The sequence below is a fragment of the Monodelphis domestica genome, chromosome 3, assembly GCF_027887165.1.
Source record: "Monodelphis domestica isolate mMonDom1 chromosome 3, mMonDom1.pri, whole genome shotgun sequence".
Classification (NCBI taxonomy): domain Eukaryota; kingdom Metazoa; phylum Chordata; class Mammalia; order Didelphimorphia; family Didelphidae; genus Monodelphis; species Monodelphis domestica.
This window is the reverse complement of record NC_077229.1, coordinates 21,029,179-21,131,578: the sequence shown is the minus strand read 5'-3', so window position 1 is coordinate 21,131,578 and position 102,400 is coordinate 21,029,179. Positions and strand designations below refer to the sequence as shown.

Sequence of the window (102,400 nt, the reverse complement as noted above, 5' to 3'; positions counted from 1 at the left end):
AAACAAAAAGGAGAGTACCTGACAATTTATGAGGGTGACATCTCTAAACCCAAACCTATTATTCCTAACAAACTGTTAAGGATGGTACTTTTAACTCTCAATCATTTCTCCATCCCAGAAGGGCTGAATGCTACACCTATGCAGACGCATTTTGAGTGTCATGATACAATGGACACGGTGCAGCAGCCCTGGGTTTTTTGGAGATTGCCAGGAGACAAAGAGTACAGAGGTCCGAACAGGCTAATAACCATGGGTCGAGGCTATGCTTGTGTTTCCACAGATAATGGAGAGATCTGGACTCCCAGTAAGCACCTCAAACCGTGGAAGGGACCGCTTCCAGATGCAAGGGGAGCAGAGGAACAGGCTCACCAGTCTAGCACCGCACCGACTGCCCGAGACCAGGACGAGAAGCAGACGAGCATCGCTGCTGTCTCCAGTCAGCTACCTGATGGTCAAGCGCAGGGCACCGGGATCGAAGGCAACACTGGTGAATGCACGCACTCTGAACACTGACATTACATTTACTCTGATGACATTCACTCTTTTGACTTTGCTGAACATCTGTCATGCTGAAGTCTACTGGTCCATCGTGCCCAAACCTCCTATTTTGAGAATGTTAACTTGGAGGGACAAGCCCCCTCTGGTATATGTTAACAACACGGACTGGCTACCACACCCTATTCTAGCCAAACGTGTTCCTCTAGAGTCTGAAGGGGCTCTGTACAATTATTCAGGATCTACTGTGTATCCTCCATTTTGTATGTCTTTTAGAAATTCGTTTATTGGTAATTCTTTCTGTGTACCACGCAGACATCAAGCGTGGATTGTAAAAAATGCCACTGACAACAGTTATGTAGGGGTTGGCATGGGTGTGATAGGAATGGGAGATGAGTTAGCACGTAAGACGTTCCAACCTAAACACCCGGCTAACAAGTACCTATGTCCAAATCAGATAGGTACGGTACAAAAGGAGTTGCCATGGACAGATTGCTCTGTCCGAGTTCCCAGAAAGGTTAAGATGCCAGCAACCACAGACTTTAACGTTTACAATTGGGCACCCAGGTTACGCTGTGGTCGCTCTGAACAACTGACACGGTTAGACAAATACACTGACTATGAGAAATGGCACATGCCATGTCAGAATTTTCAGAAAATGGAGGACTTACTAGAAGTAGACATGGCTGGTTCTAGACTTGCTATTGAAGCAGGTCCTATACAGAACACACAGTGGAAGATAGTGGCTGCCACGCAGCCGATATACAAGTTTAAGGTCAAGGTGAAGAACTCAGGACTTGATCTTGAGTATGACAATCACATCAATGTCACTGCATGTGTTTTTGCTCCTTATGTAATGCTAGTAGGTAACAACCTTCGAATTTTTAAAAATGACCAAGGTCTATATGAGATCAACTGCACGAAATGTCGCCTACATCAATGCCTTAGTCCTAAAAACCAAGATTCACATGTTGCTATCATGTATCATCCACCTTTAATGTGGGTACCTGTCGACTTGACAGAGACGTGGGCATCTGCGCCTACTGTGCACATCATTCAAAAGGCATTTAACATGGTTATACATAGGTCCAAGAGAATGGTCTTGGAGATTATAGGAGCCGTAGTCTCAGTAATTGCCATGATCACATCACTAACCACGGCAACATTGGCATTAACTTCCTCTATCCAGAACCATGAGTTCATACAGGAAGTGGTGTCTAACTCTTCCAAATTATGGCACACTCAGCAGAGTATTGACTTAGCTTATAGAGATGAGCTGGACAGTTTAAAAGATGCTGTGTTTTGGTTAGGTAAAGAGGTTGAAGCTTTACACACAAGGATTACTTATCCCTGTCATTACAATCAAACGGGTTATTGTATTACTCCGTTGCCATATGATAATGTGTCATATGAATGGCAACTGGTCGTTCAGCACATCAAGGGTGCTTGGGGAAGTCATAACAGCACCTTGGACATTATTAAATTGCAACAGCAGATCAACAAATTAGACCAAATTGTATATGAGAATGAAGCTGCAAATATAGCTGCAAATTGGGAAGCAACTTTATCTTCCCTAGATCCCCAAAATTGGTTTGGTAGAGCTAACTTAACCAGCATTGGTACTATCATTTTATTCATATTATTGGCTATGGGTTTGATTATACTTTGCAGCAGAAGCTGTAAAAACAGAGCCTACATTCAAGGCATACTGCCAGAATTGGCACGGTCTTATCACACTAGGCAATTGGTGCCTGAAAATGTGGATTTGGACACAACCGTTTTATGAAAGACCAGAGTATCATGATATTTTACATTCCAATCTTTGCTATATACTGAGAAGATGAAGGCATGTTTGCTATGTCACATGTCTGTCCCTCCTGAATTGTTCAGAGAGGATGTTTTTTTTTTTTCTTTAAAGGGATCTCTCCCACCACACAATCAAAAAGAAAAGGGAGAGGAATCTTATACAGATCAGTATTTCTAAGAAATTTTACAGAGATCAGTATTTTGCTATAAGATCAGTATTTATATTTTAGAGGACACTTTTTAAAGTCACTTTTGATTGATCAACCTTGAATTTTTCTTTTACACTATTAAGGCCAGAACTTTGAGTATAAAGAAGGTACTGTTAATGCTCTGATCCAAATTATGAAGGTGCCAAGATTTCTAGAATTACAGTCACCTTACGGTCAGTAAACATGAGAACATGACAGAAATTGTTAATTTTCAGTTGACCGTTCTGGAGAGTGATGTCTGATTGCATGCAACGGGAATCATAATGAATCTTTCATTATGGACCAGACAGCCTAAGCCACGGTGATGCATTTTCCATGTGAAATGGATGCTTGAGGTTGGGGAATGCAGAGACATAGTGCACTGACGCCCTCAGTCACTGGATGTCCTGGCATCGTCCTACCAACCAGTTTCTTAGGTGGCAGGCATCTGGCAGTGAGAGCAAATAGATCCCAAAGATGCAGAATCAGTTCAAGAGAAGGAAAGCATTTATCCTTCGGGTCCAGAGGAGGTCAGTTTTGCTAATCATGATGAGATCTGACAGCTTCTCATGGTTCTGACTGGTGAAGAGTGACGTGGTTAACTGAAGCACCTATCTTGTCAGACAGAGAACTTCTACCTCATGAAACCAGGATCAGTGTTAGGGAAATTATTTTTCTTTTTGACATTTTTATATCTTATATCATTATTTTGTTAAGCACTTAGAAAGAAAGTTCACACTTGATTTTTATATTTGAGTTTTATAATCTGGTTTGATTTTCTCACTTTGAATTATTATGATTGTGCACCAGTGTGTTTATATTTAGCGTGTGTTGAGTTACATTTTGATATTACTCTATTCATTTGTGTGTCAAACAAAAAGGGGGAGATGTAGCAGTCCAGACCATAGGCATTATGGAGAGACAAGGAATGTGAGTGAGCACATAGCCATCCTGTGCATGGCAATAAATTTTATTGCCAGCGTGGCTGAAGTTTAGGCGCGAAACCTGGCTTTCCTTTGTCTCACTCTCCCGGGGATAATAACCCCACCTTCACCTTGTCATAAGTTGCATTATCCAATGGGAATACCCCAGGTAACTCATCCATATGTATTGAGGTATCATATAACTGTTCAATATGTATTGAGCTGTCAAGACTATAAATAAACGAGCCCCAGCAAGCTCCCCCCACTTGAAGAGCATTCCCAGCTTTGGCAAGGGGCATCTTCTCCCCTGCCTGTCTCTCTCTCTCTCTCTCTTCTCTATCTTTCTCACTAAGGCCTGGTCTTTAGGCCAGGCCTGCCTTACTTCCTCTCTTTCTCCTAATGCTACCTAGCATTATCTACCTCCTGTAGTTTCTGATCTCCTTTCCATCTGAGCTAGCTTTATCCTCTGACCAGTATGGTGTTAAATCGAGATCATTGGGTGGTTTTAGCCTGAATAGTCACACTCAGTGGTCGGAGCTTAGCTGTGGCTCATACAAATAATATTTGTCTACTGACTCGGTTATTCACATCTCTAAAGTCGGCTCGTTCACGCCCTTTGCGGGATCAATACTTCTACTCTATCTCTATCCTCTCTCTTTCACCCCTTGCAGCCTCTCGCAGGCCGGGAGGCTACACTATCACAGTTGATCAATCCACAATATTGCAGCTACTGTGTATAATGTTCTTCTGGTTCTGTTAATTTCACTCTGTATCAGTTCATGGAGGTCTTTCCAGTTCTTTCTAAAATCCTCCAGTTCATCATTCCTTATATCATAATAGTATTCCATCACTATCAAAAACCAGAATTTTTTCAGTCATTCCTCAAGTGAGGGACATCCCTTTAGTTTCTAATTCTTTGCCACCACAAAAAAAGCAGCTATAATATTTGCGTACCAAAAGGTCCTTTTCCAAGTTTTTACCTCTTTGGGATACAGACCAAGTAGTGATATTGCTGGATCAAAAGGTAGGGATTTTTTAAAGCCCTTTGGACATAATTCCAAATTGCCCTTCAGAATGTTTGGATCAATTCACAACTCCACCAGCAATGCATTAATGTCCCAATTTTGTCACATTCCCTCTAAATTTTTTATTTTCCTTTACTGTCATATTGGCCAATATTCTAGGTGTGAGGTAGTATTTCAGAGTTGTTTTAATTTGTAATTTTCTAATCAAGAGGGATTTAGAAAAAATTTTCCTATGATTATTGATAGCTTTGATTTTTTCATCTAAAAACTGCTTATTCATATCCGTTGACCATTTATCAATTGAGGAATAACTAGGATTCTTATCTTAGACTTAGTTCTTTATATATTTGAGAAATTAGACCTTCATCAGAGAAATTTGTTATACAAATTTTATCTCACTTTGTTGCTTCTCTTCTAATCTTGGTTACATTGGTTTTGTTTATACAAAAACTTTCAAGTTTAATAAAATCAAAATTATTCATTTTATATCTTGTAATGTTCTGTATCTCTTATTTGGTCATACATTCTTCCCTTCTCCATAGATCTGACACATAAACAATTCTATGTTCCCCTAATTTACTTATAATAACACTCTTTGTGTTTAAACCATATACCCATTTTGACTTTATTTTGGTATAGGGTGTGAGATATTGATTTAAGTCTAATTTTTGCCATACTGTTTTCCAATTTTCCCAGAAGTTTTTGTCAAATGTCAATTTCTTATCCCAAAGTTTGGGACCTTGGGGGCAGCTGGGTGTCTCAGTGGATTGAGAGCCAGGCCCAGAGATAGAAGGTCCTAGGTTCAAATATGGCCTTAGACACATCCTAGCTGTGTGACCCTGGGCAAGTCACTTAATCCCTATTGCCTAGCCCTTATCACTTTATTGCCTTAGAACCAATATCTAGTATTGATTCTAAGAAAGAAGGTAAGGGTTTAAAAAAAAGTTGGGATCTTCCCCCAAAGTAATTTTAAACAGGAGAGAAACACTAAGTGGCTAACCTGTCTTAAACATATCACATTCCCCAAAGACCAGCATGCCTTAAACATTTTGAATTCCTAATGTTTTATATATTTTTAAATAGTTACATAAATATGTCACTGACTTTTGATGTCTCATAAGGAAACTCAGTGCAACTCTTTGTTTACTGAGCAAAAGACTAGAGTGGCTTTATTATTTTTAAAATAACCACAACATAATTAATCATATTAATAACAAAACATTTTAATCTACTGTTTCAATGCTCTCCCAATCAAATTACCAAAAATTATCATCTGGAACTAGAAAAAAATAACAAAATTCATTTGCAAGAACAAAAGATCAAGATGAGTAAAAGAATTAATGAAAAAATGTAAAGGAAAAAAGTCTAGAAGTATCAGATTTTAATCTGTATTATAAAATAGTAATTATCAAAACAATCTGGTACGAGTGAAGAAATAGAAAGATGGATCAGTGGAATAAAACAGACATATAACAAACAGCAAAAGATTATAGTAATCTTATATTTGACAATAATATAAATCCAGGTTATTGGGATAAGAAATCACTCTTTGGTAAAAATTGTTGAAGCAACTGGAAAGTAGTTTGGCAGAAACTAGGTATAGACCAATATCTTACACCATTCACTAAGATAAGATAAAAATGGATACATGATCTATAGATAAAAGGAGATAGCATAAGCAAATTAAAAGAACTGGTAGCAATATATTACCTATCAGATTTATGTATAGGAGAGGAATTTATAAATTAACAAGAGCATCATGAGATGTAAAATGGGTGATTTTGAGTACATTAGATTTAGAAAGTTTTGTACGAATAAAACAAATGTTGCTAAGATTAGAAGGAAAAAAGAAAATTGTTGGGGGGAGATTTTCATAGAGTCTTTGGATAGAGGTTTCATGTCAAAAATATAGAGAGAACTTTCTCAAATTTGTGGGAATAAGAACTCCCTCCAATTGATAAATGGGGAAAAGATATGAATAATTTTTGAATGAAGAATTAGTGAAGTGCAAACCAAAACAATTCCGAGATATCATCTCATACTCATCAGATTGGCTAAAGTGACAAATTTTGGAGAGGAGGTAGAAAAGTGGGGACACCAATACACTGTTGGTGAAACTGTGAACCGATCCAACCATTTGGGAGAGCCATTTGGAATTGCTCCCAGAGAGCTATAAAACTATGTATATATCCTCAAACTCAGTGATTGCTGGGTCTGTTTCCCAAGGAGATCAAGAGAAAAGAAAAGGAACCTATATGTTCCCCAATATTTATAGCAGTTCTTTTTGTGGTGGCAAAGGAAACTGAGAGAATGACCTTCAACTGGGGAAGGGCTGAACAAGTTGCAGTACATGATTGTGATTGAATACTACTGCACCATAAGAAACAATGAGAAGATTAAATTTTTTTAACTTTGGAAAGAACTCCATGGGATGATGAAGTGAAATAAGTAGAAGCAAAGGAACATTGTACACAACGATAGATCTGATATTTGAAGAATAACTAGTAAATACTTACCTCCAGAGAATGAACTAAGAAGTGGAAACAAAAAAGATGTACAATATATATATATTGTTGACTGATGGCTTCTGTGTTAGGATTTTAATATTCAATTGAACTGGGTGGGCAGAGTTTTTACTGGAAGGGAAGGGATGCTGGAGGTGGTGGGGCCTCTTTTCGGGCAGCCTATGGAAATGGAGCTTTGCCCCATGCTCACTGCTTATATGGCTGTTTGCATTAGAAATGACCATAAATCAATGAGCAGGAATCTTGCAGCCCTTTCTCTGGCCACCATCATATCCTGTCAGCCTGGGCCTGGTGGGTTTCCCCTCACTAGAAGTCTCTGGGGGCTGGGGGAGGTTGGATCAGTGGTGCTGCAGAGAGGGGCTTTCCTTGTTTGGGGGTACGGGTTGGACCACAGCTAATGGCTTCTCAGATCCCTTCCCTTTGAGGAGGAAGCTGGGGGCACAGGGCATAGTAGGGCTTGGAGTCAAATTCCCATCCTACCCCAGGCACTGTGTGACCCTGAACTCAACTCCTTAACTCCTCTGTGCTTTGGCTTCCTCATCTGTAAACTGGGGACACTTCCAACACCCACTTCATAGGGCCTTACCTAACATACCTTACTGCTCTTAAAGGGCTACTATCTACCATCCTCTTCTTCATCCTGTGAGCTGGCCCAGGCTGGAGACCTGAGTTCGAATCCCAGCCCTGGCCAGGGTCCCTCTGCCCTCTCTGGACATGAAGGGTCCGATAGTTGCTGATTCCAGGAGAAAGCATCCATCTCTTCCCACTGTCCTTTTAGCCCTGTCCAATGGCAAGGCAGTATTCAGGCTGCTGAGACACAGCTGGGGTGGAGGAGGGACTTCAAAGGCTCATCTCTGGCCCCAGATTTTATAGAAAAGTCCAACAGAGGCTCCTGTGTTTGTGTGTCCATCTCTGGACTCGGCAGTGATTAAGTGGCTCTCTATCCACTGACAGACCATGGGACCAAAACCTCTCTTTCCCCACCATCCCTACCAAAACAGACAGCCCCTGTCCCAACACCTGCTACCCCAGCAATACCTGCCTGGAAGAACACCAAGACTTTGTTGTTCTGTTCCTCAGCCTATACTGCCTGAATGACTAAACATCATTCCTGGGAACCAGCTCCCCAACTCCCTCTCAGGACCATCCAAAGAACTTCATCCAGGAAGCTTACCTTGGCCAGGGGCAAACAAATGAGGCAACACAAATTACCTCATTCCTGACAACCCCCTAATTCCTCCTACCCTATAAGAGGTTAAACCTATCTCCACTGAGGTGGAGATTCAGCAGCCATCTTTACTAGTGCTGATCTCTCTCTCCTTTGCTGCTCCTCTCTTCCAGCCCCCTCCCCACAGAGGATTCCATAGCCATCTCCTGGTATCAGCGTTGTCCACCTTGATGCTCCTCTGGCACATACTCCCCCTCCCCTTCCTCCAATAAAGCTGTGCTATACCACCTTACTCAGGTCTTATTTGTCTCTTGTGTTGGACCCTCATCAGTAGGACTGACATCCACTATGTCACCTAGTTCTCCCAACACCTAGTGCCTTCTTACTTGAGATTCAGGCATTTGAGGCATTTCTTTCTCCTATCAAAAGTTTCTTTCACACATTCCAAGCCTTGTTTCTAAGAAAGGTGGCTAGAAATTAACTTTTAGAACAAACTCCCTGGGATAGTGAGCCCTAGGGGGTTAATGTGTGGTTCACAATTTAGTATATCACTTGAAGACTAGGCCTTCAGGCCTGTGTAGGCCTGAGAAGCAGCTTCAAATGCTACCTGACTTTTTGTAAAAAGCAATAACTTGGGTTTATTTATATTTAAAGTAAAGAGGAAGGAGGAAGACCAGGGGAAAGGTGTCCCTAAACTTTAAAATCTAGATTCTCCACCCAAATTCCCTCTACAGGCCCTCACAGAACCATCTTCATAGACCTTTTGGCTCCCCTATGTCTACATTTTCTCTCTATACCAAAACCCTTACTATCTAATCACAGCTAACTGGCTCTCATATTACTGATAGACAAGTTAAACAGTTTATCCAGATAAGATAGCTTGAACTTTGATAAGTTCACCCTTGTAGGCCAGAGACCGAAGACCAAGATGACTAGCCTGTTCTCAATGGCAGGTTTCACTGGGTCTTGGCAGCTCTCTTTCTCACACACAGTCAGGAATTCTCAGAGACACAGGAGCTTACAGGATCATAGAGAGATGGAAATTGGAGACAGGGATAGAAATGATCTCATGAATAGCTGGAACAAACAATGATATTAGAAAGTAAGTGTTATTATATTAGTTTAGAGATAAGAAGTAGAGAAGTTGGCTTGAAAAAGAATTGGAATTTCAAACAGAGCTAAGAGTGACAGTTTCAAGTCTAACAGTTTTTCTGTGATAGTTACTCGATCTGGGTGTGCTAATTGGTCTCTGGCAGTTGCCAGAGTCTTAGTCTCTCTCTCTCTCAGAGCTTGGAGGAGGAAACATCTTTGCCTCTCTCTCACTGTCTGAGGTAGAAGAAAAGGAGGAGAAGACCTGAAGGAGATCAGTGTTTTCCTTTCCCATTTTAGGAAACACTAGTGACTATCTATTGCTGTTTGTATAGATGTTTTTTAACTCTGAGAAGACCAAAGAAAGACCAGGTCTTTGGTTTGGACTCAGAGTCTGCTAAGAGTCCTAAGTTGGTTCTTGCTGAGGCTCAGCCAGCTAACCTTTGTTATTTTTATAACTTGGAGACAAAATTAATAATCATAAGGATAATAGTGTTAGTTTATTTAGAATATTGAAAATTTGGGTCAGATCAGGAAGGATCAGTATAGACTATGGAAACACATTATTTTTGCATATGCAATTGGTTTTCCTGATGCAATAATAAAACCTCACCATTTCCAGATCTTTCCTTGAGTGCAGGGCTTCCCACCTCCAAGTCTCTCTGTCCACTGATCTACTTACCTGTCCCCCTACATACTTTCCCATCCAACATGTCTGCCTCTTGAATTCAGTTCAGTGGATCATCTTCAATCTCATTTTCTGCAAGAGGCCTTTCCTGGCCTCCCAATAGCTGATGCCCAACTCTCTGAGGTTGCCTTCCCTCAACTCTCTCTAGAGAGGCAGTGTGGTGGAGTGGGTAGAGCTCTGAATAGGAAGATGGAGGTTTAAGTTCCATCTCTGACACAGACTGGCATTGTGGCCCTGGGCATAGCACTAACCCTCTTCGGGGTCTAGGCAACACTCAGAGATGACAAGTGGCAGAAAAGATTCTGATTGGCTTTGGTAGAAGGAATCTCCTCCCCTTGAAGTTCTTCCTAGAAAGGGGCCCACAGATCGGATCTCCCTCCCACTCTATCATGTATGACATGTAGCCTAGTACTTCCTGAGGGAAGGGGCCCTCTTTGCCCTTTGTTGTATCCCCAGGACTTAACATAAGCCTGGCTCACAGTAGGTGCTTAATCAATGCTTGCTGACTGACTTGTAATGATATGTTTTCAGAGAAAAGTATTGAAAATCAGCACTTTCAGCTGAATAGTCACATTGGTTGTTGTCTATGAGGCAAGCTAGACTAAAGCATGAGACTGAGTTAGAAGCCTTCAAGAAAACTATCATTTATTGGAGGTGCTTCTAGGCCTTCCCAGGCAAGAAGAGTCCTGTGCACAGAGCCAGTCACAGCAAATGTATCCTGTTTAAAATACTTGCTGATAAAATACATCCTTTTCCACTCAAAAAAGCTTGTAAAATGCATTTATGTATTCTCCTCGGGTCATGTTTTACTTAAAAATGCTGGACCGCTAGTTAGTGTAGACATGATCAGCTGAGGTGGTTATGGCTCCTCCATCTCCTTTCTCTAGAAAAACACAATATTCCAGTGTTCAAAAACAATAACAGTTAGTGGGGGAAATGAGCTGCTTCTAAAAGAAAAGCTCACCTCAGTGGGCCAAAACATCTGGATGAAATTTGAAAAAAACTTTATTGCCTACGGTTTTCACTCTCCAGCCCAGACTTTTAGTGTTTCATAGACATAGCATCAAAATTGCCAGTTGATGCTTCTGGAGAGTGCTGAGTTCACAACGCACTCTCTGAAGGGACTTATTTGGGGACACTTTGGGCTCAACGTACCATGAAGTTTGACCAATTTTGCTTTTAAATGAGGATGTGGTCTTAACAACTTGACTGGTCTTTCATTTATGGAACTTCTGGTATCAGAAGACTCTCTCCACGTTCCCTTGTTATCTCTTCAAGTTCAAAAGCTGAGAACTTTCCAAGAACACCAGGAACCTCTTCCTCCTGATGGGTTTACATTTTGGTTAGGATTTCGGCTATTGCCAATCAGAGTACCCAACTATCGGCCTCCGACAACTGCCTCAAAGGAAGGCTATACCCATTGCAGATATGAACCCCGTTCCCTGAAATAGCTTTCCCATCCTCCCCAACTTCCAAATTGTCTTTGTCTGGAAGGCACATTTAGCCTTTCACTGAATCCAAGAAGTGAGGGGACTTTTGTCTCATGTCAAGCCAAAACATTCCAAGAATATTCCACCACATTCCTTGGAGGGCCAAAGAACCATTGCCGTGCCCTTTGTCCAAAATGCATTTCCCTTGGAAGCTGCCTACTCGTGGGAGTCTGTGACAAAGAGAGCAGGCCCTCCCTTGGCCATCCCTTGGACCAGGTGGGTCTGAAGAGTTTTTTCAGACGTCTACAACGTCTCTACTGAGGCTCGAGCAGTAGGTGTTGGAGCACATTTCATAAAGTCTCTGATGACCTCATAAGCAGAGAGGAACCAGGCCTGTCATTTTGGGCAAAGCCTAAATATAAGCCTACTTTCTATTTATGTGGTGTCTTTTTTCCAAGGAACTCCAACCTCTTTACAGACATTATGTCATTAATCCTCAAAACATCCCTGTGAGGTACATGGCAAATATTATGATCCCCATGTTTTACGGTGGTGGAAACTTAGACAGAGAGAGTGAAGGGCTTGCTCACGATCACCCAGCAAGTCAGGGATGGACTCCCCTGATTCTCCATTGAACCAGCATACCAGCTCCTTCTGCAGAGGAGAGGAGCCAGACTTTCTGCAGCATATTAATTGCTTCTTGGGTGGGATCTGGGAGGATAAATTTCAGTTTGGACTGAAATGCCTCTTTTCAGCATCACTAGAATGTAAGCACCCGCATATTTGACGGCTTTTTTCCCCTTCCCAAATCTAAGGTAAACATTCTCAAACAAACGTTTCCCTCAACTGAGCATAATTGCCCTCCTGCCTACCAAAGGCACATCAGAAAGGGAGGCTGCAGTTTTGACGTGGAACAGAGAAAAGGTCCAATAGCAAGGCCGCCTCCCCCCTTTCACCAGCTTATTCTCTTAATCGGAGCATGAAAATAGCAGGAACACTGAAGAGAGTGTTTGGGGCCTAATGAACGTCCCTAGATTGGTTTTGTCTAATGGTAATAACGTCCCACTTCAGCGTTCAGCCATACGGATTCCTGCTTTGGTTGGTAGAGGACCGTCAGTGCAGTATGTGCTGTTGTAGCCCAGCTAGTATTGGCCACCCTCTTCCTTAAGGCTCCAGAAGGCAGCAGAGTCAGAGCCTGGACTCCAACTTCCCACCCCTGCGCGCCCATCCATAGACATCTCCTAGAAGGGAACCCCTCCAAGAACCCAGCTCAGGGGGCCGTGTTTATCGTCGGTCCTATTCTACAGTGAGGAGAGCCAAGTCTGGAGAGGGCGGGTGACACTTGGCCAACATCACATCGGCAGTCAGCAGATCCAATCTGGGTCCTTTGATTCGGAGGCCTGGTGATGTTTTTAAATGTATAAAAAAATTCAGAGGACTACAAAGGAAATTAATTCTATTGAAATGCAGTCATTAATATAATTTAAAACAAGTTCCTGGTCCTCAAATTAAGAACTCCTGTAAACAAAGACCCACCTTTAAAAATGGCATTTAATCAATTATATAAAGAAACAATTTTTGACAATTTTGTTTCCTGAGGTTTTAGCATCCAGAATTTTTCCCTTCTATCCTCCCACCCCCACCCCAAGATGAAATATTCTGATATCAGTTCTTTCACACAATGTATGTTATTGACACATGCTAGAAAAATCTCATGAAGGAGATAAAGTGGAAAATAACATACTTTGATCCTCAGACTCCAGCAGTTCCTTCTTTGGCACTAGATGCCACTTTCATCATGAGTCCCTTGTGGTTATCCAAGAAACTTCCTTTGCGGATCATCGTTGCAATGACTTTTCAACTTAAATCTCCTTCACGCACAAGTGTCTTTGTGCACACTCATATATCCATAGATGAAAATGCACAAAGATAATCGTCACTCTTGGTTACCGAGAGACTACTACTACTACTACTACTACTACTACTACTACTACTACTACTACTACTACTACTACTACTACCTTCACAGTTGATGATCACATATTTCTGTTACTGAATACTTTGTAATCCTGGTTCTGCTCACTTCACTTTGCATTAGTTCATAGAAATCTTTTCAGGTTCTCCTGATCTCAACTTTTTATCACTTCTTATGGCACAATAATGTTCCATTCCAACCATATGCCATGCCTTGTTTAGCCATTCCCTAGTTGATGGAAATCTCCTCACTTTCCATTTCCTTGCCATTACAAAAAGGTTGCTAAAAATATTTTGGTACAAGTGGGTCTTTCTTCTCATCTCTGATCTCCTTGGAATAGAGATCCAGTAGTGGTGTTGTCGGATCAAAGAGTATTCATAGTTTTGTCACCCTTTGAGTCTGGTACTATATTGCTTTCCAGGATGGTTGTACTAGTTTACAGCTCCACTTACAGGGTATTCGTTTCCCAATTTTCCCACATCCCCTCCAATATTTATCATTTTCCTTTAAAGCCATGTTAGGTATTTTTTTGTTTTGTTTTTAAACATTATTTTATTTGGTCATTTTCATACATTATTCATTGGAAACAAAGATCATTTTCTTTTCTTCCCTCCCCCTCTTCCCACCTCTCCCATAGCCGACATGTGATTTCACTGGGTATCACATGTGTTCTTGATTCGAACCCATTTCCATGTTGTTGGTGTCTGCATTAGAGTGTTCATTTAGAGTCTCTCCTCAGTCATATCCCCTCCACTCCTGTAGTCAAGCAGTTACTTTTCCTTGGTGTTTTTACTCCCACAGTTTATCCTCTGCTTGTGGAGAGTGTTTTTTAGATACCTGCAGATTGTTCAGGGACACTGCATTGACACCAATGGAGAAGTCCATTACCTTCGATTGTACCACAATGTATCAGTCTCTGTGTATAATGTTTTCCTGGTTCTGCTCCTTTCGCTCTGCATCACTTCCTGGAGGTTGTTCCAGTCTCTAGGGAATTCCTCCACTTTATTATTCCTTTGAGCACAATAGTATTCCATCACCAAAATATACCACAATTGGTTCAGCCATTCCCCAATTGAAGGGCATCCCCTCATTTTACAATTATTTGCCACCACAAAGAGCGCAGCAATGAATATTCTTGTACAAGTCTTTTCCCTTATTGTCTCTTTGGGGTACAAACCCAGCAGTGCTATGGCTGGATCAAAGGGCAGACAGTATTCTAGTGCCCTTTGGGCATAGTTCCAGATTGCCCTCCAGAATGGTTGGATCAATTCACAACTCCACCAACAATGAATTAGTGTCCTCACATTGCCACATCCCCTCCAGCATTCATTACTTTTCTTTTCTCTCATGTTGGCCAATCTGCTAGGTGTGAGGTGATACCTCAGAGTTGTTTTTATTTGCATCTCTCTGATTATAAGAGATTTAATACATTTTTTCATGTGCTTATTAATAATTTTGATTTCTTTAACTGAAAACTGCCTATTCATGTCCCTTACCCATTTATCAATTGGAGAATGGTTTGATCTTTTGTACAACTGGTTTAACTCTTTATAAATTTGAGTAATTAGACTTTTGTCAGAGGTTTTTGTTATGAAAATTGTTTCCCAATTTGTTATTTCTCTTCTAATTTTAGTTACATTGGTTTTGTTTGTACAGAAACTTTTTAATTTGATATAGTCAAAATAATTTATTTTACATTTTGTGACTCTTTCTATGTCTTGCTTGGTCCCTTCCCAAAGATCTGACATGTATACTATTCTGTGTTCACCTAATTTACTTATAGTTTCCTTCTTTATGTTCAGGTCATTCACCCATTCTGAGTTTATCTTGGTATAGGGTGTGAGGTGTTGATCCAAGTCAAATCTCTCCCACACTGTCTTCCAATTTTCCCAGCAGTTTTCATCAAATAGTGAAATAGCAAAAGGCTGTGGAGATTATAGAGCTTGCCTCAGACAATATCCTTGTTTCTTAACTCCATACACAGAGAACCTGCCCAGCTCACTCAGATTTCTGATTGAAAAGGGAAGGTAAAACCTCCACAGTGATGGCAAATTGTCCACAAGAGCAAACACCCTCAAAGAAAAACAATAAAAAGGTAGTGACCCTCGAAAAATTTTACAGAGGAAAAACTGAGTCTACAGAGGAAATACAGGAGGAAATTCAAACAAAGCCAAAACCTTACAAAAAATGGAAACTGTCCACAAATTCTGGAATAAGTTAAATCAGAATTTATCAAAAAGATGGAAGCCTTCTGGCAAGAGAAATGGGAAATGGTTCAAAGAGAAAAATTAAAAAAATATAGCATAAAATCAAATGGTTAAAGCAGAAACCCAGGCCTTAAGGACCAGAATTGAGCAGCTGAAAACCAATGATCTTGGAAAACAGCAAGGATTAATAAAGCAAAGTCAAAAGACTGACAAAATAGAAGAAAACATAAAATATCTCACTGACAAGGTGACAGATCAGAAAAACAGAGGAAGGAGAGACAATTTGAGAATCATTGGTCTACCTGAAAAGCCAGAAATAATCAGAAATCTTGACATCATACTACAAGAAATCATCCAAGAAAACTGCCTTGATGTTCTTGAACAAGGGGGCAAAATAGACATTGAAAGAGTTCATAGAACACTCTCCTCACTAAATCCCCAAAAGACAACTCCCAGGAATATAATTGTCAAATTCCAGAGCATTCAAACTAAGGAGAAAATTCTACAAGAAGCCAAAAAGAAACAATTCACATACCAAGGAACACCAATCAGGATCACACAAGACCTGGCAGCTTCCACACTAAAGGACACACACAAAACCTGGAACACGATATTCAGAAAGGCAAGAGAACTGGGTCTTCATCCAAGGATCACCTATCCATCAAAACTGATTATATACTTCCAGGGGAAAGTATGGGCATTCAACAAAACAGAAGATTTCCAAGTTTTTGTAAATAAAAGACCAGGACTAAGGGGAAAGTTTGATATCCAAACACAAAAATCAAGAGAAACATGAAAAGGTAAATAAGAAAGAGAGAGAAAAGGGGAAAAATTTTTTTTTACTCAAACTCTCTTCTTTAAGGGCTACAATTAGGCCAAATTACACACACACACACACACACACACACACACACACACACATATATATATATATATTAATACATGGGGAAATGTTATTTGTAACTCTCATAAATTGTATTCATTATTGTAGTAATTAGAAGAATCACTCACAGGGAGAGATTGGGGCATTAAGGGCTATAAGATGATCTGCAAAAAAAAAAAGAAAAAGAAAAAAAAGAAAAAGGGTGGGGGGCAATTGAAGATGGTACCAAGAGATACTTGAAGAAATAAAATCCATAAAATCAATAGAATAATCTTTTTCACACTATGAATCTTGAAATTTCTCAGACTTGTGAATGTTAAAAATTTCCACATTGCGGAATTCTCCATTGGAACAATTCCCTACTGGGAACATTCCCCATTTTGACAGTGAGAACTCTACTTGGATCAGCAATTGGAGGACCTCTGCTCCACCCATACTTGGGACTGCTTTGTGGGAGAGAACTCCTTGCTAAACAATGAAAATACTTTAACCCATACTTATAGTGAGGCAAAAAGTTCTTTAAGCCAAGCTTATTTTTAGAATTAATACAATGGGGTGCTAAGTACCTATTAAAGGTCAGGCAACTTGTAAACTTGCCAGGAGCAAAGAGGTGAAAACTTATTCAGAAGTTTTTTCTGATTCAAACTTACTAAAGGGATTAGTTGACCCAGCAGTGAATTCAGAATGGGTTGTCCTTTGGAAAACGTCTACTGTGATTGGTAGATGTAAGGACTTAGGGGAGGTGACATAGGAGAAAACCCCCTATATAAGAAAAAGCAGAATCTCTTGAAAGACAATCCTTTTGGAAGGATCTCTTATGAGAAATCCTTTTGGAGGAGGATCTCTTGAGAGAGGCTCTGGAGAAGGGAAGCTCTTGGAGGACAATCTCTAAGGAGGTCTTGCTGGAGCTCCTCGGAGGGGACTCTGTCCCTCTGGAGGCTCTTGAGAGAGGCCCTTTGAAACAGTCTCTGGCTGGAAGGCTCTTTGAGGAGGACTCTGGTTGGAACTCTCTCTGAGGAGACTCTGTCACTAGAATCCTTGCTTAGACAGACCTTGTGGTGAGTGATAAAAGACTGACTGGCTGATCTCTCTCTCTTAAGACTCAGGTCTAGGCCATGTTGGCTTAAGGCCCTTCATACTTATTCCTTTCTCTCTCTTCTTTAATTCCTCATTGTATTATGAATTAAATTCTCTATAAAACCCAGTTGACTTGGGTATATTCATAATTGGGAATATTTTCCTGGCGACCACCTTATATTTGATTTAAAACCAAGACACTGTAGTGAAACATATTTTCTGCAGTCACAACTTACTCACCCACTTTTATATCTATCACAATTTATATCTTCCACTATTTTAATAACTACAGTTTATGACCTCAACCATTTTAACCATTTTAATTATTACAACACAAAGATACACATGGGAAGGAGAGGGGGAAGAATACTCTTATAAGAAGGAGAGGAAGAGAGTACTAATAGGTAATACTCAAACCTCACTCACAGTGAAATCAACTCTCAGAGGGAAAAAGCATCTAGATCCATTGGGATCTTGAATTCTATCTTATCCTACAGGGTAAGGGAGAAGGGAAAACTAAGTGAGTAGGGGGGAAGGGAGTACAAAAAGGGAGGGAAGGAGAGGGGGAAGTAACTTAACAGACCCTAAAAAAAACAAGAAGGGAACAAAAAGGGAGGAACCAGAAAGGGAAGCATATCAAGGGAGAGGATTAGGGGGATTGGTTAAAAGTAAACCACTGGTTTAAAAGGATATAGCAAAAAAAAGAAAGGACAGAACTAGGAGAGGATATCAAAAATGCTAGGGAATTCACAAGTGACAATCATAACTTTGAACGTGAATGGGATGAATTCACCTATAAAACATAGACAAATAGGAGAGTGGATTAGAATCCAAAATCCTACCATATGTTTTCTACAAGAAACACACCTGAGGCAGGTAGATGCTCAAAAGGTCAGAATTAAAGGTTGGAGCAAGACCTATTGGGCCTCAACTGTTAGAAAGAAGGCAGGAGTTGCAATCATGATAACTGACAAAGCCAAAGTAAAAATAGACCTGATTAAAATGGATAAGGAAAGTAAATACATCCTGATAAAAGGGAGTATTGACAATGAGCAAATATCACTAATCAACATGTATGCACCAAATGGTATAGCACCCAAATTTCTAATGGAGAAACTAGTAGAATTGAAGGAGGAAATATGTAGTAAAACTATACTAGTGGGAGACCTGAACCTACCACTATCAAATTTAGACAAATCAAATAAAAAAATAAAGAAGAGAGGTAAAAGAGGTGAATGAAATCTTAGAAAAATTAGAGTTAATAGATACATGGAGAAAAATAAATACGGACAAAAAGGAATATGGACAAAAAGGAATATACCTACTTTTCAGCAGCACATGGCACATTCACAAAGATTTACCATATACTAGGCCATAAAAACATGGCATTGCAGAAAAACAGAAATAATAAATGCAACCTTTTCAGATCATAAGGCAATAAAAATAATGATCAGTAAGGGTACATGGAGAGCCAATTCAAAAATTAATTGAAAATTAAACAATATGATTCTCCAAAATCGGTTAGATAGAGAACAAATCATAGAAATAATTAATAATTTTATTGAAGAAAATGACAATGATGAGACATCCTTTCAAACCCTATGGGATGCAGCCAAAGCAGTACTCAGGGGAAAATTTATATCCCTGAGCTTTGCCTATGCTAGCACTGGCTTTGCAGACAGCCTACATTCTTATTGCTCATGGGTTGCTGGCTGGATCTTTGTGCAGTTCTTGGGTAGAAAAAGTCAATATAAATGTGTTTTGTGAGATCTAAAATGGTTGAGATCTTAAACTGTAGTGATTAAAATAGTGGAAGATATAAATTTTGATAGATATAAGAGAGGGTGAGTAAATTGGACTGCAGAAATATGTTTCACTACAGTGTCTTGGGTTTTAAAATAAAATATAAGGTGTTCGCCAGGGAAATATTCCCAATTATTCAAATACCCAAGTCAATTGGGTTTTATAGAGATTTTAATTAACAATACAATGAGTAATCAAAGAAAAGAGAGAGAGAGTAAGAAAGGAATAAGTATGAAGGGCCTCAAGCCAATATGGCCTAGACCTGAGTCTTAAAACAGAAATCAGTCACTTTTTTAACACTCACCACAAGGTCTGACTAAACAAGGATACTAGTGACACCAGGCCAGCATCCTTCCTCAAAGAGTCTTCCAACCAGAGATTGTTTCATTAATTTCATTAAGAAAAAACCTCTGAATAAGTTATCACCCTTTTAGTTTTAAGTAGTTTACAAGTTGCCCCACCTTTATAGGTACTTAGTATCCCTTTGTATCAATTCTAAAACAGTCATGACTCAAAGAACTTCCGGTCCCTTCCATAAGCATGGATCAAAGTACGTTCATTGTTTAGCAAGCCGTTTTCTGTCCTAAAGCAGTCTTAAGTAGGGTGGAGCAGGGACACTCCCATAGCTAGGAGCCCCCACACTCAAGTAGAGTTCTCACCATCTGCTAGGGAATTTTTTTTTTTTAAAAATATATTTTATTTGATCATTTCCAAGCATTATTCGTTAAAGACATAGATCATTTTCTTTTCCTCCCTCCCACCCCCCATAGCCGACGCGTAAGTCCACTGGGCATTAGATGTTTTCTTGATTTGAACCCATTGCTTTGTTGATAGTATTTGCATTAGAGTGTTCATTTAAAGTCTATCCTCTGTCATGTCCCCTCAACCTCTGTATTCAGGCAGTTGCTTTTTCTCGGTGTTTCCACTCCCATAGTTTATCCTTTGCTTATGAATGGTGTTTTTTTTCTCCTGGATCCCTGAAAGTTGTTCAGGGACATTACACCTCCCCTAATGGAGAAGTCCATTACGTTCGATTATACCACAGTGTATTAGTCTCTGTGTACAATGTTCTCCTGGTTCTGCTCCTCTCGCTCTGCATCACTTCCTGGAGGTTGTTCCAGTCTCCATGGAACTTCTCCACTTTATTATTCCTTTGAGCACAATAGTATTCCATCACCAACATATACCACAGTTTGTTCAGCCATTCCCCAATTGATGGGCATCCCCTCGTTTTCCAGTTTTGGGCCACCACAAAGAGCGCAGCTATGAATATTTTTGTACAAGTCTTTGTGTCCATTATCTCTTTGGGGTACAGACCCAGCAGTGCTATGGCTGGGTCAAAGGGTAGATATTCTTTTGTCGCCCTTTGGGCATAGTTCCAAATTGCCCTCCAGAATGGTTGGATCAGTTCACAACTCCACCAGCAATGAATTAATGTCCCTACTTTGCCACATCCCCTCCAGCATTCATTACTTTCCTTTGCTGTTATGTTAGCCAATCTGCTAGGTGTGAGGTGATACCTCAGAGTTGTTTTGATTTGCATCTCTCTGATTATAAGAGATGTAGAACACTTCTTCATGTGCTTGTTAATAGTTTTGATTTCTTTATCTGAGAACTGCCTATCCATTTCCCTTGCCCATTTATCAATTGGAGAATGGCTTGATTTTTTGTACAATTGATTTAGCTCATTATAAATATGAGTAATTAAACCTTTGTCAGAGGTTTCTATGAAGATTTTTTCCCAATTTGTTGTTTCCCTTCTGATTTTAGTTATATTGGTTTTGTTTGTACAAAAGCTTTTTAGTTTGATGTAGTCAAAATTATTTATTTTACATTTTGTGATTCTTTCTATATCTTGCTTGGTTTTAAAGCCTTTCCCCTCCCAAAGGTCTGACATGTATACTATTCTGTGTTTACCCAATTTACTTATGGTTTCCTTATGGTTTTACTTATGGATCCAATTTACTTATGGTTTCCTTAATTAATAGACATATGGAGAAAAATAAATAGGGATAAAAAGGAATACACCTTCTTCTCAGCACCACATGGCACATTCACAAAAATTGACCATACATTAGGTCACAGAAACATAGCACACAAATGCAAAAAAGCAGAAATAATGAATGCAGCCTTCTCAGATCACAAGGCAATAAAAATAATGATTAGTAATGGTACATGGAAAACCAAATCTAAAACCAATTGGAAATTAAACAATATGATACTCCAAAACCGTTTAGCTAAAGAAGAAATCATAGAAACAATTAATAATTTCATCAAGGAAAATGACAATGGCGAAACATCCTTTCAAACCTTTTGGGATGCAGCCAAAGCGGTAATCAGAGGCAAATTCATATCCCTGAAAGCTCATATTAACAAACAAGGGAGAGCAGAGATCAATCAATTGGAAATGCAATTGAAAAAACTCGAAAGCGATCAAATTAAAAACCCCCAGCAGAAAACCAAATTAGAAATCCTAAAAATTAAGGGAGAAATTAATAAAATCGAAAGTGATAGAACTATTGATTTAATAAATAAGACAAGAAGCTGGTACTTTGAAAAAACAAACAAAATAGACAAAGTACTGGTCAATCTAATTAAAAAAAGGAAGGAAGAAAAGCAAATTCACAGCATTAAAGATGAAAAGGGGGACAGCACCTCCAATGAGGAGGAAATTAAGGCAATCATTAGAAATTACTTTGCCCAATTATATGGCAATAAATACACCAATTTAGGAGAAATGGATGAATATATACAAAAATACAAACTGCCTAGACTAACAGAAGAGGAAATAGAATTCTTAAATAATCCCATATCAGAAATTGAAATCCATCAAGCCATCAAAGAACTTCCTAAGAAAAAATCCCCAGGGCCTGATGGATTCACCTGTGAATTCTATCAAACATTCAGAGAACAGTTAACCCCAATACTATACAAACTATTTGACATAATAAGCAAAGAGGGAGTTCTACCAAACTCCTTTTACGACACAAACATGGTACTGATTCCAAAACCAGGCAGGTCAAAAACAGAGAAAGAAAACTATAGACCAATCTCCCTAATGAATATAGATGCAAAAATTTTAAATAGGATACTAGCAAAAAGACTCCAGCAAGTGATCAGAAGGATCATTCACCATGATCAAGTAGGATTCATACCAGGGATGCAGGGCTGGTTCAACATTAGGAAAACCATCCACATAATTGACCACATCAATAAGCAAACTAGCAAGAACCACATGATTATCTCAATAGATGCAGAAAAAGCCTTTGATAAAATACAACACCCATTCCTATTAAAAACACTAGAAAGCATAGGAATAGAAGGGTCATTCCTAAAAATAATAAACAGTATATATCTAAAACCAACAGCTAATATCATCTGCAATGGGGATAAACTAGATGCATTCCCAATAAGATCAGGAGTGAAACAAGGATGCCCATTATCACCTCTACTATTTGACATTGTACTAGAAACACTAGCAGTAGCAATTAGAGAAGATAAAGAAATTGAAGGCATCAGAATAGGCAAGGAGGAGACCAAGTTATCACTCTTTGCGGATGACATGATGGTCTACTTAAAGAATCCTAGAGATTCAACCAAAAAGCTAATTGAAATAATCAACAACTTTAGCAAAGTTGCAGGATACAAAATAAACCCACATAAATCATCAGCTTTTCTATATATCTCCAACACAGCTCAGCAGCAAGAACTAGAAAGAGAAATCCCATTCAAAATCACCTTAGACAAAATAAAATACCTAGGAATCTATCTCCCAAGACAAACACAGGAACTATATGAACACAACTACAAAACACTCGCCACACAACTAAAACTAGACTTGAACAATTGGAAAAACATTAACTGCTCATGGATAGGACGAGCCAATATAATAAAAATGACCATCCTACCCAAACTTATTTATCTATTTAGTGCCATACCCATTGAACTACCAAAATACTTCTTCACTGATTTAGAAAAAACCATAACAAAGTTCATTTGGAAGAACAAAAGATCAAGGATATCCAGGGAATTTTTTTAAGTAGAAGATTCCCCAATGGGGGAAACCCCTAACATTCATAAGTCTGAGAAATTTTGAGGTTTACAATTTCTTGATTGTTATTCAATCTGGTAAGAATTCCAGACTTTTTATGAAGTAGGTGTTTGGGAGCTAATTAATATAACATCTTGTTGGGTATCTGGGCAGAAGTCTACTGAATTTGATAGTGTTAATCATCTCTTCTTGGAAACTCACTTTTCTGCCATTTCATGATTCTGCTCTTTTTATTCTGCTATCTGTCTGGCCTCTCTTCAGAGTAATTAGAGAGGTAGAAGAAAAAAGTATGTTTGCTGTCTTGGAAATCAAGGAAGAAGGAATTTCATGTAATAGTGATTTCTCTTTGAAGTCAAGAGGGAAGAAACTGATATTAGGAGAATAAGGATGATAAGCAGATTCATAAGGTATTAAGGCAGATGAGTAATGGCAAAGGAACACTGGACTTGGCAATTATTATAGAACAGAGGTGGCAAACATGTGACTCCTGAGTGCAGCCCAAATTAAATTGAAATGTAATTGAAAAATATTTAACAAATAAAAATATAATAAGAAATAAAAAAAAACAAATTAGGAAAGGCAGAGGGACATGCATATCAAAAAATTTGAAAGCAAACAAATCAAAATCCCCCAGAAGAAAACCAAATTAGGGATCCTAAAAATTAAGGGAGAAATTAATAAAATCGAAGTGATAGAACTATTGAACTAATAAATATGACTAGAAGCTGGTATTTTGAAAAAAACAAAATAGACAAAGTACTTGTCAATCTAATAAAAAAGGAAAGAAGAAAACCAAATTAATAGTATCATAGATGAAAAGGGAGACCTCCCCTCCAAAGAAGAGGAAATTAAGGCAATCATTAAAAACTATTTTGCCCAATTATATGGAAATAAATATGCCAATCTAGGCGATATGGATGAATATTTACAAAAATATAAATTGTCTAGATTAACAGAAGAAGAAATAGAATTCTTAAGTAATCCTATATCAGAAAAAGAAATTGAACAGGCCATCAAAGTACTCATTAAGAAAACATCCTCAGGGCCTGATGGATTCACAAGTGAATTCTATCAAACACTCAAAGAACAGTTAATCCCAATACTAAACAAACTATTTGACATATTAAGCAATGAGGGAATTCCACCAAATTCCTTTAATGACACAATATGGTACTGATTCCAAAGTCAGGCAGGTCAAAAATGGAGAAAGAAAATTACAGACCAATCTCCTTAATGAATATAGATGCAAAAATCTTAAATAGGATACTAGCAAAAAGACTCCAGCAAGTGATCAGGAGGGTTATTCACTACGATCCGGTGGGATTTATACCAGTTCAAGGACGGTTCAATATCAGGAAAACCATCCACATAATTGACCACATCAACAAGCAAACCAACAAAAATCACATGATTATTTCAATAGATGCAGAAAAACACTTTGATAAAATACAACACTCATTCCTATTAAAAACACTAGAAAGCATAGGAATAGAAGGGTCGTTCCTAAAAATAATAAACAGTATATATCTAAAACCATCAACTAATATCATCTGCAATGGGGATAAACTAAATGCATTCCCAATAAGATCAGGAGTGAAAAAAAGATGCCCATTATCACCTCTATTATTTAACATTGTCCTAGAAACACTAGGAGTAGCAATTAGAGAAGAAAAAGAAATTGAAGGTATTAAAATTGGCAATGAGGAGACGAACCTAACACTCTTTGCAGATGATATAATGGTCTACTTAAAGAATCCCAGAGAATCAACTAAAAAGCTAGTTGAAATAATCAACAACTTTAGCAAAGTTGAAGGATACAAAATAAACCCACATAAGTTATCAACAGTTCTATATATCTCCAACACATATCAGCAGCAGGAATTAGAAAGAGAAATTCCCTTCAAAATCACCTTAGACAATATAAAATACTTGGGAATCTATCTGCCAAGACAAACATAGAAACTATATGAACACAACTACAAAACACTTTCCACCCAACTAAAACTAGATCTGAGCAATTGGAAAAACATTAACTGCTCATGGATAGGATGAGCTAACATAATAAAAATTACTATCCTACCCAAACTTATCTATCTATTTAGTGCCATACCCATTGAACTTCCAAAAAACTTTTTTACTAAATTAGAAAAAAAAACATAACAAAGTTCATTTGGAAGAACAAAAGATCAAGGATATGCAGAGAAATAATGAAAAAAAATATAAAGGAAGGTGGCCTCGAAGTATCAGATCTCAAACCGTATTATAAAGCAGTGGTCATCAAAACAATATGGTGCTGGCTAAGTGACAGAAAGGAGGATCAGTGGAATACACTTGGAATAAGTGACCTCAGCAAGTCTATGATAAGCTCAAAGATCCCAGCTTTTGGGAGCAAAATCCACTATTTGATAAAAACTGCTGGAAAAATTGGAAGACAGTGTGGGAGAGATTAGGTTTGGATCAACACCTCACACCCTACACCAAGATAAACTCAGAATGGGTGAATGACTTGAACATAAAGAAAGAAACTATAAGTAAATTAGGTGAACACAGAATAGTATACATATCAGACCTTTGGGAAGGGAGAGGCTTTAAAACCAATCAAGACTTAGAAAGAGTCACAAAATGCAAAATAAATAATCTGGAATACATCAAATTAAAAAGTTTTTGTACAAGCAAAACCAATGTAACTAAAATCAGAAGGGAAGCAACAAATTGGGAAACAATCTTCATAACAAAAACCTCTGAGAAAGGTCTAATTACTCAAATTTACAAAGAACTAAATCAATTGTACAAAAAATCAAACCATTTTCCAATTGATAAATGGGCAAGGGACATGAACAGGCAGTTTTCAGCCAAAGAAATCAATACTATTAATTGCACATGAAAAGGTGCTCTAAATCTCTTATAATCAGAGAGATGAAAATCAAAACAACCCTGAGGTATCACCTCACACATAGCAGATTGGCTAACATGACAGCAAAGGAAAGTAATGAATGCTGGAGGGGGTGTGGCAAAGTTGGGACATTAATGCATTGCTGGTGGAGTTGTGAATTGATCCAACCATTCTGGAGGACAATTTGGAACTATGCCCAAAGGGCACTAAAAGACTCTCTGCCCTTTGACCCAGCCATAGCACTGCTGGGTTTGTACCCCAAAGAGACAATAAGGGAAAATACATGAACAAGAATATTCCTAGCTGTGCTGTTTGTGGTGGCCAAAAATTGGAAAATGAGGGGATGCCCTTCAATTGGGGAATGGCTGAACAAATTGTGGTATATGTTGGTGATGGAATACTATTGTGCTCAAAGGAATAATAATGTGGAGGGATTCCATGGGAACTGGAACAACTTCCAGGAAGTGGTGCAGAGTGAAAGGGGCAGAACCAGGAGAACAATGTACACAGAGACTGATACACTGTGGTAGAATTGAATGTAACGGATTTCTTCATTAGTGACAATGCAATGTCCCTGAACAACCCAGAGGGATCTATGAGAAAAACTACTATCCACAATCAGAGGAAAAACTCTTGGAGTAAAAACACCAAAGAAAAACAACTACTTAATGGCATAGGTTTAGGGGGATGTGATTGGGGATGTAGACTCTAAATTAACTTTCTAGTGCAAATACCAACAATATGGAAATGGTTTGTGAGCAAGGACACATGTAATACCCAGTGGAATTGCATGTGGGCTATAGGAGGGGTCTGGGGCGGGGAGGGAAGAATAGAAAATGATTTTTTGCAACCAAGGAATAATGTTTGGGGTTGACCAAATTAAAAGAAATCATATTAAAAAAGCTTAAAAAAAAAGAATTCCAAGCTCCCTCTTACATTCTACTTTCTGCATCCAGCACACTTCTGTATCCTCATCTCTGGCCCTTCACATTTTATGCAAAATCCTCCCTTTCACTGTTCATTGCTTTATGGACATTTCTAATGCAAACAGCCATATAAGTAGTGTGAATTTTAAAACTACTCCACCCTACTCAGACTGCACTTTAGAAGATTTGATTTAGCTATTTCCTGATTAGTAACAATGGAGATACTTGGTCTAACAGAATCAGGTCTCAGGAACTCTACATTGCTCCACCCTACTTAGTTTATTAAGGTCAGGAATGTCTGCACCTATACTCAAGAATTAAGTATCTAGGAGGATGGCCTTTAACAGACATGTGCAGAAACAGCTGACAGACCCCTGGGCTGTCCTAGGTCAAGCTAGGCTACCATTGGTGCATATAAGACCGTCTATATAGGTCATGTCACTTCCTCCCTTCACCCTCTTTCCCCGGAGAGGTGCCTCTGGCTGATCACTTCCTGTGAGCAGCCTGGGTGCCAGTTCGATCCTGGAACTCAGCCTGGAGGAGTTAATTCAGACAGCTTCCCTGAGACGGTCTCGTGGTGACTTGAGTAAGACTGACTTCCTTTTCCCTTGGGCTCAGGGAGGCCCCTTTGGCCAAGGCCTTTAACTCCTGCCGGGCTTAGCCTGAGCTGGAGTAGTTTAAATTAACTCTCCCCCCTCTCTTTTCCTTATTTCCTTCTCTATATTAATTAAAATTACCATAATTTCTAGCTGACTTGGGCATTTTATTATTTTGGGATTTTTCCTGGTGACCAATTAATTTAGAATTTAAGTCAGAACACTAAAATTACCTTTACAGTTTTTCTTGACCATGTTGGTTGTGGTGAAATACTCAAAATATTCTTAACTTTCCTAAACTTTTACTTTACTGTGACTATCCCTAAGTTCAGCTTTTAATAGCTTATTTTGTTCAGCTGTAGAGGACAAAATTTGGATTTTTTTCCCCTCTCTCCTTAAATTAGATAAAATATAGCTGTTTTTCTTTGAGGGATGACATATGCTACACTCTTGCTGCTGTAGTCTCAGAATTGGCCACGGAGTGGTCAGCTTCACTGCCCTCTAATATTAGCACTTAAGGGGCAGAACTCAGCTCTGAAACACTCCTGTATAATTGCCAAGGACAAAAAAGGCAACAATTTATAAGGATTCTAGATATGCTTTTGGCATCAGTCGAGATGATATGGCTCCAGAGAGGATTTTTTGCCTCAGCTGGAAAAGCTATAGCTAATGCAGAAATTTTTAATGAAATTCTTTCTGCTCTCTAGCTGCCTGAAGCCCTGGCTGTAGTTCATTGCTCTGCCCATACAGGTGGCTCTGACCCTGTCTCTAGGAGAAATGATCGAGCAGATACTGCTGCAAAGCTAGCAGCCATAGAAGGGCCTGAATTAATTTTAACATTAACAACCACTGATGACTTAAATTTATCACTTTCCTATAATGAAAAGAAAGTGGAAAAATGGAAACAAAAATTCAAAGCAAAACAGATCAATATGGGTGTCATCTGAAGGAAAACCCTTGCTCCCTAAAAGTTTCTATCACCAAATTTGCCAATCTATTCATAAAAATGGTCACTTTGGCACCCAGGGTATTGTGGACTCTGTTAAGAGAGTATGGATAGCTCCTGGTATAACTACTATAGCCTCTAATGTGTGTACAGCCTGCTCTACCTGCCAAGTATATAACCAACATGCCTTTTGTGGCAAAGCCTTTGGTGGGCATCCTCTGGCTTATACACCTTTTGAGCATCTACAGATAGATTTCATAACAATGCCAAAGGCTGCACATTATAAATTTTGTCTAGTCATAGTAGATCAACTGACCATATGGCCAGAAGCATTTCCAGTGACCCAAGCCAAAGCAGTTTTTATTGCTAAGGTGCTTTAAAAGAAATTATTCCTTGCTTTGGCCTGCCAGCACATATTGATTCTGATAGGGGGAGTCATTTTACTGATTCTGTCCTAAATCAGATATATTCTTGCTTGAGGAAAACTCCCAAATTCCATGTTCTATATCATCCCCAGAGCTCAGGCCAAGTTGAGAGAACAAATAAAGAACTTAAAACTATGATTGGCAAATTATGCACTGAGACATTTTAAATGGTCTGAAATTCTCCCTCTGGCCCTATTTTATCTTAGAAGCAGGCCTAAAGGAGACTTACACATCTCACCATTTGAGATGCTTTTTGGACTTCCACCTATACAGGCTAAACCTTTCTCTCCTGCATATACATCACTATTAGGGCGAGATACTACTATTGCTTCCTATATACAGGAATTACAACACAAACTGTGTGAACTCCATGAATCCAGAGCTGCAGTACAAGCTGGACAACTAGACTTTTCTCTTCATGACCTGAACCCAGGAGATAAGATATTAAGAATTTCCAACGTACTGGAGCAACTCAGACTTCCTGGGAAGGGCCATTCCAAATGTTGTTAACTACCCCAACATCTATAAAGATTGGAGAGAAGGACTCTTGGATTCATTGCTCACATGTGAAGAGAGCATCTTCTGTTGAGACTGATTGACTATATTCTATCACATGCATTGGAGATAATAATCCATTGACAAGTGGATATTGTTTTTTCAAGAACACATTGAATTCATGGTTTTTTCCTTTCCCCCTTATTTTTATTATTGCTTTTATTTTCTTTTGATTAGAATATTTGATTTTTTTCCTTTTTTCATTTCTTGTACTAAAGGTACATAAAATAATATTATTTTTCTGCAGTAATATAAGTTTAATATATATGCATATATATACTTGCTATAATATCAATGCATACCCCAAAACTTTAAACTATGGGAACCTGCCATTTATTGATAAAATGTTATGGGATTGTTATTAATGTTTGTGTCTGATTCCATAAAAAAAAAACGATAAAAACAAGGGGCACAGACTTAACCTCATTAGTGCCAAAAAGAGCACACAGAAAAAACTAGTGTGAGACTCGAGGTTGCGATGCTTGACATATGTTAAGTCATAGGACTTCCTTGTATCTACACACTTTGTGAAGTACTCAGACAAGTACCGAAGTTTGACTATCATCCTGGCTCCCTATATCCCTTAGAATGACAAAAATCAGAGCAGGGAATGATGCTTCCCTATCAAAATAGAATTCTAGTTCCTTTCCTTCTTAAAATATGGCAACTTCCTGTAGTCTTGGCTGCAAATGGATAAGCGAAATATTACTGCATTCTGTCCTACAGACTTATGGGATAGAAATTACTTTAAAATGGACCTGTACAAGGGCCTATTATGAATTTATTCTTGCTTACCCAGTATTTTATATACATAGATTTTTGGTATTTTTAGTCTGATTTTGAATTTTTTTTCTTTCTCCCCAAAGTTTAACTTTCTTCCATTTTTTTCTTTATATTTTTGTTTTTTTTCTCTTCTTTTGATAATTGACTCATACACCCCCCCCCCCACCAACTCAACATTGCATCCTGAGCTGAACTGGATGTTTTTTAACACCCACTTGGGGGGGTTGTATTTTAATAAAAATCCAAGATTCTGAATTTTTTTTTTGTTCAAGAAAGATATTCAAGGAAAGAAGCTTGCTAACTCCTAAATCCAGAGAATGAACTGTTGCAGAAAGATGCCAGAAAACCTACACTACATCAAGAAGATCAAGAATGAACTTTGGGTGTGGTTGATTGAACTGAAGTTTGATTGAACATTTATTGTAAATGTACACTTTTATGCCAAAGAGGACTGCCCCTAATTTGGCTTTTTGTCAATGCGCCTAGCAAAACTTTGGTTTTACTTTCTCTCTTTTCTATTCCTCCCTAACTATTGTAATTTCACAGCTGGTATGTTTACAAGACCCATTGAAGAGACCTTCCTTAGGCCTCGGGGGTGGGGGGTGTGTGAATTTTAAAACTATTCCACCCTACTCAGACTGCACTTTAGAAGATCTGACATAGCTATTTCCTGATTAGTAACAATGGAGATACTTGGTCTAACAGAATCAGATCTTGGAAATTCTACATTGCTCCACCCTACTTATTTTAACAAGATCAAGAATATCTGCACATATACTCAAGAATTAAGTGTCTAGGAGGATGGCCTTTAACAGACGTGTGCAGAAACAGCTGACAGACTCCTGGGCTGTCCTAGGTCAAGCTAGGCTACCATTGGTGCATATGAGACACAGGAAAATGACGTAAAACCATCTATATAGGGCATGTCAATTCCTCCCTTCACCCTCTTTCCCCGGAGAGGTATTTCTGGCTGATCACTTCCTGTGAGCAGCCTGGGTACCAGTTTGATCCTGGAACTCAGCCTGGAGGAGTTGACTCAGACAGCTTCCTTGAGATGGTCTTGTGGTGACTTGGGTAAGACTGACTTCCTTTTCCCTTGTCTCTCAAGGGAGGCCCCTTTGGCCAAGGCCTTTAACTCCTGCCTGGCTCAACTTGAACTGGAACAGTTTAAATTATCTCTTTCCTCTCCCTCTCTCTTCTCCTTAATTCCTTCTCTCTATATTAACTAAAATCACCATAATTTCCAGGTGACTTGGGTATTTTATTATATTGGGATTTTCCCTGGCAACCAAATTAATTTAGATTTTTTAAAGTCACAACCCTAAAAGTATCCTTTACAGTTGTGACCATGGGGCAAAGCTCCATTTCCATAGGCTGCCCAAAAAGAGGCCCAACCACCTCCAGCATCCCTTCCCTTCCTGTAAAATCTCTGCCCACCCATCTCAATTGGATAATAAAATGCTAAAACCTCCCTGGAGGTTATTGAAAAACAAACAAAACCAGCTCTCTGACTCAGGTCACAAATTGCTGCATTGTGTAAAATTTTAAATTAAATCTCAAAGAATGAAAATATTATATCTTAGGGAGGATTTATTGAATGATTATTATAAATCAGGAAATAAAGAGAATACAAAATAATACATGTCCATGGCTGGTTAGCCATTTTCAATATTCTCCACCCTACCACCATCACTGCTAATTGCTGCATCATGCCAAAGAGGGCGTGGGAGGAGGTATAGCCAGTTAAATACCAATCATGTGATCTCGCCTACACGGAGACGCAGGAGAGATTATAGGGAATTTTGGGAAATACTAAGGACTTCTGGGGAGTGAAGTCAAAGGTTCAAAATCTCCATTTATACAATTGTGACTCCTTATGAGGCATCAAAACTAAGGGACATTTTAAGAACTATTTACAGATCTTTTTCCTGAACATTAAGGGTTCAAGTCATCAAAGACATGCTGGTCCTTGGGGGCACGTGGCATGTTTCAGACAGGTTGAGCACCTTAATGTTCCCTCCTGTTAAACATTCTTTTTGGGGGCTCCACCATGCTTAGACTTCTGTTTGGGGGGAAGCCTAGGCACATTCCTTTCTTTTGAAAGTAGAGCTTCCCTCATATACCAGTTCTATGTCTCGGGAAACAGCATCGGCCTCATAGCAGCCAGCCTGTTGAGCAGTGTCCAAGGGGCAGAGGTCTTGTTCACACCATCTAGGAAAAAGCTTTATCAGTTCAGGGAGCCTCCTAGGACTGTAAAGGCTCTCAGTGTTCCTGACTCCTATTGCAAGTCCATTTCCCTCTGGCCCATGGGCCTTCCACACCAGCACCTCATCACTCCCAAAATAAATGGCATCCAAGAGAGTCCTTTCTATTAGAGGCTCCTTCCCATCACCCCAGGATTTACTCTGGGAAATTTCCAACTTGAGCTCCTGCCTCAGTTTCCCAAATGGAGTGAATAAATGCTCTGTGTGAGCATTCACGGTCACGTGTGTATTGGGGAGAGGTCAGCCCTTTCTTTAAAAGGACAGAGAAATGGCTTGTCTGACTGAATCTGGATGTGGCACTTCTGAGATGAGTTCCAGAGATGGGAGGAAGGAGTCTGGGAGGGGAATATGCTGACTGTTACATGAGAGGAAGGTGACCTGGCCAAGGAGATGAAGACCCTCTTTACCTCTGTGAAGCATAGATGTCAGAAGGAGAAGCCTCAGCCCAGGCTGCATGCTCTATCAAAAGGGCCCCTATGAGAGAGCAGGATGTAAGGGGGAGAGCCAAGGAAAGAGCTGCTGTGATAACAATGAAGTCCCCTTCCATCCCTTAGGCTTGTGGGGATTTAGAAGTCCTCTAGGCCCACCACCTTGTTTTACAGAGGAGGAAACAGGCTATCAAGGAAGGAGGGAACCCAGAGGTCACTTACTTTGTCCCTCTCATTTTATGTAGGAAGAAACGGGTTCAGTGAAGTTGTGACTTGGTCGGTGGTACTAGAGGGCTTCCCATCCCAAACCATTGTTCTTGCTGGGGTACCAGACTGTCTCTGCCTCATATCCTACCCTCCTGGCCTGAGATGAGGACATGGGGAGGAAAGGATGGAGCTACCTATGTAGATGCGAGCCAAGGTGTAGGCCAGGTCCCTGGCAGCCATTTCCATGGAAGTGCTGCCCTGCCCTAGGAGCTTCTTCAGCTGCAAGGCCAGCCTCCCAAGGGCCTCCTGCAGGCACTGGATGGAAGAAGCCAGCTCAGAGCAGTCTGAAGCCAAGGCCACCTTGTCCTGGGAGAGAGGAGGACAGAGAAGGACAGCAGAGCAAAGCTTTGTTAACTGGACTCAGGTAGAACTTGCCCTTGGTCTGCCTGCTTGTGGGGTGAGGCAGGAGGGCAAGACCTGCGGGGGGGGGCACAGGAGCATCTCTCCAGGATTGCCTTCTTCCCGTGAAGGAGAACTGCGGTCACCAGGGCTGGATGGCTTCTAAGTGGGGCCAACCCTGAGCCTGACACGATGCCAAGGCTTTTCATACATTCTCTTATTGAAGCTCCACAATAGCCATGTTATACCCATTTTCTGTGTGAAGATAATGAATGGAAGAAGGGAATGCCCATGAAGGGAAATGAACCCAAGAAATGGCAGAGCTGAGATCAAACTTGGGTCTCCTATTCCAGATCCAGGGTGGGCCCTCCCCCACCCTCCCCTTCCCTCCCCTCTCCTCCCCTCCCCTCCCAGCTCTGTAGATCTCAAATTCAAGGCCACACAATTCCTTTCTGAACATATCAGTGTGGTGGAAGCAGAGACATGCTGGTCTGAGGGGGAGCAGATTCCCTGTTGGGACAGCCTTTCCCCAGGGGCTCCTGGTCCCTCCACCTCTAGTGTCCAGTGAGACTGGAGGAGGGGCAGCAGGACCCTGTGCACCAGCTCCCATTAGCACCTCACCTGGACAGATGCTGAGAAGGCCTGCAGCACTTGGCCCTGACTCTTAGCCAGGACTTTTAGAGTGTCCAGGGCGAGGACATTGGTGGTGCCCTCCCAGATGGTCAGCACCTGCAGAGAGTGGAGAGCAACACTTCACTCCAGTGCTGGTGCCTGAAATAGGCCTTGTGGTAGGCCCTGTGGCTTCCTGTTGAGTTTTAGGACCTTCTCCTCCCCCCCCCCCCCATCCCTCAGGAGGAGGCCCCTTTGCTGCCTGTGGATTCAGAGTCCCAGTTCCTGGGGCTGCTAGTTCTGATGTCCCACTTCTGACTCTGAGTATAGCCTGAGGGCCCCGCAGGGGAATGTCCAGTAGTGATGCAACCTGGAGATTAGGAAGTCTGGGACACAGATGAGCCATTGGATGCAGGAACCCACCTGCTGGGGCCCTTGGAGGTTAGTGCCTGGCAGCCTTGTTCTTGTGCTCTTACCTGGCTGTCCCGAAGAAGAACCGGCAAGTTTGTGTCCTCCATGTAGCCCTGTCCACCAAAGCATTCCAGCCCCTCAGAGACAATGGCAACTGCCTGAGAAGAAAGGGTCTAGCTGGACAAAGGCCAGATTTCTCCATCCCACCCTGCTCTCTGGATACTTTTCTAGGAGTCAATGAGATGCTTCTGGGTGTATTTTTGTACCCAGAGTCATTGCTTGGATCACCCTTATCTCTGGGCAGGGGTTTAGTGAGGGAAGACACGGAGCCCAGAAATTTCTGGATTATCAGAGCTGGAAGGGACCTTAGAAGCCATCAATAAGTGATCCACAGGTCGTCAATCCCTTTCCTCCCAATAATACCGCGAGGTAGGTCACAGGATTCTGTATTAAGACCTAGAAGGAACTTTAGAGGGCACAGTCCAATTCCTCCTTTTTACAGTTGATGAAACAAGTCCAGAGAAGTGACTTGTCAAAGGTCACAAGGCTAGTAAAGTGTTTGATTTGAAATTTGAAATCAAAGTTAGTCTTTCTTGACTTGAGATCCAGCCCTTTCTCCTACACGACACTATTCTCATTTTATCAGTACAGGAGATTTAAGAATAATGACTTACTTAAGGTCACAGAGTCCTTAAAAGTCCCCTACTGAATTCCCTAGGCATACAGAGATCCAGAGAGAAGCAAGGTACCACAAGTAGAAGGCATCAGGGCCGGAATTTGAACCCAGGTCCTCTTATTTTCAATCAAATTCCCTTATGGAAGAAGAAGGCTCAGAATGGGAAGATGACTTAGCCAGGGCTATAAGTATGTTAGTAGTAACAGTGCACAGTATAAAGTCTAGGGCTTCTAGTTCCCAGTAACCCCTTTACTACCAAGGGGAGGGGGAGGGAGGGGAAAGAGCTCCCCTGTGGTGGATCCATCCTGAGATCCTCCATATCTTGAAAGTCCCCAACAGCCTGAAGAAGCCAGGTCTGGTGCTGGTGTTCATCCACCCTAGTCTCTGTTCACGATGGTCTTGGATAGGCATAAGTAACTGCCTAGAGCCAAAAGGAGGCTTCAGGCATCGGTCTAGATGGAGAGTCCAGGGGCTGGTGTTCTATTCCTCGTCCCCTGCATTGGGGCAACAACCACTTCATTAGTGTTTGCTCTGTGCCAGTCCCTGGGCTAAGTGCTGGAACACAGAGACCTGCAGGGACTCCTCCACTTTGGTCATGCACACAAGCTCCAGAAGAGGCACAGAAAGCATCTGCTCACAGTGAGAGTTAGGCCAGACAGCAAAGACTGTAGGGGCAGAGCTGGGATCCCCTCACAGGCCATCAGGGGTACAAAGGGCTCACGGGACAGAGGCAGCCTGCAGAGCTCAACAGCTGGGGTCTGAAGACACCATTTAGATGTGGGAGATCCCAGCTTAAGCTAAAGGGCAGCCTGGTAAGAATATGGCAAAAACAGAGGAATGACAAGATTTGTTACAGTGCATGTAGAATATGTATGTATTATAGGTTTATACACACACACGATGGGTACATGTGATATACATGCATGTATAAATACATACGTGTGCACACACATTCTTACATTATTGTTCATCATTGTAATTCATCCTTTGTTTTCAAAGAGATCTGATTGAGGCCTTGATTTACAAGTGAACTGAGTTTGAATGAGGCAGAGTTGCACAAAGTTCTCAGCCTCACTCTCTCTTCCAGAATCATTGAAGTCCAGTGGCAAGACAAAAGTTAGGATGACTGGCAATGGCCCAGGATGCAGTGGATGGCTTTGGTGCCTTCAGTGTCTGACCAAGCTCTAAGCATGCCACAGTGCTGCGTTAGCCACCTTTGTGGCCATTGGAGCCAATTGTTCTCATCTGCCCTTTCCACCAAGAGAAGTCTCACATGCTGGGGATAGACCCCCCACCCAAGTCACCCATGGGTTTGAGCCCATCAGTTACCCTCAACCTGGTTTAGCTCCCCCCCAACCAAAACGATTGTACCTAGATGTGGCCACTGCCCATGCTCCAGCTTCTTGGAGCCGCAAATGAGAGTTTGATGAAAGGTGAACCTCAAAGGTGGATGACTGAGGAGTGGATCAGTGGAATAGGTTAGGTACACAATACAGTAGTAGTCTCTCGGTAACCAAGGATGACATTTGTCTTTGTGCACTTTCATCTGTGATGTAGATGAGTGTGCACAAAGACCCTTGTGCGTGAAGATTTAAGTGGAAAAGCTGATGCACAGAGACAGTCCCACTCTCTCAGCGTTGGAAGCCTGGGTTCAGTGGCACGAAAAGTTGTTACATCTGGAGACTTCCTCAGCTGCATTGGATGGCCATGTTGTCTTTTGTGCTCCAATATGCCCCGAGCACTCCACAGTGCCTTGCTGCATTGCCATCTCAGCCATTGAACCTTCTTGTTGGTTTCTTCCGTCTGTTCGGCCAAAGCAGTCTTCACATGCTGGGTGAGCAAAGCCCTGGTTCACCAGGGGTCAACGACCCGATGGCTACCCTCACAAGGTTTAGCTGGCCTGTCGAAGCCATTGCCCGGGGTGTGGCCGCTGCCGCATGCTAGCAGCTACTGGGAGCCACAAGTGAGAGCTGGGTGTCAGGTGGGGGTCAGAGGCTGGAGAGCTGCCCTAAGAGGGCATGACAAGCCCTCCATACCAGAGATACTACCCCTCCCTGAACACCCCATACACCCCGGTACACAATATGCAATAGTAAATGACTACAGAAATTTAGAGTACAATAAGCCCAAGGATCCCAGCTTTTGGGACAAGAACTCTTACTATTTGACAAAAACTGCCAGGAAAAATGGAAAACAATAAGGAAGAAACTAGGTATAGACCAGTATATCACACCCTATACCAAGACAAGGTCAAAATGGGTATATGATTTAGACATAAGGGTGATACCATAAGTAAACTATGGGAACGTAAAATAGTTTGCCTGTCAGATCTGTGGAGAAGGGAAAAATTTATGACCAAACAAGAGATAGAGAACATTACAAGATGGAAAAAGAAAAATTTCAATTATATTAAATTTAAAAGGTTTTGTACCCCTAAAGAGATAATAGGAGAAAATATGTGTACAAAAATATTCATAGCCACATTCTTTGTACTGGCAAAAAACTGGAAAATGAGGGGGTGTCCATTGATTGAGGAATGGCTGAACAAATTGAGATATCTGATGGTGATGGAATATTATTGTGCTGAAAGGAATAATGACCTGGAAGGATTCCATGTGAACTGGAACGACCTCCAGGAATTGATGCAGAGTGAAAGGAGCAGGAGAACATTATATATATATATATATTATATATTATATACAGAGACAGATACACTGTGGCACAATCTTCTCTACTAGCAGCAATGCAAGGATCCAGGACAATTCTGAGGGACTTACAAGAAAGAACACTATCCACATCTATAGAAAGAACTGTGGGAGTAGAAACCCAGAAGAAAACATTCATTACATGGTTCAATAGGTATATGATTGGGGATGTTGACTTTAAATGATCACTCTATTGCCGATATTAATAATATGGAACTAGGTTTTGGACAATGATACATGTAAAACCCAGTGGAATTGATCATTGGCTCCAGGAGAGCGGAGGGAAAAAACATGAATCATGTAACTATGGAAAAAATATTCTAATTTAATTAAAAAAATAAATAATTTAAAAAATGTTTTGTACAAATAAAACCAATGTAACCAAGATGAGAAGGTAAGTAACAAACTTAGGTGGGGGTGGTTTATAGCAAATCCTCTGCTAAGGTCTCATTTCTCAAATATGTAGAAAACTAAGTCAAATTTATAACAACAGAAGCCATTCACTAATCAACAAATGGTCAAAGGATATGAAGAAGTCATTTTCAGATGAAGAAATGAAAGCTATCAATAATCATATGGAAAATGTTCTAAATCCCTTTTGATTAGAAAAATGCAAATTAAAACAACTCTCAAGTGCCACCTTATAGCTGTCAGATTGGCCAATATGATAGTAAACAAAAGTGAAAAATGTTGGTGAAGATGTGGTAAAATTGGGATACTAATGCATGGTGGAGTTGTGAACTGATCCACCATTCTGGAGGGCAATTTGGAACTATGTCCAAAGTTCTATAAAACCAGGGATAAGCAACACCACTACTAGGGTCTGTATTCCAAAGAGAAGGGGGGAAAATGCAACAGGACCTATATGTGCAAAATTTTTTTCTAGCAGTTTTTTTGTATGTGTGTGATGGGAAAGAATTAGAAATTGAGGGGGTTGTGAACCTTAAAAATTCTCAGACCCTACTTCAGAACACTTGGTTAAGACCATTCCCCACTTTAAACAATGAAGGGACTTAGTCAGGAATGTGAGAACTCTACTCCACCCATACTTAAGCATGCCTTAGGGGAAGATAAAGTTGTAAACTCCTTGCTGAACAATGAAAAATAATTAACCCATACTTATAGTAAGGCAAAAGCTCTTAAGCTGTGCCTATTTTTAGATCTAATACAAAAGGGTGCTAAGTACCTATAAAGGTCAGGCAACTTGTAAACTTGCAAGTGGCAAAGAGGTGAGAACTTACTCAAAAGTTTAGTCTACTCAGGTGTAAATTAAGAATGGTCTGTCCTTTGGAAAATATCTACTGTGATTGATAGATGTGAGAACTTAGGGGAGGTGACATAGGAGAAAATTCTCTTTAAAAGGAGATGAGAAGCTGAGAGCAAGGGACTCTCTCAGAGAACTCTCTGGAGATTGAGCTGGCCAAAGCTGAACTGGTGTCTCTCTGAACACTAGAGTCTTGCTAGGACAAATCTTGTGGTGAGTTGATAAAAGACTGACTGATCTCTCTCTTAAGGCTTAAGCCTTAAGGCTGGCCTAAGCTGGTCTAGTCCTTTTTCTACTATTCCCTCTTACTCTGTTTCTCTCCCTTTTCTTTAATTCTTTCATTTGTATTAATTAAAATCTCCATAAAAACCCAGCTGACTTGGGTATATTTCATATTTGGGAATTTTTCCCTGGCGATCATTTTATTTTTAATATAAAAAACATATATTTGCAGTCAAAGTTTAAGGCAACCACTCTTTTATCTGTCACAGTTTATGGCTCCAACTATTTTAATCATTACAGGGTGTCTATCAATTGTGTAAAAGCTGAGGAAGTTGTGGTACATGACTGATATAATACTATTGTGCTATAAGAAATGATGAGCAGGAAGGTTTCAGAAGAAACTTGGGAAGACTTGCATGAACTAATGCAAAGTGAAATGAGCAGAACCAGGAAAACATTGTACACATTAACAGCAATATTATATGATGTTCAACTGTGAATGACTTAGCTATTTTCAGTGTGGAAAGGAAAACTGAATCAAGCTTTTGCATTTCTGCCCACTGAGATGGAGCAGACAGCAGTTGGAGTGTGTTGGTGCGTGCCTGTAGGCCTAGCTACTTGGGAGGCTGAGGCTGGAGGATTGGAGTCCAGGAGTTCTGGGCTGCCGTGTGAGATGCTAATCAGGTGTCCCCACTAAGTTCAGCATCAGTATGGTGACCCCCTGGGAATGGGAGACCATCAGGTTGCCTAAGGAAGGGTGAACCAGCCCAGGTCAGAAACAGAGCAGGTCAAAAGATCAGAATGAAGGTACAATATTTGAAATACTAATACAATAATTGAAATACCAAGTTAATACTAGATATAATACTAGAAGGGCTTTGGGCTACACATTATACAGATATAGGGATTTTAAAGTCAGCAACACCAGTAAAAATAGAAGTTAAAGAAGGGACACCACCAAAGATACCACAATACAAATTAAGAAAAAAGCAATAGACGGAATCAACCCAATAATCCCGAGCCTGTTAGAACAGAAAATTCTAATCCCAACAATTTCAGAGTACACCACACCAATAATACCCATAAAGAAAGCAAAATGTGACTGAAGGAAAAATTCAATGGAGACTGGTCCAAGATTTAAGAGCAGTAAATAACTTTGTAAAAAAAGTCCCATGCAGTCATTCCAAGCCCACCTAAAATAATTTCAGAAATTTCAAGTAAATCTAGATATTATACTGGTCATTGATCTGTGTAGTGCTTATTTTAGCATTCCAATAGCAAAGGAAAGCCAAAAAGTCTTTGCTTTCACTTGGAATGGGACTCAGTTAACTTGGAAAAGATTGCCCATGGGTTTCTGCAATAGCCCAACAGCATTTTGCCAAATCCTGCAACAAGATTTAAAGACCATCCAATTCAAAGAAAGCAAAATCATGCACTATATGGATGACATTCTTCTTGCATCCCCATCTGCTAAAGTTTGTTACCAAGAAAGCAAAAAACTCCTCTTAGAACTATATAAGAAAGGCCACAAAGTTTCCAATCAAAATGACAATGGGTCATGCCTAAAGTTGAATACCTATGATCTATCTTGGAAAAGGGGATGAGAAAGATTTCCAAGGAAAGAGTAGAGGACATCCAAAAACTCAGTGTGCCAAAGACTAAGAAACAACTGAAAGCCTTTTTAGGAGTAACAGGTTTCTATAGACAATGGATCCCAGGCTATAGCCAAATAACAAAATGCCTGGACTTAACCAAAAACAGTCACAGAACCACTGAAACTGACAAAAGAGCATCTCCAAGCCTTAGGTATTCCAGACTATAACAAAGAATCCTATCTCTTTGTACATGAAGCAAGAGGCATAGATTCTGGAGTGTTAGTCCAAACTTTAGGACCCAATTTTAGTCCTGTGGCATATTACAGTATACAGCTGGACATAATTGAGAAAGGAACGATTCCCTGTTTGAGAGCAATCACAGCCACAGCAACCATGATTCAAAAGTCATCTGATTTGGTATTAAGATAAAAACTTATGTATACTCGTCACACCTACTAGAGTCCATATTGAAGAAATGTCATTTACAAGCTTGCACACAGCAAAGATTTTCTTAATATGAGATTGTGTTACTAAGCAACGAAAACATAACATTAAAATGTTGCCAACCACTGAATCTGGCCATCTTTATCCAGATCTTCCATTTTAAGGGCTTAGAGAACTGAGCCTGAGGTCTCTCAACGTTTAGGGTCCTCTGTCTAGGTGTGTCAGTCAGTTGAATAAGTGATAAGAGAAACTGTGTGCTCAATCCTGTGTTTAGACATCACACAGAGTTCTGCCATGCACAGGGTTTGCTTTTATTTTATAGGTTTAGTGAGTACATACTTTGCTGGCACACAATCATTTCTCAATATACTTGTTTCCACAGAACCTAACAACAGACGTGAAGCCCAAGGAGATAGTCAGCGAAACATTGTTGCTATAACAGAAATAGATGAATGACTTAGGGTGATCTGGAGGTTAGTTCCCCCTGACCTATGGGATGACCAGCTAGGAGAATCATTGTTGCTTTTGATCAGCTTTCACAATTAATCACAATTACTTGGGAAATGGGTAACAAAATATTTCATAGCTAGGTATGGGGTTAGAGGGTAACTTAAAGTAGACCAGAATTGGAATGTTCCTCAATTTTCAAGTTGCATTTTTCTTGTGTTTGATTCAAGCACCTGGCAAAGTTGACTGTCTATGGTAAACATAACAAACCAGTGAAGTGTGTCTGTAACTTGTGTTTTAGAGGAATGATTGATGTATTTGACATGCTTGGCCTGCAATGGGTGTGAGGCCTCTGAATATGCCTCTGCTAAGAGAAAGAAATGAGGGGGTAATGAGTAGTGATCTTTGGGTTTTAATTCTGCAAATATACTCTTTTTGGGGTCCTATTCTAAGGGGGTTAAAATGGGACATATATGTGTTAACCCTATAAGTATTTGCTCTCATATTATTACTCCTATATTGGGGAGAGAACAATAATCATAACAATTCCATTAGAAAGGGAAATTAGAGAAGTCATATAGAGGGGATTCTGTGGGTGCCTTATTTTCTGGGCACTGCTTTGCAGTCTCCACTTCCCCAGACTGCGACTCTGTCAGACAGCGGGGGTAAGATGGCTCCCCACAGAAGGGAAACTCATAAATAATTGCCAGGAAACAATATCATTCGTAGAGAAACCAAGAAATGATTTAAAAGACATCCCCCTGGAACATGCCAATATTGGAATGTATACAAATGGTTCAAGCATGATATTTAACGGCGAAAGGTACACCAGATCAGCAGTAGTAACACAAACAGAGAGATTATGGTATGCATCCTTACCAAAGCATGTGAGCATTCAAGAGGCAGAGCTCATTGCTTTATTAAAAACTTGTCACAGTGAGGATAACGCAGGATCTGGCTACATCCACACTGAAGGACTGAAAGCCATGGAATATGATATTCTGGAAAGCAAGGGAACTGGGTCTACAACCAAGAACCAACTACCCAGCAAAACAAGATTTTATTCTTGCAGGAGAAAGTATGGTCATTCAACAAAATAGAAGAATTCCAAGAATTTGTAAAGAAAAGACCAGACCTGAATGGAAAATTTGATGCCCAAGCAAAGAACTCAAGAGAATCATTAAAAGGTAATTAAAAAAGAGGGAAAAAAGAAAAAACCCACCTTTTTTAAAAGAGACTCAATAAGTTAAAATGATATGTATCCCTATAAGAAAAGAGGTCATTGGTAACTCTTAAAAATTGTTATTATCAACTGGGCAGATAGAATAATTATACTTAGAGGGAAAAGTGACAAACTGTATAGGATGAAATGATAAGACATAAATAGGTATATAGATATATGTATGCATAAATGCATATACATGTATATATATATATACACAACTAGAGCTAAAAAAGAGGTTAATACTAAAAGAAATGGAAAAGAAACAAAAGGGGGTAAATTTATATGTCACAAAGAAGCTCATGGCAGGAGGGGGGAGAAGAGCAATACACTGGAAGGGTAAAGAGGTTGGAGATAGGAAATACTTAACTCTTATGTTCATTGAAATTGACCCAAAGAGGGAAGAACAATCCAATCCATGGGGGCAGAGAATAGATTTGTGCCCTATAGGGGAGTAGAAGGGTAGCAAATGGACTGGTGGGAAGGGAAGCAGTACAAGGGAGGGTGGGGGTAGTTTTAGAAAGACTGCAAGGAAAATAAGGGGGGATAAGAATGGAGGGGGTAGAAAGGGAATTAAAATAAGGGTGGGAACTAGGGGGATTGATTAAAAACAAACACTGGTGTAGAGGGAAATAGTGAAAGAAGAAAAGGCAGGACCAGGAGTAGAAATCAAAATGTTGGGAAATACACAGCTAGTAATCATAACTCTGAATGTAAATGGAATGAACTCACCCATAAAATGCAAGTGAATAACAGAGTGGATTAGAATCCAAAATCCTACCATATGCTGTCTACAAGAAACACACATGAGGAAGGTAGATACGCATAGGGTGAAAGTAAGTGGATGGAGCCAAATCTACTGGGCATCAACTGATAAAAATAAGGCAGAAGTCGCAATCATGATATCTGACAAAGCCGAAGTAAAAATAAATCTAGGGAAGATAATTGCATCCTGATAAAAGGCAGTATAGACAATGAGGAAATATCAGTACTCAACATGTATGCACCAAATGGCATAGCATCCAAATTTCTAAAGGAGAAACTACTGGAGCTTAAGGATGAAATAGAAAGAAAAACTATACTAGTGGGAGACCTGAACCCTCCTCTATCTGAACTAGATACATCAAACCAAAAAATAAATAAGAAAGAGGTAAGAGAAATGAATGAAATCTTAGAAAAATTAGAGTTAGTAGATATGTGGAGAAAAATAAATAGGGACAAAAAGGAATACACCTTTTCAGCAGCACCTGGTACATTCACAAAAATTGACCATGTATTATGGCATAAAAACATTGCAAACATGCAAAAGAGCAGAAATAATAATGCAACCTTCTCAGATTACAATGCAATGAAAATAATTAATTAGTAAGGGTACATGGAGAGATAAATAAAAATTAATTGGAAATTAAACAATACGTTTCTCCAAAACCGGTTAGTTAAAGAACAAATCATAGAAACAATGAATAATTTCATTGAAGAAAATGACTATGATGAGAAATCCTTTCAAAACCTATGGGATGCAGCCAAAGCAGTAATCAGGGGGAAATTTATATCCTTGAGTTCATATATTAAGAAATTAGGGAGGGCAGAGGTCAATGAATTGGGCATGCAAATAAAAAAACTAGAAAGTGAACAAATTAAAAATCCTCAGATGAAGACTAAATTAGAGATCCTAAAAGTCAAAGGAGAAATTAATAAAATCTAATTAATAATCTCTGTAAATAAAGTATACACTGTAATTAGGTCAGTAACAGTGATACAGTCTGTAAATATGTAACATAGCATGTACATACACTGTACATAAGACTAGGTTATAGATTAGAATAAGGATGTAGAAAATATAATAAGTAGGGAATAGATTAGGAGTTAAATTTAGACATAGAATAGATAGTTATATTTAGGAATAGAAGTAAATTGCATTGACAGATAGTAAAGTTTTAATTGTTTATTTTAAAGCTGATGCTGAAATTGTGTTTAATACAAATATATATGGATTAAATAGTTTGCAAATAATTATAGATAGGTAAAGTAGGAAAACTATTAGTTTAACTTAGCAAGAGTAAGTAGTATTAGCATAAAGATTCACAGTTCTTTGTAATGTTCTGTTCAAAAAAAGTTATTGTACTGAATTTTATTGTAAAACCCCAAACTACCCTTATCCAAAACTTTCCTGCATAAAATTCCTTAGATTAGATAAAGTAAGCATAGAATAGAGATAGAGTAATTGAGGGAAGTTTATTATTTTGGGGGGAGTTGTTAGAAATTAGATTGTTAGCTTGGTAAGTATAATAGTGACCTTGGGAAGGTCACAACATAAAATGGGGATGATTGTGGAAAGGAAAACTGTGAATCAAGCTTTTGTATTTCTGCCCACTGAGATGGAGCAGACATCAGTTGGAATGTGACAGGAGGGGGAATGACAGTTAAAGTGGGAGAAGAGGATTGTGAGAGAAATTGCTAACTGAAGGCTTTTGCCCTCTGAACTCAGTCAAGTGTGGAGCAAAGACCTGGAGCTCTAGATCCCAGCCTGTGGAAAAGTCTTGCCTCCATTTCCCGTACCCAGAAGAAAAAGAAGTTTCCTGTATGTTTGAGAGCATCCTTTAGAGGAAGAACAAACAACAACAGCTGCTGAGAAGGGGCTGGTCCCTTAACTTCGGGGGGTCACCCAGAAGATCATTTTCATCCCTTGACCTTCCCAAGAAGGACCCTTGCCACTTGTTAAGGTAGGATAGAGACATTGGTTAGCTAAGAAGAAGATAGATAAGTTGAAGTAGAGCCATCTGGGCTCAGCTGAAGAAAAACTAGAAACCCAGTAGGGTCTCCTCTTCCCTTAAACCTATCCTCTTTCTTGATTTATTATAATGATTAAACTTCTCGAGAAATAGAAAATTGCAGTCAGATTCATATTGAAGGGAGAACAAAGAATGAGAGGCTGATGATTCAGCTAACCATTATCCTAGGCGAAACAACAAGAGCCAACAGTAACAGTATGCCAGACAAGGGGAACTCCTGGGGTTCAACTACTAGTCATACTGTGCTAAGTAATCTCCATTAGTCCTCAGAAGTTCTCTCAAGGACACTGGTCCTGTCATCATTAACCTAACCTTACCCAGGGGGTACCTCTCCTGTGGGATGAATGTGAGGGAATTTTAAAGACAGCCTCTCAGCCACAGAGGGTATTCCTCCACTTTACCTCTCCAGCCCTCCTGAGTCTCTGTCCTTTCATCTCCTCCATTCCCTGTTACCAATTCTTCCTTATCCCCAGGACCTACCTCTTCAATCCTCCCCAATCCCTTCATTATCAGGAATATAGTGATCTAAGGCAGTTCCAAAGGAGTCACAATGAAAAATGCCACCAGCCTCTAGAGAAAGAATTGATGGAATCAGAATGCAGATTGAAGCATGCTTTTTTAACTTTATTTTCTTGTTTCTTGTTTTGATTTTTGTCTGTGTTTTCTTTCAGAACCTGAATAATATGGAAATACGTTTTGCACAATGGCACATGTATGACCTTTGTCAAACTGTCTACCTTCTGAAGGAGGGGTGAGGGGAGGGAGGGAGGGAAGGAATTTGGAACTTTAAATTTTAAAAGATTATATTTAAATATATTTTACATATAATTGAAAAATAGAAAATATTTGAAAAATTAAAAAAGATGAGATTCACAATTGGAATATAGATCTACAAGGTTATGTCTTATTTAAGGGAAATTAGAGAAGCAAGTGTGAGGGTTTGGGGGAAGCTGAGCAGCATTGTATGCTCAAAAGAAGTACTTGGTGAGGAAACCTCAAGAGGGAAGAGTAAGATAGGGAGAACATTTGGCTATATGTCAACAAAGAGGGAAACGGGAGACAGATTATTTCAGAATACTTTACAGACCACCTAGACAGAAAGAGGAAATAGATGACTTTGGAAAACAGATCCCAAGCTTGGCCCAGATGTGGAATGGAGTATGAAAGGAGGGATTTAATAATCCAGGCATCTGGGGGCAGCTGGGTAGCTCAGTGAATTGAGAGCCAGGCCTAGAGATGGAAAGTCCTGGGTTCAAATTTGGCCTTAGACACTTCCCAGCTGTGTGACTCTGGGCAAGTCACTTAAATCCCATTGCCTAGTCCTTACCACTTTTCTGCCTTGGAACCAATACACAGTATTGATTCTAAGATGGAAGGTAGCAGTTTTAAAAAATAATAATCCAGGCATCTGTTGGAGCTCTCTCCAAAAAGCATAAAAATTAATATTTTTTTGGTTTACTTTAACAATAATTTTATTCTTCAAAAGGTGGGAGAAATTTATTTCACCAGCAAGGAAGGATGAGTTTTAGACCATATTTGGGAGATTGGGTTCAGTTCTCATGACCTATTTTATTTTAGTTTGTTATTTAAAAAAAATCTTAGTGTCTGTCTTAGAATCAATAAGTATCAGTTCCAAGGCAGAAGAGTGCTAAGAGCTAGACAATGGGCATTAAGTGACTTGCCAAACGTCACACAGCATGCACTTGTCTGAGGCCAGATTTGAACCCAAGTTTTCCTGTCTCCAGGCCTAGTTGCCTATCCACTGCCCCTCTTATGACCTATTTTAGGGAAGGACATTGATGAGCTACAGGCTGTCTAGGTGGCACACTGGGCCTGAAATCAAGAAGACTCAATTTTGTGAATTCAAATCTCACCTCAGGCACTTAGTAGCTGTGTGACTCTGGGAAAGTCACTAAACTCTGTTTGCCTCAGTTTCCTCTTCCATAAAATGAGCTGGAGAAGGAAATGGCAAATTGCTCCAGGATCTTTGCCAAGAAAATTTCAGTTGGGGCCATGAAGAGTCAGATGTGACTGAAACAACTGAACAACAAATCGAGCAGCTAGAAAGTAGCCAAAAGAGGCAATGAGGATGGGGAGGGGTCTCGAGTCCACGTCCAAGCCATATGGCTTTGGTTGAAGTTACATGGACTTGGAGAGAATTTGCTGGAGGGAAGGGATGGACAATGAGCTCTGTTCAACTGCTTCAAGGGTGTCATATGGACACTAGACTTGTTCTCTTGGGCCCTGTGGTGCCTTCTGAACCATCAGCTCCATCCTCCAGGACCAAGGAGATCCTGCCTCAGAGGTTCCTCCTTCTTTGGGGGGGTCCTCAGGAAAGGGGGTGTCTTCATTTGTCAGGGGACTGTTGATTGAGGGGATTGTTGGCTTGGTGCTGCTTGGACTGGGTGCTCTCTCAAACTGAGGTTCCCTGGGCAAGTCACCATCTTTTTGTATCTGCAAGTTTCTCTCATGGAACCTGCTGGCCTCATAAGGTTCTTTAAGAGCAAATAGGCACCCTTTAGCTGTGAGGCAGCTTGGTGGTGTAGTGGTTAGAGTGCTGGACCTGGAGTCAAAATTCTAGTTCAAATCAGACCTTGACACTTGCTCTGTAACCCTGGGCAAGTTGCTTGACCACGTTCTGAATCAGTTTCCTCAACTGTAAAATGGATTTAATAATAGCACCTACCTGGGGCAGCTAGACCACACAATGGATAGAGAAGCAGGCATGAAGATGGAAGGACCTGGGTTCAAATCTAGTGTCAGACACTTCTTAGTTATGTGACACTGGGTAAGTCCCTTAGCCCCAACTGCCTAGCCCTCACCACTCTTCTGCCTTAGAATGACACTTAATATTGGTTTGACAACAGAACGTAAGGGGGCTTAAAATAGCCCCTCTCTCCCAGGGTTGTTGTGAGGATCAAATGAGAACTTATTTATGAAGCATTTAGCACACTACCTGGCACACAGTAGATGCTTAATAAAGGCGTGTTCCTTTGGTATCTCCCCCCACTTTATATAGGGCTTTAGGGTTTATAAAACACATCCCCAGTTTGCAGATTAGGAGACTGAGGCTCAGTGACTTGGTCCATAGTCACATAGCTGTGTGGTAGAACCCAGCTCTTCCAGGGGCAAGGCTAATGCCCTCCATGTCCCATTACATCACTCTGCTTCTGGACTGAGATGACAGGGGAGGATCATGAAGAACTACAGAGATGAGCCCAGGCCCTCAGCGGCAGCCCCAGAACCTGTCTGTCTCACCTCCCCTGTCTCCAGGGTTCTCACCTGCTTTCCAGTGTAAAGCTTGGCCACAGACGCCAGCAGTCGGAGGAGGTGAGAGTCTTGTGTGGTTGCCATATTGGTCTCTTCCAGGCCAAGTAACCTGACCAGCTCCATAACCAAGAGGAACCCGCCTCGAACCTGCACCTGTCAAGCCAGGAAGAAGGAAGGACTAGTGAGCCAGGAAGGGCCTGGGCTGGGGCAAGTGATGGCTGTCTCTGGGCATGATCAACTTCAACCCCAAAAGGTCGGGGGTTGGGAGCGGGAGGATCAGCCATCAGCAAATGCTAATTTAAGGCTCATTCTCATCCTTCTTCTAGCCAGTTTGGCTCATCACCACCCTCTATCAGAGAAAATATCGAGCATCTCCTTTTAGCCCTAGAAGGGGCCTTATTGACACCCACTCTGACCCCATTTCCTCTTTTCAGAGCTGAAGAAACTGAGCTGGGAGAGACTGTGATTTTTCCCAGAATTCTATGGCTACTTAATAAGCAGAGCTGGGGTGACCACCCAGGATTCCTTTCTTGTAGGTCATCAAGATTGACACCCTATGGCTTGGATGGGCATGGGGAGAAGAGTATGAAGTATCTCCATCATTGCCTGTAGCCTCAGCTGGACCCCAGGCCCAGGTTCATCATCTCTTCCTCTTTGGGAATGGGGGTGTCCTCTCTGTAGGAGGGCTCCTGAATGGTGGCTGGGTAAAGAGTGATTGGGGGTTGGGAATTCCTGGAATTGGTCCTGGTCATCCTAGGCTGAAGCCAGAGACAAATGGGCTTGGGGCTCTCTCACCTCCATCCGGGCCAGTGTCTGGGTGTGCAACGGGTGGTCTTTGATGAACTTTCCAAACACAAACCTCTGGGTGGCATAGTCTCGAGCCATGAAAACTATCCTGGGTATGAAGATATTATCAGGTTCCTGTGTATCTCTTGTCATATCCTAACCCCAATGTTTCCCATCATCCACTCTGGTGCCAAGGAAAAATTAATGACACTCTTGGCTCAGCAGCCATAGATAATGCCATCTTACTATGGTCCAATCTGTTCCATCACAGAACTAGCTCCTGATGGTTGGTGAGAAAGTGTGTGAGGGTCTTCTTGAATGGGTCAGTTTTTCAAGATGGTTCAGACAGTAAAAGGGTGGATGAGGGCTGGAAGGTCTGAGGTCTGCTTTCTTATTTATGATTAGGCTTTGTGAGCCTCCATCCAATCAGGGAAAAGGACATAGAGGGGTCCCAAGGAGCTCTCCTCCTTTCTGGATACAAGGCTCCAGAAGGAAACCATATAGGCAATGTTACATAACAAAAAGAATGTTGCAGACTTCTACTTCTGGCAGCCAAGATGACAGTGTAAGGAATGTTCCAAGTTTTCCCAAACTCACCTCCACACAATCCCTCCCCCAGCCCCCAAATGCCTCAAAAATTTTTTTGGAGCAGCAGAACCAACAGAAAAAAGAGTGAAGTAGGATTTCAGGCAAAGAAAATAGGGACAGCAAACAGGACCCATCTTGCCCTGGTGCAAGTACAACTGTTGCTTACAACATCTGGGAGACTAGAAGCAGAGAAGCAGAATCCAGCTCAATCCAATGTGGTAGCTGGGGGGACTCCAAAATAGTCCTCTCCACCCCTGGGGTAGAACTGAGTTTCAACATATAGGCAAGGTCATGAAAAAAAGCTCTCCATTCCCCCCAACAATAAGCAAAAAGAAAAAGAAAGAAAGAAAAGAAACAAAGAAAAAGGCAGACTGGAGAAAACTATTTCAGCAACAGGGAAGACCAAAATGGAATCTCAGAAGAAAACAGCAATGCCAAAATGGAAATGTGTGAAATCTCAAATGCAAATGTAAAAGGATATCAAACCCAACACGAATTCCTGGAAGAGTTCTAAAAGAGGATCACAAAACAAATAGGAGAGATAGAAAAAAATTGGTTGAGAAAATGAAAGCTCTAAAAAGGAAAGTATAAAACCTCAAGCAAGAAAATGGCTCCCTAAAAATTAGAATTGGACAAATGGAAGCTAATGATGCTATGAGACAGCAGGAAACAATAAAACAAATTCAAAAGAATGAAAAAAAAAGAAAATCTGAAATATTTCATTAAAAAAAATAAACCAACATGAAAAATAGATCCAGGAGAGATCATAAGAATCATTGGACTGCCTGAAAATTATGATTAAAAAAGAAAAAAGAATTTAGACACAATATTGTAAGACATATAATATTCCACAAACCAAAGGATCTAGGACTACAAACAAGAATCATCTGCCCAGTAAAATTGAATTTAGTAGTCCAGGAAGAAACACCCAGGGACAAAAAGAACATTCTTTTTTTTCTTTTTCTTTTTTGAATTATTATTATTTTTTAATTTTTAAAAAATTTCCGTAGTTACATGATTCATGTCTTATCCCTCCCCTCATCTCTCTCCCCTCCTGGAGTTGACAATTAATGCCACTGAGATATATATGTGTGTGTGTGTGTGTGTGTGTGTGTGTGTGTGTGTGTGTGTGTAAACATAAACAATCAAACCCATTTCCTTATTATTCACTTTTGTAAAAGAGCAATCCTTTAAAACCAAAACCCCAGGTTACATACCCATATGAAAAGAAAATTCTGTCTTCAGATTTGACACTCAAAAGAAAAGAAAAAATCAAGGGACTCAATAGGGTTAAACTAGTCATATTCCTACATGGAAAAGTGTTTAACTAGGATACTTATGACACAAGAGGTACTTGAGATATTTAAGGTAATTAAGGGAAATAATGGGGTTAAACTGATTACATTACTACATAAGGTGATAACTGACATACTTAAGATATTTATGATACTTAAAAATACTTAGGATACTTAAGGTACTGAAAATACTTAGGAACTTTTTCACTATGAAGACAGTGAATAGGAATATACATATACAGAGAGCAGGAGTAAGTTGAATATAATAGGATGATATTGAAAAAAAACACAAAAATTCAGGGCATAAGAAACAGGAATAGACTGGGAAAACAGAAAAAAAAGAGAAAGTTAGAGGTAAGTTATCTCCCATGAAGAGATAAGTAAGAATCAAGACAGTAGAGGGGAAGATAGGGTTGGGTAGATGGTGGTGGCTGGTAATAGTTGAACCTTATTCTCATCAGACTTGGTGCAAAGTATGAATAGTATCCATACTCAGTTAGCTGTTGAAACCTATCTTACCCTATAGGGAAGTAAGAATGGGAGAGGTAATAAGAAAAGAGGGAGATAGACAAAAGAGAAGTTGAACTTGGGGAGGCAGTAGTAGAAACAAAAAACTTTGTGAACAAAGAAAAGCTGAAAGGAGAAGAAGGGAAGGGAAAAAGGGGGAAAATAATATGGAGAGAAACACAGTTATAATCATATTTTTGAACATGAATGGGATGAACTCACTCATAAAATGGAAGAGGATAGGAGAATGGATTATAAGCCTGAATTTCATAATATACTATCTACAAAAAACACATTTAAAACAGGGAGACACGTAGAGTAAAGGTAAAGGACTGGAGCAGAATCTATTATGGGACTTCCGGTTAAGATGGCGGCTTAGAGAAAGCTAAAGCTCAGATCTCCGGAAAACCCTTCCCGACCGATCTCAAACGATAAGCTCCTAAGGCGCCGAAATTCAAAACGATCAACAGCACAGACCCTGGGAACCCTCCTCCTGGACCTGGACCCGGTTCAAAAGGTACGGCTCCCCTCAAAAGCCAGAACCCGAGATCACTCGGACCTCAGGGGTAGGAGCGCAGAGTCCAAGGCTCCCAGAAGCCGCAGCCCGGCCGGGCTCAGAGAGCAGAACCCTCAGGGCCTTCTACCGGAGTCCCAGTGAAAGTTACTGCCTGGGGCTTCCGCTGCAGAGAGCTGGTCGAAACAACAGCAACCCTCAGGGCGGGCAAGACAGCCTCATGGGCTGGATCCTGCTATCCAAGTCTCAGTGAAAGTCCTTGCCCTCGGAGCTTGGGCTAGCTGCAGCCCATCCCCCCGCAGGCCGACGAAACAGCCTCACGGCCAGCGATTCTGAAGGCAACTTCCGGAAAGCGAGCCGGGGGAGAGTGTGGCCTTGTGGTCCGACCCTTCCATTCCAGTTCCAGTGAGGCATATTCAGTTTAACCCAGGGAAAGCTCATAGAACCATCTGCCCAGGACTAAAGCCTCTGAACACCAGACAGAGACAAGAAAAACTAATCCTCCACATTCAGAAATGGCAAACTCCACAGAACCACAGAAGCCCCAAAATACCAAGAAAAATAAGAAGAAAGGGGCGACTTTGGACACATTCTATGGAGCCAAAATACAAAATACAGAGCAGACAGAAGATAATATAAAAGAAAATGCTCCAAAACCTTCCAAAGGAAATGGAAACTCTCCACAAACCTATGAAGAATTTGAATCAGAAATGACCAAAAAGATGGAAGCCTTCTGGGAGGAAAAGTTGGAAATAATGCAAAAGAAATTCACGCATCTACAAAACCAGTTTGACCAAACTGTAAAAGAAAACCAGGCTTTAAAGGCCAGAATCAGGCAGCTGGAAGACAACGAACGTGTAAAAGAGCAAGAATCAATAAAGCAAAGCCAAAATACCAAGAAATTAGAAGAGAACATAAAATATCTCACCGACAAGGTGATAGATCTGGAAAATAGGGGGAGAAGGGATAATTTAAGAATAATTGGACTCCCAGAAAAGCCAGAAATAAACACCAAACTGGACATGGTGATACAAGATATAATCAAAGAAAATTGCCCAGAGATTCTAGAACAAGGGGGCAATACAGCCACTGACAGAGCTCACAGAACACCTTCTACACTAAACCCCCAAAAGACAACTCCCAGGAATGTAATTGCCAAATTCCAAAGCTATCAAACAAAAGAAAAAATCCTACAGGAAGCCAGAAAAAGACAATTTAGATATAAAGGAATGCCAATCAGGGTCACCCAAGACCTTGCAAGTTCTACTCTGAATGATCGTAAGGCATGGAACATGATCTTCAGAAAGGCAAGAGAGCTGGGTCTCCAACCAAGAATCAGCTACCCAGCAAAACTGACTATATACTTCCAAGGGAAAGTATGGGCATTCAACAAAATAGAAGACTTCCAACTTTTTGCAAAGAAAAGACCAGAGCTCTGTGGAAAGTTTGATACCGAAAATCAAAGAGCAAGGAATACCTGAAAAGGTAAATATTAAGGAAAGGGGAAAATGTTATCTTCTTCTTTTACTCAAACTCTCTTCTATAAGGACTACATTTATATCAACCTATGTATACTAACATGTGGGGAAAATGTAATGTATAAATAGGGGGTAAAGAAAGACCAAATAGAATAATCATTCTCACACAAAGATTCACATGGGAAGGGGAGGGGAAGAAAACTCCTATAAGAAGGAGAGGAAGAGAGGGGGGGGGGTTTACTTAAACCTCAATCTCAGGGAAATCAGCTCTGAGAGGGAAAAACATCCAGATCCATTGGGATCTTGAATTCTATCTTACCCAACAAGGGTAAGGAGAAGGGAAAACCAAGGGGGGGAGGGGGAGAGGGAGAACAAAAAGGGAGGGAAAGAGAGGGGGGAGGGGGAGGGAACAAAAAGGGAGGGACTAAAAAGGGAAACATCAAGGGAGGGGACAAGGGGGACTGTTTCAAAGTAAATCACTGGACTAAAAGGTAGAGCCGAAGAAGAAAAGGTTAGAATTAGGGAAGGCAATCAAAATGCCAGGGAGTCCACAAATGACAATCATAACTTTGAACGTGAATGGGATGAACTCACCCATAAAACGTAGACGAATAGCAGAATGGATTAGAATCCAAAACCCTACCATATGTTGTCTTCAAGAAACACACATGAGGCGGGTTGACACCCACAAGGTCAGAATTAAAGGATGGAGTAAGACCTTCTGGGCTTCAACTGATAGAAAGAAGGCAGGAGTGGTAATCATGATATCTGATAAAGCCAATGCAAAAATAGACCTGATGAAAAGGGATAGGGAAGGTAATTATATTTTGTTAAAAGGGACTATAGACAATGAGGAAATATCATTAATCAATATGTATGCACCAAATAATATAGCACCCAAATTTCTAATGGAGAAACTAGGAGAATTGAAGGAAGAAATAGACAATAAAACCATACTAGTGGGAGACTTAAACCAACCATTATCAAATTTAGATAAATCAAATCAAAAAATAAATAAGAAAGAGGTAAAAGAAGTGAATGAAATCTTAGAAAAATTAGAATTAATAGACATATGGAGAAAAATAAATAGGGATAAAAAGGAATACACCTTCTTCTCAGCACCACATGGCACATTCACAAAAATTGACCATACATTAGGTCACAGAAACATAGCACACAAATGCAGAAAAGCAGAAATAATGAATGCAGCCTTCTCAGATCACAAGGCAATAAAAATAATGATTAGTAATGGTACATGGAAAACCAAATCTAAAACCAATTGGAAATTAAACAATATGATACCCCAAAACCGTTTAGTTAAAGAAGAAATCATGGAAACAATTAATAATTTCATCGAGGAAAATGACAATGGCGAAACATCCTTTCAAACCTTTTGGGATGCAGCCAAAGCGGTAATCAGAGGTAAATTCATATCCCTGAATGCTTATATTAACAAACAAGGGAGAGCAGAGATCAATCAATTGGAAATGCAAATGAAAAAACTGGAAAGCGATCAAATTAATAACCCCCAGCAGAAAACCAAATTAGAAATCCTAAAAATTAAGGGAGAAATTAATAAAATCGAAAGTGATAGAACTATTGATTTAATAAATGAGACAAGAAGCTGGTACTTTGAAAAAACAAACAAAATAGACAAGGTACTGGTCAATCTAGTTAAAAAAAGGAAGGAAGAAAAGCAAATTCACAGCATTAAAGATGAAAAGGGGGACAGCACCTCCAATGAGGAGGAAATTAAGGCAATCATTAGAAATTACTTTGCGCAATTATATGGCAATAAATACACCAATTTAGGAGAAATGGATGAATATATACAAAAATACAAACTGCCTAGACTAACAGAAGAGGAAATAGAATTCCTAAATAATCCCATATCAGAAATTGAAATCCAACAAGCCATCAAAGAACTTCCTAAGAAAAAGTCCCCAGGGCCTGATGGATTCACCTGTGAATTCTATCAAACATTCAGAGAACAGTTAATCCCAATACTATACAAACTATTTGACATAATAAGCAAAGAGGGAGTTCTACCAAACTCCTTTTACGACACAAACATGGTACTGATTCCAAAACCAGGCAGGTCAAAAACAGAGAAAGAAAACTATAGGCCAATCTCCCTAATGAATATAGATGCAAAAATCTTAAATAGGATACTAGCAAAAAGACTCCAGCAAATGATCAGAAGGATCATTCACCATGATCAAGTAGGATTCATACCAGGGATGCAGGGCTGGTTCAACATTAGGAAAACCATCCACATAATTGACCACATCAACAAGCAAACTAGCAAGAACCACATGATTATCTCAATAGATGCAGAAAAAGCCTTTGATAAAATACAACACCCATTCCTATTAAAAACACTAGAAAGCATAGGAATAGAAGGGTCATTCCTAAAAATAATAAACAGTATATATCTAAAACCAACAGCTAATATCATCTGCAATGGGGATAAACTAGATGCATTCCCAATAAGATCAGGAGTGAAACAAGGATGCCCATTATCACCCCTACTATTTGACATTGTACTAGAAACACTAGCAGTAGCAATTAGAGAAGATAAAGAAATTGAAGGCATCAAAATAGGCAAGGAGGAGACCAAGTTATCACTCTTTGCGGATGACATGATGGTCTACTTAAAGAATCCTAGAGATTCAACCAAAAAGCTAATTGAAATAATCAACAACTTTAGCAAAGTTGCAGGATACAAAATAAACCCACATAAATCATCAGCTTTTCTATATATCTCCAACACAGCTCAGCAGCAAGAACTAGAAAGAGAAATCCCATTCAAAATCACCTTAGACAAAATAAAATACCTAGGAATCTATCTCCCAAGACAAACACAGGAACTATATGAACACAACTACAAAACACTCGCCACACAACTAAAACTAGACCTGAACAAATGGAAAAACATTAACTGCTCATGGATAGGACGAGCCAATATAATAAAAATGACCATCCTACCCAAACTTATTTATCTATTTAGTGCCATACCCATTGAACTACCAAAATACTTCTTCACTGATTTAGAAAAAACCATAACAAAGTTCATTTGGAAGAACAAAAGATCAAGGATATCCAGGGAAATAATGAAAAAAAACACATACGATGGGGGCCTTGCAGTCCCTGACCTAAAACTATATTACAAAGCAGCAGTCATCAAAACAATTTGGTACTGGCTAAGAAACAGAAAGGAAGATCAGTGGAATAGACTGGGGGAAAGCGACCTCAGCAAGACAGTACACGATAAACCCAAAGATCCCAGCTTTTGGGACAAAAATCCACTATTCGATAAAAACTGCTGGGAAAATTGGAAGACAGTGTGGGAGAGACTAGGAATAGATCAACACCTCACACCCTACACCAAGATAAATTCAAAATGGGTGAGTGACTTAAACATAAAGAAGGAAACCATAAGTAAATTGGGTAAACATAGAATAGTATACATGTCAGACCTTTGGGAGGGGAAAGGCTTTAAAACCAAGCAAGATATAGAAAGAATCACAAAATGTAAAATAAATAATTTTGACTACATCAAACTAAAAAGCTTTTGTACAAACAAAACCAATATAACTAAAATCAGAAGGGAAACAACAAATTGGGAAAAAATCTTCATAGAAACCTCTGACAAAGGTTTAATTACTCATATTTATAATGAGCTAAATCAATTGTACAAAAAATCAAGCCATTCTCCAATTGATAAATGGGCAAGGGACATGGATAGGCAGTTCTCAGATAAAGAAATCAAAACTATTAACAAGCACATGAAGAAGTGCTCTACATCTCTTATAATCAGAGAGATGCAAATCAAAACAACTCTGAGGTATCACCTCACACCTAGCAGATTGGCTAACATTACAGCAAAGGAAAGTAATGAATGCTGGAGGGGATGTGGCAAAGTAGGGACATTAATTCATTGCTGGTGGAGTTGTGAATTGATCCAACCATTCTGGAGGGCAATTTGGAACTATGCCCAAAGGGTGACAAAAGAATATCTACCCTTTGACCCAGCCATAGCACTGCTGGGTCTGTACCCCAAAGAGATAATGGACAAAAAGACTTGTACAAAAATATTCATAGCTGCGCTCTTTGTGGTGGCCCAAAACTGGAAAACGAGGGGATTCCCATCAATTGGGGAATGGCTGAACAAACTGTGGTATATGTTGGTGATGGAATACTATTGTGCTAAAAGGAATAATAAAGTGGAGAAGTTCCATGGAGACTGGAACAACCTCCAGGAAGTGATGCAGAGCGAGAGGAGCAGAACCAGGAGAACATTGTACACAGAGACTGATACATTGTGGTACGATCGAAGGTGATGGACTTCTCCATTAGTGGCGGTGTAATGTCCCTGAACAACTTGCAGGGATCCAGGAGAAAAAAACACCATTCATAAGCAAAGGATAAACTATGGGAGTGGAAACACCGAGGAAAAGCAACTGCCTGAATACAGAGGTTGAGGGGACATGACAGAGGACAGACTCTAAATGAACACTCTAGTGCAAATACTATCAACAAAGCAATGGGTTCAAATCAAGAAAACATCTAATGCTCAGTGGACTTACGCATCGGATATGGGGGATGGGGGGAGGAAAAGAAAATGATCTTTAACGAATAATGCTTGGAAATGATCAAATAAAATATATTAAAAAAAAAGAATCTATTATGATTCAGCTAAAGTTTAAAAAGCAGGAGTAGTGGAGGAAGATAAGTGGCTCAATGGATTGAGAGCCAGAATTGAAATGGGAGGTCCTGGGTTAATATCTGGTCTCAGACACTTCTTAGCCATGTGACACTGGGGACTAATAGTAGTGATTTAAGATGGAAGGTAAGAGTTTCTTAAAAAAAAAAACACAGGGGTAGCAATTATGATTTCAGATAAGTGTCAGGAAGGGTGCCAGAAAAGGGGTCAACTTATTAGAATCTTTACTAACTGGCAGCCTGAGTGGGAGTTGGAAAGTAGCCATTTTGTAAAATAGTAGCCCTCACTGGCCAAAAGTCTACAGAACACAAACTCACTCCAAAGGGGGTGGTGTTCTTAAAGGGGTAGATTTAAAGCCTTACTAGAAGCTTTTTTTTCTAACAAGTGGCAAAATGGATCTAAAGCTACTTGTAGTGATTGCATACCTGGTTATGCTGTCCCAAATGGCCAAATGGGGTTTTGGTTATATAACATAATTTACAATGCGCTTCCAAACTATCTATTGCCAATATTGAAATTATTGGACTACTGGGACTGTATTAAAGGGGAAGTGGGGCAATTGTGGTCATTCTTCCCTGTAGCTTATGGGACAGTCATCTCCCTGTGGCATCTTTTCACCTTCTTGAAAACCTTTCTACACAAGACCTTTGGCAAACACAGAACACAGATAAACAAAAGTTAGTACTGGCCTTACAGGAAATAGATAAACTGAAGGAAATGTATCAAGAATTAAAAGCAACCAAAACAGTTGCAAAGGACTCTGATCTAGAACAAATCAAGAACACACTATAGGCACAGACAAGCGAGACACAGGGGGTGCTGAGGGTTCAGAAAATATTTTACCCATCCAGGATCACACTATGCTACAGGAAGACTCAGGGATTTAAAAATCAATAAACTTTTCTCTGCTGCAGATTTGGAGGGATTAAAACACAGAATGCCCAAGTTCTATCTCAAGCTTTATAAATCAATAAAAGAGCTGAAAAAGGCAATTAGACTATATGATCCGAATTTTTCTGACATAGAACTTCTTCTGGGAGAACTTTTTACCCCAGAGGAGAAACAACAATTCATTAATAAGACCAGGGAAGATCCAAATTTGACAGACTGGCCATTGGAATATGCAGACCTGGAACTTTCTAACCCTCATAATTTGAGCTATTTAAGAAAAGCAAGGGAAGACCTCTTAGTGGGTATGAAAAGTTTCTCTGCACAGCCAATTTCTTGGGCCAAATTCAAAAGAATGTACCAAGAAATCACTGAACATCCTTCCCTATACCTAGATTGCCTTGTGGAAGCTGCTGAAACAATCTTGAGTTTCCCTGAACACAACGAACAGGTTATCCAACATGTCAGGATTCCTTAAGGGATGTACCCCTCCAATCAAACTTTATTTTAAGCACTTTTGTCCAAAATTTGAAACCATGAGCCTAGAGGATCTGCAAGAATCATCCATGTATCTTTTTTTATTCTAATTGGGAACAGCACTGTGAGAGAGATGAGCAAATAAAGGACCTGAAGCAACAATTAAAAGAGGCCAAAAAACACTATTAAACACAAAGAAATAGAGGAAGTAAAAAACCTGGCTACCCTCAAAACTTATAAACCACCTAGGGTACAATATCAGCAAGCCAGGCAATTCACCTCCAAATGGTACTCTGTTTGTGGAAAACTTGGGCACATTGTGAGATTTTGTAACTTGAAGGCTCAAATAGACCAGAAAAATATTTTTAAAAAATCTTATGGCAACAACAACAACAACAACAACACTAGAAACAATAGTGCAATCAATAATAACTCACAATATTGCAACAACACCTGTTCATTACACCAACAGGCACTGGATCTCAATACAATGCAGACCCTGATCCAGCAAGGGGCCAGACCTAAGTTTTCACAATTAGTCTCAGGGACTAGCAAGAATGTCACTTTATGAAGCCAGGAAAATGCATCAACATCAAAGGGAATAAAGAAAAGTTGCAGGGATAGTTATAGGACAAAGAAACCAAATGGACAATACTTAGTTACTGAAAATATATTTGAGAATAACATAGCACAGAGAAAAACTATAGAGCAAATTGCAGAAGAAGAGGAATTGCAAAGAGATGTAATAGAAATAAAGAACAGGATCTTTGGAACACAAGAAAAACAGAACGGGGTACAAGAAAGCAATAAAGATAGCATGAATTACATTATAACACACATGGAGAACTTACTGACATGCAAAGATAAATGTGTAGAAGTTACAAGTGAATACTTGCAGAAGTCCTCAATACAGAGTAAAGATTATCTAAAATAAGAACAAAGTAATAACAATAAAAGAAACAAAATTACCTAGGTGTTCCATAAACTTTAAAGTGCAGAGTGCAGAAGAAAACCATGATAACACAGAGAACTTAGTTAAAGATGGTTCAGTAAGGTGGTACAAGAAGCAATTTCTAGCATCCAAACATGTAGACCTCCAAAACAATTGATGCTAGGAAATGTTATTGCAAAGGGGAATTCAATTGACAAATGAAGAACGTCAAACCTCAACCTGCAGTCAAGGAATTCCATCCTAAGGCATCCATAGGGATACTAGCAAGCAACATCATTACACTACTAACATTAAAACCACAAAGCCAGGATTGTAACACTGCAATGCAACCTGGAATTGAAGTGATCCCTGAATGTTTAGAGCAGCATGACATAGGAAACCTTAAAAACCAACATAAAAAAGCAGGAGAACGGAATGAATGGGACTTTGGAAACACAGCCATAAACACACAAAACAGCTTCATGTTTATCCAAGAACCACAAATTCCTTTACACCTTGTAAATATGTCAGACTGGAATGGGATGCATAGTCTATCATGTATTCCCAACACACCTCACATTGAAGAGAATTCAGAGATGCAAGTTTCTCAAGAGAATACACTATCTATAGCTACATGTACATCATCAGCAAATACCCCTGCAACAATAACTGAACAAAGCATGCACAAAGAAGGAAAATCATTAACTGAACATGAACTGACATCAAGCATAGCAATAGGGACAGAGAATACTCTGCACAGTTAATAATCTCAAATGACACTCAATCAAACTGTGGCAATATGGAGATACTAAAGGAAAACAAGACATGTTCATGGCAACAACAAAGAGTATCTCAGAGAAAATCAGCAAATGCAACAGGAAACACACTTGCAAGCAGAAACCAAGGTTTCAGAACAAGGAGAGACCAATTTGGATATAGAATGGGACTTGGGGAAACTAAATATTCAAGCTCTGATGGCACCTGTGCTTCAAAGTAACAAAAGCCCAGTGCCATATGTATGGATTAAAGTGGCTGAACAACATTACAAAGCTTAATTGACACCAGTGCCACCCAGTCTGTCCTCAAGTCATTCCCAGAGGACAGCACTATAGTAGGGTCAGTCCAGATAAAAGGGGCAACAGGGAAAGGTCAAAGAGTCCCTAAATTTAAATCCAAAATAGTCAAACTGGGGACTTCCAGGTAAACATGGCAGAAGTCTAGACGCAGGACTCTTCCTCTCCTCAGCACCTATGGATATAGACTACCTCAAAAGACCAAACAACCCAAAATAATACAAATGAAGAGACTCTACAGTAGGGTGCAGCATTGAAGGTATGTGGGATTTGGGCATTTCCACACTATAAGGGGGTGAAAAAGCTCCCACCAAAATGCAAGCTTATCTACCCTCCCCCACCCCACCTAAGGAGCCAGAGTCAGAGCCAGCGAGCACCAGAATCAGTGAGTAAGTGAGGGTCACCTCTAGGTCCTTGGAATCTGACTAAGACCACCAAAGATCTACCTCTGAGAGAAGCTAGACCTGAAACCCCAGCAGGCTGAAGAGCACAGACCATGAGTGCTTGCCAGAAGATAGCATAAAGAAGGGCAGCAAACAGCAGAAGCTGCAGAGATTCGAGAGCTTGCCTCAGGCAAAAGCATTGCTCCTTAACTCCATACACAGAGAGCCTGCCCATCTCACTCAGATTTCTAACTAAAAAGGGAAGGAAAAACCTCCACAGTTATGGCAAATAATGCCCAGGAACAACAACCTCCCTCCACCAAGAAAAACAAGAAGAAGGGGTTGACCCTGGAAAATTTTTGTGGAGTAAAAACCTAGGCTACAGAGGAAATATAAGAGGAAATTCAAATAAATGCACCAAAATCTTCCAAAAAAAAAAGGAAATTGTCCACCAGCTCTTGAAGAATTTAAATTGGAGCTTATCAAAAAGATGGAAGCCTTCTGGCAAGAAAAGTGGGAAATAATTCAAAGAGAAAATAACAGTTTAAAGGACAAGAACTCCAAATTGGAGAAATAGCTGGAAGCCACAAAAAGCAGGATAGACCAAACTGACAAGGAAAACCAGTCTTTAAAATCCAGAATTAGGCAATTGGAAGACAACGATCTTGCAAAACTGTGAGAATTAATAAAGCAAGGTCAAAAGACTAACAAAATAGAAGAAAGCATAAAATATCTCACTGTGAAGATGACAGATCAGGAAAACAGATCAAGGAGAGACAATTTGAGAATCATTGGTCTACCTGAAAAGCCAGAAATAAACAGAAATCTTGACATCATACTACAAAATGGTCAAATTGGGACCTTTGACATTAGACCATACATTCCTATTGATGCCAAGTTGTCCCTTGAACCTGATTGGCTGAGATATTTTTGTGTAAAATAAGGGCAACCATACAGTGTGACCAGACAGGAAAGATTTACCTACATCTTCCCCAACAGTCTCTGAAACACTACCCATTGCTTTTCTTTGGGCAATTGGATAAAGAGCCAGATGACAAAGCCATATTTGAAATTCTAAAAGACATTCCAGAAGGGGTTTGGGCAAGACATTCCAATGATGTGGGAATCTTAAAATCAGCTACTCCTGTTAAGATTGAGGTCAAAGATGGTACTCCACCATGAATTCCTCAATCCAAATTAAGCAAGGAAGCCATGGAAGGAATAACCCCAATCATTGACAGCCTCCTGGAGAAGGGAATATTAACACCAATAATCTCTGAATATAACACCCCTATTATGCAAAAGCTAAATCCTCAAGGCAAAGCAACTTGGTGATTTGTGCAAGATATAAGGGCAGTAAATAATTTTGTAAAAAAGACCCACACAGTAACACCAAGTCCAAGTAGCATAATATCTGAAATACCAAGCAATGCAAAATGGTTCTCGGTCATCCATCTTTCAGATGCCTATTTTACCATCTCTGTCCACAAGGACAGCCAGAAAATATCCAGCTTCACCTGGCAAGGGAATCAGATCTCCTGGACATGTCTTGCACAGGGAGTTTTGGAATCGGCTTTGATCTTTTGCCAATTGCTAAAAAGAGATTTAGAAACTATCAAGTTCAAACACAGCAAACTAATCCACTATGTGGATGATATACTTCTTGCTTCTCCATCTGCAAAAGTCTGTCTCCAGGATTCAAAGGCTCTCCCAATTGACCTCTACAAAAGAGGGCATAAAGTGTCAAAAAGCAAACTACAGTGGGTAATTCCAAAGGTAGAATACCTGAGATTCATCTTGGAAAATAGTATAAGGAAAATTTCCAAGAAGAGAATAGCTGACATCCAAACTTTAGTGCACCAAAGTCAAAGAAACAGCTAAGAGCATTTATAGGTGTCACAGGTTTTTGTAGACAGTGGATTGCCAATTATAGTCAAATTTTAAAATGCCTTTCTGACTTGACCAGGAATGAAGTCTCATAACCCTTGAAACTCACCAAGGAACATCTCAATGCATTGTCACACCGAACACAGGCTATAATATCAGCTCCTGCCCTAGGAATCTCAGACTATAGCAAAGAATTCCATTTGTTTGTCCAAGAAGCTAAAGGGATAGCTTCAGGAGTTTTAGTGTAGACTCTAAGACAAAACTTGAGACCAATAGCTTACTACAGCTTACAGCTTGATATGGTGACTAGGGGCATGATCCATTGCCTCCAAGCTATAGCTTCTGTAGCCCTGATGGTGCAACAACCAAGTGACCTTGTGTTGGGATGCAAGCTGAATTTGTACTCAGCACACCAAATAGAGAGCGTACTGAAGAAGAATCTCCAAACTTTCACTTCAACTAGATTGGCTCAGTATGAGATTGTATTGCTCAGCAATGAGAATCTCATGTTGCTACTCAAGCTCTTGTTGCAAAATTCCATCTTTCCCCCTTGAGCCCTTACTTACACAAGGCAAAAGTAGAAGGAAGGAAATTATATCTAGGTAAAAGTTACCACAGACAATGAAATAATATCAATTTATTAAACCTATGTGTACCAAATGGCATAGCATCCAAATTCCCAAAGAAGAATATTAACCTCCCCCTCTCAGAATCAGACAAATCAAACCAAAAAATAAACAAACAAAAAAAGAAACTAAGGTGGTGAATAGAATTTTAGAAAAACTAGATTTGATGAGCCTCTAGAGAAAACTGAATGGGAATAGAAAGGAATATACCCTTTTCTTGGTAGTATAAGCACCTTCACAAAAAATTATCATATAGCAGAACATAAAGGCCTCATAATCAAATGCAGAAAAGCAGGAATGTTAAATGTATCACTTTCATGCCATAACACTATAAAAATTACATTCAACAAAGGGCTTCCGAAAAAATGAAAAATTAGTTGAAAACTAACCTTATACTAAAGAATAAATAGATCAAAGAACAATTCATTATCAATAAGGAGACAACATACTAAAGTTTTTAGGATACATCCAACTTAGGAGAAAATTGTATCTCTAAATAACTTACATCAGTAAAATGGAGAAAGAATAGATCAATAAATTGTACATAACAAAAAAAAACTAGAAAAAGAACAAATTTTAAATTCCCAATTAAACACCAAATTAGAAATCCTGAAAATCAAAGGAGAAATTAATAAAATTGAAAGAAACAAAACCATTGAACTAATAAATAAGTCAAAGAGATGGTTTTTATGAATAAACCAATAAAATATATAAAACTTGGTTAATTTGATTTTTTAAAAGAACACCAAATTACAAGTATCAGAAATGGAAAAAAAATTAATTTTGTAACCCATAAAGAGAAAATTAAAGCAATTACTAGGATATATTTTACCCAATTACATTCCAATAAATTGAAAACCTAAGTGGATGAATATTTAAAATATGTAAATTGCCCAGATAAATAGAAGAAAATATTGAATACTTGAACAACCCCATCTCAAAAAAAGAAATTGAATAGCCCATCAATGAATTCCCTAAAGAAAAATCCTGAGGGCTAGATGGATTGAGAAGTGAATTCTACCAAACATTTAAAGAACAATTAAATCCAATACTACACCATCTATTTAGGAAAATAGACAAAGAAGGAGCCCTACCAAATTTCTTTTATGACACAAATATGGTGCTGATACCTAACAGGAAGATCAAAAGCAGTGAAAGAAAACTATAGACCTATTTCCTGTATGAATACCAATGCAAAAAATTTTAAATAATATAGAGCAAGAAGATTATTTCAAGGATTATTCAGTATGACTAGGTGGGACCTATATATATATATAAGGAATGTAGAGCTGGTTTAATATTAGGGAAACTATCAGTATAATTGACCACATCAATAACAAAACCAACTAAATGTATATGATTATTTCAAAAGATGCAGAAAGGTTTTTGACACTTAGTCCTATTAAAAACATTAAAGAGCCTAGGAACAAATGGAGCTTTCCTTAAAATGATAAATAGTATTTATCTAAAATCATTAACAAGCATTATCTGTAATGGAGACAATATAGAAGCCTTCCCAGTAATACCAGTGGTGAAGTAAGGATTCCCATTATCACCACTATTATTCAATACTAGAAATGTTAGCTATAGCAATAAGAGAAGGAAAAAAATTAGGATATCAACGAAGAAACAAAATTATCACTTTTTCCAGATAATATGATGATATACTGAGAGAATCCAACTAAAAATTAGTTGAAATAACTAAAATAACTAACTTTTCCTTTAGGAAATTTGCAGGACATAAAATAAACCCACAACAATCATTAACATTTCTTTATATTACCAACAAATCCCAGTAGCAAAAAATAGAAAACAAATTCCATTTAAGTTAGTTGTACAAAATATAAAATACTTGGGAGTTCACTTGCCAAGAAAAACCTGGGAACAAAATGGTCTCCATTACAAAACACTTTTCATACAAATAAAATTAGATCTAAACAATTAGAAAAACATTATTTGCTCATGGGTAGGCCAAGCAAATGTAATAAAAATGACAATTTTGCCCAAATTAATCTACTTATTCAATGCCATATCAATTGAACTGCCCAAAAATTACTTTATAGGGTTAGAGAAAACAACAACAACAACAACAAAATTTATCATGAAGAACAAAAGGTTAAGTACATCAAGGGAATTAATGAAAAAAAAATGTGAAGTTAGGTGGCTTAACATTACCAGATCTCAAGCTATATTACAAAACAGTAATCATCAAACCAATCTGGTACTAGCTAAATAAAATGGTGGACCTGTGGAATAGAATAGGTACACAATACACATTAATACATGACCATAGTAATCTAGTGTTTGATAAATCAAAATATCTAAGATTTTGGGACAAGCACTCACTATTTGACAAAACTGATGAGAAAACTAGAAAATGATATGGCAGAGACCAAGGATAAACCAAGATCTAATACTGTATACTAAAATAAGATCAACATGAGTAGATTTAAACATTATTTGTAACACTTTAAGCAAATTAGGGCAGCACAGAATAGTTTAACTGTAAGATATATCTTAAGGGAAGAATTTATGGCCAAATAATAGAGAGCATTATAGGCATAAAATGGATAATTATGTTTACATTAAATTAAAATTTTTTTGTACAAACAAAGCCAATGCAACCAAAATTAGAAGGGAAGCAATAAACTGGGGGAAAATTTTATGACAAAATTCTGTCTAAGATCTGATTTCCCAAATATAAGAGAAACTAAGTCAAATTTACAAGAAATCAAGCCATCGACAAATGCTCAAGGTCTACAAATAGGCAGTTTTCAGATGAAGAAATAAAAAAACGATCAATAATTACATGAAAAGTGTTCTAAATCCTTTCTGATTAGAGAAATGCAAATCAAAACAACTCTGAGGTACCTACCACCTCATATCTAGCAGATTGGGCAATGTGACAGTAAAGGAAAATAATAAATATTGGAGGAGATGTGGCAAAAATGGTGGTGGAAAATAATAAATATTGGAGGAGATGTGGCAAAATTGGTGGTGGAGTGAATTGATTCAACCATTCTAGAAGGCAATTTGGAATTATGCCCAAAGGTCTTTAAAAGATTGCATTCCCTTTGATCCAGCTATTCTGCTACTGGAGATAAAATATATTTGTACAAAAATATTTATAGCTGAGCTTTTTGTGGTGGCAAAAAATTGGAATAAGGGATGTCCCTTGATTGGGGATGACTAAACAAATTGTGGTATCTGATGGGGATGGAATACTATTATGCTATAAGGAATGATGAACTGCTTGATTTCTATATGAACTGGAAAGATCTCCATGAACTGATGTGGAAATGAGCAGAACCAGGAGAACATTATACACAGAAACTGTAACATTGTGGGATGATTAAAGGTCATTGACTGCTACTAAAAATGCAATGATCTAGGACAACCCTGAGGGACTTATGAGAAAGAACACTATCGACATCTAGAGAAAGAACCGTGGGAGCGGAAACACAGAAGAAAACATATGATTTATCACTTGTTTACATGGATATAGAATTTGGGGTTGTAGTTCTTAAAAGATTATTATATTACAAATATGAATAATATGGAAATAGGTTTTGAGCAATAAAACATGTCTAAACCAGTGGAATCGCTTGTCAGCTCCAGGAGTGGGGAGGGAAGAGAGGCGGGAGACAACATGAATCATCTAATTATGAAAAAAAAATTCTAAAAAAATAAAATAAAACAATGTGAGAGAAAAACCCCAATGCAACCAAGATTAGAAGGAAAGTAGAAAGCTGGGGGAAATTTTACAGGAAATATCTCCGGTATCTAAGCCAAATTTGTAAGGGTAAAAGTTATTCTCCAATTGACAAATGGCTACAGGATATGAATAGGCAGTTTTCAGATGAAGAAATTAAAGACATCTATAGACATACCAAAAAAATCACTCTTGATTAGAGAAATGGAAACAACTCTGACTTTCACCTATAAGATTAGCCAATATAACAGAAAAGGAAAATCATAAATGTTGGAGGGGATGTGGAAAAATTGGGACACCAATGCACGATACACTGTTGGTGGAGTTATGATCTGATCCAGACATTCGGGAGAGCAATTTGGAGCTTTTCCCAAAGGTCTCTAAAACATTGCACACCCATTGACTCAGAAATACACTATATCCAGGAGACTTTTTAAAAGGGGGGAGGGGGGAGGAGGACCCATTTATACACAAATATTTATAACAGCTCTGTTGTAGAATTGGCAATTGAGAGGTTATTGATCAATTAGAGAATGGCTGAACTAATTGTGGTATATGGTTGTGATGGAATACTATTGTGCTAAAAGAAATGACAAGCAGGATGATTTTTGGAAAAATCTGGAAAGACTTATATGAACTGATGAAAAATGAAATGAGTAGAATCAGAACAGTGTACAGTGACAGCAATGTTTTTTTGATGAACAACTGTGAAAGACCTCGTTATTCTTAGCAAGACAACCCCAGAGACTCATGATGAAAAATGCAGAGCAAAAACATACTATACTTTACTTTTTTCTTCTTTTTTATTTAAGATTTCTTTCACAAAATGACTAATATGGCAAATTTTTTTATATTATTGCACATGTAAAATTTATATCAGATTGCTTACCATCTCCAGGAGGGGAGAGTGGAGAGAGGGAGTGAGGGATGGAAAGGAGAGAAGGAAATTAGAAATCCAAATTTTTTAAAATTAATGTTAAAAATGTTTTTACATGTAATTAGGGAAATAAAAAATATTTATTAAACTCTTACTTTCTGTCATGGAATCAATACGATGTATTGTTTCCAAGGCAGAAGAGTGGTAAGGGCTAGGCAATGGGGGTCAAGTGACTTGCCCAGGGTCACACAACTGGGAAGTGTCTGAGGCCACATTTGAACCTACTACCTCCTGTCTCTAGGCTTGGCTCTCAATCCACTGAGCTACCCAGCTGCCCCCTAGAGTAGAGATTCTTAATCTGGGTTTTTCCCACCCCTTAAATGGAATTGTGCTATTTAGTCCTACATTATTCACAGGGATGTTGGGAGGAGTGTGCTTTTTAAACCTTAAAGGGGTCTTAGGCACTTTGTAACTATGTGATCCTAGGCAAGTCACCTAACCTCCATTGCCTATCATTCTTCTGCTTTGGTACCACAGAGTATCAATTCTAAGATGGATGGTAAGGATTAAAAAAAAAATTAAAGGAGAGTCAAAATAGGTGTTATTACTATCAGTTAGGGCAAAAGGCTCCAGCAGCCCCAGGGCTTGGGGTCCCTGAAGTGACTTGAAAATCTTCCCTTTTTCCTGCGAGATTCCCATCCACTCCCCATTCTCTATCTGCATGCCCACTATGTTCTTTGACTCAGTCCTCCGCTGCCCCTATAGCTCCCTGTTCTGTGTACTCAGATAAACAAGCAGGAATAAGATAAACAGGCTGGGAAAGTCTTGGGTTCAGGTCTGGACAACAGAGTTTAGGAAAGACACTGGTAAGCTGGATAGTATCTGGAGGAGGGAACCAGGATGAAGAAGAAGCAGTTGAAGGATCTGGACATGTTGAGCAGACACAAGACTCAGAGGACCCACAAGAGCTGTCTTCAAGGTTCTGACAGGCTCCATGACTTGTACACTTCAGAGTGCTAAGGGTCACTTAGGTATGAATGGGGGCATCTGTCTGGTCCAGGAGGGCAGAACTAGAACTAGGAGCAATGGATTCTATGGCCTTTAATTGTGGAGAGACAATTTAGACTTCATGATCCCAGAGTGGAATGGGCTGTCCTGATAAGTGGTGAGTGAGGCCCCTCTCACTGGGGGTCTGTCTACAAGAAGAAGCTGGATGGCCCCTCAGCTGAGATGTCGTCTCTCCATGTCCTTGTTGCATACACTATCTTCCTGGTTCTGCTGCCTTCACTCTGCATCAGTTCAGGTAAGTCTTCCCAGGCTTTTCTGAAACCATTCCACTTCCACTTATAGCACAATCGTATTCCATCGCAATCATGTGCCACAACTTATTCAGTCATTCCCCAGTTGATGGGCACCCCCTTATCTCCCAGTTCTTTGCCACCACAAAAAGAGCTTGTCTGAATATATTTGTCCATGTGGGTCTTTTACCTCCTCCTTTCAGGTTTAGGGGATGGTGTAAAAGGGATTCGGTCTGGGTTGGGCTGGAAGTCATTGAAGTCTGGGAGACTCAGAGATCTTTTGAAAATCTTTGGCTCTCCCTCTGTGCCTTGTCCTGTGTCATTAGTCTCACCATTCTACTTTGGGTGGCCCTAAAGGGGTTTCCATCTTACCTCCTCATGTAGCCCACAGCACCTATGGAATTGTATATGCGGGCGATATTCAGCATGTTGGCGATGGTGGCCACCCCTCGGCCCTCCTGGGATACCTGGAGACAAGGCATGAGCAAATGGTAGTTGGGGTCCTTGGGGTTGCTACTGAAAACAAGGTGCCAGGACCTTGAATTCGTCACCCCTCAAACCACAACCCTGAACCCATCAGGTCAGCAGGTAGGAAGTGAATCTTGGGGCAAATGAAATTCCTCATGTAAAATGCCTTACAAACCTTACAACATTACAAAATGCCCATTATGCTCATTATTAAAGCACCAGTGGTACTACTTCTAATAGGGGTTAAAGTACTATGTAGATACTAGCTACAATAATAATAATTCCTATGATTAACCACCATATAAATGATGCACATAATAATAATAGCTATCAAAGTACTATATGAATACTAGCTATAATAATAATTTTCACTATTATTAAAATAGTATAAAAATGCCCCCAATAATAATAATTATCATTATCATCCCTAACATTTATAAGCACCTACTATGTGCCAGGTACTGTGCTAAGCACTTTACACTTATTATCTCACCTGAAACTCACAACTAGCTCCAGAGAAGGGTGCTATTATAAGCCGTGTCTTACAGTTGAAGAAACAGAGGAAGGCTGAGATGAAAAGACTTGAGCAAAGTCACACAGCTAGTATGGGTCTGATGCCACATTTTAACTTGGGTCTTCCTGACTTGAGGCCCAGCTCTGTGCATTGTTGATGTTATTTGGAGTCAGCTATACCTGGGTTTAAATTTCAGCTCAGTCACTGACTTAGCTGGGTGACCTTGGACAAGCTGATTCCCCTCACTCTGCCTCAGTTTCCTCCAAAATGAGGGGGAGGGAGTTTGTTCTGTTAGATGGTTTCCAATTTCAGTTCTGGTTCTAGGATCCTGTGAGTGCTCTAGAATTGAGGTGGAAGGGAGCTTCCTGCCAGCAGGTAGGGTTCTGGGAGCAAGAAGCTCTATCAGAGACTAAGGAACACCAACCCACCCAGCAAAGGGCCTCTCCCACCTCCTCACCAGATGTGCTCGGGCACCATCCAGCAGCAGTTCAGCGGTGGGCAGTTGGTGAGTACCCAGCTTCTCCTTCAGACGTTGTACCTCGAGGCCATTCAGCTGTCCCTGCTCATCCCTCAGCTTCAAGAAGAAGAGGGACAGCCCTTGGGTCCCCTATGGCACAAAATCTCTAAGTTGGCATGCATCCTGGTGGCCCTCTAGTCCAGGCTCTACCACACAAGGAATCCATATTACTACCTTCTTCTTGGAGACCCTCAGTGATGGGCAGCTCACTACTTCCTCAAGCAGCCCATCCCACTTTGGGGCATCTCTGATTGTCCAGAAGTACTTGCCCTGGCCTTGAGTCTAAATGGACCTCTTGCTACCTTCCTCCATTCCCCCTGGTTTGCCCTTCATCACCTGGCAGCAAAGTCATCCTGTCTCCACCCTGAGCCTTCTCCAAGCAAGAACGACCAACTTCTATACAGACAAATTAGAATCCCAGAATCATATGCCATAGGACAATGATGGCAAATCTTTTAGAACCCATTGGAGACCACGTGCCTTGCCTGGCCCTCCCCCAGACTATTGTACCCCCCAAACTGAGTGCCTCCCCTATGTTTGGGGGCAGAGGCAGGGCTCCCAGTTGACTCAAGCCTGGGGGGAAGCCACATCTTCCACCATGGTGACTCAATGCTACATCCAGCTATGCTGGGGGCTGAGGGAGGGGGCTGCTGCCAGGCTTCAATTTGTTGGAGAAGACTAGTAGGTTTAGGAATATAAGGGAAGGCTAGAGGGGGAGGCAGCTTCTTATTACAACATGGGATGTGTGTCCTTGCTGAGTCTGATTCAAATGCAGACCCACAGCCTGTGCTCAGCTTGGTCACAGAGATGCAACCTTGGTGACCTTTAGGCTGCTTTACCCCAGGCTTAGACCTGATGTCAGGAGAGGAGTCCTCCCCCCCCCCCCCCACCCCAGTTCCTAGTCCCACACAGGGGAGGGAATAAGAGATGGGAGTGCCTTGAGTGCTCTGCTCAGGAAAGGGAGTAAGTACAGAGGGGTGGGGAGGCATGGTGGAGAGGAGGAAAGGAGTAGATCCACCAGAGTCCCTCTGCCTTTCTAGCAACTAACTCTGCCAGGGATGGCATACATGTCCACAGAGAGGTCTCTGCATGCCACCTTTGGCACATGTGCCATAGGTTCACCACCACAGCTACAGGACCTCAGAGGACATCTACTCCAACCATTTTTTAAAATAAAATAATCCCAGAGTGGTTAGGGGGATTTGCCTGAGATTACACAGCTAGTAAAGTGAGATTTGAAGTCAGTTGAGCACCCTAACCATTATACCATGCTGCCTATGAGAGAAGTCAGGAGAGCTGAAGGGAGCCTGGGATCAGGGAAGAAGAGGCTTCTCCCAAGGAGATCCTGGAGCCAGATGAGCCACCTGAGATCTTGGGGTGTGGGTCAATCCCCAGTGACCTGGAAAATGAAGAGGAGGGAATTTCAAGGGGACAGGATGCTCTTATCTCTTCTCCAGCATGCTTACCTTGGTCACAGAGCCCTGAGCGTCCATGATCCGGGCAAGGGCCAATGTCATGTCAGCATCTGTCGCTGAGGTGAACCACTTGAATCCAAAGAGTTTGTATGTACCATCATCCTGCTTGCAGGCAACTGTCTCAGTGCCATGGGCTAAGGAGAGAGATGCTTGACTTGCCACCAATTGAGCCCTGAGTGCCCCCCAAGGTCCCCCACCTCTGACCCCACTCACCCACATCAGAGCCTCCCTTGCGTTCGGTCATCCACTGGCCAGAAGTCCAGAAGAGCTTTGGGTCTCTTGAGGTCAGATGACTGAAAGCTTCTCCTGGTGGCCCTGAGCTTTTCATCACCTGCAAGGTGTAGAGAAGAAGAAGGCAAATGAGGGAAGAAATAGAGGGAAGGAAGAGAACCTTGGGCAGCAAGGACCGAAGACATTTGTCTTTCTCCCCAGCACTAGGTAAAATGCCTGGCACATAGTAGGTGCTTCAGGGAGAGGTACTTATTGAGGAGGATCAAGGGCTTCTGGGGCCATTTCATTTATGCTCCCTGGACATGAACATCTTCTGCCCATTCCTTTCATATCCTCTTCCACCTTCCTTCAGGCCTTGGCTCCAGTGCCCCTTCCCATAGGAGCCATTTCCTGATTCCTTTCTCCCAACTTTCCCTTCTATTATTTTGTCTACACATGTTATTTTGCTGTTTCTCCTTAGAAGAATGTCAGTGCCTAGAGAGCAGGATTTTACTTTTGTTCTGATGTCCTCTGTGCCTACCACACCGATAACCAACCCTAAGCTGGGGAAGCCATAGTCTCCTTGTACCCCATGGATGGAGACCTTAGCAGTCTGCACAGGGATCTTCTCCAAAGCATGGGGTTGGGGTCTTACATCAACTCCACTTCTGATTAGGAAGATGGCCATGGGGAAGTAAAGGGAATGAAACCAGCTGGTGGTTCCCTCTGTTCTCACCTCTAGGACCTTTGTGGCACCATCAGTCATGGCCAGGGGGCTAGAGAACATTCCAGAGGAGGGACAGAACATGAATAGCTTGGCTGCCTGGTACACTCGGCTGAGGAACACAGAGAAAAACCAGAGTTAATGCAAACCAGGCTGCGGGAGGCCGTGGACAGCCTGGAGGTCCTTTCCTGGACCTCCTGTGGTCTCCTTTTTTGGCATGACTTAAAAGCAGCTTCCTTGTCTCCCTCTTTCCCTTTCTTTGGTGAGGCAGAGGGGGAGATATCACTTACAAAGGCTTTGTCACAGCCTGCTCAGATCAAATGAACAAACAAATGGTTGGATGGATGGACAAATAGATGGATAAATGGATTGGTGGATGGATGGATAAATAGATGGGTAGATGGGTGAATGGATAGGTGATGGATAAAAGGATGGATGAATAAAAAACATTTATTAAGTTCTTACTATGTGCCAATCTTTTTGCTTGAAGCCCAACCTGTAATTTCTCAGGACTCTGTCAACTGGGGACCCCTTGGATCTACTGACCATGGCAGGAATCACTTTAATGAAATAAAAGGTAGAAAGGGTGGCCCCACGCACTTCTCCCCCTCATTCCCCTGGTGGGGAAACCACTTTCCTGTGTGCAGCTCAGAGGACTGTTTCTACTACATCTGGTGGGAGATGAGGGAAGCAAAACAACTTGTCTTGGCTAAGGATCATGAGGCATGAGTGATCACCTGAACTTCTCTCCCTCCACCCCTCTGCCTTGTGTACTCTCTAGCTGGGGTGTGTAATAAGTTAAAATAGTTGGTTGTCATAAACTGTAGTGATTAAAATAGTGGAAGACTTAAATTGTAGTAGATAAAAGAGTGGATGAGTAAGTTGTGACCGCAGAAAATATGTTTTCACTACAGTGTCTTGTTTCAAATCAATATATAATGTGGTCGCCAGGGAAATATTCCCAATTATTAAAATATACCCAAGTCAGCTGGGTTTTATAGAGATTTTAATTAATACAAATGAGGAATTAAGAAAGAGAGAGAGAAAGAGAAAAGGGCTATCCCAGCCTAGGCCAGCTTGAGCCAGCCTAGGAAGAGAGGGATCAGTCAGTCTTTTATCACTCACCACAAGATCTGTCCAAGCAAGGATTCAGAGGGACAGAGTCTCCTCAGAAGGAGTTCCAGCCAAAGTCAGCCTCCCTCAGACTATCTTCAAGAGACTGTCTCCTGCTCTCAGATTTTCATCTCCTTATAAAGGGCATTTTCTCCTATGTCACCTCCCCTAAGTTCTCCCATCTACCAATCACAGTAGACGTTTTCCAAAGGACGGACCATTCTTAGTTCACACCTGAGTAGACTAGAATCTCTGAGTAAGTTCTCACCTCTTTGCTCCTTGTAAGTTCACAAGTTGCCTGACCTTTATAGGTACTTAGCACCCCTTTGTATTAGTTCTAAAAATAGGCACAGCTTAAGAACTTTTTGTCTTACTATAAGTATGGGTTTAAGTACTTTTCATTGTTCAGCAAAGAGTTTACAACTTTATCTTCCCCTAAAGTATGCTTAAGTATGGTGAAGTAGAGTTCTCACATTCCTGATCAAGTACCTTCACTGCCCAAATGGGGAATAGTCCCAATGGGGAATTTTTAAGGTTCACAATCCAACCTTATGAAGTAGGGTCTGAGAATCTTTAAGGTTCACAGGTGTCATCTCCCAAGTGAGACCTTTCATTCCCCAATGTTCTGCCCTCTTGACAATGATTCGTACGTAATAGGTATTTACTCGACCAAGTATGGGTTGTGTCTCTCCCCACCCCCCACCCCCATTAGAATGTCAGTTCCTTGAGAACAGGAACTATTCTTGCTTTGGATCCCCAGTCACTTGCACTTAGTAGGTCCTTAATTGAGTTGAATGCAATAGGATGCCAGGGAGTGCTAGTGCCTGGTCTCAGTGTCTTTTCTCCAATTAATCCTGTCTATAACTAGTTTGTCCTTAGTCACCTGCAGGTTGTCTCTCCCATTAGACTGAGAGCTCTTTGAGGCAGGGGCTGGTTCTTTGAATCCCCAGCACTTAGCTCAGGGCCTGGCACACAGTAGGTACTTAATAAGTGCTTCTTTACTGATTGACTAGAGCTAGAAGAGATCTTAGAGACTACCTAGTTTAGTCACCTTATTCTGCAGAGGGGGAAACTAAGGACAAGGGAAGATAAGGGACTTGCTCAAGGACACCCAGAAAGGAGGCAGGATTTGGAGCTGAGCATTCCTCCCCTTATACCAACAGCCTTTGGTTTGAGGAAGCAGACAGTACCACATGAAGGCCAACATTTTATGTCTCTACCTGTCTAATAACTCAGCAGGAACCCCCTGGGAATGGAATACAGAAAGACTGTATTATGGGCCATTCACTTTGGCTAATTTTTTTTTTATGGCTCAGCACATAGGCTCAGCTGACAGCCATGTTTACAGGTATGGGGCATAGTGGCTCCAGTAGCAGGTGGGGCCCCTCCAGAGGAAGGAAGGAAGGAAAAGGGAGTCAAGATACTTCTTGGCTACAAGTCTCTTTCCCTGCATTATTGCTTTGGGGAATAGTTGGGCAGGTATTTATCTGGGCCTGCCGGACTGCAACGGTGGGGTCCGGGGAGCAGCCACCTAAAAAGAGACCATAGGGGGAGAGAGGGGAAGACCAAGCACGTAATAGAGAGACAGAGTCAATCTGGTAGTGTCAAGGCTCTGTTTATTGCAGGTGCAAGGCAGAATATATGTGCTTGAGGTAAAGGGGGGGTGGTGGTGGTGATTAAAGACTGCTTGTATCAGGAAGGAACATGAAGAATGGTTATTGTTATGTTTTGTGGCTGTTGGTCTTGGCGATGCCTGGGAGGTAACTTGTTTGTTCAGTTTCCCTAAGATCTTAAATCTTGTTTCAGGTCAAGTTGTCCCCGAATATGGTCTCTGACAATTCCCCCTTTCTTTTTTATAGAGGGAAGGTTTTAAGTCAGGACCGCAGTGACGGCCCCTGTCTTAGGCTACACAGGGGGAGTTGCTTGACCATCAAGGGTCAAGGACCTGTGCTATTCCCGTCATTGGGTTACCGCCCTGCTAGTAAATTGGAGACGATCGGTAGGGATGTGTGGTCGGTCAGTATCTGTTATTTCGATACGATGATATTGGACCGTAGGGAACTTAGTAAGGGTTGAGTCAATGTTTGATTTAATAAATCCAGTCAGGCGTTGGAAAGCCCAAGGGCCAAAGGTGAGTATTAGGAGGATGATAATAAAGGGAGCTATTATTGTGGGAATTAGGGTAGAGAGCCAAGGGGTTTTTCTTAAAAGATTGTTGTACCATCCTTCTTGGGCCTCGGCCTCCTTTTTTCTAAGGGCTAGGCGTTCTCTTAATTTTGCCATTGATTCTCTGACCATGCCCGTGTGGTCAGCATAAAAGCAACATTCTTCTTTAATGGCTACACATTATCCCCCTTCTTTTAAAAAAAGTAGGTCGAGGCCACGTCTGTTCTGCAGTACAACTTCTGAGAGGGAGGATAGAGAATTTGCTAAAGCAGAGACAGACTTTTCTAGGACCTCAATGTCAGATGTCATATCAGAATGTAAAGTTGTAAGGTGTTGGGTCTGTAGGAGAGCGGTGGTGCTGGTACCAATGCCGGCAGCAAGACCACCAATACCTAGAATAATGGCAATAGTAGAGAGGGGTTCCCGTACAATCCGAGGGAACGGAGACAAAATTTTATCTAAAGTGGTGTCTGTGTGATAAGTAATTCTGGGCCATAATTGTATAAGTACACAGAATTCTGAGGAGGTATTAAAAACCTGAAGGGAAATGCAGGGGGTGAGGCCGGTGTTGCAGGCCCAAAAGGTGTTATTGGGGGCCTCTAGATAATAAGGGGAGTGGGAGATGGGAAGGGTAACATTACAAAGATGGGAGTGAGAGGAAGGGGGGTGACCTATGCAAAGGCCTTTTCCGGAGACTTCGGCAAGGGTGAAGTGGTGGGGGGACCGGGCGCATCGAGGGGAAGGGGCAGAGGTGTTGTAAGGGTGATCGGTAAAGGCGATTCCTTCATAGTATGGGGGCTGTGAGTGGAGACATAGCCAACAGCTGATTGTAAGGTTCGGGGCAGTAGCATTCAAAACCAAATAGGAGCTATCAATGAGTTTGAGGAGTCTATCAGTGGTACCAGGAGGTACTTTGGGAATAGGGGTAGGTGGGAGTGTAAAGGAGGGGAATCGGGTGGGGGAGAGGGGTGGGGGGGGCTGGGGGTGCTGATATGAAGGGCGGTGTTGGTCGGTGAATATTTTGCCTAGACCAGTGCTTTCACTGAAGTAGGGGAATCCCAGCATGGGAACTTTTTCCACCAACACACAGCAGCAACTTGTCTGCACCCTATAGGATCCTAGACCTGCAGCTTCAAGAAAGCTCAAAAGCCATCTCATGAAACCACCTCATTTTATTTATTTTTGAGATCTTTTAATTGAAATGTTTATTTAATTAATTATTTTAGAATATTTTTCCAACCACATCATTTTATAGATGAGGAAACTAAGGCCAAGAGAGATCAAGTGCTTTGCCAAAGCATACATAGGCTGTCATCATCAGAGGTGGTATCTGAGGTCTCTTGTTTGGCTAGGGTCACACAGCTAGAGTATGCCAGAGGCAGAAAGAGAACTCAGATTCCCCTCCAAGGCCAGTCTTCCCTCCACTATGCCACTCATACCCAACTCCTGCAAGTATTATTACCTCCTAACCACAAATGAGAACAAGGAAGACCCTGTATTCTTTGAGTGACCAAGTCATACTAAATATTTGGGAGCTGGCTCTTCACACCAAATCAAGAGGTTGGACCAGATGGCCTCCAAGGCCCCTTCCAGCTCTAGCTCTATAATGGCATGACTCAGAGAAGGGAAGGGAGTCAGAGGGCCCAAGATCATGGAGTGACTCAAAGGTAGAACCAGCCCCCAGGTCCTGGCTTCAAACCCAGCCCCTTCTTCCTCTGACTATGAGCCTCCTGGAATGGCCCCTGAATTTCCACCGAAACTCTTACCTCCAGTTGGAGTATTTCCTCTCATAGCCTATGGCAATCAATCCCTCCTCAGCAGAAATCCTCTTTAGTTTCTTCCAAGCTGAACAGGTGAGGATGTGGTCCACCCGCTGCCCCCATCCATCGAAGTGCTGAAGTCTGGGAGGCATCGCTTCACATTCCTGCCCCAAGGAGAGGATCTCACCTGACACTCGGGCCCCAAACCTCTGCAGGTCCTGGTTCACTTCTGCAAAGACCTGCAAAGAAGCACACACACACACACACACACACACACACACACACACACACAGAGACACACCCCAGTTTGGTGTTGGACCTAAACGATGTTATTGAGGAGGATGCTGTGTTAGGATACTTTGTTTAATGGGTACAAAGTATCTGTCAGCTCTCCTTCTTGAAGGAAAGCCTGGAGTGACTCCCCTTCACTAGGCTAATATAGAATTGCTTGGAGACTAAGTAATTATATAAAAAACTATTTATGACAGATACGAGTCTGAGGAAAGAGAAACTAAATATCCACCCACTTTCCTCTGTTTGCCTCACAGCAAAGTCTTTGGTTTCTTCAAGCTACTCTGAACTGCTTAACCCTCACTAAAACCCCACAACACACTCTCTGACTAAACTAAGCTATATTCTTCTCAAAACTAACTTCATACTGTTAAGATGTCTCCAAAGAAAAAATCTGATCTAAAGAACCCAACACTTTAGTTACAAGGAAGATCAAAATACAAATTCAGAAGCAGATAAAAATGCCAAAATGGAAACATGTGGAGGCTTAAAGGAAAGTGGGAAAGGGTGTTAAGTCCCAAAAGAACTCTTGGAAGAGCTCAAAAATGAATTAAAAAATAATACCACTGGCCTTGAAGGGTCATTATAAAACTTAAACAAGTTCATGTACATAAATCCCTTTGCAAACCTAAAGACAGTATAAATATGTCAGCCCTTTTGACATGCTTTTGTACCAGCTGTTGCCCACACCTGGAATGCTTTCCTCCTCATGTTTGCCTCTTAGAATTTCCAGCTTCAGGGAGCAGGTGGCTGGCTCAGTGGATTGAGAGCCAGGCCCAGACACAGGAGGTCTTGAGTTCATATCTGGCCTCAGACACTTCCCAGTTATGTGACCCTGGGCAAGTCACTTAACCCCATTGCCTAGCCCTTACCACTCTTCTGCCTTGAAACCAATACACAGTGGAAGGTGAGGGTTTAAAAAGAATTTCTGGCTTCCTTTAAGTCCCAACTGTTACCAAAAAGCTTATCTTGATGTCTCCAGTTGCTGGTGTCCTTGCCCCAGAGATTACTTTGTATATAATTTGTATTGAATTTTCTCTTCAAGTATTGTTTCTTATCCATATCCCCCACAGAATGTAAACCTTAAAATTTCTTAGACTTGTGAATGTTGGAAATTTCACCATTGGAAGGTTTCATGCTTGTAGGGAATTTCATACTGATAGTGGGAACTCAATTGGAATGTGAACCCCATTGGCAAGGGAGGTTCCTCCTCCTCCCTTCTTAAGATTACTTTAGGACAGAAACCTTTTGCTGAACAATGGAAAGGGCTGCAGCATAGATCAAAATTTTATTATTCCAATCTCTACCCTACTCAGGGTAACAGGATTTAGGAAGGGCTGTAGCAAAGGATCAAGATTTAATTATTTGAGAATATGACCTTCAACAGACATGTGCAAAGCCACAGACCTCTGGGCGGTCCTGGGTTAAGCTAGAGCCACCATTGGCACAGGGAAGACATGGACAGTGATTGGTAGATGTGAGAACTGAGGGGAGGGAACTTGGATGGTTTCCTTAAAGATAGCGGGGTCTGAGGACTAGAGGTTGGTTGGAGAGGTTTTTGCTCTGAGAGGTTGTGCTCTGAGAAGCTTGCTCTGAAGGAAGCTGGAGGTGGAGGCCCCTGAGACTGTTTCTCCATTTTGGTCACATGAGTGATAGGGACTGATCTCTTTTCTTTGCCTCAGCTATCTAAGGGCTTGGGCCTTTTGGCCCAGCCTAAACAGAAGGGGTATTTAAGCCCTATTCCCTTCTCTCCCCTTTCTCTCTCCCTCTCTCTCTCTCTCTCTAATACCTTTCTTCCTCCTGTTTGTAATTAAACTCCATAAAAGGTTGACTGCTGACTTGAGTTTTCATTTAGGAATTACATAGCTGAATTCCTTGGCGACCTTAAATTAATATATATCAGTCTTTTAAAGTGATTTCCTTGTCACAAGAATGAAAGTCGATTATTGTTATATAATAAACCTAGAGCCACCAACAAGAGCTTTGAAAGCTTCCCAGGGGAGTTTGTGTTTTCTTCTGGAAATAAAATTTACCTTGTTACTCAGTAACAAAGTTACTGAGGAATAATATGGCCAGATTTGGGCTTTTGAAATAGTGTAGCAACTACTGGGAGGATGGATTGGAGAAGGTCCAGAGATAGGGAGAACCATGAAAAGAGACTGCTGAAGTAGTCTGAGATGATTAGACTGGATTGGATGGGAAGGAGGAGTCAGAAGGCCCAGGCTGGGGTCTCAGCTCTGCCTTGTCCAGGTCTCGAACTCCAGAACCCGATTTTCTCGTCTATTAGATAACAACCTCATGGCTCCTTCACAGAGTTATTATGATGATCACCCAAGGAAGAGTGGATGGAACCATAGGATCTGGGCTTTAGAAGCATCTTAGCATTCAACTGCTCACAGGATTATGACTTTGTTGGCTTTAGAGCTGGAAAGAAACTCTAGAGACCTTCTGTCCCAGGGGGTTCCATGTTTTTGGTGTGATGGAGCCCTTGGGCAGCAGTCTGGTGAAGCCTATGGACCCCTTCTCAGAATCATGTTTTTACATGCATAAAACAAAATGCTTAGGGTTATGAAGAGAAACAATTAGGCTTAAAGTTCTCAAAATATTAAAAAACCCCAACAAACTCTGAATGAAGACTCCCTGATTCAGTCTGCTCCCTTTATTATTATTTATTATTGTTATCATTTTTCATTGTTACTGTTCTTGAGTTATTTCAATCATGTTTGACTCTTCATGACCCCTTCTGGGTTTTCTTAGCAAAGATACTGGAGTGGTTTGCCCTTTTCTTCTCCAGTTCACTTTATAGGGAATCTGAGACAAATGGGGTTCATTGACTTGCCCAAGGTCTCAAAACTTGTGTCTGATTCCAGACCCTGAGCTCTATCTGCTGTACCAGCCCTGGGTCCAAAATGCCTGCAAAAGCTGTGTTCTTTCTACATGTCATTGGTTCTCTAGATCTATCCCTTCCCAATGTATGTTGAAAAAGATAAAGGGCCATGTAATTCATCGGAACATGGTTTGGTCTTTGTTGCTACTAACATTTTTGGCAGCTGGCCTCAGGGCTCCAAGTTCAAGTCCTGCTTAGGACACATCCTGGCTGTGTGGCCCTGAACAAACTGGCCAGCTTCTCACTGTCCCAAACATTGCTCTGAGGTTACTGAGCTGGCGCCATAGAAGGAATCTCCTCTACTCAATGAATCCAACTCTCTTCCACTCTTTCCACTGCTGCTGACCCACATATTCACAGCTCACACTGTGTGTGGAGGGAGGTTCAGAACAGGCTGGGCTCTGGCTCAGAAGCACTCACTACCCCTGCCAAGCTCCCTCAATTTTCTCCCTTCGATTCCCTTCCTTGACACCCTCATAGTTACTAGACTAAGTGGTCCCTGGTGCCTGCCTCTTCTCTAGACTATGTGGCAGCCAGGGCTGGGCAGCTGGGCTCCAAGCTCTCTCAGTGCCCATTCATCCTGGACCTCATTGCCAGATTAATCTTCTTAATGTATGGAACGGCTCATCTCTCCTTCCTGCCTGGAGGAACCCTGTGGAATCGGGCCCAAACTCTCTGCTTGTCATTTGTCCCTCTGTGCCCCCCTCCGAGTCTGCTCCCAAATGATTTTTCTGCACTCATCTCACACTGTTCTCCCTCAGCCCTTCCCCCTTCTCTGCTTTAGCCAAGCTGGATCATTCTGTGGCTCTCAACTGGGCCAGGCTTTTCTTCCCCCAACTTCTCTCCTCCCTTCTCTCTTCCCCTCCTTCCAGCTCCAGCCATTCAGGCCTTAGGATTCTTTGCGGGGTAAGCCCATCCTCTGGGAAGCCTTCCTCCATTTTCCTTGTCCAAAATGGCTCTCTCTCCACTAACATCTCTCAACACTCTTTCTCTCTTATGCACTCTCCCCAGTACTTCGAGGACCCATGTGGGGCATCGTTAGAGGCAGCTAGGTGGTGGTGGGGGTGCGCTACAGCTCTGGCCCCGGGTCAGGAAGACCTAAGTTTTAATCCAAGCTCACACACTACCTTGATCTCTGTCTGCCTCTGTTTCCTCACCTGTAACAAAAGAGTAATAATGGGACCTGCCTCACAGGGGTGGGCAAAGGACAGAACTGGATCATATGTGTTGGGCACTCTGCACCTTGTCTGGCACAGAGTAGGCACTTAACGATGTTACCTTCCTTCCCCTCCAGGTGGGTGCTCCCTCAGCTGGTGGACTGAATGAGCATAAATAGGTGATAAGGAGGTGGGGATGCTCACTCTCCCAACCAATTAACGGAATTACTGAATCCTTCAGCATCTCTATTGGATCCATCAATCAAAGGAGCACACTAGGTATGAGCAAGCCCTTAATCAATTTGGGAGGAGTGGAGTACTTTGATCAGTGGATGAAATGAGGTCATCCCCCACAGCAGCTGCCTTAGAATTAGCGGAAAGGATCAGACATAGCTCTGGACCCCTGTATATCCGAGCCAACCTGGAGCGAATGAAGCATTCCACCAGCTGTCCATTCTGTGGTGGGAGAAACCAGCCAAGCCCCTGAGGGAAGATTCTCACCTTCAAATGAGATAATATCTGCAAAGGGCTTAGCACACACTTAGTACCCAACACACAGTAGAAGCTTAATAAATTCTCCCTCCCTCCCTTCCTTCCTTCCTTCCTTCCTTCCTTCCTTCCTTCCTTCCTTCCTTCCTTCTTCCCTCCTTCCTTCCTTCTTCCCTCCCTCCCTCCCTCCCTCCCTCCCTCCCTTCCTTCCTCCCTCCCTTCCTTCCTTCCTTCCTTTCTTTCTTCCCTCCCTCCCTCCCTCCCTTCCTTCCTTCCTCCCTCCCTTCCTTCCTTTCCTCCCTTCATTCCTTCCTTCCTTCCTTTCTTCCTTCCTTCCTTCTTCCCTCCCTTCCTTCCTCCCTTCCTTCCTTCCTTCCTTCCTTCCACAGATATGGTACTGATTCCTAAGCCAGGAAGACCAAAAAGACAGAAAGAAAACTATAGACCAATCTCCCTAATGAACATAGATGCAAAAATCTTAAAATACTAGCAAAGAGACTACAGCAAATTATCACAAGAATTATTCACTGTGACTAGATGGGATTTCTACCAGGAATGCAGGGCTGGTTTAAGAAATCAAAACTATCAATAATCACATGAAAAAGTATCCTAAATATCTCCTGATTTGAGAAATGCAAATTAAAACAACCCTTGATGTACCACCTCACACCTAGAAGATTGGCCAAATGACAGTAAAGGAAAGTGATAAATGTTGGAGGGGATGTGATGAAACTGGGACACTGATGCATTGCTGGTGGACTTGTGAATTGATCCAACCATTCTGCAAGGCAATTCAGAATTCCACCCAAAGGGCTTTAAAAGAATGCCTGACCTTTGATCCAGCAATACCACTACTAGGTTTGTACCTCAAAGAGATAGTAAAAAAATATTTGTACAAAAACATTCAGAGCCATGGCAAAAAATTGGAAAAAGAGGAGGTGTCCCTTGCTTATGGAATGGCTGAACAAATTGTGTTATCTGATGTGGATGGAATACTATTGTGTTGTAAGTAGTGAGGAACTAGAAGATTTCTATCTGAACTGGAAGAACCTCCATGAACTGATCGAGAGTGAAAGGAGCAGAACCAGGAGAACATTGTACACTGAGATTGATCCACTGTGGCACAATTGAATGTAATGGACTTCTCTACTAGCAGCAATGCAATGATCCAGGACAATCCTGAGGGACTTATGAGAAAGAAGCTATCCACATCCAGAGAAAGAACTGTGGGAGCGGAAAAGCAGAAGAAAAACATTAGACAATCACTTGTTTATATGGGTATGTGACTTGGGGTTTTGGTTCTAAAAGATTATTCTACTGCAGAAATGAATAATATGGAAATAGGTATCAACTGATAACATATGTATAACCCAGTAGAACTGTTTGTTGGCTTCAGGAAGGGATGGGGAGAGGCGGGGGAAAGAAAATGAATCATGGAAACATGGAAAAATACTTAAAAAAACAACAACTAACACATGGAGACATCAATAAAGACTTATTGGAAACAAACTGAGAAAACCAACCACACCAGTGAGGTAGTCAATATCCAGAGGCATGTGCAAGAAATTCCGAGAACTAGGTGTTCCAAGAACTAGGTCTGAGGATCTGGGTTTGAATTTTAGCTCTGTTCGTTTGCTTCTTGGTTGACTCTGGACAAGTCACTTCTTTCTGGATCTCTGGCTCTCCATCTGCTAAATGAGACCTTTAGGGTCCTTTCCAAGTGAAAAACTATGATTCTCTCCTCACCTTTCAAATGAGATAGTTAGATTAAAGCACCCAGCAATTTGGGGCAACCAATTGGTGGGTGAATAGAGTGACAGGCCTGGAGTCAGGAAATCTAGCCTCAGATATTTACTAGCTATGTGACCCTGGGGAAGTCTCTTAACTCTGTTTGCCTCAGTTTCCTCCTCCATAAAATGAGCTGGAGAAGGAAATAGCAAACCACTCTTGTATCTTTGCCAAGAAGAAATCAAACAGGGTCATGAAGAGTCTGGCATAACTGAAAGGCCTGAACAACAATAACAATATAGGGAGTCAAGGTGTTGTCCCAATTCACAGATGGAGAAAAAGAGGTCTAGGGAGGTTAAATTTCTTAGAGGGTATATGGGATAGTAGATAGAGAATGGAGATTGTTGGGCTAAGAGGCAGGAAGACCAGGGTTCCAATAGCACCTCCAACGCTTTCTAGCTGTGGGAGCAAGGGGAGATAAATCACTTCACCGACTCAATGAAGGGCTCAGACTTCATGGCCTTTTACGTTCCTGCCAGCTCTAGAGCTGGGATCTGAGCCCTTCTAAATTCCCTTCTGTCTTGAAATCAATGGCTGGATTTGCCCAGGTCTCTCCCAATTCAACAAGCCAAGGCCAGAGTTGGTGACTCCCTTCCCTTCCACTCAGACAGCTCCTTACTGGGGTAGGTGAGGACCAGGGCAAGACCAGCATGCACCAGAGCATTGGGGAAAGAGCCCTCAGCTAGGAGGCTGAGGACCTAATCCAAATCCCAACTCTGGGTACATTTCAGTTTCCTGATCTCTGAAATAGGAGTAGAAACAGGCAGTTGACCAGAGAACCTCTCCTTGCCTTCCACCAACCAGCTTCCTCTTTTGCCTTTCTCCTCTCCAATCTTCCTTCCAGGAAAAGCTTATAGGCTTTTTTGGTTCCTAAAGGCCTTATCTCCTAGATAAGAACCTTTGAGTATGTCCCTATTATTCCTGGACAGAGTCTGGTGCTAAGGCTCCTTCACAATCTTTTTGCAATTGTTTTTCTAGACCGATTCTACATTATTCCCATTCAGACATGGGCTGTTCTGGCCAACCTGGCCTACCATCAGTGGGGGATGGAGAACCGACTTTGGGCCAGGGCATGGCTAGGTCAGGAGGAGTGCATGTTAATCATTGAGCAAGGAATTCTAGGAAATGTTTGTTGTCCATCGGGGTTCAGCCTGGAAAAGAGGAGCAGAAGTTAGCTGTGCCAGGACATCAGGACTCTGTGTATTATTGATAAGCAGGAGATAGGGGGTGGAGTGTGCCAGAGCCAGGGGCACAGTCTGCCTGGAGGAGCTTTATGTGGCTGGAGAGATTGCCTGGGGTAGATCGGGGCAGGAAGGGCCAGGAGAACAGGACTGAGCTCCCGCTGGGCAAGAAGACTGTAGGCCGGTTGGATATCAATTGGTCAACAGGCAGGTATCATTCCTGGAATTGCCCTAATTACATGGGATACTGAGAAAGGCAAAAATAAGCTCGCCTTTGAGGGAGCTTAGCTTCTGATGGAGAAAACCCTGGGCCGTGAAAAGGGACAACAGTCTGAGATGGAGGCTCCAAAAATGAGGGGACCAGGCAAGGTCTCCCATTTGAGCTGGGGCTTAAAAGAGATACTCCAAGTCCAAGATGAACGGGTAGAACATTCCAGGCAACGATGATAAAATCAGGTGGAAAATCTCTCAGCTCAGAGACCCGGAAGAGAGAGGGTGGCTGAAGTGAAGGCGTCTAGTATCTGGGGACCAAAGAAGATTAAGGAAGACAGGAATCATCTTTGGTCAGCCAGCCAATCAGGCTTCCAAGGCAATAGGATTAGAGCATCCTATTCTGCACGCCATATGATAGCATCGAAGGGGTCCCAGAACTCTCTTCTCATCCAGAGGGACAGTGATGAAGGTTGAACAGCCGCTGAGGTGGGGAAAGAAGAGAAGGTCAGCTCCCGAAGACTCATCCTCTGAAGAGGCGGGAGGACCTCTGTACCTGGCATATGCCATGTAGCTGTGACCAGGACCCTGGGCGTTCTTTTTCCCCTCTAGCCTCTTCACAGAGTTTCCAGTTTCAATTTCAGGTCTTAATTCACTATTGGTTATCAAGGGGAAGACACTCATTTCACTGATGTGGAGACTATACGGACCCGGCGTGCCCATGTCAGCCCTTCCTAGATCCTTGGCCCTTCGGTGTTGTCCCCTAAGTTTGCCTCAAGGCCAATGCACTGGGGGCCCTTCTCAGGGACTCCCCAAATCACAAAGATACTGATGGTGCTCATGGGCTCTCCCAGACTGATTCCTTGCTCATCCATTGACCAGCTCATTCCTCCCCCCAGCCTTCCCCTTCCTCCTTTTTAATCCTGTCTTGGAAAGAAAGCACCAGCAGGCTGGCTTGCCTTTGGCAACCTTGAAAGTTCTTGTGATGACCTTAGACTTCTTCTGAAACAAAGGCCTTGTTTTTTCAAGCCAATGTTCTTCGGGTTTGCGTGGCTATGAGTCATGGAGCTCTGCAGTCTCCAAAGACTTGAAGGTGAGGATCACCCAGAGGGTAATGGAGAGAGACACACACATGGTGGGTGGGCGTAAGCTGACTGCAGCATATTACGAATCAGGACTCATGCAGTGGCAGAAAGGATGTCCAAAACCAAGCTATGAAAGCAGGATCGAGGGTCTGCTGTTTTTGAAAGATCATTTTGAGCTGACTGAAAACCATGGAACGACGCAATAACAGTAACTGACATCGATCTGGGCTTTAAAGTCTGCAAAAGCACTTTCCACCTGTCATCTCATTTGACCCTCACGACAACTGTATAGGCATTATCATTCCCATTTTGCAGATGAGGAAACTGAGGCATAAGGTGTGGCATGACCTTTCTGTGTTCTTGCTATTAGTGTCAGATAGCATGAGGATTTGAATTCAGGTCTTCCCAATTTTAATTCTATCCACTAGACCCCTCAAAAGCATTACCATTATAGTTGATCCAAAGGCAATTGATGCCCATGGTTGGCGTTAGGCTGTATGTAAATTGTGTTGGCTTGTTCATGAGAAGAGATAAAAATGTTATGTCCATTGTTTCTCACTGTGCTTGGCACATAGTAGGTACTCAATAAATGTTTGCTGATTGTTGGTTGACCGATTGGAAAAGGAGGTGAGGAAGCCATGGAGAAGTGAGATATCGTTGACCAACTGCCCAAATGCCACCCTGGGGCCTGAAGGAAGGCATTTGGGCTGTCCTGTGAGCTTCTAAGGAGGATTCATGGGAGAACTGGGGCAGGAATCACATAGGACCACAATGCACTGATGGGTGGTGATCTGTACCCAAGGGCCAGATTCCCACATGGAAAAGATCCAGTATCTAAATATCCAATCAGATGTAATTTTACAACCAAGAAGTTGTTTGTAGGGTCAGAGGAACCTGGGTCCGAGTTGGAAGGGATCTCGGAGACCATCTGGTCCAACTTTCTTCTTTTACAGATAAGGAAATGGAGGCCCAGGAAAATCAAGCAGTGGGAGGAGGAACCTGAGGTGAGATTTGAACCTAGACCCTCTGCTTCAGAAACAGCGATCCTTCCACTATACCTTAGGTGAATGAAAGGCCACTGAAAGGTTTCCAGGGTTGCCTTATTTGAAAATTGCTTCAGTAAAACCAACTCGATTCTTGGCCAGTTTTCTGTTTTGCTCTGAAAGGAAACCTGCCAACAAACCATCTGCTCGGTCAGGGGTGGTTTCCACCATCTTCTCATCACAGAAAGGACGATAAAGGGACGGACTCATGGGGAGGGAAGCGTCTGAGTATGAAAATGAACAACAGCGTTGATTAAGCCCTAATTCCTCCCGTCGGCTTTAATCAAAAGAACAGTGGAATCATGCTTCTGGGAACGCCTTTGATTGGAGAAATGGGGAGCCGAGCCTCAAGGGTTTCCACAGCAGCAGGGCCCAGTGGCAGTGCAATGACTGCGAGATGTGAAGCTTTCATTTTTTTTTAGAACCAAAATGAGGCCAACTTGAAGCCGAAGGAACCTTATTGGAAAGACACACCTGCCACACTGACTTCTTATCCCGCATTCTAGCCTTCCGCCTTGGATCTGGGTGGGCCTCGGCTCTTTCCCAGCATGCCTGCTTTGGGGAACACCACCAAAGTCCCAGTTATCCCTTCCAGGGGCTCGGCTTGAGTAGGGACAGCCCAGGAAATTCGGAGCCTTTCTGTGACCATCGGACATGGGAGCATCATCCCGATGCCCGTATTCTCTAACAGTGCTCCTTGGTTTCCCAGGGCACCTATGATAATCCCACCAAGTGTGCCTGGAATTCAGAGAGGGCTCTAATGGAATCTGCTGAGGATAAACAAGCCTATTCAGAGAGCACTTGGCAATCAGTATTTCTTAAGGGATCAGACAGGCAGCAACAGGACTAAACATCTCATTAGAGAGAGCAGCACTTAAGGTGTGAGATGGAGCCAAGCAACACTATGGCTACCTCTTGTTATTCTTGGAGGCAAGGCCCTCTAGTGGAAAGAATGCCAGGCTGGCTGCTGGGAAGGGAGTGGGGGGACTCGGCCAGCCCACAAGTATCAGCTCTCTAATTTTAATAACTCTAATGACATATATGTCATGTACATACGTGTATATATACTAACATATGATAATAATGACAAGAGCCAGCAAAGCCTGGCTGTGTGTTCTTGGGGAAGTGACATAACCTCTCAGTATCTCAGGAAACTCTAACATTATATAATCAAGGAGTCAGTACCAATCAGCATGGTAGAAGAGACTTCCTCAGTGAGTCTCCCATGCAAATGGCATACATGTATGTGTGGAGGTGTGTATATGGACATGTACAACATGTACAACAATATATTTTGACATTTTGTAGGATTTTGACACCTTATACTCAATATGATTATGTGTGATTTCATCTGTGTGGGAAATTCCCTCCACCATTGTGCAGGTAACATACATAGCTTCCTGCAGCCCTGGATGAGCGATGGATGGATGAATAGATGGATGGATGGATGGATGGATGGATGGATGGATGGATGGATGGATGGATGGAAGGAGAGAAATAAGGGAAATAGGTGGATTCCATAGAGAGGTGGAGAGATATATGGAAGGAGAGAGGGACAGAGAAATGGATTAATGGATTTGGAGAAATAAAGGAAACAGATAGACTAGATAGATGGATATGGATGAAAGAATAGATAGATGAATAGACATAGATAGTGAGATAGATGGCTAGGCAAGGGATAGAGAAATGGGTAGATAGAAACAGAGACAAAGTAAATATGTGTTAGATGGATAGATGGAAGGATGGATTACATGGTTAGAGAACTGGATGGATAGATAGATGAAGGGATGGAGAGAAAGATGGTTGGTGAGACAGGGCTAGAGTATTTATTAAGTGGAACCCTGCTTAGCAGAATCTATCCTTCATTTTCCACCAGCCACACCACTTTTGGTCTTCTTCAGACTCTCATATCTTCCTGCCTCAGGAAATTTATCCCTAGAAAATCTAATGCAAGATTGACTCTGCCTCAGCCTCCCTTCTACAGCCCCCTCCAACCCTCTGATTGGATCCTCTGACTAAGGGCAAGGCCCTGGACTCCAGGGCCTCTATTTAAAATGGAGTCTCAGCACACACTTTCCCCTACTTCCCACCAGCTCTGCCCCTTTGGGACTTCTTTAGAGTTCTTTGTCATGCCCCTTTCTCTCATCACCCCCCCCCCCATTTCCTGTTGTGCCTCATCTTCTCCCATTAGATTGTAAACTCTTCAAAGGCAGGGGCTGTCTTTGTTTTTATTTGCACAGTCTCCTTCCTTCCCCCCAGCACATAGTAGGGGCTTAACAAACATTTATTGGCTTGACTGTGCTCCAGTGACTTGCTCAGGTATCAGAGGAGGACCCTGAAGGAATGGAGATGCAGTAGGGTACCTCTATTGCCTCCACTGTTAGTACATCCCTGGGGCTGATGTGGGGCTTCTCCTCAGAGATGGAGTTTGCAGCCCATCCTGTGACTTCTTGTGAGCCAGGCAAGAAATATATCCGGAGTCCCTTCTGTGTGCCAGGTGCACCGGGTATTATCGCTCTTTCTAAACTTCTGTTTTATCCAATAATTTCACTCCTTCTTGGCCCTCCGTGCCCACTGCCAGGGCTGCTAAGACCCGCAAAGAAGCTGGCTCCCTGCTCTGGCTGCCGGGGTGCTCGTGAGGATCCGGGCCTGCCTCATGGTCTCCTCCATCCCCCTGTGCCAAGATGCCCTTCCTGTGCTAGCCAGAGAGCCCTCTTCCCCCGGCACGCTGCTTCCCCTCCCCTCTCCATTCCTCCCGTCCCTCCTCATGCCCTGGCGATGGGCGCGCTCGTTTGCGGTCTTTTTCTTGGCTTACATTTTGTGGCTTTTCAGTTTCACGGAGAAACAGTTGTTGCCAATCGTTTTCTGACCTTCTGCAAGACCTGCCGATTCTGCCCCCCCCCCCCCGGGGGCACTAAATAGCCTGCGGTAGGTTACCCGGCGCTTTCCAGCTCCCCCACGCCAGGACAGAAGACACGTAGATACACGCGCGATAAAAAGCCCCAGGAAGGGAACAGAATGGAGAGTCCGCACTCCCGCCGCAGCAGTTCCCCCTCTGGCTGTTGGGGACCATCAACCCCTCGCGGCCATCTTGGGACTTGCTTTGCGGATAATAATAGTTCTGGGCTTCACAAGTGCTCCCTGCTCTGCTTCTGCTCACTCCTCGCATCCGGGCTTCCTTACCCTTAATGCCAGCTGCTACTCTGCTGGGACCTGCGTCCCCTGGGGCCCCGCCACGGCCAAGGCTGCCCAGCTCAGCGCCTGCCACCCCCCTGCCCAGCCTCCACACACCTGGGGGGGCAGATGCCTCTTCAGATAGCCCCTGAGCAAAGCGTCCTCCAAATACTGGTTGCCAAGGCTGGGCTGTCCTTGGAAAAATGTGCCAATGACAGCTCTGCGAAAGGGAATGCCATCCTGCTCGGGCAAGCTCCTCTGGTGGCTCTTTCTGCTGGACCCCCAGGCAGGGGCTCGCTGGAGCAGCTGACCCAGGAGGGGCTGGTTCCACCTGGACAACATGGGCTCTTTTGTCCCGGGACACTGGGCTGACCTGGAGCGGGAAGTGGGAGGGAGCAGCTCACTTTTCCTGAACTTTCTGGCCTGAGAGCTGTTAGGACCTCTGGAGCCCTCCCTTGGTTCCTCCCCAACCCCTCCCCTTAAGCTCTTCCCCTCCTCCCCTTTTTTCTTCTTGGTCCCCTGATAAACAGGGTAGTGTGCTGGATGCAGACCCAGATGTGTCTTAGCTGAGTGACCTCATCTCTCTGGACTCAGTTTCCCTATCTGTAAAATGGAAAAGCTGGACTCAAGGACCTTCAGGGTCCCTTCCACATCTAAATCCATAACCCAATGACGTTCTCCCTTCTTTCCTCCCCTCTAGCCTGGCTTCCTTTGCTTGCTTCATCCTTTCCCCCTCCCTCAACCCTCTCTCTCCTTGTATCTCCCCTGACTCAGTGGTGCCAAGGACCCACAAGGGATGCCAAACCAGGGAGCAGAGGAACCCAGTTTTCTGGTTCCACATCCAGCTTTCCCATGTCCCCCCAATTCCCCCCCCCCCACTTTCTCGAGGGAGGGGTTCTTGGAGTGAGGGCTGCCTAAAAGGAACACCCCTAGGCACGACTGGAATCAGTCAATCCACAGTATTGAGCGCCCGTTCTGCATGCTCCAGGCACTGGGCTAAGCTATCTAGTCCAGTCCTCGGAGGCTCCGCAGAGCTGGCTGTGGAGTCCACGTCCCGGAAAGGGAGGCAGCGGGTCCAGCAGAGGGCGGGAGAGGATTTCTATTTACATATTCATGAGGTGCAGCCAGTCTCGGAGCAGAGACTGAGCTAGAGCCGCTGGACATGTGGTTAAGGAAGCCTACACCATTGGTCAAGCTCCTCCCTTGGGCTAGGAGTGTATTAGGTGGGGGTGAGAGAAGTGCTAACGTGAAGCAGTCTCTGCCCCCTAGGAGGCTACAGTCCGCGGGGGACACACGGGCACACACGCAAATACAGGAGATAAACGCACCCAACGTCACTAAGGAGGATGGCGGCATCTTGGGAAGGCCCCCAGCCTCTCAGCCTCAGTCTTCCCTTTTGTAAAACGGGCTTCGTATCTATAGTAAGGAATGCCCCGGAAGAATGAAATGAGTCAATGAATGCAAAGCTCTGAAAATGGTCAAACCCTGCACAAATGACTTTATTAACACATCACACATGAAGGCTTTCCTGGAAAGCGCTCTAAAAAACCCTTCACAAGCCACAGCCTTCATTATATTTCTGGTCCCACACCTGAGGGTAGACTTGTAGGCATTTGAGCCCAGTTACAAATGGGGAAACCGAGGCACGGAATGGGGAAGAGGTTTGCTTCAGGAAGTTGTGGGCGACAGAATCTCCGAATACTGTCTGTCGGGGGGAGCTTAAGAAAGCAGAGCTGTGAGGAAGGTGAGCTAGGAAAGCCCCTGGGAAACTGCAGCTGCTCAGGTCCATTATGCACTTCCCACGGAAATGAGAGCCCTTGGCAGGTTGGCCTTCTGCTCTGGATTCCCGGCTATGGTTTTAGATAATGAGTCAGAACAAGGTGCTAAGAACATCCGAGCTCTTCTCCAGGACCTCCTGGGGTCGTCTGCTTTCGAGGTTTCACAATGAAGCCCAATTCGTTGGACTTGGAGTTGGAGGAGGAGGAGGAGGAAGAGGAGGATGAGGAGGAGGAGGAGGAGGAGGAGGAGGAGGAGGAGGAGAATTAGCATCAAAAGTTGAATGGAGACTGTTCCTAAAGGGGACCTGGATGTGGTCAGCTTTGGTTGTGACCAATGGCAAGATGGCCGCTCCTCCATTTATTTCTCTGGACGTCTGCCCCACTCTTCTCTCTTGTTCTATAGAGCTGGGTTGAAAGAGAACATAGCCCGGTGCCTGCGGTGTAGGAAGTGCTTAATAAATCTCTATGGACTGGTAAAGGACACTGGAGGACCTGGGTTCCATTCCTGCTCTTCCATTGACTACTTTAGGCAGGTTGTTCAACCTTTATGTGCCTCAGTTTCCTCATTTGTAAAAGGAGGAGGCTGGACTAGATGATCTCTAGGACCCCTCAATCTATAATACTAGGATCCTGCCCTTTCCTCCCTTGATTAGACTTCTTTAACAAGGTCCCTTCTTCTCTTTTTCAGACATTGTGTGTGTGTGTGTGAGAGAGAAAGGCAAGGTGGGAGTGCTTCTAAGTCCAAGGTTGGCTCCCCATCCACCAGCCTCCAAAGAACAACTGGACAATGCCAGAGACGGAGCTGGAGGGCTTTGGGCTTCTAGAAACTCCATGAGCACTACCTGAACCAGCTCCCCAAGTGGAGCTGAGCCTCCTTCCAGGCCAGCAGTGGCCCGAAGTGCTGTGGGTTTCCCCCTTGATACAAGTTTAATAGAGAGCTGCAGACCTTTCCCAGAGTGCAGCCATCATAACTCATCGTGTTCTCCTTGGTGAATGTCACAAGCTGGCCTTAATTCTCCAGAAATACTATCGGCATGGAATGAAGAAAACTCCAATATAGAAAGCCATTTAAAAGTCATTATTCCTCTTACTTATCTTCTTAAGACTCCAGCAGGGGGTATTTTATAAAGACTCAGGAACTAGGCCAGGAGCGAGAACCAATCAAATCCTCAGATTTCTTCATCTTGGCTCACCTCCTTGGGGGGAGAGTTTTTTTTTTTTTTGGGGGGGGGGAGGCAGGGTCCAAGACTCAGAAGGGATGCTGATAGGGAGGAGGCCACAAACCACAGCCTGGGCCACTGAAAGACCCAGCTGCCGATTCATCCAGGGCATTTATGGTAGACGAGTGCCCCCTAGCCTGCAAACAAGTTTTAGCTGACTACAATTTGAGAACAAGGACAGGGTACCCGGCTTGCACCTCTCCTACCGCCTGGTGGACCACCCGAGTTTGAATTCGGATTCCAGGCTGGTTTGGAGGAGGAGGGGAATCAGGATCCCCCAACCCTGCCAGAGAAGGAAGTCCTTCCTCAGTGCTTAAAGAATCTTCCAGAATCGCCAGGCTCCCATGAATCTTTGCAGACTAGGAGAATTTACTGAGTGACTGGCCGGGACGCCTGCCTCCCTGAAGAGAAGGGGCTCCGGAACCGAGGCGATGTGTCCAGGAATGGAAGGTGGGGATGGGACAAACAAGGGGGATTCGGTGACATTCCCCAGTGAGGTGCCTTGGTGCACAGGTAGTCATTGTTGAGCACAGGTTAAGCCTGGAGAATCTAGTGATGTTTGAGAGGCAAACAGAAGGTGTGCTGAACACTGGGGGGCGCCCTTAAGACACAGGGGAATGTAGCCCTCCGAAGTCTGTCCCCTTAGCTGCACGGGGTGGCTCTCTTTACCACCAACACTCCTGGGGGTCTAGGATTGGGGAATTCCTCACGTCCCCTTTTGAGCTGGGATTCCTCTGGAGACTTGGGGCACCCCATGCCAGCCTGAGGCGACACTAAAACCCATCTCCCTCCACACCAGAGCCCACAGCCCTGGCATGATCACAGCGTTTACTGATTTTCTCTTTTAGGTCAAGGAAAGCTGCTTTTCACTCTGCCAAGTACGGTTATCAGCTCAATTTCTCTTTTACAGGTTAGAATTAAAAGCAGAAGCCAGTCCATCATCAACAAGGCATCATGGCTACTGCTCAGCTCTTTCCACAAGACCTGATCAATGACACATTCAAAACCCAGTGAAATTTCACATCAGCTGGGGGGGGGGGGGGGGAGAAGGGAAAGAACATGAATCATGGAACCATGGGAAAATATTATGAATTAATTAATTAAGCACAAAATTTCAATTAAAAAGATCTAAATTCATAAATTTAAACCCACAAGACCACCAAGGTAAATTTGACCAAGATGGACAATGAAGACACTGTTGCTCATCTCAGCTTCTCCCCCCCCCCCTTTCTGTCCTACCAAGACAGAAGAGCAGGGGGGGAGACAAATGGGGTTAAGTGCCTTCACCTGGGTCATTAGCTGAGGTCAAATTTGAACACAGATCCTCCTGATTCCTGGTCTGGCACTGTATCCACTGTGCTACCTAGCTGTTCCTATTCCTCAAAAGTCTTTAAATCCCCCTGTCAAATGAGGAATACTCTCTTTTCCTTTGTTCAGCCATGTGCCACTTTTCCCAAACCCATTTGGGCTTTTCTTGGCAAAAATTCTAGAGTGGTTTGCTCTAAGGAATCTCCAGTTCCTTTGACAGATGAGGACACTGAGGCAAATAGGATGAAATGACTTACCCAAGGGCACCCAGGTAGGAAGTATCTGAGGGCAGATTTGAACTTCAGGCTTTCTGATCCCAGAGTCATCACTCCATTCACTGCACCACCTTCCTGCCTTCTCCTTAAGACTTTCCTTCCTTCCTTCCTTCCTTCCTTCCTTCCTTCCTTCCTTCCTTCCTTCCTTCCTTCCTTCCTTCCTTCCTTCCTTCCTTCCTTCCTTCCTTCCTTCCTTCCTTCCTTCCTTCCCTCCCTCCCTCCCTCCTTTCCTTCTTCCTTTCTTCCTTTCTTCCTTTCTTCCTTTCTTCCTTTCTTTCTTTCTTCCTTTCTTCTTTCTTTCTTTCTTTCTTTCTTTCTTTCTTTCTTTCTTTCTTTCTTTCTTTCTTTCTTTCTTTCTTTCTTTCTTTCTTTCTTTCTTTCTTTCTTTCTTTCTTTCTTTCTTTCTTTCTTTCTTTCTTTCTTTCTTTCTTTCTTTCTTTCTTTCTTTCTTTCTTTCTTTCTTTCTTTCTTTCTTTCTTTCTTTCTTTCTTTCTTTCTTTCTTTCTTTCTTCTTTCTTTCCCCTTACCTTTTGTCTTGGAATCAATACTCTGTATTGGTTCCAAGGCAGAAGAGAGTAGTAAGGGCTAGGCAATGGGGGTTGAGTGACTTGCCCAGGGTTACACAGCTAGGGAGTGTCTGAGGCCATATTTGAACCCAGGACCTCTGGTCTCTCGACTTGGCTCTCAATCCACTGAGCCACCCACCTGCCCCCTTTAAGGCTTCTTGAAATGGCTGCCCACCCATTAAAAGATCTGAATGCCTCCTTCTCAAAGCCTTTATAATACATTAAGCATTTCTTGTCTACTGTGTGTCGACTGTACTAAACTGGGACTACTAATAAGAAAAAGAAAGAATTCTTTTGAGGGTTATTAAAACAACAACAACAAACTTCTGAAATTTCTCCAAAATATATTGCTTGTGACTCATTTGGCCCTTAGCCTTGATACAAATTGGCATAGATTAGGTCTTGTTTCCTCGGAGTACAGTCTTTCTAGGGTAGCAATGTTATTTTATGCCTTTTTTCTATGCCTCTTAGAAGGAATCCCAGGGGCAGCTGGGTAGCTCAGTGAATTGAGAGGCAGACCTAGAGATGGGAGGTCCTAGGTTCAAATCTGGCCTCAGCCACTTCCTAGCTGTGTGACCCTGGGCAAGTCACTTGACCCCCATTGCCTAGCCCTTACCACTCTTCTGCCTTGGAGCCAATGCACAGTATTGATTCCAAGATGGAAGGTAAAGGTTAAAAAAAAAAAAAGAAATCCCATATGAGTTCTTCAGTGCTTTTTAGCCTGGTGTTGGGTTGACCCAAAAGGGATCCCCAAGCTCTGGCAGGACCTGCTCAAATAGAAAGTCTTCTTGTTTGGCCCCAAAACCCAATTTGTGTCTGTCATCTGAGGACCAACCTAGTAAGGTTTGGAGAGGCTGGCCAGCAGGTTCACTGCAGGTGATGAATGATCACTTTGGGCCACAAAGGTGGCTTCCCAAGTTGTTGTGACTGAACTCCATGTGGTCTGCTTGTGCTTTTCCTCCCAAGAGGAGCCTCCATTTCTTTGGTATGTGTCTAGTATAGCCCTGTGTCTCTACTTGTTTCTGCCAGTTAGACCATAATCCCCCGGAAGGCAGGGACTCTTTCCCTTTTGTATCCCCAGCACTTAGTACATACAGTAGGTGCTTCATAAATGCTTGTTGCTTGATTACTTAGCAGGGCAGCTGGTCTCTGACCACCTGAATTCTGCCCCCTACCTCTAAAGGCCTCATGAGCCCTGTTCCTCTGTTCCCCCATCCCCACCCCTATCCCCAAGCCCTTTCAGTGGCTTGGTCTGGCAGCCCTGGAGTCAGTGGAGGCATTTGAGTAGCAGCTGGGAGGAGATCTCTGTCCTGAGGGGAGGGGGCCACTTTGCAGGGAGCCAGTCCCAAGATCCTCTTCGAATTCAGAATAACAGTTAACACTGGGCTAAGGAGCCCTAAGGTAGGGATGGAGCATTCTGCATAGTTGAATAACTCATGAACTCTTTTCTGCCCTTTTCTTGCTGACTCCTTTGTGGTGGCCTGAAGAAAGCAACTGGTCAAAGGCTGCTATCCCTCCAGCTGATTGATTGAGGAAGGGAAGGAGAGAGTGAGTGCTCACCTCATTACAGCAGGGAACTGGGGATGTATTCTAAGACCTCTGGGGGAACATGGGGTTAACAATAGGCTAATCTCACTGACTAGGCAGCATGGAGGCTCAGCGGATAGAGCACCAGGCCTGGAGGCAGGAAATTATTATTCAGTCATGACAGACTCTTTATGACCCCCTTTGGATTTTTTGTGTTTGTGTTTGTGGTTTTTTGTTTGTTTGTTTTTTTGCCAAAGACACTAGAGTGGTTTTAGAAAACCAGCAGACCCCAGTTAGGCAACAGGAAGCCACAACATGCTACAACTTCCTATCCCTCTCAGGAACATACAAGGAAGTTAATTCAAGGCACCCACCTTCCCTAGAGACAACCCATAGAGGTTCCCCAAGTTGTATTACCCCAGATACCCCCTAATGATATAAGATCTCATGATTTTCCCACCTGGGTGGAACTGCATGGCCATCTCTACTGGCATCGGACTCTCCTTTGCCACTTTTTTCCTCCATTAAAGCTTTGCTATATGACCTTACTCTGGTCTTGTTATCTCCTGGTTTGCCATTTTCCTCTCCAGGTCATTAGACAGAGGAAAAGTGAGGCCAACAGGGCTAAGTGACTTGCCCAGGGTCACACCCCTACTAACTCTGTGAGACCAGATTTGAACTTGGGTCTTCCTGCCTCCAGGCATTTCTACCAGGGTCTCAGGTCTGACAGCCCTGGAGTCAGTGGAGGCATTTGAGTAGCAGCTGGGAGGAGATCTCTTTAATTTACTAGCTGTACACCTCAAGTCACATAACCTCTGTTTGCCTTAATCTACTGCAGAAGGAAATGGCCAACCACTCCAGTGTATATTTTCCTCATATCCCTAAATTATTGTAATTTCCCTTTAAAAACTGTAATATTTATATATACCTCTAGTTCAAGTTATAAGTTAGTTATGTTTTCGTGATCCATTGGGGAGACTGGTCAACCAAAGGATCACAGGGGGAAGTGTATTAATTAGAATCTTGAACCCTAGAGACTACATTTCCCACAGTCCCCTTTTCCCTTTCATGTATGTGTGTCATTACATTGATAGAAGCTTTAGTTTCAGTTTTGGCCACAGTTTCTCTCCCTCTCTCTCTCTGTCTCTCTCTCTCTGACTGGAGGAGGGAGGAGTGCTCTTGGGTTTTGCTAGCCTTACTTCCTTATACTTCAAGATAAATACTTAATAAATATTATTCAATATAATACTCAGAGTATTGGATATTAATTTTAATCTTTATACCAGTATCTTTGCCAAGAAACCCCCCTAGACAGTATTCTCAAAGACTCATGACGATCACAAAGCTTTGCAATGCCACCATTTGACCTTAAATCCCTGGAGCATTCTGAAAGAAGTCAAGTTTAGGCCTGAATGACTGAGAGGACAATTAACTCAGCCCTTTCATTGTTCGTGGTTGTGGAATCCTGGCCAGATCACTTTTTCTCCCTCTTTTTGGGAACTCGTTTTCCTTTGAAGGACTCCTTTCCCCCAAACAGGATCTGATCATTTGACATCCTGGGAAATCTGGAAAGCCTTTACAGTGAGACATAACTGTGCCTTACTATGTGCTAGGATTTCCAAATGCTAACCTCTGCCATTTTTTCCCTTCCAGGAAAAGGCTCTGTTCCCATCTCAAATCACCACGGAACATGAGTCCCTAGTATTGGTGAAGAAGCTTTTAGCCACTTCCGTGTCGTGTATTACGTACCTGAGAGGACTGTTTCCCGAGAGTTCTTATGGAACGCGCTGTTTAGATGGTAAAGCTTAAGTGAGGGATGATCCCATCTTCCATCAGCTGTTTCTTTCCCACAGGAGGGGTTCATTCCCAGGCCTCTGCCAGCTTTTCATGATTGATTTGCTCATTTCCATCCCTCTCCCACATTCAGTAGTTGGGCCACTAGGTGTCATTAGTCCCTGGCTTGATATCAAAGGGCAGCCGAGCAAGTCTTGGCACTCTAAGGTTGATCAGCAGAGG

The 102,400-nt window shown here is 41.8% G+C and overlaps 1 protein-coding gene across 1 annotated transcript; it reads right to left on the bottom strand.

The window, feature by feature from the left end:
• Positions 1–32,029: 32,029 nt before the first annotated feature.
• On the bottom strand, positions 32,030–94,186 carry LOC130458190 (acyl-CoA dehydrogenase family member 11-like). The gene is made up of 14 exons (XM_056821513.1): positions 93,828–94,186; positions 80,412–80,644; positions 75,379–75,478; positions 74,646–74,763; positions 74,424–74,566; positions 72,898–73,047; positions 71,831–71,925; positions 50,208–50,307; positions 49,425–49,565; positions 34,841–34,933; positions 34,377–34,484; positions 33,551–33,722; positions 33,129–33,195; positions 32,030–32,668 (listed from the first exon to the last, which is right to left on the bottom strand). Exons 1-14 carry the CDS (start codon positions 94,050–94,052, stop codon positions 32,536–32,538), a joined length of 1,878 nt encoding a protein of 625 aa, XP_056677491.1. The 5' UTR covers positions 94,053–94,186; the 3' UTR covers positions 32,030–32,535.
• Between the last annotated feature and the right edge of the window lie 8,214 nt (positions 94,187–102,400).

Coding starts and splice junctions, on each gene's coding strand:
- LOC130458190 (XM_056821513.1), bottom strand. CDS start 94,052: ATGTTGTCCAGGTGGAACCAGCCCCTCCTGGGTCAGCTGCTCCAGCGA. Junction 49,566..50,207: donor AGACACTGGCCCGGATGGAG/GTGAGAGAGCCC, acceptor CTGGCTTGACAG/GTGCAGGTTCGAGGCGGGTT. Junction 33,723..34,376: donor CCTTCTCAGCATCTGTCCAG/GTGAGGTGCTAA, acceptor CCTCTCTCCCAG/GACAAGGTGGCCTTGGCTTC.